General features: G+C 46.9%; 2 protein-coding genes across 2 annotated transcripts; one reads left to right on the top strand and one right to left on the bottom strand.

Annotated features, from left to right (window-relative positions):
* Positions 1-83369: 83369 nt before the first annotated feature.
* Positions 83370-110492, bottom strand: LOC308235016 (uncharacterized protein). The gene is made up of 3 exons (XM_080643615.1): positions 110451-110492; positions 90777-90900; positions 83370-89190 (listed from the first exon to the last, which is right to left on the bottom strand). Exons 2-3 carry the CDS (start codon positions 90895-90897, stop codon positions 86780-86782), a joined length of 2532 nt encoding a protein of 843 aa, XP_080499741.1. The 5' UTR covers positions 90898-90900; positions 110451-110492; the 3' UTR covers positions 83370-86779.
* Positions 110493-123647: 13155 nt separating this feature from the next.
* LOC308235044 (small ribosomal subunit protein uS14-like) lies at positions 123648-123840 on the top strand (the record flags this gene model as incomplete). Its single annotated transcript, XM_080643663.1, has 1 exon — positions 123648-123840. One exon carries the CDS (start codon positions 123648-123650, stop codon positions 123816-123818), a length of 171 nt encoding a protein of 56 aa, XP_080499789.1. The 3' UTR covers positions 123819-123840.
* Between the last annotated feature and the right edge of the window lie 20339 nt (positions 123841-144179).

Raw genomic sequence — 144179 nt, 5'->3', positions numbered from 1 at the left:
AACGTTAACGGTGATCCTGTGGTTTCCATTCATTCAGTGCAGGAACCTGTGCTAAATGTGGTCCCTTCATGTTTTCCCCATCTCCACCGCAGAGAGCACTGAGCCTATTCTGCCTCCTGGGCCCAGTGTTACCAGGTGACCATGCACACTCAGTAGATTAGCAGAGATTGGAGGTCCAGCAGTGATGCTCTGAGCAGCTGAGGCACCTTCCTCTATTAGATGTCAGCCGAGATTTCCCATGGGCAAGGGGGTGCCTTGCTCTCCAGGGATTAGGAGTCTCAAAGGACCCCAAGCCCTCTCCAGGGCTATCTGGTTTCTCATTCACAAAGGGAAATTGGGGACTAGGAATCTTCCCCCTCAGCATTCCCTCATATGCACACACCCACTTATAAAAATTCCAAGAAACCAGGATCCTCCCAGTCCTCCTCAAAGGCTTAGAGTCCTACCAAAACAGCAACTCCACACTCTATAAGTCCTTTCTGACATCAGAGTCTTCCCCAAGTCCCACGTTCCCCCAGCCTAGGGTTCTGTGAACTAACCCTTCACTTCATCCATCCTTGGGGCCTGAGATGAGACCTCCAGGGGGACACCAGAGGCTGGAAGAGCAGGAAAGAAGGGGTTTAGCCTGGAGGTCAGGGAAGAACTTATTATCCTTCCCATCACCCCTCGGGATTGCCTATGCAGCTGCCTGTTGCCGAGGTGCACAGTCACACAGAGTCACAGGGAAACATACAGACAACAGAAGAAGGGCCACACTCAGGTACACAGCACTCACTGAGCGCTCACGTTCAGAGATTATGGCCAGGCTCACAGGGACCCACGCTTTAGACACCAGTAACACCTTGATGGTAACAAACACACAGCGACAGACAGATGAGAAAACACAGGGTCACCCAGCATGTACCACACAACATGCAATGGACACACACACGCACACACCTGAGCAGACTTATAGGGACACAGAACACAGACACAAAGAGGACACCCACAGATACAATTAGGAACACTCAGAGGGAAAGCAAATTCACACATACAAACAACATGCAACATACAAAACAATCACTCCCCCAAATGCTGAGTCATACTAATTCACTGTCTTGAAGGAATTAGTAAGAAATGAGATGCTGCCCTGGCCATGTGGCTCAGTTGCTTGGAGCTTCATTTCTTTTTTTTTTTTTTTTTAAATAAATCTTTATTCAGATTATTACAATTATTTCTCCTTTTTTACCCCATAGCTCCCCTCCACCCCTTTCCCACCCCACCTTCTGCCCTTACCTCCCCCCCACTGTCCTCATCCATAGGTGTATGATTTTTGTCCATTCTCTTCATGAACCCCCCCATACCCCTTTCCCCCTGAGAATTATCAGCCCACTTCCTTACTATGCCCCTGATTCTATTATATTCACCAGTTTATTCTGTTCCTCAGGTTTTTAATTCACTTGATTTTTAGGTTCACTTGTTGATAGATATGTATTTGTTGTTCATAATTTTTTCTCTTTACTTTTTTCTTCTTCCTCTTCTTTAAGAATACCTTTCAGCATTTCATATAGTACTGGTTTGGTGGTGATGAACTCCTTCAGCTTTTTCTTATCTGTGAAGCTCTTTATCTGCCCTTCAATTCTGAATGATAGCTTTGCTGGGTAGAGTAATCTTGGTTGTAGGTTCTTGCTATTCATCACATTGAAAATTTCTTGCCACTCCCGTCTGGCCTGCATAGTTTCTGTTGAGAAGTCAGCTGACAGTCGTATGGGTGCTCCCTTGTAGGTAATTAACTGTTTTTCTCTTGCTGCTTTTAATATTCTCTCTTTGTCTTTTGCTCTTGGCATTTTAATTATGATGTGTCTCGGTGTGGTCCTCTTTGGATTCCTTTTGTTTGGGGTTCTGTGGGCTTCCTGGACTTGTAAGTCTATTTCTTTCACCAGGTGGGGGAAGTTTTCGGTCATTATTTCTTCAAATAGGTTTTCAGTATCTTGCTCTCTCTCTTCTTCTGGCACCCCCATAATTCTGATGTTGGTACGCTTGAAGTTGTCCCAGAGTCTTCTTACATTATCTTCAACTTTTTGGATTTTTTTTTTGCTTTTTGCTTTTTCGGTTGAGTGTTTTTTGCTTCTTTGTATTTCAATTCTTTGACTTGATTCTTGTGTTCCTCTATTCTGTTTCTGGGTCTCTGTATAATATTTTTTATTTCAGTCAGTGTATGTTTAATTTCTAGTTGGTCCTTTTTCATATCTTTGAGGGTCTCGTTATATTTATCGGCCTTTTCTAGGATATTCTTAAAAAGTCTTATAACCGTGGTTTTGAATTCTATATCCAGTCGTTTGTTTTCCTCCATTTCTTTCGTTTGTGATCTGATTCTTTGACCCCGCATTTTCACTGAATCCCTGAGTTGGTAAGGTAGATATTTGTGCTAGGTTTCCAATATGGCCCAGTGGGTCTGCTTCCCCAGTTAACCTGAGGTGGACACTCTTGGTGCACCCCTTTGTGGACTGTGTGTACAGCCTTGTTGTAATTAAGTCTTTATTGTTGTTGGTATCACTGGGAAGAATTGACCTCCGGGCCAGTTGGCTGTAAGGATCAGCTGTGTCTATGCTGGGAGAAGCCCGGTGCTGGAGACAGCCTTATAGGATTAGACTTGCCAAATTGCAATAGCCTCTGTGCTCAGCTTGGATGGGGTGGAGTCTCAGTCTTGGCTTCCTGTCAGCCCCGCCCCTGCGCGCATGTGTGCTTTCAGTCCTCCGCCTTCCCCAGCTCGAGTCTCCGCCTGAGAGTCCAGACTCCCCCCACAAGAGCGTGGGTCCCCAGGGGCTCGCCTGGAACTGGGGTTCACTGCAGTCAGAACTGGGGCTCGGTGCAGTCAGAATCCTCTGACTCCCCTCCACTAGGGAAAGCCTGTGGCAACCCCCGCAGCCTTTGTGCGCACTGGCCCATGTGCGCCTTCAGACTTCTGCCTTTCCCAGCTCGCGGTCCGAGGCTTCCTTCCCCCTTCCGCCAGAGGAAATCAGCCAAGCTCTCAGCCGCCCTTCCTCTCTGCGCGCACAAAGCCCCTTTGCCGTACCTCCAATTCTCTGTGAGCTTTTCTCCTTCCTTCTAGTTGTAGAATTTTCACTCAGCCTGCTTTCCTTTGGTTCTGGATGGTGTCCGTTCTGTCTTTTAGTTGTAGTTTTGAAATTGTTGTGCGAGGCAGCAGTTTAGGTGTTTACCTATGCCGCCATCTTGGTTTCTCTGGAGCTTCATTTCATACGCCCATTCAAATGAACGTGCAGGTTTGATTCCTGGTGAGGGCACACGCCTAGGTTGGGGATTCCATCCCTGGTCAGGTCATTTATGGGAGGCAACCAACCCATGTTTCCTCTCACATCCATGTTCCTTTTGTTCTGTTGCTCCCTTTCTCTCTCAAATCAAGGAACCTATCCTCTGGTGAGAATTGAAAAAGAAAAAAAAACACAACTTAAGGTTTTGAGTTTTCAAGAACATAGTGTTAACTCTAGAGCCATCTCTCTAGAACAGTTATCAGAATATTCTGAACTCAGAAGTCTGTCTTCTTCCCCATAAGAGACTAAGAGGATCAGTAGCAGGGATCTCAGAAAAGCCCACACTCTTAGTGTCACAGGCATGATCCCCACCTTGCATTTATTTAAGCACTAAAATCCGATGATTTCTGAATAAAGTCACAATTCTTTTTTGCACGTAGGTTAGTCTTTGAGTGATGAACATACCTTTCCCATGGCAGCAGCTGTTTCTGAGGGATTCCATCACAGCTTGGGACACTGGAGTGGGCACAGCTCATGGGGAAGTAGGAACTGAGCTTTCCCTAGAGAAACTGCATTTCTAATGTCTAAAAACATGGCCAGGGAAGCGGGAAGCGCGAGTCAGCCAACTCCCAGTAATTCCTAAAGCAGGGACTGCCTTCGAGCCCACGAGGAAACTGATGTAGGATTTGTAAGGATGGTTTTTGGAGAGAGATCTATTGCAAATGTCTAAAGCTCCTCATCTCAAATATTTCATCTATTGAATATTCTACCCCATTATTGTGACCTTTGATAGGATTTTAAAAAATACTGTTTTGCCAAAACCGGTTTGGCTCAGTGGATAGAGCATCGTCCTGCGGACTGAGGGGTCCCGGGTTCGATTCCAGTCAAGGGCATGTGACTTGCTTGCGGGCACTTCCCCAGTGGGAGGTGTGCAGGAGGCGGCTGATCGATGTTTCTCTCTCATCGATGTTTCTAACTCTCTATCCCTCTTCCTTCCTCTCTAAAAAATAAACAAAATTTTTATTAAAAAATATACAGTTTTATTGATTTCAGACAGGGAGAGGGAGAGATACAAACATCAATGATGAGAGAGCATCATTGATTGACTGACGCCTGCATACCGCCATGTGACCTTGACTGGAATCAAACCCAGGACCCTTCAGTCTGCAGGCTGATGCTCTATCCACTTCACCAAACCATATAGTGTTGCAAGATTTTTGAAGTTCTGTGCAAAGTTACCATCATTACTGTCTCTTTGTAAATTTTTGTATTTGTCATTTTCCTTGTGGTGAGTATACTAAAGTACCTTACAGAAACACTTTAATCATAAATAAGCCAAAATATTTAAACCACTGGGCTCTTTGCATTCAGTCCTGTCAATTTCCTGCTGGGCAGTGATTTTGCTGAAGGTTCCCCACATCAGCTCTTGCAAAGGCAGCCTGGGGCTCAAGGCAAACTGTGAGGCCTCCTGAGAGGAAGGTCAAGTCCTCCCACAGAGCCCACCGCCAAGCCACAACCCCACTTTCTGATCCTGGTTGTCCAAACCAGACAAGGTGACTTCCCAAATGAGCAGGGCATGCTCCCCACAGGCTGCCATCTGGAGCCTGTCACCGCTTCCCAGACTCCACAGGGAGACCCCACTGACCACCCCTGGCCTCACTTTCCCCCCGAGCTCCTATCACCTGTCACAGCTACCTTGACCGCTTGTTTGTGGGTTGTCCTTCACTAGAACCATCCAGTCTGATTTAAGTTCTCATCAGTAGAGCTACCCCTCAGCCCTCGCACTCAAGGACCCTGCCCCATGTGCTGACAGGAAACACCTTCACCAACCCTGTCCAAGGCCCCTATCCACCACACACACCGGCCCCACACTGCCCCCAGAGCCCAGGGTCCCTCCTCTCACTACAGGGAAGAGGTCTGCTCTGCACAAACCATGATTAGTGAGGTGGGTGCACCCACCAGAATGCACACTGCACTGTCTTATCATGTTGAGACCAACCCTCTCCTGCTGGGAAGGCTTGTATTGCAGAAGTTCTCCCCATTGAAAATACACAGCACCCTTTCCTGGAAAATGCATGCACCTCCAGGATGGCAGGGAAGTGAGGGTGGGGAGGGTGTGTGCTTTATTTTTAATAAAATCCAAGTAGAAAATTACCCGAAAAATACAAAAATAAACTCAAAGAACATCAATGGGTCTCAGGGGTGTATGTGTTCTGCCATCAAGCTGTGCCTTCCAAAGCACAGAAAGTTTGAGATCACACCATTTTGTTCACCTCTCCATGCTGACAGAACACAACTTTCCTTTCAATCAACCCAGGAGAGAATAGAACCAACAAAATTAAAGGTACAAGAGAAAATACTCCTTTACATAAAGATCATGAACCAGAGCAGAGGACAGCAAGAGGTTTGCAGGTTGATGAACTGGAACATGAAAGACTTCATCACAGCATAATGTGAGACCCACAATGTCCCTGAAAGAGGTAGCACTTCTTGGTGGAGGAAGTGGGCTCTGGACCAACCTGGGCCAGGTCAATTCTCTGGTCAGAAATAAAGGAAGAAAGATTCATCCAGGAGCTCGGAATATTCATAATCTTCTCAAGCACAACCCCAGAGTATGCAGGGGTTGTGACTGATGCTCACTCTTCAGGTGAGCCAGTTTGTGGGGTGAAATATCTTCCACAAAAATTCTTCCAGTGACATAAATCCGGTTGTAGTTCTGATTAGATTAAGAAGTGGTATGCAATTTCTGAAAGTGTCACTTATTCCTGAAACTTAGGAGGCATCTAGCAGAGTGTATGTTCTGATAAAGGGGTTTGCATTCAGGTAAGTGGAAGTAAAAGCTTCTCCTTTGTTGTTGTTATTCTGAGTGAGAAAGTAAAATATTCCCTGCACATTTAAAGCTATTCTCCAGTGTGTACTCTCAAGTGTTTAATGAGGAAAGATTTGTAGCGAAAAGATTTCCCACATTCAATACACTCATGAGGCCCTTTTCCAGTGTGAACTCTGTGGTGTCGAGTGAGAGTAGAGCTTGTGCTGAAGGACTTTCCACAGTCACTACACTCATACGGTTTTTCTCCAGTGTGAACTCTCTGGTGTACAGTGAGGACAGACCTATTACTGAAGGACTTCTCACAATCACTACACTCATAAGGTTTTTCTCCAGTGTGAACTCTCTGGTGTACAGTGAGGACAGACCTATTACTGAAGGACTTCTCACAATCACTACACTCATATGGCTTTTCTCCAGTGTGAACTCTCTTATGGGTAAAGAGGTCATAATTGCGCCTAAACGATTTTCCACATTCACTACATTTGTAAGGTTTTTCTCCAGTGTGAACTCTGTGGTGTTGAATGAGAGTAGAGTTACTGCTAAAGGACTTCCCACAATCACTACACTCATATGGCTTTTCTCCAGTGTGAACTCTCTGGTGGATAAGGAGGTGATTGCTGTGCTTAAAAGATTTCCCACATTCACTACAGTTGTAAGGTTTTTCTCCAGTGTGAACTCTGTGGTGTTTAGTGAGGGAAGACCTTACATGGAAGGACTTCCCACATTCACTACACTCATAACGTTTTTCTCCAGTGTGGACTCTGTAGTGTTCAATAAGGCTAGATTTTTGACTGAAGCACTTCCCACATTCACTACACTCATAAGGTTTTTCTCCAGTGTGAACTCTGTGGTGTTGAATGAGGTTAGAGATTTGACTGAAGCACTTACCACAATTACTACACTGATGCGGCTTTTCTCCAGTGTGAACTCTCTGGTGGATAAAGAGGTCATAATTGCGCGTAAATGATTTTCCACATTCACTACATTTGTAATGTTTTTCTACAGTGTGAACTCTGTGGTGTTTAGTTAGGGAATACCTTTGATTGAAAAGCTTCTCACAGTCAGTACACCGAAAGGACTTTTCTCCAATGTGAACTTTCCTATGTCTATTGACGTTAAAGGTACATCTGATAACTTCCTCATATGCATTGTACTCATATTTCTCTTCTTCATATGAGACACCCTGATGTTGAACAAGGTTCTGGTTGTGGCTGTCAGCTTTTTCACATTCATCCCAGTGGTGATGCCTTTTTCTATTGAGAAATTCCTGTGAAATCTCACTGCCACTGTGTGGCTCCTCAATTCTGAGAGAAGACTGGTGCCGGAGAAGCTCTGAGATGGCTGGGAAGTCTTCCCCAACCTCCCTACTGGTTGAAGGCAGCCCTGATAAGTAGAAGATGAAGTTGGTCACAAATGAGGCCCTGTCCACAGCTTCATTCCAGGGTTTCTCTCCACTGGCATCCATCTGTTCATGGGGAGAGTTTGCAATGAAACAAAAGTCTCTCACACATGCATTAGTGAAGAAGGCTTTCTGCTCAAAGTCTGCTGCTTCTGACTCAGTCAGGTGCAGAATATCTTTGAACACAGAGAAACACCTCCCACAAAGATGGCTCTTCTGAGTTGCTGGAGCTGTCTTAGAAGCACTGTCCTGTGACTCCCCTTGTACAGATACACTCTGCTCAGAACAGGCCTCTGCATCATGCGTTTTATGCCAACAACCTGAAAACAGAAAAGTGGTGATAAAATGAATGGCGACTGTGGTTACAGGGAGAAGTGTCATTACAAAAGTGTGTCGCACATATAACACGTTGGTTCCATGCAATTGTCTGACAGTAAAATATCTGAAGGAAATATTGATAAGATGCTGCTGGGAAATCTGGGACACTGAGGATCACCATACAGGGAAGACCTCAAACAAAATATGAAACAAACATGGCAAGACCCACATGGAACAGAAGCAGGATCGTCCACTCATTCTTCTAACAGTGTTCAACAGGGCTTGTCTGCTGGTGACATGGGCCAGCTGTGCAGAAGGTCACTTACATCTTCTTCCAAGTAAAATTCAAGAAATGACAAGCTTGTGTTGAGGTCTAGTAAAGCACGTCTGTGCACCTCATAACACATATGCATGTCAATATTTGAGAATACTGCAGAGAGAGCAGTTCAGAGGAACAGGTGATAGAAAAGGGCAAAAAGGTGAAGGTAGCCAGAAACCAGGAAGGCAGAGATTAAAAGATAAGTCAGGGAGTGTCAAGCATGGGAATGAAAAGGTAGAAATGAGCTGCTGCCAGTGGAACCTCAACCTAAACTTGTTGGACATGAGCATGTTCCTGGTATGATTTAAACACCACCCTTATGTCATACCTCCCTCTCCCCCCGCTGCAACTCAGGAGGGCCAGGAAACCCTTTAGATCATCATGCATGTTCACCCTGTGAATAAAGGGTTCTCCTTGCACCTTCTACACTACCAGCACATAAAACACAAATATTCTGAGTTTTATTGAAAGACAACAGATGTGAGTAGGCAGTAATGGCCCAGAGCAAGACAGCATGCAATAGTATTCAGGGAACATAATATTATAAATAATGGATGGAAGTATTTGAAGAACAGCCCATGGTTCATGCAAGTAGAGAGCATAACCTGGCACAGTCAGTCACAAAGAGCCTGTAGCTGGGGGAATGGTGCAGAAGTGGAAGCCATGGATGTGGACACAGACACCCTCTCAGAGAGAGAAAGTGCATGCTGGGCCCATTAAGCTGTTTTCAGAAATCCTGACCCCCAGACACTTCCTGCCCTATGTGAGGCTACGGATATGAGGGATACTCATGGAGTCCTTTGCTCAGGTCTCTCCAAATTACTCAGCACTCTCAGCCACAGCACATTTGACAGGACAATGGGGAAAACAACTACAGCCCATGGTCTGGCTGTGAGAGCTATATCCAGAGAAGAAAGGAAGAGAGGATGTCACCGCAGGACACTAGGAGAGATGTGAAGGTCTTACCTACAGATGAGACCAGTGCAAAAACTTCTACCATCATCTTGCAGTACAGAAGTCTCTGAGCCTCATCAAGGAGCCCCCACTCCTCCTCAGAGAAGGCGATGGCCACGTCCTCAAAGTTCATATCCTGTCACAATTAGCACAGTTCAGTCCATGCTGAGTTCCTCTCCTAGGATCTTATGTTCATAATATTCCCCAACATCCACATCCCACTGCTCCTTCGACTCCTCTCATCAAAAAAGACACCAGGCCTTGGTCTCATCAAAGTCTCTCTCTCCTTCTGTTCCTACTGATGCTGTGTATTCACCCCTCAATAAGGGCAAATGAGGTTGTAGATGATACCTGTGCTCTGGAGCTCACATGACGGCCACATCCCTTTTCAATACAGTGGACTTCATGATCATAGGGTAGGGAGAGATGTTGTCCATAAGGAGACTCTGAGTGATTTGACACTGTTATTGACCTGCAGTAACCTTGTTGTCCCCTGATTCAGGGTATCACAAGGTTATGATATCATTGTTCAACCTTTTGAATCCAATCCCAGGGTGCTGAGGCCATCACTTTGCACTACCTCCTGCACATATTCTTTGAACCACACTTCTCTCACACAGCTGTATTCCCAGAGGCACAACGTCAAAGGGAACACAAATGTGCCGTGATGAGCAGTTTATTTCCTAATCATCTTCTTTTCCAAAATTCTAATCCACCACCTCTGTGATGTATTTCTCTCTCACCCTCCTACCTTCTCCAAGCTAGTGGAGATTTTCAAGCCCAGAGGACACTGATGCATGCTATCTCATATCTATTGATACTGTAACAGCCTCAACTACAAAAGGCAGGTGTGCACATAAATTTCTCCTAAAATCTGAACCAGGAATGTACCACCAGAACATACCCTCTTTTCAGGAATTAATCTGAAATTCATCATATCATATTATCCAGATATCACCAGAAATGGACTAAAATTTCATTCCCTCTTATATCAATGTTAGGGCCCTGCATGCATGAATGCACACGCCCTCGCCAAGGGCACATCACTCTTCCTCCCACACCTGCACTCCCACACACACGGCCCCATAGTCATCTCCTTGAGCTCCTACTCATTACTCAGCACGTGTGGTATAGTGAATGCTTGGCAAATCCAAACACGATTAAATTCTATACCAACTCTGAGCATCCACACTCATTGAGGCACCCTTGAGTCCTGCTATGAAGGCTTCCCTCCTTGATTGTGTTTTCCTTCAACCTCAATTACTGAGAACCACGTAAGATCTCAGATATCCAGAGTCCACCTCCACTGGAGCTGCACCTGATCTCCCTTCTCCAGGTACAGCCTTCAGCACTCAAGTCCCATCACCTAAGGCCCTAGCCCATGCCCAGTGAGTCTCATAGATGCCCACCTATGCCCCTAAGCGAGTGGTCGGAAAACCAGGGCTCACCAGCCACATGAGGCTCTTTGGCCCTTTCAGTGTGGCTCTTCCACAAAATACCACGTGTGGGCGCGCACATACAGTGCCATTGAAACTTTGTGGCCCATGTGCAGAAGTCGGTTTTCGGCTCTCCGAAGAAATTTCAATCGTTGTACTGTTGATATTTGGCTCTGTTGACTAATGAGTTTGCTGACCACTGCCCTTAGCAAATCAACCAGACTGAGGACAACACCCCACGCTAAAGCTCAATAAGAATCCTGGTGTGTGTTTAACAAGTAAATAGGCAACAGCTGCAGTCTCATCTTGTTTGAATTGCTCTTTGGTCTCCAATTAAAAAAAAATAAGATGACCTACATCTGCACCCTCTTACCTACACTCCTGATACCTTTTTTTCATATATTTTATTGATTTTTTACAGAGAGGAAGGGAGAGGAATAGATATTGAGAAACATCGATGAGAGAGAAACGATGAGAGAGAAACATAGATCAGCCGCCTCCTGCACACCCCCTACTAGGGAGTGCCCACAACCACGGTACATGCCCTAGACCGGAATTGAACCTGGGACCCTTCAGTCCGCAGGCTGATGCTATATCCACTGAGCCAAACCGGTTAGGGCACTCCCAACACCTTTTAAAGAAGTTTTCATCCTGAACTGCTTCTCAGAGTTGCACACCCTCATGAACTACTCTCTGAAATATCACAAACCCTAAAAGGTAAAAAATAAAAGTTTTGCCAATCACAATGAACATCACACTTCCTACTATGAATAGCTGCATCTCAGTTGATGCTTCCATACTTCAAGCTGCCAAATGCAAACCTCCATGTCGTCCCCGACTCTTACCCCTCTCTGTCTCATCCTCAAAATTAGAAAATCCAGGTGGCCACACCTAAAACACTGATCCAGAATCCAACTGCTTATTTCCCCTCCATGGCCACCATCATGGGCCAGATACCAACACACTCACCCAGATGATCACAGCAGCTTCCATCGTAGTCTTTCCACCACCTCCCTCTCACCCTACAGCTCATTATGCTTCAACCAAGGGAGTCTACTGAGACCTGGGTCAGTCACCTGCCTCCACTGCTCCGAATCTCCCATTGCTCCCATCACCTGCAGAACGGACACCCACGTTGTCACAAAGCTGCTCAGGACATGACTCCTATCCATTCTTACCACTCCCTTTTTTGTTTTTGAAAAAAATGGGTACCTGCAAGTCCCTCCACGAACCCTTCTTCACTCCAAGCCTTGGCATATTCTGGACATATGCCTGGGAGGACCTCCCATATCCCATTCCACTGGTTGCCAAAACAGGAGCTACTCACATGACCAAATACAAGAACTTAGAATTCCAGGCTTGGTGTCTCTTCAAGGTCTCCACCTCCCAAGAGCTGGAAGAGGGGCTGGACAGACCCAGGACCTCACTATCTCAGAGGCCATAAGAGTGTGAGGCCCTGAGATCAGCTCCACAAACCAGTCCCCCTAAGCGGCTCTGCATCTGCAGGAACCTGTGGGAACTAAAGGTCTATAGAGCGCATGGCACCCACCGCCAGGACCCATGGTCTCGGGCTGCCCAGCCCCAGGGTCAGGTGACTTGAGATGCCTGCATTATCTCAGGGCTCCGTCCTCAGTGCACACCCTTTCCAGGTACCTGATCATTTACAGGACCTCTCCATCCTGTCCCTCACTGCTGTCCTCTCTCCTCTAGTCGATTCTTCCTCTGAGCAGTTTTGGGAAAAGGTTAGAACCCGGCCTCACACTATGTCCCTCTTTTGTTCACACCCATCGATGGCAGCAGCTTCCTGAAAATGAAAGGAAAACTCCTCCCGCAAAACTTTGCTGCACCTTCTTTGTTGTTTTCGTCACAAGACAGACCTGGGTTGGTGGAATCCTCCCAGGTCAGCCACACCACCATGTCCTTCCTGGCTGGCATGGCAGTCTGTCACCCTCTTTCACCGTGTCCCACCTTGTGTCACCCACTTGAGACTCACTCTTCTGGAAGCTGTGACCTGGGCTGCAGCACCTGACAGGCTCCCTCACCAAAGCCTGGCGCGTACATGGGAGGAGCTGAGTGGAACTCTGCAAGCAGAGGGGAGTCTGGGAAGCAAGGAGGCTCCAATCACACCAGTTGCTGCTCAACAAGCTTCAGACACGCCCTGCAGAGCGGGGACACTGCCTCTGAGGCCTCGATGTAGTCTAAACCCAGAGCGCTGGAGCCTCTGGCTGTGGTAAGGCAATAAATGGGTCAAAATGACCACCAGGAGGAAGATGCCGGAAGTCACATCCAAGCAATGAACGCTGCCTAATCCGTCTCTCCTGGGCTTTCATTGGCTAAACCCAGCCATCATTAGGCGCATTGCCTGCTGGGTAATGTACTTTTCCAGGCCCAACAGGTGGCATTAGGATGCCAATGACTCGCTGTCCATTGCAGCATTGGCCCTGGGGCACACGAGTGGTGCTGGGAAATGACAACCTTCGGCTTTGGTGGCCGGTTGCAGGTTTCTGGGGAGTGTTGTCTGCAACTGATCTCTTGTTCGGAGACATTATTTCAGGTTCCATGAAGCTCAGAATGCTCGCTGAGGTGAAAAGTATTATTTCACTGATTCCTGAAGACTGCAGGCCTAAATGCGTATACATAGTATATATTTATATATTTGCGATTTTTTATTTGAATTTTAGAGAGAGAGAGGAAATGAGATGGAGAGAGAGAAGCAACCATCAGCTGCCTTCTGCAAGCCCCCACCGAGCCCACACACACCCCCCCACTGAGTGCCCTCACCAGGAATCCAACTGGCAACCTTTCTGTGCATGAGAGGGTGCTCAACCAATTGTGTCACTTCAGTCTTCAGATTTTTATTTTTTATATAAAAATATGACATTACTAAGAGAAAATGCAGGCTATGAGAGACCGTATATGATCCTATCCTATTTCTTTAAAAGTCTTATTTGAAAGGATACAGAGGCCAACAGGTTGACATTTCCTACATTGTCTGCATGTCTGCAGTCAGTACACATTGTGAAGAGATGGAGCTAACAGTTACAGAATGTTCACTAAATGTGCCATGCCCAGGATTCAATGCTTTTCCTGCATTATTATTTCACTTAATCCTCTTCACACCTGAGATGATTTAACCGACTATTTAATGGGGAAGAAATCCAGGCTCAGAGACTCAATGTAAATAGCCTGATTGTAGAGTTAGTAAGGGCAGGCCTGAAATTCAAACCCAGGTGTCTCCAACAACAGATCTCTGGCTTCTAATGTTAGGCTCTTCTGCCTCCTACAGGGTAGAATTGCTAATGCATACCCACTAGAATGGGCTACATGTTATGGTGGTTAACAATCAGCCCCAAAGCTTTAGTGGCTTAGAGTAAAGAAGGTATCTTTCTTGTTCATAGCACATGAACACCCTGGATCTTCAGGGTTGGGGAGTAGCCACAATGTAGGTTCTGTTAGGTGTTATCAGTGATGGAGAGAGATCATGGCCAGTCTCAGCTCTTCCAGACTCTTCTGTTAGAGGTGACAGGCTTCACTCCCACCCCATTTCATTGGTCAAAGAACATCACAGGCTTCAGCCAACATCAGGGTCAGCAGCAGAACCTGACCTACTGGATGGGCCCCAGTGATGTCACCACATGGTGCCAGACCCTTTTGGGGATGTGCACGTGCAAAGGAGAGGGGTGGGCATTGGTAGGAAAGACAGTGGGAGTCATTCAGGATGGCTTGCTTGCTGCTCATCCACATACACTTTTTCCCTGAGCTGTCCAAAACCATCACTGGCAAGATTCAAAGGAGTGAACTGCAAAAAGAGAAGTTTGGTCAGATGTCATTGGTAGCGAACTCAGAACCCAGTTCTGAGTGTGACTTTGGGTAAATCTCTGCTCTCTCACATCCCCCACTGTGGAACTCACATGTTAAAAGAGTTGATTGGGAAGAGGACAGGACTGAACGCATTCCAGCACCTATATTAAATTCACATCACTCACGACACTGCCTCCAAGCCTCTTTGTCATTTGCATTGCCAGGAGAGTGCTCCATCAGGTGGGGTGATTGGAAAAAGGCTGACATTAACATCCATGGTGATCCTGTGGTTTCCATTCATCCTGTGCAGGAACCTGTGCTAAATGTGGTCCCTTCATGTTTTCCCCATCCCCACTTCAGAGAGCACTGAGCCTATTCTGCCTCCTGGCCCCAGTGTTACCGGGTGGCCGTGCACACTCAGTAGATGACCAGAGATCGGAGGTCCGGGAGTGATGGTCCTAGCAGCCCAGGCACCTTCCTCTATTAGATGTCAGCCGAGATTTCCCAAGAGCAAGGGGTGACCTGCTCTCCAGGGATTAGGAACCCAAAGGACCCACAGCCCTGTCCAGGGGTATCCAGCTCCTCATTCGCAAAGGGGACTCATGAACCCAGGAACCTTCCTTTTCTGCTTTCCTTCATATGCACACACCCATTTATTCATTTCCAGGAAACCAGGATCCTCTCAGTCATTCTCAAAGGCCTAGAGTCCTCCAAAAACAGCACCTCCACACACTATAAAATAATTTTCCTTCAGGATTCAAAACCAATGGCTGCATTCGGCAAAGGAGTCACTTGAGTCACTGAGGAATGAGGGAAATTTAACCAGATGTCTTTAATCGTGCACAGTCCTCTTTCAGTTAAAATAATAAATTTATTTAAACAATTTTAAAAAGATTCTCAACAGACATTTTAACAAAGCAGATAAATACAGTGCAAAGAAATGTATAAAAAATGTTCACCATAAAATATTCCTCGGTAGATGGAATTAAAACAAAAACAAGTTAACATTATATGCATTTCTGGGGTTACTATTTGAAATGTTTAACCATTGTATGCCATTGTAGGGTAGCAAAAAAATTGGAATTTTCATAGACTGTGAGTTAGTGGCAAGCCAAAGGGAATGACTATTTTGGGTCACCATTCCGCATATCTTAAATGTAAAACATTCACCTACATAACAGTGTGATAAGTGAAACATATGTCTACACAGAAAACTGAATGCAAACATTCCCAGAAGAGTTATGTATAATATCCCAAACCTGGAAATAACAAAAAACATAGATCAATTAATAACGTGGTTATTCACAGAACCCAGTACTACTCAGCTATAAAAAAAAAAAATTAACCCTTCACAAGCATTTGTATTGAATCTCAAAATGATACTGTGGCATGGAAGAAACCAGTATTTGTTAAAATGTACACATCAAATAGTGCCTATAAAGTTATGAACAATATGAACTATTCTATTGTAAATAATGGAAAATCCCTGAGTGCATAGAGGGCCGAGAAAGTCAGGAAGAGAGATTATAACAGCGTAGTAGGAAAATAGTGGGTGTGGCAAAGGAAAGTATAGAGTTGTTGGTATGGAAAATAATACAATAATTAATAATAATAATAAATGGAGATAAACGCTGCCCCGGCCAGTGTCCTCAGCTGGTTGGGTGTCATCCCATTCACTGACAGGTCTCTGGTTTGATTCCAGGTCAGTGAACATCCCCAAATGGATTTCCAGGTGTGGCGTGCAGGAGGCACCAGATCTATGTTTACCTCTCTCTTCCAGGCTCTCTCTCTCCCAAAAAAGGAATAAAATTACTTCCTAAAATATTTTTTCAAAAAGAATAATCTCTGAGTTTTCCAAACATACAACTGTAAGCACATTATTGCCCCACCCTGTGTATGAGTTACAGGTGGTTTATGTCACATGTGCTGTCAGATGCCTCATGAAAGTTTCACAGCTTTCTCTATAGGTCAGGGCTCACCAAATAGCACACATGAGAAAGGTGCACTTTGTTGCATGTGAGTTCTCATTTCCTGGGGGAACAGCCTTGCTTCAGTGGCAACAAATGTTGTCAAACAGGGAAGACTATTGCCATTGGAATCAACAGGAATTCTGACTGGTTACAACAGACACATTCTGGGACTGATTACAGGGTTATACTTCCTCTAGCTTTGAGTTCTTGCATGTTGAGCAACAACCTTGAGATGAACACCCTAAGGGGCCAGGAAAATGCACAAAACCATAAGATTACTTTATCTGCTAGTGATGCCAGCTACAGGAAATAGTGATGGAGGTCCTCAGAAAGGTCTCAAAGATCATACAAGCCACAGGACATGAAATAATTTGGATTTAAGTCCAATAGAGGCACTTTTTTTATCCAGTTTAACTGCAGTGTCTGCCATGAATATGAAAACAGTGTTTATGTCCCAAGCTAATTCCACCTCAGTGTCTTACAACAAATGACAACAGCCTATGAAATCTCATACAGCCTGTCGCATGGCGTCTTTGGAGCGTGTAGAGTGTAGTTCCCCTAAACATTGCTGACACTTATGTAATACATAGTGTGAACAGAGAATATAATTCATATTGTTCACAGGATCACAATAAAGCAATCCTATTGAGGGTGACCATTGACCTCTACAATAAAAGAGGCACCTGACAGCACATTAGAACCACAAAGTCATGCACACTTTCTCTAAAGGCCTTGGTCGGCAATACAAAATCAGCCAATAATGAACAAAGAGTGATTGTCTGCCATCAAGCTGTGCCTTCCTAAGCACATTAAGTATGAGATCACACCATATTGTTCACCTGTCCATGCGGACAGAACACAACTTTCCTTTCAATCATTCCAGGGAGAGAATAGAACCAACAAAATTAAAGGTACAAAAGAAAATACTCCTTTACATAAATCATAAACCCGAGCAAAGGACAGCAAGAGGTTTGCAGGTTGATGAATTGGAACCTGAAACACTTCATCACAGCATAATGTGAGACCCACAATGTCCCTGAAAGAGGTAGCCCTTTTGGTGGAGAAAGTGCGCTCTGGACAAAACCTGGTTCAGGTCAATTCTCTGGTCAGAAATAAAGGAATGAGGATTCATCCAGGAGCTCGGAATAATCATAATTTTCTCAAGCACAACCTCATAGTATGCAGGGGTTGTGACGGATGCACACTCTTCAGGTCAGCCAGGTGGTGGGGTGAAATATCTTCCAGACAAATTCTTCCAGTGACATAAATCCGGTTGTAGTCCTAAGTAGATTAACAAGTGTGCTCCAGTTTCTGAAAGTGTCACTTATACCTGAAACTTAGGAGGCATCTAGCAGAGTGTATGTTCTGATAAAGGGGTTTGAATTCAGGTAAATGGGTGTAAAGCTTCTCCTCTGGTGTTGTTATTCTGAGTGAGAAAGTAAAACATTCCCTGCACATTTAAAGCTTTTCTCCAGTGTGTACTCTCAAGTGTTGAACGAGGAAAGATTTGTAGAGAAAAGATTTCCCACATTCAATACACTCATGAGGCCCTTTTCCAGTGTGAACTCTGTGGTGTCGAATGAGAGTAGAGCTTGTGCTGAAGGACTTCCCACAGTCACTACACTCATACGGCTTTTCTCCAGTGTGAACTCTGTTGTGTTAAGTGAGGGTAGACCTTTGATGAAAGGACTTCCCACATTCACTGCACTCACACTATTTTTCTCGAGTGTGGATTCTGTAGTGTTTAATGAGGCTAGATTTTTGACTAAAGAACTTTCCACAATCACTACATTGATATGGTTTTTCTCCAGTGTGAACTCTCTGGTGGATAAGGAGGTGAATGTTCTGCCTAAAAGATTTCCCACATTCACTACATTTGTAAGGTTTTTCTCCAGTGTGAACTCTGTAGTGTTTAATGAGGTTAGTGTTTTCATGGAAGCACTTCCCACAAACACTACATTGATATGGCTTTTCTCCAGTGTGAACTCTGTTGTGTTTAGTGAGGGTAGATCTTTGATGAAAGGACTTCCCACATTCACTACATTTGAAAGGTTTTTCTCCAGTGTGAACTCTGTAGTGTGTAATGAGGCTAGATTTTTGACTGAAGAACTTTCCACAATCACTACATTGATATGGTTTTTCTCCCGTGTGAACTCTCTGGTGGATAAGGAGGTGATTGTTCTGCCTAAAAGATTTCCCACATTCACTACATTTGTAAGGTTTATCTCCAGTGTGAACTCTGTAGTGTTTAATGAGGTTAGAGTTCTCATGGAAGCACTTCCCACAATCACTACATTGATGCGGCTTTTCTCCATTGTGAACTCTGTAGTGTGTAATGAAGCTAGATTTTTGACCGAAGAACTTTCCACAATCACTACATTGATATGGTTTTTCTCCAGTGTGAACTCTCTGGTGGATAAGGAGGTTATTGTTCTGCCTAAAACATTTCCCACAATCACTACATTTGTAAGGTTTTTCTCCAGTGTGAACTCTGTAGTGTTTAATGAGGTTAGAGGTCTCATGGAAGCACTTCCCACAATCACTACATTGATATGGCTTTTCTCCACTGTGAATTCTCTGGTGCAAAAGGAGGTGACCTTTCTGCCTAAAAGATTTCCCACATTCACTACACTCATAAGGTTTTTCTCCAGTGTGAACTCTGTGGTGGCAAAGGAGGTTAGACCTTTGACTGAAGCATTTCCCACAATCACTACACTGATGCGGCTTTTCTCCAGTGTGAACTCTCTTGTGGGAGAAGAGCTCATAATTGCGCCTAAATGATTTTCCACATTCACTACATTTGTAAGGTTTTTCTCCAGTGTGAACTCTGTTGTGTTTAGTGAGGGAGGACCTTTGATTGAACAGCTTCCCACAGTCAGGACACCGATAGGACTTTTCTCCAGTGTGAACTCTCCTATGTCTATTGAGGTTAAAGATAAATGAAGACACTTTCCCACATGTATTACACTTATCATTGACTTCTCCAGAGCAGATGCCCTGATGTTGCACAAGGTTCTGGATGTGGCAGGCAGCTTTTTCACATTCATCCCACTGGTGATGCCTTTTTCTATTGAGAAATTCCTGTGAAATCTCACTATGACTGTGTGGGTCCTCAGTGTCAAGAGGGGCCTGGTGCTGGAGAAGCTGAGAGATGGCTGGGAAGTCTTCCCCAACCTCCCTACTAGTTGAAGGCAGCCCTGATAAGGAGAAGATAAAGTTGGTCACAAATGAGGCCCTGTCCACAGCTTCTTTCCAGGGCTTCTCTCCACTGGCTTCCCTCTGTTGATGGGGAGGGTTTGCACTGAAACAGAAGTCTCTCACACATGCGTCACTGAAGAACGCTTTCTGCTCAAAGTCTGCTGCTTGTGACTCAGTCAGGTGCAGAATATCTTTGAACACAGAGAAACACCTCCCACAGAGAAGGGTCCTCTGAGTTACTGCAGCTGTCTGAGAAGCACTGACCTGTGACTCTCCTTGTACAGATACACTCTGCTCAGAACAGGCCTCCGCATCATGCGTTTTATGCCAACAACCTGAAACCGTAAAATGGTGATGAAATGAATATCGACTGTGGTGATTGGGAGAAGTGTCATTACAAAAGTGTGTTGCCCATAATACATGGGTTCCATGCAATTGTCTGACAGTAAAATATCTGAAGGAAATATTGATAAGATGCTGCTGTGAATATCTGGGCCTCTGAAGATCACCATACAGGGAAGACCTCAAACAAAATATGAAACAGCATGGCAAGCACCACAAGGAACAGAAGCTGGATCGTCTGCTCATGGGTCTGCTAACAGTGCTCAACAGGGCTTGTCTGCTGGTGACATGGGCCAGCTGTGCAGAAGGTTGCTTGCATCTAATTCCACGTAAAATTCAAGAAACAAGAAGCTTGTGTCAGGGTCTAGTGAAGCATGTGTGTGAACCTCATAACACATATGCAGGTCAATATTTGACAATACTGCAGAGCGAGCAGTTCAGAGGAACAGGTGATGTAAAAGGGAAAAAGGGGAAGGAAACCAGAAACCAGGAAGGCACAGATTAAAAGACAAGTCAGGGAACTCTCAGGCATGGGAATGAAATGGTAGAAATGAGCTGTTGCCAGCGGCACTTCAACCTAAAGTCTGTTGGCCATGAGCAGTTACCTGGTATGATCTAAAACCACCCTTATTTCATACCTCCCCCAATTTCCAACTCAAGAGGACCAGGAAACTCTTTATATCATCCTACATGTCCACCCTGTGAAAAATCAGGGTTCTCCTTGCACCTTCTACTGTACAAGCACACAAAACACAAACATTCTGAGTATTAGTGAAGGAAAACAGAGATGAGTAGCCAGCACTGACCCAGAGTAAGACAGCATGCAATAGTATTCAGGAAACAGAATATTACAAACCATGAAAGGAGGTCTTTCAAGAACCGCCCATGGTTCATGCAAGTAAAGACCATAACGTGGCACACTTAGTCACAAAGAGCCTATAGCTGGAGGAATGGTGCAAATGGAAGCCATGGATGTGGACACAGACACCCTCCCAGACAGAGAAAGTGCAAGCTGGGCCCATTGAGTTGTTTGTAACAATCCTGACTCCCAGACACTTCCTGCACCATTTGAGGCTATGGACGTGAGGGATATTCATGGAGTCCTTTGCTCAGGTCTCTCCAAATTACTCAGCACTCTCAGCCACAGCACATTAGACAGGACAATGGGGAAAACAAGTACAGCCCATGGTCTGGCTGTGAGAGCTATATCCAGAGAAGAAAGGAAGAGAGGATGTCACCGCCAGACACTAGGAGAGATGTGAAGGTCTTACCTACAGATGAGGCCAGTGCAAAAACTTCTACCATCATCTTGCAATACAGACGTCTCTGAGCCTCATCAAGGAGCCCCCACTCCTCCTCAGAGAAGGTGATGGCCACATCCTCAAAGTTCATCTCCTGTCACAATTGGCACAGTTCAGTCCATGATGAGCTTCTCTCCTAGGATCTTATGTTCATAATACTCCCCAACATCCACATCTACCTGCTCCCTTGACTACTATCATCAGAAAAGATACAGGCCTTGGTCCCATCAAAGTCTCTCTCTCCTTCTGTTCCTACTGATGCTGTGTCTTCCTCCCTCAATAAGGGCAAATGAGCTTGTAGATGATACCGTGCTCTGCAGCACACATGAAGGCCACACCCCTTTTCCATACAGTGGGTGTCATGAACATAGGGTGGGGAGCCATGGTATCCATAATAAGAGTGTGAGTGATTTGACACTGTTCTTGACTGGCAGTAACCTTGTTGTGTCCCGATTCAGGGTATCACAAGGTTATGGTATCACGCTTCAACCTTTTGAATCCAATCCCAGGGTGCTGAGGCCATCACTTTGCACTACCTGCTACACATAGTTCTTTGAACCACACTGCACACACAGTTGCATTCCTAGAGGCACAACATCAAAGGTAACACAAATGTGCTATGATGAGCAGTTTATTTCCTAATCATCTTCTTTTCCAAAATTCTAATCCACCACCTCAGTAATGTATTTCTCTCTCACCCTTCTCCCCTCTCCATGTCAGTGGATATTTTCAAGACAAGAGGACACTGATGTATGCTATCTCATTCCTATTGATCACTGTAACAGCCCTCAACAACAAAAGGCAGGTGTGCACATAAATTTCACTGAAGCTCTGGGCCAGGAATGTACCACCACATCATGCCCTCTTTTCAGGAATTAATCTGACATTCACCATATCATATTTCCAGACATCACCAGAAATGGACTCAAACTTCATTCCCTCTTATGTCAATGTCAGGGCCATTTAACTATGAAAGCACATGAGTACACCAAGGGCACATCACGCTTTCTCCCACACCTATCTCACACCTGCACTCCCACACCCACAGCACTCAGGGTGATTTCCTTGACTTCCTACTCATTATTCAGCATGTGTAAATTAGTGTCTGCTTGACAAATTCAAACAGGATTAAGTTCTACACCAAATCTGAGAGTCTACACTCAGCCTTGAGTTCTGCTACGAAGGCCTCCCTCCCTGATTGTGTTTTCCTTCAACCTCAATTACTGAGAACCACATCAGGTCTCAGATATCCAGAGGCCACCTCCGCTGGAGCTGCACCTGACCTCCCTTCTCCAGTCACAGCCTTTAGCACTCAAGTCCCATCACCTAAGGCCTAGCCCATACCCAGTGAATCTCACAGATGCCTGCTCATGCCACTCAGCAAATCAACCTGATTGAGGACAACAGCTCAGATTAAAGCTCAATCAAAATCCTGGTGTGTGTTTAACACGTGAATATGCAACAGCTGCAGTCTCATCTTGTTTGACTCACTCTTTGGTCTCCAATTTAAAAAGAAACAAAATGATCCACAACCACACCCTTGTCCCTACATTCCCAACTACATTTTAGAGAAGTTTTTATTCTGAACTGCTCCTCAGAGTTCCAGATGCTCATGAACTACTCCCTGAAATATCGGTAACCCTAACAGGTAAAATATAAAAGTTTTGGTATCCCCAATGAACATTACAGTGCCCACTATGACTATCTGCATCTCAGCTGACACGGTCCTTCCATACCTCCCGTTGCCAAATGCAAACCTTCACATCATCCCTGACTCTTACCTCTCTCTCTACATCCAAATTAGGTAATCCAGGTGGCCACATATAATACACCAATCCAGATATCAACTGCTTATTTCACCTCCACAGCCACCATCATGGGCCAGTTACCAGAAAATTCATCAAGACTATCACAGCAGCTTCCATCCTAGTCTTTCTATCGCCTCCATCCCATCTATAGTTCATCATGCTGCAGCCACAGGAGGTCCCACCTGCCTCCATTGCTCCAAATATCCCAACACCTATAGAATAGATTTCTAAATTGTCACAAAGCTGCTAAAGACCTGACTCCTGTCCCATTGTTACCATTTGCTAATTAAAAGAAAAAAAGGGGGACACCATAGGGTTTCTGAATGAGCTCCGTCTTCACTCAGAGCCTTTGCACACATAGGACCCTATGCCTGGAAAATCCTCTCATATCCCATTCCACTGGTTGCCAATAACAGGAACCATTCATAGGACCCTAGACCTGGACTTAGAATTCTGGGCATGCTGTCTCATCAAGGTCCCGAGGTCCCAGGGCTGGAAGAGTGGGTGTAAGATCCCTGGACCCCACTACCTCACAGGCCACAAGTGTGTGAGGCCCTGAAATCAGCTGCACAACCCAGTCCCCTAAGCGGCTCTGCACCTGCAGAACCTGTGGGAACGAAAGGCCTGTGGAGGGCTTGGCATCCACCGCCAGGACCCGGTGGCTCGGGCTGCCCAGCCCCAGGGTCAGGTGACTTGAGATGCCTGCATTACCTCAGGGCTCCATCCTCAGTGCACACCCTTTCCAGGTACCTGATCATTTACAGGACCTCTCCATCCTGTCCCTCACTGCTGTCCTCTCTCCTCTAGTCCATTCTTCCTCTGAGCATTTTTGGGAAAAGGTTAGAACCCGGCCTCACACTATGTCCCTCTTTTGTTCACACCCATCGATGGCAGCAGCTTCCTGAAAATGAAAGGAAAACTCCTCCCCCAAATCTTTGCTGCACCTTCTTTGTTGCCTTTTGACATAAGACAGACCTGGGTTGGTGGAATCCTCCCAGGTCAGCCACAGCACCATGACCTTCCTGGCTGGCATGGCAGTCTGCCACCCTCTTTCACCGTGTCCCACCGTGTGTCACCCACCTGAGACTCACTCTTCTGGAAGCTGAGACCTGGGCTGCAGCACCGGACAGGCTCCCTCACCAGAGCCTGGCGCGTAAATGGGAGGAGCTGAGTGGAACTCTGTAAGCAGAGGGGAGTCTGGGAAGCAAGGAGGCTCCAATCACACCAGTTGCTGCTAAACAAGCTTCAGACATGCCCTGCAGAGCGGGGACACTGCCTCTGAGGCCTCGATGGAGTCTAAACCCAGAGCGCTGGAGCCTCTGGCTGTGGTAAGAGAATAAAAGGGTCAAAATGACCACCAGGAGGAAGATGCAGGAAGTCAAAGCCAAGCAATGAACGCTGCATAACCCGACTCTCCTGGGCTTTCATTGGCTAAACCCAGCCATCATTAGGCGCATTGCCTGTTGGGTAATGCACTTTTCCAGGCCCAACAGGTGGCATTAGGATGCCAATGACTCGCTGTCCATTGCGGCATTGGCCCTGGGGCACCCGAGTGGTGCTGGGAAATGACAACCTTCGGCTTTGGTGGCCGGTTGCAGGTTTCTGGGGAGTGTTGTCTGCAACTGATCTCTTGTTCGGAGACATTATTTCAGGTTCCATGAAGCTCAGCATGCTTGCTGAGGTGAAAAGTATTATTTCACTGATTCCTGAAAACTACAGGCCTAAATGCGTATACATAGTATATATTTATATATTTGTGATTTTTTATTTGAATTTGAGAGAGAGAGAGGAAATGAGACGGAGAGAGAGATACAACCATCAGCTGCCTTCTGCAAACCCCCACCGAGCCCACACGCCCCCCCCCTCCCTCACTGAGTGCCCTCACCAGGAATCCAACTGGCGACCTTTCTGTGCATGCATGAGAGGGTGCTCAACCAATTGTGTCACTTCAGTCTTCTGATTTTTACTTTTTATATAAAAATATGACATTACTAAGAGAAAATGCAGGCTGTGAGAGACTATATATGATCCTATCCGATTCCTTTAAAAGTAGTATTTGAAAGGATACAGAGGCCAATAGGTTGACATTTCCTACATTGTCTGCATGTCTGCAGTCAGTACACATTGTGAAGAGATGGAGCTAACAGTCACTGAATGTTCACTACATGTGCCAGGCCCTGGATTCAATGCTTTACCTGCATTATTATTTCATTTAATCGTCTCCACACCTGAGATGATTTAACCGACTATTTAATCGGGAAGAAATCCAGGCTCAGAGACTCAACGTAAGTAGCCTGATTGTAGAGTTAATAAGGGCAGGCCTGGAAGTCAAACCCAGGTGTCTCCAACAACAGAGATGTCGCTTCTAATGTTAGGCTCTGCTGCCTCCTAGAGGGTAGAATAGGGGATGGGTTCCCATTAGGACAGGCTATGTTATGGTGGGTAACAATCAGCCCCAAAGCTTTAGTGGCTTAGAGTAAAGAAGGTGTCTTTCTTGTTCATAGCACATGAACACCCTGGATCTTCAGGGTTAAGAAGTAGCCACCATGTAAGTTCTGTTAGGTGTTATCCAAGATGGAAAGAGATCATGGCCAGTCTCAGCTCTTCCAGTCTTTTCTATTAGAGGTGACAGGCTTCTCTCCCATGTCATTTCATTGGTCAAAGAACATCACAGGCTTCAGCCAACATCTGGATTCAGCAGCAGAACCGGACCTACTGGATGGGCCCCAGTAACCTCACCACGTGGTGCCAGACCGTTTTGGGGATGTGCAGGGGCAAAGGAGAAAGGTGGGCATTGGAAGGGAGTGACAGTGGAAGTCATTCAGGATGGCTTGCTTGCTCCTCATCCACATACACTTTTTCCCTGAGCTGTCCAAAACCATCACTGGCAAGATTCAAAGGCGTGAACTCCAAAAAGAGAAGTTTGGTCAGATGTCATTGGTAGCGAACTCAGAACCCAGTTCTGTGTGTGACCTTGGGTAAATCCCCGCATCCTCGCTTGCCCCACTGTGGAACTCACATGTTAAAAGAGTTGATTGGGAAGAGGACAGGACTGAACGCATTCCAGCACCTATATTAAATTCACATCAGTCACGACACTGCCTCCAAGTCTCTTTGTCATTTGCATTGCCAGGTCAGTGCTCCATCAGGTGGGGCTGATTGGAAAAAGGCTGACATTAACATCCATGGTGATCCTGTGGTTTCCATTCCTTCTGTGCAGGAACCTGTGCTAAATGTGGTCCCTTCATGTTTTCCCCATCCCTACTGCAGAGAGCACTGAGCCTATTCTTCCTCCTGGCCCCGGTGTTACCAGGTGGCCATGCACACTCAGTAGATGACCAGAGATTGGAGGTCCAGGAGTGATGGTCCGAGCGGCCCAGGCACCTTACTCTATTAGGTGTCAGCCAAGATTTTCCACGGTAAGTGGGGTGACCTGCTCTCCAGGGATTAGGAACCCAAAGGACCCCCAGCCCTCTCCAGGGGTATCCAGCTCCTCATTCGCAAAGGGGATTCATGAGCCCAGGAAAGTTCCCCTTCTCCTTTCCCTCATATACACACACCATTTATTCATTTCCAGGAAACCAGGATCCTCCCAGTCATTCTCAGAGGCCTAGAGTCCTCCCAAAACAGCACCTGCACACTCTATAAAACAATTTTCCTTCAGGATTCAAAACCAATGGCTGCATTTGGCAAAGGAGTCACTTGAGTCACTGAGGAATGAGATAAATTTAAGCAGATGTCTTAAATCCTGCACAGTCCTCTTTCAGTTAAAATAATAAATTTATTTAAACAATTTTAAAAAGATTCTCAACAGACATTTTAACAAAGCAGATAAATACAGTGCAAAGAAATGTATAAAAAATGTTCACCATAAAATATTCCTCGGTAGATGGAATTAAAACAAAAACAAGTTAACATTATATGCATTTCTGGGATTACTATTTGAAATGTTTAACCATTGTATGCCTTTGCAGGGTAGCAAAAAGTTTGGAATTTTCATAGACTGTGGGTTAGTGGCAAGTGAAAGGGAATAACCATTTTGGGTCACCATTCTGCATATCTTAAATGTAAAACATTCACCTACAGAACAGTGTGATAAGTAAAACATATGTCTACACAGAAAACTGAATGCAAATATTCCCCGAATAGTTATGTATAATACCCAAACCTGGAAATAATAAAAACATAGATCAATCAATAACGTGGTTATTCACAGAACCCAGTACTACTCAGCTATAAAAAAAAAAAAATTAACCCTTCACAAGCATTTGTATTGAATCTCAAAATGATACTGTGGCATGGAAGAAACCAGTATTTGTTAAAATGTACACATCAAATAGTGCCTATAAAGTTAAGAACAGTATGAAATATTCTATTGTAAATAATGGTAAATCCCTGAGTGCATAGAGGGCCGAGAAAGTCAGGAAGAGAGATTATAACAGCGTAGTAGGAAAATAGTGGGTGTGGCAAAGGAAGGTATAGAGTTGTTGGTATGGAAAATAATACAATAATTAATAATAATAATAAATGGAGATAAACACTGCCCCAGCCAGTGTCCTCAGCTGGTTGGGTGTCATCCCATTCACTGACAGGTCTCTGGTTTGATTCCAGGTCAGTGAACATCCCCAAATGGATTTCCAGCTGTGGCGTGCAGGAGGCACCAGATATATGTTTACCTCTCACTTCCAGGCTCTCTCTCTCCCAAAAAAGGAATAAAATTACTTTCTAAAATATTTTTTCAAAAAGAATAATCTCTGAGTTTTCCAAACATACAACTGTAAGCACATTATTGCCCCACCCTGTGTATGAGTTACAGGTGGTTTATGTCACATGTGCTGTCAGGTGCCTCATGAAAGTTTCACAGCTTTCTCTATAGGTCAGGGCTCACCAAATAGCACACATGAGAAAGGTGCACTTTGTTGCATGTGAGTTCTCATTTCCTGGGGGAACAGCCTTGCTTCAGTGGCAGCAAATGTTGTCAAGCAGGGAATACTATTGCCATTGGAATCAACAGGAATGCTGACTGGTTAAAACAGACACATCCTGGGACTGATTACAGGGTTATACTTCCTCTAGCTTTGAGTTCTTGCATGTTGAGCAACAACCTTGAGATGAACACCCTAAGGGGCCAGGAAAATGCACAAAACCATAAGATTACTTTATCTGCTAGTGATGCCAGCTACAGGAAATAGTGATGGAGGTCCTCAGAAAGGTCTCAAAGATCATACAAGCCACAGGACATGAAATAATTTGGATTTAAGTCCAATAGAGGCACTTTTTTATCCAGTTTAACTGCAGTGTCTGCCATGAATATGAAAACAGTGTTTATGTCCCAAGCTAATTCCACCTCAGTGTCTTACAACAAATGACAACAGCCTATGAAATCTCATACATCCTGTCGCATGGCATCTTTGGAGCGTGTGGAGTGTAGTTCCCCTAAACATTGCTGACACTTATGTAATACATAGTGTGAACAGAGAATATAATTCATATTGTTCACAGGATCACAATAAAGCAATCCTATTGAGGGTGACCATTGGCCTCTACAATAAAAAAGGCACCTGACAGCACATTAGAACCACAAAGTCATGCACACTTTCTCTAAAGGCCTTGGTCGGCAATACAAAATCAGCCAATACTGAACAAAGAGTGATTGTCTGCCATCAAGCTGTGCCTTCCTAAGCACATTAAGTATGAGATCACACCATATTGTTCACCTGTCCATGCGGACAGAACACAACTTTCCTTTCAATTATCCCAGGGAGAGAATAGAACCAACGAAATTAAAGGTACAAAAGAAAATACTCCTTTACATAAATCATAAACCCGAGCAAAGGACAGCAAGAGGTTTGCAGGTTGATGAATTGGAACCTGAAACACTTCATCACAGCATAATGTGAGACCCACAATGTCCCTGAAAGAGGTAGCCCTTTTGGTGGAGGAAGTGCGCTCTGGACAAAACCTGATTCAGGTCAATTCTCTGTTCAGAAATAAAGGAATGAGGATTCATCCAGGAGCTCGGAATATTCCTAATTTTCTCAAGCACAACCTCATAGTATGCAGGGGTTGTGACGGATGCACACTCTTCAGGTCAGCCAGGTGGTGGGGTGAAATATCTTCCAGACAAATTCTTCCAGTGACATAAATCCGGTTGTAGTCCTAAGTAGATTAACAAGTGTGCTCCAGTTTCTGAAAGTGTCACTTATAGCTCAAACTTAGGAGGCATCTAGCAGAGTATATGTTCTGATAAAGGGGTTTGAATTCAGGTAAATGGGGGTAAAGCTTCTCCTCTGGTGTTGTTATTCTGAGTGAGAAAGTAAAACATTCCCTGCACATTTAAAGCTTTTCTCCAGTGTGTACTCTCAAGTGTTGAACGAGGAAAGATTTGTAGCGAAAAGATTTCCCACATTCAATACACTCATGAGGCCCTTTTCCAGTGTGAACTCTGTGGTGTCGAATGAGAGTAGAGCTTGTGCTGAAGGACTTCCCACAGTCACTACACTCATACGGCTTTTCTCCAGTGTGAACTCTGTTGTGTTAAGTGAGGATAGACCTTTGATGAAAGGACTTCCCACATTCACTGCACTCATACTATTTTTCTCGAGTGTGGATTCTGTAGTGTGTAATGAGGCTAGATTTTTGACTAAAGAACTTTCCACAATCACTACATTGATATGGTTTTTCTCCAGTGTGAACTCTCTGGTGGATGAGGAGGTGATTGTTCTGCCTAAAAGATTTCCCACATTCACTACATTTGTAAGGTTTTTCTCCAGTGTGAACTCTGTAGTGTTTAATGAGGTTAGTGTTTTCATGGAAGCACTTCCCACAAACACTGCATTGATATGGCTTTTCTCCAGTGTGAACTCTCTTGTGTTTAGTGAGGGTAGATCTTTGATGAAAGGACTTCCCACATTCACTACATTTGAAAGGTTTTTCTCCAGTGTGAACTCTGTAGTGTGTAATGAGGCTAGATTTTTGACTGAAGAACTTTCCACAATCACTACATTGATATGGTTTTTCTCCCGTGTGAACTCTCTGGTGGATAAGGAGGTGATTGTTCTGCCTAAAACATTTCCCACATTCACTACATTTGTAAGGTTTTTCTCCAGTGTGGACTCTGTAGTGTTTAATGAGGTTAGAGTTCTCATGGAAGCACTTCCCACAATCACTACATTGATGCGGCTTTTCTCCAGTGTGAACTCTGTAGTGTGTAATGAAGCTAGATTTTTGACCGAAGAACTTTCCACAATCACTACATTGATATGGTTTTTCTCCACTGTGAACTCTCTGGTGGATAAGGAGGTGATTGTTCTGCCTAAAACATTTCCCACAATCACTACATTTGTAAGGTTTTTCTCCAGTGTGAACTCTGTAGTGTTTAATGAGGTTAGAGGTCTCATGGAAGCACGTCCCACAAAAACTACATTGATATGGCTTTTCTCCACTGTGAATTCTCTGGTGCAAAAGGAGGTGACCTTTCTGCCTAAAAGATTTCCCACATTCACTACACTCATAAGGTTTTTCTCCAGTGTGAACTCTGTGGTGGCAAAGGAGGTTAGACCTTTGACTGAAGCATTTCCCACAATCACTACACTGATGCGGCTTTTCTCCAGTGTGAACTCTCTTGTGGGAGAAGAGCTCATAATTGCGCCTAAATGATTTTCCACATTCACTACATTTGTAAGGTTTTTCTCCAGTGTGAACTCTGTTGTGTTTAGTGAGGGAGGACCTTTGATTGAACAGCTTCCCACAGTCAGGACACCGATAGGACTTTTCTCCAGTGTGAACTCTCCTATGTCTATTGAGGTTAAAGATAAATGAAGACACTTTCCCACATGTATTACACTTATCATTGACTTCTCCAGAGCAGATGCCCTGATGTTGCACAAGGTTCTGGATGTGGCAGGCAGCTTTTTCACATTCATCCCACTGGTGATGCCTTTTTCTATTGAGAAATTCCTGTGAAATCTTACTATGACTGTGTGGGTCCTCAGTGTCAAGAGGGGCCTGGTGCTGGAGAAGCTGAGAGATGGCTGGGAAGTCTTCCCCAACCTCCCTACTAGTTGAAGGCAGCCCTGATAAGGAGAAGATAAAGTTGGTCACAAATGAGGCCCTGTCCACAGCTTCTTTCCAGGGCTTCTCTCCACTGGCTTCCCTCTGTTGATGGGGAGGGTTTGCACTGAAAGAGAAGTCTCTGACACATGCGTCACTGAAGAACGCTTTCTGCTCAAAGTCTGCTGCTTGTGACTCAGTCAGGTGCAGAATATCTTTGAACACAGAGAAACACCTCCCACAGAGAAGGGTCCTCTGAGTTACTGCAGCTGTCTGAGAAGCACTGACCTGTGACTCTCCTTGTACAGATACACTCTGCTCAGAACAGGCCTCCGCATCATGCGTTTTATGCCAACAACCTGAAACCGTAAAATGGTGATGAAATGAATATCGACTGTGGTGATTGGGAGAAGTGTCATTACAAAAGTGTGTTGCCCATAATACATGGGTTCCATGCAATTGTCTGACAGTAAAATATCTGAAGGAAATATTGATAAGATGCTGCTGTGAATATCTGGGCCTCTGAAGATCACCATACAGGGAAGACCTCAAACAAAATATGAAACAGCATGGCAAGCACCACAAGGAACAGAAGCTGGATCGTCTGCTCATGGGTCTGCTAACAGTGCTCAACAGGGCTTGTCTGCTGGTGACATGGGCCAGCTGTGCAGAAGGTTGCTTGCATCTAATTCCACGTAAAATTCAAGAAACAAGAAGCTTGTGTCAGGGTCTAGTGAAGCATGTGTGTGAACCTCATAACACATATGCAGGTCAATATTTGACAATACTGCAGAGCGAGCAGTTCAGAGGAACAGGTGATGTAAAAGGGAAAAAGGGGAAGGAAACCAGAAACCAGGAAGGCACAGATTAAAAGACAAGTCAGGGAACTCTCAGGCATGGGAATGAAATGGTAGAAATGAGCTGTTGCCAGCGGCACTTCAACCTAAAGTCTGTTGGCCATGAGCAGTTACCCGGTATGATCTAAAACCACCCTTATTTCATACCTCCCCCAAATTCCAACTCAAGAGGACCAGGCAACTCTTTATATCATCCTACATGTCCACCCTGTGAAAAATCAGGGTTCTCCTTGCACCTTCTACTGTACAAGCACACAAAACACAAACATTCTGAGTATTAGTGAAGGAAAACAGAGATGAGTAGCCAGCACTGACCCAGAGTAAGACAGCATGCAATAGTATTCAGGAAACAGAATATTACAAACCATGAAAGGAGGTCTTTCAAGAACCGCCCATGGTTCATGCAAGTAAAGACCATAACGTGGCACACTTAGTCACAAAGAGCCTATAGCTGGAGGAATGGTGCAAATGGAAGCCATGGATGTGGACACAGACACCCTCCCAGACAGAGAAAGTGCAAGCTGGGCCCATTGAGTTGTTTGTAACAATCCTGACTCCCAGACACTTCCTGCACCATTTGAGGCTATGGACGTGAGGGATATTCATGGAGACCTTTGCTCAGGTCTCTCCAAATTACTCAGCACTCTCAGCCACAGCACATTAGACAGGACAATGGGGAAAACAAGTACAGCCCATGGTCTGGCTGTGAGAGCTATATCCAGAGAAGAAAGGAAGAGAGGATGTCACCGCTGGACACTAGGAGAGATGTGAAGGTCTTACCTACAGATGAGGCCAGTGCAAAAACTTCTACCATCATCTTGCAGTAGAGAAGTCTCTGAGCCTCATCAAGGAGCCCCCACTCCTCCTCAGAGAAGGTGATGGCCACATCCTCAAAGTTCATCTCCTGTCACAATTGGCACAGTTCAGTCCATGATGAGCTTCTCTCCTAGGATCTTATGTTCATAATACTCCCCAACATCCACATCTACCTGCTCCCTTGACTACTATCATCAGAAAAGATACAGGCCTTGGTCCCATCAAAGTCTCTCTCTCCTTCTGTTCCTACTGATGCTGTGTCTTCCTCCCTCAATAAGGGCAAATGAGCTTGTAGATGATACCGTGCTCTGGAGCACACATGAAGGCCACACCCCTTTTCCATACAGTGGGTGTCATGAACATAGGGTGGGGAGCCATGGTATCCATAATAAGAGTGTGAGTGATTTGACACTGTTCTTGACTGGCAGTAACCTTGTTGTATCCCGATTCAGGGTATCACAAGGTTATGGTATCACGCTTCAACCTTTTGAATCCAATCCCAGGGTGCTGAGGCCATCACTTTGCACTACCTGCTACACATAGTTCTTTGAACCACACTGCACACACAGCTGCATTCCCAGAGGCACAACATCAAAGGTAACACAAATGTGCTGTGATGAGCAGTTTATTTCCTAATCATCTTCTTTCCAAAATTCTAATGCACCACCTCTGTGATGTATTTCTCTCTCACCCTTCTCCCCTCTCCATGCCAGTGCATATTTTCAAGACAAGAGGACACTGATGTATGCCATCTCATTCCTATTGATCACTATAACAGCCCTCAACAACAAAAGGCAGGTGTGCACATAAATTTCACTGAAGCTCTGGGCCAGGAATGCACCACCACAACATGCTCTCTTTTCAGGAATTAATCTGACATTCACCATATCATATTTCCAGACATCACCAGAAATGGACTCAAACTTCATTCCCTCTATGTCAATGTCAGGGCCATTTAACTATGAAAGCACATGAGTACACCAAGGGCACATCACGCTTTCTCCCACACCTATCTCACACCTACACACCCACACCCACAGCACTCAGGGTGATTTCCTTGACTTCCTACTCATTACTCAGCATGTGTAAATTAGTGTCTGCTTGACAAATCCAAACAGGATTAAGTTCTACACCAACTCTGAGAGTCCACACTCAGCCTTGAGTTCTGCTACGAAGGCCTCCCTCCCTGATTGTGTTTTCCTTCAACCTCAAATACTGAGAACCACATCAGATCTCAGATATCCAGAGGCCACCTCCACTGGTGCTGCACCTGATCTCCCTTCTCCAGTCACAGCCTTTAGCATTCAAGTCCCATCACCTAAGGCCCTATACCCCATGCCCAGTCAGTCTCACAGATGCCCACTCATGCCCCTAAGCAAATCAACCTGATTGAGGACAACAGCTCAGATTAAAGCTCAATCAAAATCCTGGTGTGTGTTTAACCCGTGAATATGCAACAGCTGCAGTCTCATCTTGTTTGACTCACTCTTTGGTCTCCAATTTAAAAAGAAAGAAAATGATCCACAACCACACCCTGGTCCCTACATTCCCAACTACATTAGAGAAGTTTTTATTCTGAACTGCTCCTCAGAGTTCCAGATGCTCATGAACTACTCCCTGAAATATCGGTAACCCTAACAGGTAAAATATAAAAGTTTTGGTATCCCCAATGAAATTACAGTTCCCACTATGAATATCTGCATCTCAGCCGACCTGGTCCTTCCATACCTCCCGTTGCCAAATGCAAACCTTCACATCATCCCTGACTCTTACCTCTCTCTCTACATTTAAATTAGGTAATCCAGGTGGCCACATATAAAACACCAATCCAAATATCAACTGCTTATTTCACCTCCACAGCCACCATCATGGGCCAGTTACCAAAAAATTCATCAAGACTATCACAGCAACTTCCATCCTAGTCTTTCTACTGCCTCCATCCCATCTATAGTTCATCATGCTGCAGCCACAGGAGGTCCCACCTGCCTCCATTGCTCCAAATATCCCAACACCTATAGAATAGATTTCCAAATTGTCACAAAGCTGCTCAAGACCTGACTCCTGTCCCATTGTTACCATTTCCTAATTAACAGGAAAAAACGGGGGACACCATAGGGTTTCTGAATGAGCTCCGTCTTCACTCTGAGTCTTTGCACACATAGGACCCTATGCCTGGAAAATCCTCTCACATCCCATTCCACTGGTTGCCAATAACAGGGACCATACATAGTACCCTAGACCTGGACTTAGAATTCTGGGCTTGGTGTCTCATCAAGGTCTCGAGGTCCCAGGGCTGGAAGAGTGGGTGTACGATCCCAGGACCCCACTACCTCAGAGGCCACAAGAGTGTGAGGCCCTGAGATCAGTCCCACAACCCAGTCCCCTAAGCGGCTCTGCACCTGCAGGAACCTGTAGGAACAGAAGGCCTGTGGAGGGCCTGGTACCCACCGCCAGGACCCAGGGGCTCAGGCTGCTCAGGGCCCTGGCCCAGCTCCGGGTGATGCCCGCATCCCTCAGGGCTCAGGCCTCAGGCCTCAGTGCCCACCCAACCAGTTACCTTATCATTTACAAGACTTCTCCTTCCCATCCCTCACTGCTGTCCTCTCTCTTCTAGTATGCCCTTCCTCTGAGAAGTTTTGAGAAAAGGTTAGAACCCTAACTCACACTATGTCCCTCTTTGGTTCACAGCCATGGATGGCTGCAGCTTCCTGAAAATGGAGTAAAACTCCTCACACAGAACTTTGCTTCATCTTCTTTGTTGCTTTTACGCATAAAACAGGCCAAGGTTTCCCCAATCCTCCCTCCTCAGTCACACCACCACGGCCTTACAAGGTGACTTCTCAGCCTGTCACCCTCTCCCACCCAGTCACACCACGTGGCACCCTCAAGCAACTCACTGTTCCGGCGGCGCTGAGACCTGGGCTGCAGGACGGCACAGGCACCCACACCCGAGGCTGGAGGGTAAATGAGGTGAGGCCGGGTTGGACTCTGGAAGGAGAAAGTAGTTTGGGAGGCACGGAGGACTCAATCGTGGCCTGTTGTGACTCAACCAGCCTCAGACACACCCTGCACTGCGGGGACACTGCCTCTGAGTCCTCGGGACCCAGCACTGGAGCCTCTGATTCTGTGGACACACTGCAAAGGTCAAATTCACCACCAGGAGAACGACCCTGGAACTCAAGCTCCAACCAATGAGCACAGGGATAATGCGCCTCTCCTGGGCTTCCATTGGCTAAACCCAGCCATCCTTAGCGCATGGCCCTTTGGGTAATGTAGCAATCTAGTCTCCCATGGGGCACTAGGATCCCAGTCACTCACTGCCCGTTGAGAATATTGTTCTGGGGCGTCCAAGTGGCACTGGGAACTGACAACTTTATGTTTTAGGGGCTGGTCACAGGTTTCTGGGGAGTGTTGTCTACAAAACTGAACTTTTGTTCGGAAACATTATTTCAGATTCCGTGACGCTTAGAATACTCCCTCAGGTGAAAAGTATATTTTAATTATTCCTGAAGAATACAAATCTAAATGGATAAATATATATAAAGGTATTTTAATTGACTTTTACAGACAGAAGAAGGAGAGAAACACAGAATGGCTGCCTCCTACATGACCCTCTAATGGGAAGCAGCCCATTACCACAGCAGGTGCCCCCAAATAAGAACTGAACTGGCAATCTTTCTGTGCATGGAGCTATGCTCAACAAACTGAGCCGCTCCAGCATGGCTTTTTTTTAAACATCAAAATATGACATTATTAAAAGAAAAAGCAGGCTATGAGAGAATATATGTAATCCTATCCTATTCGTTTAAAAAGAAAATTTGAAGGAATACATAGGCCAACACATTGACAGCTCCTACATTGTCTGTGGTCAGTGCACATTGTGATGTTAAGGAGCTAACAGTTACTGAATATTTACTACAGGTGCCAGGCCCTGGATTCAATGCTTTACCTGCATTATTATTTCCTTTAATCCTCTTTGCAACCTGAGGTGGTTTAACCATCTATTTTATGGGGAGGAAATACAGGCTCAGAGACTCAATGTAAATGGAATGATTATAGGGTTAATAAAAGGCAGGGCTGGAAGTCAAACCCATGTGTCTCTAACAAAGCTCTGGCTTCTAATGTTCGGCTCTGCTGCCTCCTAGAGGGTAGAATGGGGGATGGGTTCCCATTAGGACAGGCTAGATGTTATGGTGGGTAATGAACAGCCCCAAAGCTTTAGTGGCTTAGAGCCGTGGTTGGCAAACTGTGGCTCACGAGCCACATGGGGCTCTTTGGCCCCTTGAGTGTGGCTCTTCCACAAAATACCATGGCCCAGGCGAGTGTATTTTGAAGAAGTGGCGTTAGAAGAAGTTTAAGTTTAAAAAATTTGGCTCTCCAAAGAAATTTTAATCATTGTACTGCTGATATTTGGCTCTGTGGACTAATGAGTTTGTCGACCGCTGGCTTAGAGTAAAGAAGGTGTCTTTCTTGTTCACAGCACATGAACACCCTGGTTCTCCTGGAATCAGGATAAAGGAGCAGCCAACATGTAGGTTCCTGCTGGGTGTTATCAGAGATGGACAGAGAGGGCGGCCCGTCTCACTGGTCCCAGACTCTTCTGTTAGAGGTGACAGGCTGGACTTCCACCACATTTCCTTGGTCAAAGCATATCACTGGCTGTAGCCTTCATCAGGGTTTTAGTAGCAAACCTGACCTACTTGATGGGCCCCAGTAAGGCGACCCCATGGTGCCAGCCTCTTTGGGGGGACTGTGCAAGGGCAACAGAGAGGAGTGGGGATTGGTAGGAAGTGACAGTGGAAGTCAGTCAGGATGCTTTGCTTTCTCCTCATCCACCTAGACTTTGTCTCCGAGCTGCCCAAAACCCAACATTCATAGAAGTGAACTTCACAAAAAAGGAGTCTGGCCCTAACTGTTTTGGCTCAGTGGATAGAGCGTTGGCCTGTGGACTGAAATGTTCCAGGTTTGATTCCGGTCAAGGGCATGTACCTGGGTTGCAGGCATATCCAGAGTAGGAGGTGTGTAGGAAGCAGCTGATCAATGTTTCTCTCTTATCCATGTTTCTAACTCTCTATCCTTCTCCCTTCCTCTCTGTAAAATATCAATAAAATATATATTTTTTTAAAAAGAGGAATGATGGAAAGTTATAAAAAAAAAAGGAGTTTGGTCAGATGTCATTGCCAGAAAACTCAGAACCCACTTCTGAGTATGACCCTGGGTAACTCCCTGCTGCCTGGGTCCTCACACTGTGGTGGACGTGAAGATCATATGTGAAGAGAGTTAACTGGGAAGGTTACTGGACCGCAAGCATTCCAGCGTCCGTGTTCTCTTATATTCACAGCAGTCACTACCCTGCCTCCAAGCCTCTTTGTCATTTGCATTGCCCAGATGAGTGCGCCATCAGGTGGGGCTGATTGGAAAACGCTGACATTAACATCCATGGTGATCCCGTTGTTTCCGTTCTTTCAGTGCAGGAACCTGTGCTAAATGCGGTCCCTTCATGTTTTCCCCATCCCCACTGCAGGGAGCACTGAGCCTATTCTGCCTCCTGGCCCCGGTGTTACCGGGTGACCTTGCACACTCAGTAGATGACCAGAGATGGTAGGTCCAGGAGTGATGCTCAGAGCAGCCCAGGCACCTTCCTCTATTAGATGTCAGCCGAGATTTCCCATGGGCAAGGGGTGACCTGCTCTCCATGGATTAGGAACGCAAAGGACCCCAAGGCCTCTCCAGGGGTATCCAGTTCCTGGTTCACAAAGGGGACTCAGGAGCCCAGTAAGCTTCCCCTTCAGCTCTCCCCCTTATGCACCCACCCATTTATTCATTTCCAGGAAACCAGGATCCTGCCATTCCTCCTCGAAGGCTTAGTGTCCTCTCAAAACAGCACCTCCACACTCTGTAAGTCCTTACTGACATTAGAGTCTTCCCCAAGTCCCCACCTTCCCCATGCCTAGGGTTCTGTGAACTGACCCTTCACTTCATCCATCCTTGGGGCCTGAGGGGGACACCAGAGGCAGGAAGAGCAGCACAGAAGGGGCTCAGCCTGGAAGTCAGGGAAGAGTATTATCCTTCCCATCACCCCTCGGGACATTGCCTTTGCAGCTGCCTGTTGCCGGGGTGCACAGCCACACAGACTCACAGGGAAACATACAGACAACAGAAGCAGTGTCACACTCAGGTACAGAGCACTCACAGCCTATGGTGGGCGCTCAGGTGCAGAGCTTATGGCCAGGCTCACAGGGACCCACACTGTAGACACCAGTAACACCTTGATGGAAACATACACAGCAACACAGAGATGAGAAAACACAGGGTCACCCAGCATGTACCACAGGGCATATCCACATGCAATGGACACACACACGCACACACCTGAGCAGACTTATAGGGACACAGAACACAGACACAAAGAGGACACACACAGACACAGATACAATTAGGAACACTCAAAGGGAAAGCGAATTCACACATACAACCAACACGCAACATACAAAACAATCACTCCCCCAAATGCTGAGTCACACTAATTCACTGTCTTGAAGGAATTAGTAAGAATTGAGGTGCTGCCCTGGCCATGTGGCTCAGTTGCTTGGAGCTTCATTGCATACGCTCATTCAAATGAACGTGCAGGTTTGATTCCTGGTGAGGGCACTTAACCTAAGTTGCAGATACCATCCCTGGTCGGGTCTTTTATGGGAGGCAACCAATCCATGTTTGCTCTCACATCCATGTTGCTTTTGTTCTGTTGCTCCCTTTCTCTCTCAAATCAAGGAACCTATCCTCCAGTGAGAATTGAAAAAGAAAAAACACACACAACTTAAGGCTTTGAGTTTTCAAGAACATACTGTTAACTCTTGAGCCATCTCTCTAGAACAGTTATCAGAATACTCTGAACTTAGAAGTCTGTCTTCTTTCCCATAAGAGACTAAGAGAATCAGTAGCAGGGATCTCAGAAAACCCCACACTCTTAGTGTCACAGTCATGATCCCCACCTTGCATTTATTTAAACACTAAAATCCGATGATTTCTGAATAAAGTCACATTTCCTTTTTGCACGTAGGTTAGTCTTTGAGTGATGAACATACCTTTCCCATGGCAGCAGCTGTTTCTGAGGGATCCATCACAGCTTGGGACACTGGAGTGGGCACAGCTCATGGGGAACTAGGAACTGAGCTTTCCCTAGAGAAACCGCATTTCTAATGTCTAAAAACACGGCCAGGGAAGTGGGAAGCGCAAGTCAGCCAACTCCCAGTAATTCCTAAAGCAGAGACTGCCTTCGAGCCCACGAGGAAACTGATGTAGGATTTGTAAGGATGGTTTTTGGAGACAGATGTACTGCAAATGTCTAAGGCTACTCATTATCTCAAATATTTCATCTATTCAATATTCTGCCCCGTTATTGTGACCTTTGACAAGATTTAAGAAAATACAGTTTTGCCAAAACCGGTTTGGCTCACTGGATAGAGCGTCGTCCTGCGGACTGAGGGATCCTGGGTTCGATTTCATTCAAGGGCATGTGACCCGGTTGCGGGCACATCCCCAGTGGGAGGTGTGCAGAAGGCGGCTGATCAATGTTTCTCTCTCATCGATGTTTCTGACTCTCTAGCCCTCTTCCTTCCTCTCTGTGAAAAATCAATAAAATATTTATAAAAAAATACAGTTTTATTGATTTCAGACAGGGAGAGGGAGAGATACAAACATCAATGATGAGAGAGAATCATTGATTGACTGACACCTGCATACCCCCATGTGACCTTGAGTGGAATCAAACCCAGGACCCTTCAGTCTGCAGGCTGATGGTCTATCCACTTCACCAAACCATATAAGGCTGGCAAGATTCTTGAGGTTCTGTGCAAGGTTACCATCATTACTGACTCCTTGTAAATTTTTGTATTTGTCATTTTCCTTGTGGTGAGTATACTAAAGTACCTCACAGAAACACTTTAATCATAAATAAGCCAAAATATTTAAACCACTGGGCTCTTTGTTTGCATTCATTCCTGTCAATTTCCCGCTGGGCAGTGATTTTGCTGAAGGTTCCCCACATCAGCTCTTGCAAAGGCAGCCTGGGGCTCCAGGCAAACTGTGAGGCCTCCTGAGGGGAAGGTCAAGTCCTCCCACAGAGCCACCGCCCCACCACGACCCCACTTTCTGATCCTAGTTATCCAAACCAGCCAAGGTGACCTCCCAAATGAGAAGGGCATGCTCCCCACAGGCTGCCATCTGGAGCCTGTCACCCCTTCCCAGACTCCACAGGGAGAACCAACTGACCACCCCTGGCCTCACTTTCCTCTGAGCTCCTATCACCTGTCACAGCTACCCTGACCGCTTGTTTGTGGGCTGTCCTTCACTAGAACAGCCTTCCAGTCTGATTTAAGTTCTCATCACTAGAGCCTCCCCTCAGCCCTCGCACTCAAGGACCCTGCCCCATGTGCTGACAGGAAACACCTTCACCAACCCTGTCCAAGGCCCCTATCCACCACACACACAGCCCCACACTGCCCCTGAGCCCAGGGTCCCTCATCTCACTACAGGGAAGGGGTCTGCTCTGCACAAACCATGATTAGTGAGGTGGGTGCACCTACCAGAATGCACCCTGCACTGTGTTATCATGTTGAGACCAGCCCTCTCCTGCTGGGAAGGCTTGTATTGCAGAATGTTCTCCCCATTGAAAATACACAGCACCCTTTCCGGGAAAACGCATGCAACCTCCAGGATGGCAGGGAAGTGAGGGTGGGGAGGGTGTGTGCTTTATTTTTAATAAAATCCAAGAAGAAAATTACCCGAAAAATACAAAAATAAACTCAAAGAACATCAATGGGTCTCAGGGGTGTATGTGTTCTGCCATCAAGCGGTGCCTTCCAAAGCACAGAAAGTTTGAGATCACACCATTTTGTTCACCTCTCCATGCTGAGAAAACACAACTTTCCTTTCAATCAACCCGGGAGAGAATAGAACCAACAAAATTAAAGGTACAAGAGAAAAAACTCCTTTACATAAAGATCATAAACCAGAGCAGAGGACAGTAAGAGGTTTGCAGGTTGATGAAATGGAACATGAAACACTTCATCACAGCATAAGGTGAGACCCACAATGTCCCTGAAAGAGGTAGCACTTCTTGGTGGAGGAAGTGGGCTCTGGACCAACCTGGGCCAGGTCAATTCTCTGGTCAGAAATAAAGGAATAAAGATTCATCCAGGAGCTCAGAATATTCATAATATTCTCAAGCACAACCCCAGAGTATGCAGGGGTTGTGACTGATGCTCACTCTTCAGGTGAGCTAGGTGGTGGGGTGAAATATCTTCCACAAAAATTCTTCCAGTGACATAAATCCGTTTGTAGTTCTGATGAGATTAACAAGTGGTATCCAATTTCTGAAAGTGTCACTTATTCCTGAAACTTAGGAGGCATCTAGCACAGTGTATGTTCTGATAAAGGGGTTTGCATTCAGGTAAATAGGGGTAAAATCTTCTCCTCTGGTGTTGTTATTCTGAGTGAGAAAGTAAAACATTCCCTGCACATTTAAAGCTTTTCTCCAGTGTGTACTCTCAAGTGTTGAACGAGGAAAGATTTGTAGCGAAAAGATTTCCCACATTCAATACACTCATGAGGCCCTTTTCCAGTGTGAACTCTGTGGTGTTGAGTGAGAGTAGAGCTTGTGCTGAAGGACTTCCCACAGTCACTACACTCATATGGTTTTTCTCCAGTGTGAACTCTCTGGTGTACAGTGAGGACAGACCTATTACTGAAGGACTTCTCACAATCACTACACTCATAAGGTTTTTCTCCAGTGTGAACTCTCTGGTGTACAGTGAGGATAGACCTATTACTGAAGGACTTCCTGCAATCACTACACTCATATGGCTTTTCTCCAGTGTGAACTCTCTTATGGGTAAAGAGGTCATAATTGCGCCTAAACGATTTTCCACATTCACTACATTTGTAAGGTTTTTCTCCAGTGTGAACTCTGTGGTGTTGAATGAGAGTAGAGCTACTGCTAAAGGACTTCCCACAATCACTACACTCATATGGCTTTTCTCCAGTGTGAACTCTCTGGTGGATAAGGAGGTGATTGTTGTGCTTAAAAGATTTCCCACATTCACTACAGTTGTAAGGTTTTTCTCCAGTGTGAACTCTGTGGTGTTTAGTGAGGGAAGACCTTACATGGAAGGACTTCCCACATTCTCTACACTCATAAGGTTTTTCTCCAGTGTGGACTCTGTAGTGTTCAATAAGGCTAGATTTTTGACTGAAGCACTTCCCACATTCACTACACTCATAAGGTTTTTCTCCAGTGTGAACTATGTGGTGTTGAATGAGGTTAGAGATTTGACTGAAGCACTTACCACAATTACTACACTGATGCGGCTTTTCTCCAGTGTGAACTCTCTGGTGGATAAAGAGGTCATAATTGCGTGTAAATGATTTTCCACATTCACTACATTTGTAATGTTTTTCTCCAGTGTGAACTCTGTGGTGTTTAGTTAGGGAATACCTTTGATTGAAAAGCTTCCCACAGTCAGTACACCGAAAGGACTTTTCTCCAATGTGAACTTTCCTATGTCTATTGACGTTAAAGGTACATCTGATAACTTCCTCACATCCATTGTACTCATATTTCTCTTCTTCATCTGAGACACCCTGATGTTGAACAAGGTTCTGGTTGTGGCTGTCAGCTTTTTCACATTCATCCCAGTGGTGATGCCTTTTTCTGTTGAGAAATTCCAGTGAAATCTCACTGCCACTGTGTGGCTCCTCAATTCTGAGAGAAGACTGGTGCTGGAGAAGCTCTGAGATGGCTGGGAAGTCTTCCCCAACCTCCCTACTGGTTGAAGGCAGCCCTGATAAGTAGAAGCTGCACTTGGACACAAATGAGGCCCTGTCCACAGCTTCATTCCAGGGTTTCTCTCCACTGGCATCCGTCTGTTCATGGGGAGAGTTTGCAATGAAACAAAAGTCTCTCACACATGCATTAGTGAAGAAGGCTTTCTGCTCAAAGTCTGCTGCTTCTGACTCAGTCAGGTGCAGAATATCTTTGAACACAGAGAAACACCTCCCACAGAGATGGCTCTTCTGAGTTGCTGGAGCTGTCTTAGAAGCACTGTCCTGTGACTCCCCTTGTACAGATACACTCTGCTCAGAACAGGCCTCCGCATCATGCGTTTTATGCCAACAACCTGAAAACAGAAAAATGGTGATGAAATGAATGGCGACTGTGGTTACAGGGAGAAGTGTCATTACAAAAGTGTGTCGCACATATAACACGTTGGTTCCATGCAATTGTCTGACAGTAAAATATCTGAAGGAAATATTGATAAGATGCTGCTGTGAAGATCTGGGACATTGAGGATCATCATACAGGGAAGACCTCAAACAAAATATGAAACAAACATGGCAAGACCCACATGGAACAGAAGCAGGATCGTCCACTCATTCTTCTAACAGTGTTCAACAGGGCTTGTCTGCTGATGACATGGGCCAGCTGTGCAGAAGGTCACTTACATCTTCTTCCAAGTAAAATTCAAGAAATGACAAGCTTGTGTTGAGGTCTAGTAAAGCACGTCTGTGCACCTCATAACACATATGCATGTCAATATTTGAGAATACTGCAGAGAGAGCAGTTCAGAGGAACAGGTGATAGAAAAGGGCAAAAAGGTGAAGGTAGCCAGAAACCAGGAAGGCAGAGATTAAAAGATAAGTCAGGGAAGTGTCAAGCATGGGAATGAAAAGGTAGAAATGAGCTGCTGCCAGTGGAACCTCAACCTAAACTTGTTGGACATGAGCATGTTCCTGGTATGATTTAAACACCACCTTTATGTCATACCTCCCCCCAGCTGCAACTCAGGAGGGCCAGGAAACACTTTAGATCATCCTGCATGTTCACCCTGTGAAGAAAAGGGTTCTGCTCACACATTCTACTGTACAAGCACATAGAACAACAATATTCAGAGTTTTATTGAAAGACAACAGATGTGAATAGGCAGTACTGGCCCAGAGCAAGACAGCATGCAATAGTATTCAGGGGACATAATATTATAAATAATGGATGAAAGTATTTGAAGAACAGCCCATGGTTCGTGCAAGTAGAGACCATAACCTGGCACAGTCAGTCACAAAGAGCCTGTAGCTGGAGGAATGGTGCAGAAGTGGAAGCCATGGATGTGGACACACACACCCTCTCAGAGAGAGAAAGTGCAAGCTGGGCCCATTAAGCTGTTTGCAGAAATCCTGACCCCCAGACACTTCCTGCCCTGTGTGAGGCTACGGATATGAGGGATACTCATGGAGTCCTTTGCTCTGGTCTCTCCAAATTACTCAGCACTCTCAGCCACAGCACATTTGACAGGACAATGGGGAAAACCACTACAGCCCATGGTCTGGCTGTGAGAGCTATATCCAGAGAAGAAAGGAAGAGACTGGGGGGAGGTCAATGGGGGAAAAAAAAAGAGACATATGTACTACTGTTTTTAATACTTTAAACAATTAAAAAAATGTAAAAAAAAAATAAATAATAAAAAATAAAAATACACCATAAAAAAAAAAATAAATAAATAAAAAAAAAAAAAAAAAAAAGAAAGGAAGAGAGGATGTCACCGCCGGACACTAGGAGAGATGTGAAGGTCTTACCTACAGATGAGACCAGTGCAAAAACTTCTACCATCATCTTGCAGTACAGAAGTCTCTGAGCCTCATCAGGGAGCCCCCACTCCTCCTTAGAGAGGGCGATGGCCACGTCCTCAAAGTTCATCTCCTGTCACAATTAGCACAGTTCAGTCCATGATCAGCTTCTCTCCTATGATCTTATGTTCATAATACTTCCCAACATACACATCCATCTGCTCCCCTCGTCTACTCTCATCAGAAAAGATACCTGTCCTTGGTCCCATCAAAGTCTCTCTCTCCTTCTGTTCCTACTGATGTTGTGTCTTTCCCCCTCAATAAGAGCAAATGATCTTGTAGATGATACCTGTGCTCTGGAGCTCACATGAAGGCCACATCCCTTTTCAATACAGTGGGTGTCATGAACATAGGGTAGAAAAAGATGTTGTCCATAAGGAGACTCTGAGTGATTTGACACTGTTATTGACCGGCAGTAACCTTGTTGTCCCCTGATTCAGGGTATCACAAGGTTATGGTATCATTGTTCAACCTTTTGAACCCATTCCCAGGGTGCTGAGGCCATCACTTTGCACTACCTCCTGCACATAATTCTTTGAACCACACTTCTCTCACACAGCTGCATTCCCAGAGGCACAACATCAAAGGGAACACAAATGTGCCGTGATGAGCAGTTTATTTCCTAATCATCTTCTTTTCCAAAATTCTAATCCACCACCTCTGTGATGTATTTCTCTCTCACCCTCCCCCCTTCTCCAAGCTAGTGGAGATTTTCAAGCACAGAGGACACTGATGTATGCTATCTCATATCTATTGATACTGTAACAGCCCTCAACAACAAAAGGCAGGTGTGCACATAAATTTCTCCTAAAATCTGAACCAGTAATGTACCACCAGAACACACCCTCTTTTCAGGAATCAATCTGAAATTCATCATATCATATTATCCAGATATTACCAGAAATGGACTAAAATTTCATTCCCTCTTATGTCAATGTTAGGGCCCTGCATGCATGAATGCACACGCCCTCTCCAAGGGCACATCACTCTTCCTCCCACACCTGCACTCCCACACACACGGCCCCATAGTCATCTCCTTAGCTCCTACTCATTACTCAGCATGTGAGGTATAGTGAATGCTTGGCAAATCCAAACAGGATTAAATTCTATACCAACGCTGAGCATCCACACTCATTGAGGCACCCTTGAGTCCTGCTATAAAGGTCTCCCTCCCTGATTGTGTTTTCCTTCAACCAAATTACTGAGAAGCACATCAGATCTCAGATATCCAGACTCTACCTCAACTGGTGCTGCACCTGATCTCCCTTCTCCAGTCACAGCCTTCAGCACTCAAGTCCCATCACCTAAGGCCCTAGCCCATTCCCAGTGAGTCTCACAGATGCCCACTCATGCCCCTAAGCCAGTGGTCGGAAACCCGTGGCTCACCAGCAACATGAGGCTCTTTGGCCCCTTCAGTGTGGCTCTTCCACAAAATACCATGTGCGGGCGCGCACATACAGTGCGATTGAAACTTTGTGGCTCATGCGCAGAAGTCGGTTTTCGACTCTCTGAAGAAATTTCAATCGTTGTACTGTTGATATTTGGCTCTATTGACTAATGAGTTTGCCGACCACTGCCCTTAGCAAATCAACCAGACTGAGGACAACACCCCACGCTAAAGCTCAATAAGAATCCTGGTGTGTGTTTAACAAGTAAATAGGCAACAGCTGCAGTCTCATCTTGTTTGCATTGCTCTTTGGTCTCCAATTAAAAAAAAAATAAGATGACCTACATCTGCACCCTGTTACCTACACTCCTGATACCTTTTTTTCATATATTTTATTGATTTTTTACAGAGAGGAAGGGAGAGGGATAGATATTGAGAAACATCGATGAGAAAGAAACGATGAGAGAGAAACAGATCAGCCGCCTCCTGCACACCCCCTACTGGGGATGTGCCCACAACCAAGGTACATGCCCTTGACCGGAATCGAACCTGGACCCTTCAGTCCGCAGGCCAATGCTCTATCCACTGAGCCAAACTGTTTAGGGAACTCCCAAGACCTTTTAAAGAAGTTTTCATCCTGAACTGCTTCCCAGAGTTACAGACCCTGCTGAACTGCTCTCTGAAATATCACAAACCCTAAAAGGCAAAAAATAAAAGTTTTGTCAATCACAATGAACATCACACTTCCTACTATGAATATCTGCATCTCAGTTGATGCTTCCATACTTCCAGCTGCCAAGTGCAAACCTCCACGTCATCCCAACTCTTACCCCTCTCTGTCTCATCCTCAAAATTAGAAAATCCAGGTGGCCACACCTAAAACACTGATCCAGAATCCAACTGCTTATTTCCCTTCCATGGCCACCATCATGGGCCAGGTACCAACACACTCACCCAGATGATCACAGCAGCTTCCATCCTAGTCTTTCCACCACCTCCCTCTCACCCTACAGCTTATTATGCTTCAACCAAGGGCGTCTACTGAGACCTGGGTCAGTCACTTGCCTCCACTGCTCCGACTCTCCCATTGCTCCCATCACCTGCAGAACGGACACCCACATTGTCACAAAACTGCTCAGGACCTGACTCCTATCCATTCTTACCACTTCCTTTTTTGTTTTTGAAAAAAATGGGTACCTGCAAGTCCCTCCACGAACCCAGTCTTCACTCCAAGCCTTGGCATATTCTGGACATATGCCTGGGAGGACCTCCCATATCCCATTCCACTGGTTGCCAAAACAGGAGCTACTCACATGACCAAATACAAGGACTTAGAATTCCAGGCTTGGTGTCTCATCCCGGTCTCCATTTCCAAAGGCTGGTAGAGGGGCTGGACAGACCCAAGACACCACTATCTCAGAGGCCATAAGAGTGTGAGGCCCTGAGATCAGCTCCACAAACCAGTCCCCCTAAGCGGCTCTGCATCAGCAGGAACCTGTGGGAACTAAAGGTCTACAGAGCGCCTGGCACCCACCTCCAGGACTCATGGGCTCGGGCTGCCCAGCCCAGGGTCAGGTGACTTGAGATGCCTGCATTACCTCAGGGCTCCGTCCTCAGTGCACACCCTTTCCAGGTACCTGATCATTTACAGGACCTCTCCATCCTGTCCCTCACTGCTGTCCTCTCTGCTCTTGTCGATTCTTCCTCTGAGCAGTTTTGGGAAAAGGTTAGAACCCGGCCTCACACTATGTCCCTCTTTTGTTCACACCCATCGATGGCAGCAGCTTCCTGAAAATGAAAGGAAAACTCCTCCCACAAAATTTGCTGCACCTTCTTTGTTGTTTTTAGGCACAAGACAGACCTGGGTTGGTGGAATCCTCCCAGGTCAGCCACACCACCATGTCCTTCCTGGCTGGCATGGCAGTCTGTCACCCTCTTTCACCATGTCCCACCGTGTGTCACCCACCTGAGACTCACTCTTCTGGAAGCTGTGACCTGGGCTGCAGCACCTGACAGGCTCCCTCACCAGAGCCTGGCGCGTCAATGGGAGGAGCTGAGTGGAACTCTGTAAGCAGAGGGGAGTCTGGGAAGCAAGGAGGCTCCAATCACACCAGTTGCTGCTCAACAAGCTTCAGACACGCCCTGCAGAGCGGGGACACTGCCTCTGAGGCCTTGATGGAGTTTAAACCCAGAGCGCTGGAGCCTCTGGCTGTGGTAAGAGAATAAAGGGGTCAAAATGACCACCAGGCAGAAGATGCCGGAAGTCACAGCCAAGCAATGAACGCTACCTAATCCGTCTCTCCTGGGCTCTCATTGGCTAAACCCAGCCATCATTAGGCGCATTGCCTGCTGGGTAATGTACTTTTCCAGGCCCAACAGGTGGCATTAGGATGCCAATGACTCGCTGTCCATTGCAGTATTGGCCCTGGGGCACCCGAGTGGTGCTGGGAAATGAAAACCTTCGGCTTTGGTGGCCGGTTGCAGGTTTCTGGGGAGTGTTGTCTGCAACTGATCTCTTGTTCGGAGACATTATTTTAGGTTCCATGGAGCTCAGAATGCTCGCTGAGGTGAAAAGTATTATTTCACTGATTCCTGAAGACTACAGGCCTAAATGCGTATACATAGTATATGTTTATATATTTGTGATTTTTTATTTGAATTTTAGAGAGAGAGAGGAAATGAGATGGAGAGAGAGATACAACCATCAGCTGCCTTCTGCAAGCCCCCATCGAGCCCACACGCTCCCCTCCCACTCCTGCCCCCCACTGAGTGCCCTCACCAGGAATCCAACTGGAAACCTTTCTGTGCATGAGAGGGTGCTCAACCAATTGTGTCACTTCAGTCTTCAGATTTTTACTTTTTATAGAAAAATATGACATTACTAAGAGAAAATGCAGGCTATGAGAGACCGTATATGATCCTATCCTATTCCTTTAAAAGTAGTATTTGAAAGGATACAGAGGCCAAGAGGTTGACATTTCCTACATTGTCTGCATGTCTGCAGTCAGTACACATTGTGAAGAGATGGAGCTAACAGTTACTGAATGTTCACTAAATGTGCCAAGCCCTGGATTCAATGCTTTACCTGCATTATTATTTCACTTAATCCTCTCCACACCTGAGATGATTTAACCAACTATTTAATGGGGAAGAAATCCAGGCTCAGAGACTCAAGGTAAATAGCCTGATTGTGGAGTTAGTAAGGGCAGGCCTCGAAGTCAAACCCAGGTGTCTCCAACAACAGATCTCTGGCTCCTAATTTTAGGCTCTTCTGCCTCCTACAGGGTAGAATTTCAAATGCATACCATCTAGAATGGGCGAGACGTTATGGTGGGTAACAATCAGCCCCAAAGCTTTAGTGGCATAGAGTAAAGAAGGTATCTTTCTTGTTCATAGCACATGAACACCCTGGTTCTTCAGGGTTGGGAAGTAGCCACAATGTAGGTTCTGTTAGGTGTTATCAGTGATGGAGAGAGATCATGGCCAGTCTCAGCTGTTCCAGACTCTTCTGTTAGAGGTGACGGGCTTCACTCCCACCTCATTTCATTGGTTAAAGAACATTACAGGCTTCAGCCAACATCAGGGTCAGCAGCAGAACCTGACCTACTGGTTGGGCCCCAGTGATGTCACCACATGGTGCCAGACCCTTTTGGGGATGTGCAGGGGCAAAGGAGAGGGGTGGGGATTGCTAGGAAAGACAGTGGGAGTCATTCAGGATGGCTTGCTTGCTGCTCATCCTGAGCTGTCCAAAACCATCACTGGCAAGATTCAAAAAAGTGAGCTGCAAAAAGAGAAGTTTGGTCAGATGTCATTGGTAGCGAACTCAGAACCCAGTTCTGAGTGTGACCCTGGGTAAAACCCCGCTGTCTCGCTTCCCCCACTGTGGAAACCACATGTTAAAAGAGCTGATTGGGAAGATTACCGGACTGAAAGCCTTCCAGCACCTATATTAAATTCACATCAGTCAGGACCCTGCCTCCAAGTCTCTTTGTCCTTTGCATTGCCAGGTGAGTGCTCCATCAGGTGGGGCTGATTGGAAAAAGGCTGACATTAACATCCATGGTGATCCTGTGGTTTCCATTCATCCTGTGCAGAAACCTGTGCTAAATGTGGTCCCTTCATGTTTTCCCCATCCCCACAGCAGAGAGCAATGAGCCTATTCTACCTCCTGGCCCCAGTGTTACCGGGTGGCCATGTACACTCAGTAGATGACCAGAGATTGGAGGTCCGGGAGTGATGGTCCGAGCAGCACAGGCACCTTCCTCTATTAGGCGTCAGCCAAGATTTCCCACAGGCATGGGGTGACCTGCTCTCCAGGGATTAGGAGCCCAAAGGACCCACAGCCCTTTCGAGGGGTATCCAGCTCCTGATTCACAAAGGGGACTCATGAACCCAGGAACCTTCCCCTTCTGCTTTCCCTTATATGCACACACGCATTTATTCATTTCCAGGAAACCAGGATCCTCCCAGTCATCCTCAAAGGCCTAGAGACCACCCAAAAAAGCACCTCCACACTCTATAAAACAATTTTCCTTCAGGATTTAAAACCAATGGTTCCATATCGCAAAGGTGTCACTTGAGTCACTGAGGAATGAGGGAAATTTAACCAGATGTCTTAATGCTGCAGTCTTCCTTCAGTTAAAATAATAAATTTATTTAAACGATTTGAAAAATATTCTCAGCAGACATTTTAACAAAACAGATAAATACAGTGCAAAGAAATGTATAAAAAATGTTCACCATAAAATATTCCTCGGTAGATGGAATTAAAACAAAATCAAGGTAACATTATATGCATTTCTGGGGTTACTATTTGAAATGTTTAACCATTGTATGCCCTTGCAGGGTAGCAAAAAATTTGGAATTTTCATAGACTGTGGGTTAGTGGCAAGCCAAAGGGAATGACCATTTTGGGTCACAGTTCTGCATATCTTAAATGTAAAACATTCACCTACATAACAGTGTGATAAGTAAAACATATGTCTACACAGAAAACTGAATGCAAATATTCCCAGAAGAGTTATGTATAATACCCAACCCTGGAAATAACAAAAAACATAGATTAATTAATAAGGTGGTTATTCACAGAACCCAGTACTACTCAGCAATAAAAAAAAAATTAACTCTTCACAAGCATTTGTATTGAAGCTCAAAATGATACTGTGGCATGGAAGAAACCAGTATTTGTTAAAATGTACACATCAAATAGTGCCTATAAAGTTATGAACAGTATGAACTATTCTATTGCAAATAATGGAAAATCCCTGAGTGCATAGTGGGCCGAGAAAGGCAGAAAGAGAGATTATAACAGCGTAGTAGGAAAATAGTGGGTGTGGCAAAGGAAGGTATAGAGTTGTTGGAATTGAAAATAATAAAAAAATAATAATAATAATAAACGGAGATAAACGCTGCTCCGGCCAGTGTCCTCAGTTGGTTTGATGTCATCCCATTCACTGACAGGTCTCTGGTTTGATTCCAGGTCAGTGAACATTCCCAAATGGATTTCCAGTTGTGGCGTGCAGGAGGCAGCAGATGTATGTTTACCTCTCTTTTCCAGGCTCTCTCTCTCCCAAAAAAGGAATAAAATTCTTTTCTAAAATATTTTTTCAAAAAGAATAATCTCTGTGTTTTCCAAACATACAAATGTAAGCACATTATTGCCCCACCCTGTGTATGAGTTACAGGTGGTTTATGTAACATGTGACAGTTTCACAGCTTTCTCTCTAGGTCAGGGCTCACCAAATAGCACACATGAGAAAGGTGCACTTTGTTGCATGTGAGTTCTCATTTCCTGGGGGAACAGCCTTGCTTCAGTGGCAGCAAATGTTGTCAAGCAGGGAAGACTATTGCCATTGGAACCAACAGGAATGCTGACTGGTTACGAAAGACACATCCTGGGACTGATTACAGGGTTATACTTCCTCTAGCTTTGAGTTCTTGCATGTTGAGCAACAACCTTGAGATGAACACCCTAAGGGGCCAGGGAAATGCACAAAACCATGAGATTACTTTATCTGCTAGTGATGCCAGCTACAGGAAATAGTGATGGAGGCCCTCAGAAAGTTCTCAAAGATCATACAAGCCACAGGACATGAAATAATTTGGATTTAAGTCCAATAGAGGCACTTTTTTAATACAGTTTAACTGCAGTGTCTGCCATGAATATGAAAACAGTGTTTATGTCCCAAACTAATTCCACCTCTGAGTCTTACAACAAATGAAACCAGACTATGAAATCTCATACATCATGTCGCATGGCCTCTTTGGAGCGTGTGGAGTGTAGTTCCCCTAAACATTGCTGACACTTATTTAATACATAGTGTGAACAGAGAATATTATTCATATTGTTCACAGGATCACAATAAAGCAATCCTATTGAGGGTGAGCATTGACCTCTACAATAAAAGAGGCACCTGACAGCACATTAGAAACACAAAGTCATGCACACTTTCTCTCAAGGCCTTGGTCGGCAATACAAAATCAGCCAATACTGAATAAAGAGTGATTTTCTGCCATCATGCTGTGCCTTCCTTAGCACATTAAGTATGAGATCACACCATATTGTTCACCTGTCCATGCGGACAGAACACAACTTTCCTTTCAATCATCCCAAGGAGAGAATAGAACCAACGAAATTAAAGGTACAAAAGAAAATACTCCTTTACATAAAGATCATAAACCCGAGCAAAGGACAGCAAGAGGTTTGCAGGTTGATGAATTGGAACCTGAAACACTTCATCACAGCATAATGTGAGACCCACAATGTCCCTGAAAGAGGTAGCCCTTTTGGTGGAGGAAGTGGGCTCTGGACAAAACCTGGTTCAGGTCAATTCTCTGGTCAGAAATAAAGGAATGAAGATTCATCCAGGAGTTCAGAATATTCATAATTTTCTCAAGCACAACCCCATAGTATGCAGGGGTTATAACGGATGCACACTCTTCATGTGAGCCAGGTGGTGGGGTGAAATATCTTCCTGACAAATTCTTCCAGTGACATAAATCCAGTTTTAGTCCTAAGTAGATTAACAAGTGTGCTCCAGTTTCTGAAAGTGTCACTTATACCTGAAACTTAGGAGGCATCTAGCAGAGTGTATGTTCTGATAAAGGGGTTTGAATTCAGGTAAATGGGTGTAAAGCTTCTCCTCTAGTGTTGTTATTCTGAGTGAGAAAGTAAAACATTCCCTGCACATTTAAAGCTTTTCTCCAGTGTGTACTCTCAAGTGTTGAACGAGGAAAGATTTGTAGCGAAAAGATTTCCCACATTCAATACACTCATGAGGCCCTTTTCCAGTGTGAACTCTGTGGTGTCGAATGAGAGTAGAGCTTGTGCTGAAGGACTTCCCACAGTCACTACACTCATACGGCTTTTCTCCAGTGTGAACTCTGTTGTGTTAAGTGAGGGTAGACCTTTGATGAAAGGACTTCCCACATTCACTGCACTCATACTATTTTTCCTAAGTGTGGATTCTGTAGTGTTTAATGAGGCTAGATTTTTGACTAAAGAACTTTCCACAATCACTACATTGATATGGTTTTTCTCCAGTGTGAACTCTCTGGTGGATAAGGAGGTGATTGTTCTGCCTAAAAGATTTCCCACATTCACTACATTTGTAAGGTTTTTCTCCAGTGTGAACTCTGTAGTGTTTAATGAGGTTAGTGTTTTCATAAAAGCACTTCCCACAATCACTACATTGATATGGCTTTTCTCCAGTGTGAACTCTGTTGTGTTTAGTGAGGGTAGATCTTTGATGAAAGGACTTCCCACATTCACTACATTTGAAAGGTTTTTCTCCAGTGTGAACTCTGTAGTGTGTAATGAGGCTAGATTTTTGACTGAAGAACTTTTCACAATCACTACATTGATATGGCTTTTCTCCAGTGTGAACTCTGTTGTGTTTAGTTAGGGTAGACCTTTGAAGAAAGGACTTCCCACATTCACTACATTTGTAAGGTTTTTCTCCAGTGTGAACTCTGTAGTGTGTAATGAGGCTAGATTTTTGACTGAAGAACATTCCACAATCCCTACATTGATATGGTTTTTCTCCAGTGTGAACTCTCTGGTGGATAAGGAGGTGAATGTTCTGCCTAAAAGGTTTCCCACATTCACTACATTTGTAAGGTTTTTCTCCAGTGTGAACTCTGTAGTGTTTAATGAGGTTAGAGTTCTCATGGAAGCACTTTCCACAATCACTACATTGATATGGCTTTTCTCCAGTGTGAATTCTCTGGTGGAAAAGGAGGTGACGTTTCTCCCTAAAATATTTCCCACATTCACTGCACTCATAAGGTTTTTCTCCAGTGTGAACTCTGTGGTGGCGAAGGAGGTTAGAGATTTGATTGAAGCATTTCCCACAATCACTACACTGATGCGGCTTTTCTCCAGTGTGAACTCTCCTATGTCTATTGAGGTTAAAGATACATGAAAACACTTTCCCACATGTATTACACTTATCATTGACTTCTCCAGAGCAGACGCCCTGATGTTGCACAAGGTTCTGGATGTGGCAGGCAGCTTTTTCACATTCATCCCACTGGTGATGCCTTTTTTTATTGAGAAATTCCTGTGAAATCTCACTACGACTGTGTGAGTCCTCAGTGTCAAGAGGGGCCTGGTGCTGGGTAAGCTGTGAGATGGCTGGGAAGTCTTCCCCAACCTCCCTACTAGTTGAAGGCAGCCCTGATAAGGAGAAGATGAAGTTGCTCACAAATGAGGCCTTGTCCACAGCTTCTTTCCAGGGCTTTTCTCCACTGGCATCCCTCTGTTGATGGGGAGGGTTTGCACTGAAAGAGAAGTCTCTCACACATGCATCACTGAAGAAGGCTTTCTGCTCAAAATCTGCTGCTTGTGACTCAGTCAGGTGCAGAATATCTTTGAACACAGAGAAACACCTCCCACAGAGATGGGTCCTCTGAGTTACTGCAGCTGTCTGAGAAGCACTGACCTGTGACTCTCCTTGTACAGATACACTCTGCTCAGAACAGGCCTCCGCATCATGCGTTTTATGCCAACAACCTGAAAACAGAAAAATGGTGATGAAATGAATATCGACTGTGTTGACTGGATGAAGTGTCATTACAAAAGTGTGTTGCCCATAATACATTGGTTCCATGCAATTGTCTGACAGTAAAATATCTGAAGGAAATATTGATAAGATGCTGCTGTGAAGATCTGGGACACTGAGGATCACCATACAGGGAAGACCTCAAACAAAATATGAAACAAACATGGCAAGCACCACAAGGAACAGAAGCTGGATCATCTGCTCATGGGTCTGCTAACAGTGCTCAACAGGGCTTGTCTGCTGGTGACATGGGCCAGCTGTGCAGAAGGTTGCTTGCATCTAATTCCACGTAAAATTCAAGAAATGAGAAGCTTGTGTCAGGGTCTAGTGAAGCATGTGTGTGAACCTCATAACACATATGCAGGTCAATATTTGAGAATACTGCAGAGCGAGCAGTTCAGAGGAACAGGTGATGTAAAAGGGAAAAAAGGGGAAGGAAACCAGAAACCAGGAAGGCACAGATTAAAAGACAAGTCAGGGAACTCACAGGCATGGGAATGAAATGGTAGAAATGAGCTGTTGCCAACGGCACTTCAACCTAAAGTCTGTTGAACATGAGCAGTTACCTGGTATGATCTAAAACCACCCTTATTTCATACCTCCCCAAAATTCCAACTCAAGAGGACCAGGCAACTCTTTATATCATCCTACGTGTCCACCCTATGAAAAATCAGGGTTCTCCTTGCACCTTCTCCTGTACAAGCACACAAAACACAAATATTCTGAGTATTAGTGAAGGAAAACAGAGATGAGTAGCCAGCACTGACCCAGAGCAAGACAGCATGCAATAGTATTCAGGGAACAGAATATTACAAACCATGAAAGGAGGTCTTTCAAGAACCGCCCATGGTTCATGCAAGTAAAGACCATAACCTGGCACACTCAGTCACAAAGAGCCTGTAATTGGAGGAATGGTGCAGATGGAAGCCATGGATGTGGACATAGACACCCTCCCAGAGAGAGAGAGTGCAAGCTGGGCCCATTGAGTTGTTTGTAACAATCCTGACCTCCAGACACTTCCTGCACCATTTGAGGCTATGGAAGTGAGGGATATTCGTGGAGTCCTTTGCTCAGGTCTCTCCGAATTATTCAGCACTCTCAGCCACAGCACATTAGACAGGACAAGGGGAAAACAACTACAGCCCATGGTCTGGCTGTGAGAGCTATATCCAGAGATGAAAGGAAGAGAGGACATCACCTCTGGACACTAGGAGAGATGTGAAGGTCTTACCTACAGATGAGACCAGTGCAAAAACTTCTACCATCATCTTGAAGTACAGAAGTCTCTGAGCCTCATCAAGGAGCCCCCACTCCTCCTCAGAGAAGGCGATGGCCACGTCCTCAAAGTTCATATCCTGTCGTAATGGAGACCATTCAGTCTATGATCAGCTTCTTTCCTAGGATCTTATGTTCATAATACTCCCCAACATCCACATCCATCTGCTCCCTCCACTCCTCTCATCAGAAAAGATACCAAGCCTTGGTCCCATCAAAGTCACTCTCTCTTTCTGTTCCTACTGATGCTGTGTCTTCCCCCCTCAATAAGGGCAAATGAGCTTGTAGATGATACCCGTGCTCTGGAGCTCACATGAAGGCCACACAAATTTTCCATACAGTGGGTGTCATGAACTTAAGGTGGGGAGACATGGTATCCATAATAAGAGTGTGAGTGATTTGACACTGTTCTTGACTGCCAGTAACCTTGTTGCCTCCCGATTCAGGGTATCACACGGTTATGGTATCACACTTCAACCTTTTGAACCCAGTCCCAGGGTGCTGAGGCCATCACTTTGCACTACCTGCTGCACATAGTTGTTGAACCACACTTCACACACAGTTGCATTCCTACAGGCACAACATCAAAGGTAACACAAATGTGCTATGATGAGCAGTTTATTTCCTAATCATCTTCTTTTCCAAAATTCTAATCCACCACCTCAGTAATGTATTTCTCTCTCACCCTTCTCCCCTCTCCATGTCAGTGGATATTTTCAAGACAAGAGGACACTGATGTATGCTATCTCATTCCTACTGATCACTGTAACAGCCCTCGACAACAAAAGGCAGGTATGCACATGAATTTCACTGAAGCTCTGGGCCAGGAATGTACCACCACAACATGCCCTCTTTTCAGGAATTAATCTGACATTCACCATATCATATTTCCAGACATCACCAGAAATGGACTCAAACTTCATTCCCTCTTATATCAATGTCAGGGCCATTTAACTCTGAAAGCACATGAGTACACCAAGGGCACATCACGCTTTCTCCCACACCTATCTCACACCTGCACTCCCACACCCACAGCACTCAGGGTGATTTCCTTGACTTCCTACACATTACTCAGCATGTGTGGTATAGTGAATGCTTGACAAATTCAAACAGGATTAAGTTCTACACCAACTCTGAGAGTCCACACTCAGCCTTGAGTTCTGCTATGAAGGCCTCCCTCCCTGATTGTGTTTTCCTTCAACCTCAATTACTGAGAACCACATCAGAACTGAGATATCCAGAGGCCACCTCCACTGGAGCTGCACCTGATCTCCCTTCTCCACTCACAGCCTTTAGCACTCAAGTTCCATCACCTAAGGCCTATCCCATAACCAGTGAATCTCACAGATGCCCGCTCATGCCACTCAGCAAATTAACCTGATTGAGGACACCAGCTCAGATTAAAGCTCAATCAAAATCCTGGTGCCGAAACCGGTTTGGCTCAGTGGATAGAGCATCGGCCTGCGGACTGAAGGGTCCCGGGTTCGATTCCGGTCAAGGGCATGTACCTTGGTTGCGGGCACATCCCCAGTGGGAGGTGTGCAGGAGGCACCTGATCGATGTTTCTCTCTCATCGATGTTTCTAGCTCTCTATCCATCTCCCTTCCTCTCTGTAAAAATCAATAAAATATATTTTAAAAAAAAAATCCTGGTGTGTTTAACACGTGAATATGCAACAGCTGCAGTCTCATCTTGTTTGATTCACTCTTTGGTCTCCAATTTAAAAAGAAAGAAAAAGATCCACAACTACACCCTGATCCCTACATTCCCAACTACATTTTAGAGAAGTTTTTATTCTGAACTGCTCCTCAGAGTTCCAGATGCTCATGAACTACTCCCTGAAATATCGGTAACCCTAACGGGTAAAATATAAAAGTTTTGGTATCCCCAATGAACATTACAATTCCCACTATGAACATCTGCATCTCAGCCGACATGGTCCTTCCATACCTCCCATTGCCAAATGCAAACCTTCACATCATCCCTGACTCTTACCTCTCTCTCTACATCCAAATTAGGTAATCCAGGTGGCCACATATAAAACACCAATCCAGATATCAACTGCTTATTTCACCTCCACAGCCACCATCATGGGCCAGTTACCAAAAAATTCATCAAGACTATCACAGCAACTTCCATCCTAGTCTTTCTACCGCCTACATCCCATCTATAGTTCATCATGCTGCAGCCACAGGAGGTCCCACCTGCCTCCATTGCTCCAAATATCCCAACACCTACAGAACAGATTTTCAAATTGTCACAAAGCTGCTCAAGACCTGACTCCTGTCCCATTGTTACCATTTCCTAATTAAAAGGAAAAAACGGGGGACACCATAGGGTTTCTGAATGAGCTCTGTCTTCACTCTGAGTCTTTGCACACATAGGACCATATGCCTGGAAAATCCTCTAACATCCCATTCCACTAGTTGCCAATAACAGGGACCATTCATAGGACCCTAGACCTGGACTTAGAATTCTGGGCTTGGTGTCTCATCAAGGTCTCCAGGTCCCAGGGCAGGAAGAGTGGGTGTACGATCCCAGGACCCCACTACCTCAGAGGCCACAAGAGTGTGAGGCCCTGAGATCAGCCCCACAACCCAGTTCCCTAAGCGGCTCTGCACCTGCAGGAACCTGTGGGAACGGAAGGCCTGTGGAGGGCCTGGCACCCACCGCCAGGACCCAGGGGTTCAGGCTGCTCAGGGCCCTGGCCCAACTCCGGGTGATGCCCGCATCCCTCAGGGCTCAGGCCTCAGGCCTCAGTGCCCACCCGACCAGTTACCTTATCATCTACAAGACTTCTTCTTCCCGTCCCTCACTGCTGTCCTCTCTCTTCTAGTATGCCCTTCCTCTGAGAAGTTTTGAGAAAAGGTTAGAACCTTAACTCATACTATGTCCCTCTTTGGTTCACAGCCATGGATGGCAGCAGCTTCCTGAAAATGGAGTAAAACTCCTCACACAAAACTTTGCTTCATCTTCCTTGTTGCCTTTAGACATAAAACAGGCCAAGGTTTCCCCAACCCTCCCTCCTCAGTCACACCACCACAGCCTTACACGGTGGCTTCTCAGCCTGTCACCCTCTCCCACCCAGTCACACCACGTGGCACCCTAAGCAACTCACTGTTCCGGCGCTGAGACCTGGGCTGCAGGACGGGACAGGCACCCACACCCGAGGCTGGAGGGTAAATGAGGTGAGACCAGGTTGGACTCTGGAAGCAGAAAGTAGTTTGGAAGGCACGGAGGACTCAATCGCGGCCTGTTCTGACTCAACCAGCCTCAGACACACCCTGCACTGTGGGGACACTGCCTCTGAGGCCCCGGGACCCAGCACTGGAGCCTCTGATTCTGTGAACACACTGCAAAGGTCAAATTCACCACCAGGAGAAATACCCTGGAAGTCAAGCTCCAACCAATGAGCACAGGGATAATGTGCCTCTCCTGGGCTTTCATTGGCTAAACCCAGCCATCCTTAGCGCATGGCCCTTTGGGTAATGTAGCAATCTGGTATCCCATGGGGCACTAGGATCCCAGTCACTCACTGACCATTGAGAATATTGTTCTGGGGCGTCCAAGTGGCACTGGGAACTGACAACTTTATGTTTTAGGGGCTGGTCACAGGTTTCTGGGGAGTGTTGTCTACAAAACTGAACTTTTGTTCGGAAACATTATTTCAGATTCCGTGACGCTTAGAATACTCCCTCAGGTGAAAAGTATATTTCAATTATTCCTGAAGAATACAAATCTAAATGGATAAATATATATAAAGGTATTTTAATTGACTTTTACAGACAGAAGAAGGAGAGAAACACAGAATGGCTGCCTCCTACATGACCCCCTAATGGGAAGCAGCCCATTACCACAGCAGGTGCCCCCAAATAAGAACTGAACTGGCAATCTTTCTGTGCATGGGGCTATGCTCAACAAACTGAGCCGCTCCAGCATGGCTTTTTTTTAAACATCAAAATATGACATTATTAAAAGAAAAAGCAGGCTATGAGAGAATATATGTAATCCTATCCTATTCGTTTAAAAAGAAAATTTGAAGGAATACATATGGCAACACATTGGCAGCTTCTACATTGTCTGTGGTCAGTACACACGGTGATGTTAAGGAGCTAACAGTTACTGAATATTTACTACAGGTGCAGGCCCTGGATTCAATGCTTTACCTGCATTATTATTTCCTTTAATCCTCTTTGCAACCTGAGATGGTTTAACCATCTATTTTATGGGGAGGAAATACAGGCTCAGAGACTCAATGTAAATGGAATGATTATAGGGTTAATAAAAGGCAGGGCTGGAAGTCAAACCCAGGTGTCTCTAACAACAGAGCTCTGGCTTCTAATGTTTGGCTCTGCTGCCTCCTAGAGGGTAGAATAGGGGATGGGTTCCCATTAGGACAGGCTAGATGTTATGGTGGGTAATGAACAGCCCCAAGCTTTAGTGGCTTAGAGCCGTGATTGGCAAACTCTGGCTCGCGAGCCACATGGGGCTCTTTGGCCCCTTGAGTGTGGCTCTTCCACAAAATACCATGGCCCGGGCGAGTCTATTTTGAAGAAGCGGCGTTAGAAGAAGTTTAAGTTTAAAAAATTTGGCTCTCAAAGAAATTTCAATCGTTGTCCTGTTGATATTTGGCTCTTTTGACTAATGAGTTTGTCGACACCTGGCTTAGAGTAAAGGTGTCTTTCTTGTTCACAGCACATGAACACCCTGGTTCTCCTGGAATCAGGATAAAGGAGCAGCCAACATGTAGGTTCCTGCTGGGTGTTATCAGAGATGGACAGAGAGGGCGGCCCGTCTCACTGGTCCCAGACTCTTCTGTTAGAGGTGACAGGCTGGACTCCCACCTCATTTCATTGGTCAAAGCCTATCACTGGCTGCAGCCAACATCAGGGTTTTAGTAGCAGAACCTGACCTACTTGATGGGCCCCTGTAAGGCCACCCCATGGTGCCAGCCACTTTGGGGGGACTGTGCAGGGTCAACGGAAAGGAGTGGGGATTGGTAGGAAGTGACGGTGGAAGTCACTCAGGATGCTTTGCTTTCTCCTCCTCCACCTAGACTTTGTCTCCGAGCTGCCCAAAACCCAACATTCATAGAAGTGAACTTCAAAAAAAGGAGTTTGGCCCTGACCGGTTTGGATCAGTGGATAGAGCGTCGGCCTGTTCACTGAAAGTTTTCAGGTTTGATTCTGGTCAAGGGCATGTATCTTGGTTGTGGGCACATCCCCAGTAGGAGGTGTGTAGGAGGCAGCTGATCGATGTTTCTCTCTCATCGATGTTTCTAACTCTCTATCCCTCTCCCTTCCTCTCTGTAAAAAATCAAAAATATATATTTTTTTAAAAAGAGGAATGATGGATATTTATTTTTAAAAAAAGGAGTTTGGTCAGATGTCATTGGCAGAAAACTCAGAACCCACTTCTGAGTGTGACCCTGGGTAACTCCCTGCTGCCTGGGTTCCAACACTGTGGTGGGCGTGAAGATCATATGTGAAGAGAGTTGACTGGGAAGGTTACTGGACCGCAAGCATTCCAGCGTCCATATTCATAGCAGTCACTACCCTGCCCCCAAGCCTCTTTGTCATTTGCATTGCCCAGGTGAGTGTGCCATCAGGTGGGGCTGATTGGAAAAACATTGACATTAACATCAATGGTGGCTGAAACCGGGTTGGCTCAGTGGATAGTCAGCCTGCGGACTGAAAGGTCTCGGGTTGGATTCCGGTCAAGGGCACATACCTTGATTGCAGGCACATCCCCAGTAGGAGGTGTGCAGGAGGCAGCTGATCGATGTTTCTCTCTCATCGATGTTTCTAACTCTCTATCCCTCTCCTTTCCTCTCTGTAAAAAAATCAATAAAATATATTTTAAAAAATCAATGGTGATCCTGTGGTTTCCGTTCATTCAGTGCAGGAACCTGTGCTAAATGTGGTCCCTTCTTGTGGTCCCCATCCCCACTGCATAGAGCACTGAGCCTATTCTGCCTCCTGGCCCCAGTGTTACCAGGTGACCATGCACACTCAGTAGATGACCAGAGATGGGAGGTCCAGGAGTGATGCTCCGAGCAGCCCAGGCACCTTCCTCTATTAGATGTCAGCCGAGATTTCCCATGGGCAAGGGGTGACCCTCTGTCCAGGGAGAAGGAACCCAAAGAACCCCCTCTCCTCTCCAGGGGTATCCTTCCCATCACCCCTCGGGAGATTGCCTATGCAGCCGCCTGTTGCCGGGGTGCAAAGCCACACAGACTCACAGGGAAACATACAGACAACAGAAGCAGGGACACACTCAGGTACAGAGCACTCACAGCCTATGGTGGGTGCTCAGGTGCAGAGCTTATGGCCAGGCTCACAGAGACCCACGCTGTAGACACCAGTAACACCTTGATGGGAATGTACACAGCAACACACAGATGAGGAAACACAGGGTCACCCAGCATGTACCACACCACACGCAATGGACACACACACGCACACACACCTGAGCAGACTTATAGGGACACAGGACACAGACACAAAGAGGACACACACACACAGATACAATTAGGAACACTCAAAGGGGAAGCACATTCACACATACAACCAACACGCAACATGCAAAACAAACACTCCCCCAAATGCTGAGTCATACTAATTCACTGTCTTGAAGGAATTAGTAAGAATTGAGGTGCTGCCCTGGCCATGTGGCTCAGTTGATCAGAGCTTCATTTCACATGCCTTTTCAAATAGAAGTACAGGTTTGATTCCTGGTGAGGGTACTTACGTAGGTTGTGGATACCATCCTGGTCGGGTCATTTATGAAAGGCAACCAATCCATGTTTCTCCTCACATCCATGTTCCTTTTCTTCCTTCTTTTGCTCCCTTCCTCTCTCTCTCTCTCTCTCTCTCTCTCTCTCTCTCTCTCTCTCAAATCCATAAAACTATCATCTGGTGAGAATTTAAAAAGGGGAAGAAAAAGACTTAAGGTTTTGAGTTTTCAAGAACATAGTGTTAACTCTCGAGCCATCTCTCTAGAACAGTTCTCAGAATACTCTGAACTCAGAAATCTGTCTTCTTCCCCATAAGAGACTAAGAGAATCAGTAGCACAGATCTCAGAAAACCCCACACTCTTAGTGTCACAGTCATGATCCCCACCTTGCATTTATTGAAGCACTAAAATTAGATTTCTGAATAAAGGCATCTGTTTCCTTTTTGCACGTAGGTTAGTCTTTGAGTGATGAACACACCTTCCCCATGGCAACAGCTGTTTCTGAGGGATTCCATCACAGCTTGGGACACTGGAGTGGGCACAGCTCATGGGGAACTAGGAACTGAGCTTTCCGTAGAGAAACCGCATTTCTAATGTCTAAAAACATGGCCAGGGAAGCGGGAAGCATGAGTCAGACAACATGGAGTCCTTCCTAAAGCAGAGACTCCCTTCGAGCTCACGTGGAACTGATGGAGGATTTGTAAAGATGGTTTTTGGAGACAGATGTATTGCAAATGTCTAAGGCTCCACATTATCTCAAATATTTCATCTATTGCATAGTCTGCCCCGTTATTGTCATATTTGGCAAGATTTTTTAAAAATATATTTTTATTCCATTCAGACAGGAAGGGAGAGGGAGAGATACAAACATCAATGATGAGAGAGAATCATTGATTGGCTGCCTCCTGCATGCCCCCAATGGGGGATTGAGCCACAACCTGGGAATGTGCTATTGACTGGAATCAAACACGGGACCCTTCAGTCTCCAGGCTGACGACTGTATCCACTGAGCATACCAGCTAGTGCTGGCAGATTTTTGAAGTTCTGTGGAAGGTTACCATCATTACTTTCTTGTAAATGTCTGTATTTGTCATTTTCCTTGTGGTGAGTATACTAAAGTACCTTACAGAAACACTTTAATCATAACTAAGCCAAAATATTTAAACCACTGGGCTCTTTGTTTGCATTCAGTCCTGTCAATTTCCCGCTGGGCAGTGATTTTGCTAAAGGTTCCCCACATCAGCTCTTGCAAAGGCAGCCTGGGGCTCACGGCAAACTGTGAGGCCTCCTGAGGGGAAGGTCAAGTCACCCACAGAGCTCACCGCCCAGCCACGACCCCACTTACTGATCCCGGTTGTCCAAACCAGCCAAGGTGACTTCCCAAATGCCCAGGGCATGCTCCCCACAGGCTACCATCTGGAGCCTGTCACCCCTTCCCAGACTCCACAAGGAGACCCCACTGACCACCCCTGGCCTCACTTTCCCCCTGAGCTCCTATCAGAGCTACCCTGCCCCCTTGTGTGTGGGCTGTCCTTCACTAGAACAACCTTCCAGTCTGATTCAAGCTCTCATCACTGGAACCTCCCCTCCGCCCTCCCACTCAACATCCTGCCCCATGTGCTGACAGGAAACACCCTCACCAACCCTGTCCAAGGCCCCTATCCACCACACACACCGGCCCCACACTGCCCCCAGAGCCCAGGGTCCCTCCTCTCACTACAGGGAAGAGGTCTGCTCTGCACAAACCATGATTAGTGAGGTGGGTGCACCCACCAGAATGCACCCTGCACTGTGTTATCATGTTGAGACCAGCCCTCTCCTGCTGGGAAGGCTTGTATTGCAGAATGTTCTCCCCATTGAAAATACACAGCACCCTTTCCTGGAAAACGCATACAACCTCCAGGATGGCAGGGAAGTGAGGGTGGGAAGGGTGTGTGCTTTATTTTTAATAAAATCCAAGTAGAAAATTACCCCCAAAATACAAAAATAGACTCAAAGAACATCAATGGGTCTCAGGGTTGTATGTGGACTTGCTAGAGGCAGACTTTTCCTTGGGTGAACTGATTTGGTGCCCAAAGCATCAGGGGACTTCTCCCAGATAAAGGAGATTCAGTTGGAGCGGGCCAGGGGCCTGGGGATGGGGAGAGCAGGCTGGAGAGACCTCTGGATGGAGACAAAAGAGCCCTGGCCAACTCCTCTCAGGCGGACACAGAACCCCAATCCTTCCCAGGGACATGCCTTGGGCTCCTCCCTGCCAGCTCCTGGGCAGGACACAGGGTGCCCAGCTGGAGGGGGAACATCCGGGGCAAAGGAGGAGAGAGTGAGGAAAGGTGGGCTATGCAGGCAGAGCCGTATCTCAGCAAAGAGTGGATGGTCTTTTTATTTTTTAGAGAGAGAGTGGGAGGGGAATGAGGAAGAGAGAATCACAGTGACTGGATGCCTCCCACACCAGCCGAAATGGTGGGCTGGGGATCAAACTTGCAAAATACAACCAACAAGTCATGCAGTCTTTATTTCAAGGCCTTGGGCAGTAATGCAAAGAAAATTGGACAAAGAAGGATTTTCTGCGGCCACGCTATCCTTTCTCAAGCACAGGAAGTTTGAGATCCCCACAATATCTGTTAACTCTACATGCTGACACATCACAACTATGCTTTCAAATCAGCCCAGGCAATGACTAAAACCAACAGAACTAAAGGTACAAAAGCAAAATCACAATTATAAAAACATCACAGAGCAGCATACAGCGATCAGTTTGTAACACTTCATCACAACTGAAGGTGAGAGCCACAATGTCGCTGAAAGGTAGCACTTCTTAACTGAGGATGAAGGCTTTGGACGAATCCTGAGTCAGGTGCATTTCTTAGTCAGAGTAAGGAATGAAGATCTTGCCAAGAGCTCAGAGTATTCATAATTCACTTAAGCACAAGGGAGAACACAGAATTCCTTTTCCCTGAGCATGCAGGGGTGGTTACTGATACACACTGTTCAGCTGAGCCAGGTGGTAGAGGAGGTCACTTCAGCCACAAATACTTGCAGTGACTTCAATGAGGTAGGAGTCCTCAGAAGTTAGCAAGTACAATGCAGCTCCTTCAAGCCTCACTTGTACCTCAAACTTATGAGGAACTTCCCACAGTGCATGTTCAGATAAAAGGGGTTTATAGTCAGGTAAATGGATTTAAATCTCCTTCAGTGTAGTAGAGTGAGAAAGATAAACCATCCCCTGCACAGTTAAGGCTTTTCTCGCATGTGAATTCTCAGATGTGTAGCAAGGCTAATTTTTCTGCTAAAACATTTCCCACATTCACTACACTCATAAGGTTTTTCCCCAGTGTGAACTCTGTGGTGTAGAATAAGTGAATTCTTTTGGCCAAATGACTTTCCACACTCACTACACTCATACGGCTTTTCTCCAGTATGAACTATGCGGTGTTGAATGAGGGTAGACCTTTGTCTAAAGAACTTACCACAATCACTACATTCAAAAGGTTTTTCTCCAGTATGAATTCTCTTGTGTTCAGAGAGGAGACACATTCTCCTGAAAGACTTCCCACAATCAGTACAATGATATGGCTTTTCCCCAGTGTGAACTTGGTGGTGTCGAATGAGGGTAGACTTTTGTCTAAAGAACTTCCCACAATCAGTACACTCATAGGGCTGTTCTCCGGTATGAACTCTGTGGTGTCTAATGAGGGTAGACTTTCGTCTAAAGAACTTCCCACAATCACTACATTCAAAAGGTTTTACACCAGTGTGAATTCTCTTGTGTTTGGAGAGGTCACAGCTTCTCCAGAAGGACTGCCCACAATCAGTACACTCATAGGGTTTTTCTCCAGTGTGAACTCTATTGTGGTTAAGGAGAGTATTATTTATCCTAAAACAGTCCCCACAATCAGCACACACACAGGGTTTTTCTCCAGTGTGAAAACTGTGGTGTTCCATAAAATGAGAGCTTTGCCTGAGGGACTTTCCACACTCACTACACTCATACGGCTTTTCCCCAGTGTGAAATCTGTGGTGTGAAATGAGGTCGGACCTTTGTCCAAAGAACTTCCCAAAATCACTACACTCATAGGGCTTTTCTCTAGTGAGAATTCTTCCAGGTCGAATGAGGTTAAAGCTTTCTCTAAAAACGTGCCCACATTTGTCACACTCATATTTCATGTCTCCAGAGCAGGCACCCTGATGCTGAACAACATTCTGGTTGTGGCTGCCAAATTTTTCACAGTTACAAGTATGTTGAGAACTTTTTCCACCAAGATATTCCAGTGAAATCTCACTGCCACTGTGTGACTCCTCAGTGTTGAGAGGGACCTGGTGCTGGAGAAGGTCTGAGATGGCTGGGGAGTCTTCCCCAACCTCCCTATTGCTTGATGGCAGCCCTGATAAGTACAAGCTGCATCTGGTCACAAACGAGGCCCTGTGCACAGCTTCTTTCCAGGGATTCCCTCCACTGGCTTCCCTCTGTTGCTCGTGAGGGTTTGCACTGAAACAGAAGTCTCTCACACATGTGTCACTGAAGAAGGCTTTCTGCTCCAAGTCTGCTGTTTGTGACTCAGTCAGGTGCAGAATATCTTTGAACAATGAGACACACCACTTACACAGATGAGTCCTCTGGGTTGATGGAGCTGCCTTAGAAGCCCTGACCTGTGACTCTCCTTGTATAGATATGGTCTTCTCAGGACAGACCTCCTCATCATCTGTTTTATGCCAACAACCTGAAAAGAGACAATTGAGGAGGAACTGAATGTTACTGTGCTGACAGGGCAAGTCCTATTGCTAAAGTGTTTTTCACATAATACATGGGTTCTCTGCAGTTGTCTTAAAATAAGAGACAGGAAAGATTAATAAGAGGCTGCTGTGAAGGTCAGGGCCTTTGAAGTTCACAAAACAGGGAAGACCTCACCAGAAACATGACACACACATGGCAAGGACCACATGGAACAGAAGATGCATCTCCAGCTCAGTCTTCTGCTAAAAGTGCTCAGCAGGGCAGGTCTGCTGCTGACAGGGGCAAGCTATGCAGAAGGTTGGTTATGTCTTATTCAAAGTGAAGTTCAATAAATGAGTAGCAGGCATTCGAGGACTACTTAAACATGTATGTGAACCTCATAACACATGTGCAGGTCCATGTAGGAGAATACTGCACAGCGAGCAGCACAGAGGGACAGGTGATGCAAAAAGGTGACAAAGGTGAAGGAGGCCAAACGCCAGAAAGTCACAGATGAAATGCAAGTCAGAAAAGTGTCAAGTATGGGAAAGAGAAGATAGAAATGGGGTAAAGCCATGTCACCTGCCCCTAAACACTGATGGAAATTAGGTGGTCCCTGGTACCATCTGACCACCACCATAATGTCATACCTTCCCCCCCGGTTGTCACTCAGCATGCCCAGACCTCCTCTGAGACAATCTTACATGTTCACCCTGAGAGGAAAGCGGGTTTCTTCCTTATGTACTCTATCGATGCATAAACCCTAAATATTTCAAGTATTAATGAAAGACAACGAAGGGGAGCAGCCAGCTCTGTCCCAGAGCAATTTGGCCCACAATAGTACACAGCTAAGGTAATATTACAAACAACAACTGAAGAAGGGTCTGACACGAATAGCCCATGGTTCATATCAGTGAAGAACATAACCTGGCACAGGCTGTCATGAAGCACCTTTCCCCACAGGAAGGGAGAAGAAGGGAATAAATGTGGGTATTGTCACCATCCCAGGAAGAGGAAGAGCAAGATGGGACCCATTAAGATGCCTGTAAGACTCCCGATTCCCAGACACTTTCTGCACTTTTTGAAGCAATGGGTGTCAGGGGTGTTCATGAAGGCCATTGGTCAGGGCTCTCCACACAGCTCAGCTCCAGTAGCCACAGCACATTTGACAAGACAAGGGCAGAAATCAGCAGAACACTCACCACAGAACACTGGGACAATGTGAAGATCTTACCTACAGATGAGACAAATGCAAACACTTCCAGCATCACATCACAGTACAGAAGTCTCTGAGCCTCATCAAGGAGCCCCCACTCCTCCTGAGAGAAGGCGATGGCCACGTCCTCAAAGTCCATATCCTGTCGTAAGGGAAACAGTTCAGTCTATGATCAGCTTCTCTCCAAGGCTTTTACTTTCGTCATACTTCCCACTCTCCATATCCATCTGCTCCCTCCACTCCCCACATCACAGAAAATAGCAGGCCTTGCACCCAAAAGAGTCGCTCTCTCCTTATATTCCTACTCATACTGTGTCTTCCCACAGCAATAGAGAAGATGTCCAGATTGATTATACCTGACCTACGGGCCTCACATTTAGGGTCAACGCAATGGGTGTCACCAACATAGGGGACAGATATATTTTGGCCATGAAGACAGATGTGAGTGAATTGACACTAATCTTGTGGGGAAATATCCTATTGTCCAACACATTCTCCCTCTAAGACCCCAAAAACATAGCATCACACGTCACCCTTTCGATTCCAATCTAGGGTGCTAAGGCCAACACTTTGCACTACTCGTTCCACATAATTCTTTGTATCCCAGTTCTCTCATACAGCTTCATTCCCAGAGTCACAACTTCAAAGACAACACATATACGCCATGAAGAGGAGGGGATGTTCCTAATCACCTTCTTTTCAACATTCTAACTCACCTCCTCTGTAATGTATTTCTCTCTTACCCTTCTCCCGTCCCCAAGACAACAGAGATTTTCAAGCCCAGGTGACACATGTATGCTGTCCCATTCCTATTGACCACTGCCCAACAACACCCGTCTTTTCAGGAATTACCCTAAAATTCCCCATGTTGTATCATCCAGTTATCACCAGAAAGAGACTCAATCTTCATTCCCTCTATGTCAATATCAGGGATTTGTGGCCATAAATTCACACTCCCTCTCCAAGAGCACATCACTCCTTCTCCCACACCTCCCTCACACCTGCACTCCCGTAGACTCAGCTCCCATAGACATCTCCTTGGTCTTAGTCATAACTCAGCATGTGTGTTCCAGAGAATGCATGGCAAGTTCAAACAGTATCACATACTAATCTCACTCTGATTGCCCACACCCAAGACACAGCCCTCAGTTCTGCTATGAAGGCCTCCCTCCTAAATTGCTTTTTCCTTCAACCTCACCTATTGAGAACCACATCAGATCTCAGTTATCCAGAGCCCACCTCTACTGCTGCTGCACTTGATGTCCCTTCTCCACTCACAGCCCTCAGTACTCAACTCCCACTGCCTATGGCCCTCTACCCCATGCCCAGTGAGTCTCACAGATGCCCACTCATGCCCATAAGAAAAGCAACCAAACTGGATGCAACACACCAGGCCACAAAGAGGTTCACAAGAAATCCTGGTGAGCATTTAAGAAGTAAATATGCACCAGCCACAGTCCCACCTTTTTTGAATTACCCTTCTATCTCCAATTAATAAAAAAAAAGTGATCTACAACTCCTCCCTGCTCCATACTCTTTACTATTTTTTTAAGTAGTCTTCATCTTGAACTACTCCTCAGAGTTCCAGACGGTCATGAACTGGTCTCTGAAATATCTCATACCCTAATAGGAAAAAATAAAAGATTTTATATTCCTCGTGAACATGACTGTTCCCACTATGAATTTCTCCATGTCAGTTGATGGTTCTTACATACCTTCAGGTGCTAAATCCAAACTTTTACATCATCTCTGATTCTTAACCCTCATCAATCATCAAAATTAGAAAATCCAGGTGGCCACACCTAAATCACTGATCCATAATGCAACTGCTTCTTCCACATCCACAACCACCACTGAGCTCCAGGTACCATCACACTCACCAAGACCAACACAGCAGCTTCCATCCTAGTCTTCCTACCACCGTCCTCACACCCATATTGTGCATCATGCTGCAGTCACAGGAACCTGGGACACATCACCTGCTCTCCTGCTCCAATGACCCCAATGATCCCATCCCCAGCAGAACAGAAACCCAAGTTGTCACAGCTCCTCTGGACTTGATTCCTGTCCCACTGTTTCCAGTCCTTATTTTTAAAACATGGACATCTGTTCATCCCTGAATCAGCTTAATCTTCACTTCAAGCCTTTGCACATTCTGGAACCCATGCATGGAAGGGCCTATCACCCACAATTCCACTGGATGCCAAAATCAGGTGCCACTCATGTGACCCTTGACCTGGACTTAGCATTCTGGGCTTGGTGTTCCTACAAGGTCCCCAGGTCCAAGGTCCCCCGAGAAGAGCGGCTGGACAGTCCCAGGACCCCACTATCTCAGAGGCCACGACAGTGTGAGGCCCTGACATCAGCCCCACAGCCCAGCCCCTCAGCGGCTCTGCACCTGCAGGAACCTGTGGGGACGGAAGGCCTGTGGAGGGCCTGGCACCAAACGCCAGCACCCAGGGGCTCAGGCTGCTCAGGGCCCTGGCCCAGCCCCGGGGCCGGTGACGCCCGCACCCCTCGGGGCTCAGGGTCCCTCTGTGGTTCCCACCGCCCACAGCCCCGTCCCCTGAGGAGGAAGGGACGCTCCTCCCGGAACCGCCTCTCCTCCTCGCTGTCGCCTTTAGACACAAACAGGCCTGGGCTCCCCACCTCCCGGCTCAGCCCCCCACGGCCTTCCCCGGGGCATCGCAGCCCGTCGCCCTCCTCCCCTCACCCCCTGCGTCCCCCACGGGCACTCACTGCTCTGGGCGCTGCGACCTGGGCTGCGGGGCCTGAGCGGCGCCGGCCCCGAGGCTGGAGGGCCGATGGGGTGACGCCGAGTGAACTCTGTCAGCGGAGAGGAGGCGGGAGGCACGGGGACCCCAGTCCCGCCGGTTGGGGTCACCCAGCCTCAGACTCACCCTGCCCAGCGGGACGCCGCCTCCCGCACCTCCTCCCACTCGCCACCAGAGCGCTGACGCTGTGAGTCTGTGAACCCACAGAAGAGGCCGAAATGGCCGCCAGAGGAGGACGCAGGAAGTCCCGCCCTAACCGGATGTGCAGGCACCGAAATGCTCTTTACCACCTCTCACCCTGGCGCCGTGCTTTCTGGGTAATGTAGTTTTTGCAAAGGCCCAGAGGAGGGCTCCTCCCAGCCAATGACCTTGGTGAGTAAGGTGCTGAGGCCCCACAAGTGGTGCTGGAGGAGGAGATGGGGCTGGAGGTCTGCTTACCTGGTCCACACGGACAGATCCACCGAAGAATACATATAAGGGGGCAATGGGGGACATCTGTAATACTATCAACAACATACAGATAATAAAAGAAATTTTATTCAAATACTATAGCCCAGCTGGTGTTGCTCAGTGGTTGACCATCGACCTATGAACCAGGAGGTCATGGTGCTGTTCATGGTCAGGGCACATACATGGGTTGCAGGCTCAATGCCCAGGGAGAGAGAAGGTACAGGAAGCAGCCTATCAGTGATTCTTACTCATCATTGGTGTTTCTCTCTCTTCCTCTCCCTTATTTCCTGAAATCAATAAAAAATATTTTTTGAATGTATGATTTAAATGAATTGTACTTAAATGAAACTTTAAAAATGGTTTAAAACTGAGGATTCCCAAGGGTTTTACTGTGTTATTATGAAAGTTCTAGAGCATATTTGTTACAAATGTATCAGTTTGTTGGAATAAAATACAAGGATGTGCTCCTGAATTATCTTATCATGTGCATATTCACTGCTATCTCTTTGGCAGTTTAAAACTGACCATGGTGAGAGTATGTATGCCAGGGGAATTGACAAATACTACAAACCTACACTTCACGTAATGTATTAATAAATGCTTAGACTTAAATAAGAGTGGCTCTGAACTTTAACAATGCAGATTAAATTTATAAGTATATGGTATAATTTTGCCTCAGTTGTACATAGCAATAAAAATGAGTAAAACAATTTTCCTTCAGGATTCAAAACCGATGGTTCCATATGGCAAAGGAATCACTTGAGTCACTGAGGAATGAGGGAAATTTAGCAGATGTCTTAAATGCTGCACAGTCCTCCTTCAATTAAAATAATAAATTTATTTAAACAATTTGAAAAAGATTCTCAGCAGACATTTTAACAAAACAGATAAATACAGTGCAACGAAATGTATAAAAAATGTTCACCATAAAATATTCCTCAGTAGATGGAATTAAAACAAGAGCAAGTTAACATTATATTCATTTCTGGGGTTACTATTTAAAAAGCTTAACCATTGTATGCCCTTGCAGGGTAGCAGAAAATTTGGGATTTTTATACACTGTGGTAAGCCAAAGGGAATGACCATTTTGGGTCACAGTTCTGCATATCTTAAATGTAAAGTATTCACCTACACAACAGTGTGATAAGTAAAACATATGTCTAGCCCTAACTGGTTTGGCTCAGTGGATAGAGCGTCGGCCTGCGGACTGAAGGGTTCCAGGTTCGATTCCGGTCAAGGGCATGTACCTGGGTTGCCAGCACATCCCCAGTAGGGGGCGTGCAGGAGGCACCTGATTGATGTCTCTCTCTCATCGATGTTTCTAACTCCCTATCCCTCTCTCTTCCTCTCTGTAAAAAATCAATAAAATATATTTTTAAAAAAAACAAAAAAACGTATGTCTATGTAGAGAACTGAATGCAAATATTCCCAGAAGAGTTATGTAAAATACCCGAAACCTGGAAATAACAAAAACATAGATCAATTAATAAAGTAGTTATTCACAGAACCCAGTACTACTCAGAAATTTAAAAAAATTAGCTCTTCACACAAGTATTTGTAATGAATCTCAAAATGATTGTGTGGCATGGAGGAAACCGGTATTTGTTAAAATGTACACATCAAATGGTGCCTATAACGTTATGAACAGTATGAACTATTCTACTGTAAAGAATAAAAAATCCCTGAGTGCATGGAGGGCCAAAAAGGCAGAAAGAGAGATTTTAACAGGACAGTAGGAAAATAGAGGGTGTGGCAAAAGAAGGTATAGAGTTGTTGGTATGGAAAATAATACAATAATTAATAATAAACAGGAATAAACTCTGCCGTAGCCAGTGTCCTCAGTTGGTTGGGTGTCATCCCATTCACTGACAGGTCTCTGGTTTGATTCCAGGTCAGTGAACATCCCCAAATGGATTTCCAGTTGTGGCGTGCAGGAGGCACCAGATCTATGTTTACCTCTCTCTTCCAGGCTCTCTCTCTCCCAAAAAAATAATAAAATTATTTTCTGTCACATGTGACAGTTTCACAGCTTTCTCTCTAGGTCAGGGCTCACCAAATAGCACACATGAGAAAGGTGCACTTTGTTGCATGTGAGTTCTCATTTCCTGGGGGAACAGCCTTGCCTCAGTGGCAGCAAATGCTGTCAAGTAGCGAAGACTATTGCCATTGGAACCAACAGGAATGCTGACTGGTTACAAAAGACACATCCTGGGACTGACTACAGGGTTATACTTCCTCTAGCTTTGAGATCTTGCCTGTTGAGCAACAACCTTGAGATGAACAGCATAAGGGGCCAGGGAAATGCACAAAACCATGAGATTATTTTGTCTGCTAGTGATGCCAGCTACAGGAAATACTGAAAGAGATCCTCAAAAAGTTCTCAGAGATCCTACAAACCACAGGACATGAAATAATTTGGATTTATGCCCCAAACAGGCACTTTTTATGCAGTTTAACTGCAGTGTCTGCCTTGACTATGAAAACAGTGTTTATGTCCCAAACTAATTTCACCTCAGAGTCTTACAACAAATGACACCAGCCTATGAACTCTCGTACATCATGACACATTGCCTCTTTGGAGCATGTGGAGTGTAGTTCCCCTAAACATTGCTGACACTTATGTAATTCAAATAGAGAATATAATTCATATTGTTCACAGGAGCACAATAAAGTCCACCTGTTCAGGAAGACCATTGACCTCTACAATAAAAGAAGCACCAGACAGCAAATTAGAACCCCAAAGTCATGCACACTTTCTTAGAAGGCCTTGGTCAGCAATACAAAATCACCCAATATTGAACAAAGAGTGATTTTATGCCATCAAACTGTTCCTTCCAAAGCACAGTAAGTTTGAGAACACACCATATTGTTCACTTCTCCATGATGACAGAACACAACTTTCCTTCTAATCAACCCTGGGAGAGAATATAATCAATAAAATTAAAGGTAGAAAAGAAAACACTTCTTTACATAAACCACATCAGAGGACAGCAAGAGGTTTGCAGGTTGATGAAATGGAACCTGAAACACTTCATCACAGCCTAATGTGAGACCCACAATGTCCCTGAAAGAGGTAGCCCTTTTGGTGGAGGAAGTGGGCTCTGGACCAACCTGGGCCGGTCAATTCTCTGGTCAGAAATAACGGAATGAAAATTCATCCAGGAGTTCAGAATATTCATAATTTTCTTAAGAAAACCCCAGAGTATGCAGGGGTTGTGACATATGCACACTCTTCAGGGGAGCCAGGTTGTAGCGGAGAAAGAGCTTCCACACAAATTCTTCCAGTGACATAAATCTGGTTGTAGTTCTAAGAAGATTAGAAGTGCGATCTAGTTTCTGAAAGTGTCACTTATACCTGAAACTTAGGAGGCATCTAGCAGAGTGTATGTTCTGATAAAGGGGTTTGCATTCAGGTAAATGGGGGTAAAAGCTTCTCCTCTGGTGTTGTTATTCTGAGTGAGAAAGTAAAACATTCCCTGCACATTTATGGCTTTTCTCCAGTGTGTTCTCTCAAGTGTTGAACGAGGAAAGATTTGTAGCGAAAAGATTTCCCACATTCAATACAATCATGAGGACCTTTTCCAGTGTGAATTCTGCGGTGTCTAATGAGAGTAGAGCTTCTGTTGAAGGACTTCCCACAGTCATTACACTCATATGGTTTTTCTCCAGTGTGAACTCTGTGGTGTCGAATAAGAGTAGAGCTTCTGCTGAAGGACTTCCCACAGTCACTACACTCATACGGTTTTCCTCCAGTGTGAACTTTCTGGTGGATAAGGAGGTGATGGTTGTGTCTGAAAAATTTTCCACATTCACTACACTCATAAGGTTTTTCTCCAGTGTGAACTCTGTGGTGTCTGGTGAGGGAAGACCTTATATGGAAGGACTTCCCACATTCACTACATCCATAAGGTTTTTCTTTAGTGTGAATTCTGTGGTGTTTAAGGAGGCTAGAGTTCTCATGGAAGCACTTTCCACAATCCCTACATTGATACGGCCTATTTCCAGTGTGAACTCTCTGGTGGATAAGGAGGTGAATTTTCTGCCTAAAAGATTTCCCACATTCACTACAATCATAAGGTTTTTCTCCAGTGTGAACTGTGTGGTGTTGAATGAGGTTAGACACTTGACTGAAGCACTTCCCACAATCACTACATTGATGTGGCTTTTCTCCAGTGTGAACTCTCTTGTGGGTTAAGAGGTCATAATTGCGTTTAAATGATTTTCCACATTCACTACATTTGTAAGGTTTTTCTCCAGTGTGACCTCTCTGGTGTAGAATGAGAGCAGAGCTACCGCTGAAGGACTTCCCACATTCACTACACTCATACGGTTTTTCTCCAGTGTGAACTCTCTGGTGGATAAGGAGGTGATTGTTGTGCCTAAAAGATTTCCCACGTTCACGACACTTATATGGTTTTTCTCCATTGTGAACTCTGTTGTGTTTAGTGAGGGAAGACCTTTGATTGAACAGCTTCCCATAGTCAGTATACCCATGGGACTTTTCTCCAGTGTGAACTCTCCTATGTCTATTGAGGTTAAAGGTACATCTGAAAACTTTCCCACATGTATTACACTCATATTTCATGTCTCCATATGAGACACCCTGATGTTCAACAATGTTGTGGTTGTGTCTGGCTGCTTTTTCACAATCATCCCACTGGTGATGCATTTTTCTATTGTGAAATTCCTTTGAAATCCCACTGCCACTGTGTGGCTCCTCAATGCTGAGAGGGGCCTGGTGCTGGAGAAGGTCTGAGATGGCTGGGAAGTCTTCCCCAACCTCCCTACTGGTTGAAGGCAACCCTGATAAGTAGAAGCTGCACTTGGTCACAAATGAGGCCCTGTCCACAGCTTCTTTCCAGGGCTTCTCTCCACTGGATTCCCTCTGTTGCTGGGGAGGGTTTGCACTGAAACAGAAGTCTCTCACACATGCCTCACTGAAGAAGGCTTTCTGCTCTAAATCGGCTGCCTGTGACTCAGTCAGGTGCAGAATATCTTTAAACACAGAGAAACACCTCCCACAGAGATGGCTCTTCTGAGTTCCTGGAGCTGTCTTAGAAGCACTGACCTGTGACTCCCCGTGTACAGATACATGCTGCTCGGAATAGGTCTCTACATCATGCATTTTATGGCAACAACCTGAAAACAGAAAAATGAAGATGAAATGAATGTGACAGGGAGAAGTGTAATTAGAAAAGTGTGTTGCACTTAACAGGTTGGTTACATGATATTGTTTGGCAGTAAAATATCTGAAGGAAATATTGATAAGATGCTGCTGTGAAGATCTGGGCCTCTGAAGATCACCATACAGGGAAGACCTCAAACAAAATATGAAACAAACATGGCAAGCATGCCAAAACCGGTTTGGATCAGTGGATAGAGCGTCAGCCTGCGGACTGAAAGGTCCCAGGTTCGATTCCGGTCAAGGGCACGTAACTTGGTTGCGGGCACATCCCCAGTAGGATGTGTGCAAGAGGCAGCTGATCGATGTTTCGCTCTCATCGATGTTTCTAACTCTCTATCTCTCTTCCTTCCTCTCTGTAAAAAATCAATAAAATATATTAAAAAAAAAAAAAAAAAACATGACAAGCACCACATGGAACAGAAGCTGGATGGTCTGCTCATGCTTCTGCCCAACAGGATTCAGCAGGGCTTGTCTGCTGGTGACATGGGCCAGCTGTGCAGAAGGTTGCTTACATCTTATCCCACGTAAAATTCAAGAAACGAGAAGCTTGTGTCGAGGTCTAGTGAAGCACGTCTGTGCACCTCATAACACATGTGGAGGTCAATATTTGAGAATACTGCAGAGAGAGTAGTTCAGAGGAACAGGTGATGGAAAAGGGCAAAAAGGTGAAGGTAGCCAGAAACCAGGAAGGCACAGATTAAAAGATAAGTCAGGGAAGTGTCAACCATGGGAATGAAAATGTAGAAATGAGCTGCTGCCAGTGGCACCTCAACCTAAACTTGTTGGACATGAGCAGGTTCCTGTATGATCTAAACACCATCCTTATGTTATAGCTCCCCCCAGTTGCAATCAAGAGGGCGAGGCAGCCCTGACCAGTGTGGCTCAGTGAATAGAGCGTCGGCCTGCAGACCAAAGGGTCCCAGGTTCGATCCCAGTCAAGGGCATGTACCTTGGTTGCAGGCACATCCCCAGTAGGGGGTTTGCAGGAGGCAGCTGATTGATGTTTCTCTCTCATCGATGTTTCTAACTCTCTATCGCTCTCCCTTCCTCTCTGTAAAAAATAAAATAAATTTTAAAGAAGAGAGTGACAGGCAACCCTTTAGATTATCCTGCATGTTCACCCTGAGACTAAAATAGGGTTCTCCTTGCACCTTCTACTGTACAAGCATATAAAACACAAATATTCTGAGTTTTATTGAAAGACAACAGAGGTGAGTACCCAGCAATGACCCAGAGCAAGACAGCATGCAATAGGATTCAGGGAACAGAATATTACAAACAATGGAAGGAGGTCTTTCAAGAACCGCCGATGGTTCATGCAAGTAAAGACCATAACCTGGCACAGTCAGTCACAAAGAGCCTGTATCTGGAGGAATGGTGCAGAAGTGGAAGCCATGGATGTGGACACAGACACCCTCCCAGAAAGAGAAAGTGCAAGCCCACTAAGCTGTTTGCAGAAATCCTGACCCCCAGTCACTTCCTGCCCTATCTGAGGCTATGGGTGTGAGAGATACTCATGGAGTTCTTTGCTCTGGGCTCTCTACACACTCGGCTCTCTCAGCCACAGCAAATTTACAGGATAATGGGATAAAATAGAAGAGCCCATGGTCTGGCTGTGGGAGAGAGAAAGCTACATTTGGAGAATAAAGGAAAAGAAAACACTAGGAGAATTGTGAAGGTCTCACCTTCCCCTAAACACTGATGGAAATTAACTGGTTCCTGGTACCATCTGACCACCACCATTATGTCATTCCTTCCCCCAGTTGTCTCTCAGCATGGCCAGATCTCCTCTGAGACCATCTTGCATGTTCACCCTGTGAGGAAACCAGGTTTCTCCCGGATCTACTCTACTGATGCATAAACCCTAAATATTCCAGGTATTAATGAAAGACAACGGAGGGGAGCAGCCAGCTCTGGCCCAAAGCAATTTGGCCCACAATAGTCCTCAGCTAAGGTAATATTACAAACAACAACTGAAGAAGGTCTTACAAGAATAGCCCACGGTTCATGGAAGTGAAGATCATAACCTGGCACAGGCTGTCATGAAGCACCTTTCCCCACAGGAAGGGGGAAGAAGGGAATAAATGTGGGTATTGTCACCCTCCCAGGGAAAGGAAGAGGAAGAGGGGACCCATGAAGCTGCCTGTACAACTCCCGATTCCCAGACACTTTCTGCACTTTTTGAGGCAATGGGTGTTATGGATGTTCCTGGAGTCCATTGGTCAGGGCGCTCCACACAGCTCAGCTCCAGTAGCCACAGTACATGTGACAAGACAAGGGCAGAAATCGGCAGAACACTCACACAGAACACTGGGACAATGTGAAGCTCTTACCTGCAGATGAGACAAGTGCAAACACTTCCAGCATCACATCGCAGTACAGCAGTCTCTGAGCCTCATCAAGGAGCCCCCACTCCTCCTGAGAGAAGGCGATGGCCACGTCCTCAAAGTTCATATCCTGTCATAATGGGCACAGTTCAGTCCATGATAAGCTTCTCTCCTAGGCTTTTACTTTCATCATACTTCCCACTCTCCATAACCATCTGCTCCCTCCACTCCCCACATCACAGAAGATAGCAGACCTTGCATCCACCAGAGTCACTCTCTCCTTATATTCCTATTGATACTGTGTCTTCCCACAGCAATAAAGCAGATGTCCAGATTGATGATACCTGACCTCAGGGCCTCACATTTAGGGTCAATGGAATGGTGTCACCAACATAGGGGACAGATAAATGTTGGTCACGAAGAGAGATGTGAGTGATTTGACACTGGTCTAGTGGGGCAATATTCTTGTTGTCCAACACATTCTCCCTCCAAGACCCGGAAAAAAACATGGCATCACTTCGACACCCTTTCGATTCAATCCCAGGGTGCTGAGGATAACACTTTGCGCTAACTGTTCCACATAATTCTTTGTATGCCACTTCTCTCATACAGCTTCATTCCCAGAGTCACAACCTCAAAGACAACACAACTATTCCATGAAGAGGAGGAAATGTTTTCTAATCAGCTTTTCAACATTCTAACTCACCTCCTCTGTAATGTGTTTCTCTCTTACCCTTCTCCCCTCCCCAAGCCAGTAGAGATTTTCAAACCCAGGTGACACTGATGTATCCTATCCCATTCCCATTGATCACTGTATCAGCCCAACAACAAGAGGCAGGTGAGCACCTATATGACACCTAAATTCTGGAAATGGCATGCAGCGCCACAACACCCGTCTTTTCAGGAATTACCCTAAAATTCCCCATGTTGTTTCGTCCAGTTATCACCAGAAATGGACTCAATCTTCATTCCATGTCAATATCAGGGATCTGTGGCCATGAATTCACACTCCCTCTCCAAGAGCACATCACTCTTTCTCCCACACCTCTCTCACACCTGCACTCCCACAGCCCCAGCTCCCATAGACATCTCCTTGGTCTTAGTTATTACTCAGCATGTGTGTTCCAGAGAATGCATGGCAAGTTCAAAAAGCATCAAGTACTAACCTGACTGATTGCCCACAACCAAGACACAGCCTTCAGTTCTGCTATGAAGGCCTCCCTCCCAACTTCTTTTTCCCTTCCACCTCACCTATTGAGAACCACATCAGATCTCAGTTATCCAGAGCCCACCTCTACTGCTGCTGCACTTGATGTCCCTTCTCCACTCACAGCCCTCAGTACTCAAGTCCCACTGCCTATGGCCCTCTACCCCATGCCCAGTGAGTCCCACAGATGCCCACTCAGGCCCATAAGCAACCCTTCCGGCTCAGTCATCCCCCCACGGCCTTACACGGTGGCATCACAGCCCGTCGCCCTCCTTACCCCTCACACCCTGCGTCACCCTCGGGGGACTCACTGTTCTGGACGCTGCAGGACCCCAGAGGGCCTGCATCCCAGGCTGGAGGGTCGATGGGGTGACGCTGAGTGAACTCTGTCAGCGGAGAGGAGGCGGGGAGACACGGGGACCCCAGTCCCGCCGGTTGGGGGTCACCCAGCCTCAGACACTCCCTGCCCAGTGGGGACGCTGCCTCCCACACCTCCTCCTACTCGCCAATAAAGCGCTGAAGCTTGTGTGAACCCACAGAAGAGGCCAAAATGGCCGCCAGGAGGAGATGTAGAAGTCCCACCCTAACCGGATGTGCAGGCACCAAAATGCTCCTACCTCCTCTGACGCAGGCGCAGTGCTTTCTGGGTAATGTAGTGTTCTCAACCCCAGAGAAAGGCTGGCATCCCAGCCAATGACCTTGGTGAGTATAGGTGTTGAGGCACCACAAGTGGTGCTGGAGGAGGAGATGGGGCTGGAGGTCTGCTTCCCTGGTCCATACTGACAGATCTCTGGGGAGGCCTGGAATCGATCCACCAAAGAATATATATATATACGGGTGGAAATGGGAGACATCTGTAATACTATCAACAATAAAAAATACATATATTAAAAAATTTGAAATACTATAGCCCAGCTGGTGTTGTTCTGTGGATGAGCATAAACCTATGAACCAGGAGGTCATGGTGCTATTCATGGTCAGGGCAAATACATGGGTTGCAGGCTCAATTCCCAGGGAGAGGGGAGGTACAGGAAGCAGCCTATCCGGGATTCTCTCTCATCATTGATGTTTCTCTCTCTTCCTCTCTGAAATCAATAAAATATATTTTTTAATGTGTGTTTTAGTCAACTGCACTTTAATTAAAGTTTTAAATAATGTTTTACTATATTAGAAATTGTTTTTACTGTATTCTTAAGAATGTTCTTGAACATATGTGTTCCTACTGTATCAGTATGTTGGAAATAAAGCATCATGATGTGCTACTGAAGTATATTATTATACCCATGTTCAGTGCCATCGTTTTGGAAGTTTGAAGCTGACAATGATGAGAGTATTTACACCAGGGAAATTCATAAATACTACAAACCTTGACTTCATTTATTGTACTATTGAATGTTTACACTTAGAATAGAATGGAAAAGCATGTTAGCAATGCAGGTTAACTTATAAATGTATCGTGAAAGTGAAATTTAAATTGCCTTTAGGGCCCTAACCGGTTTGGCTCAGTGGCTAGAGCATCGGCCTGGGGACTGAGGGGTCCCGGGTTCGATTCTGGTCAAGGGCATGTACCTAGGTTGCGGGCACATCCCCAGTGGGGGGTGTGCAGGAGGCAGCTGATCAATTCTCTCTCATCGATGTTTCTAACTCTCTATCCCTCTCCCTTCCTCTCTGTGAAAAATCAATAAAATATATTTAAAAAATAAAAATAAAATAAATTGCTTTTAGGATTAAATTTGTGGAAAACACGTCCAGCTAGTGTCGCTCAGATCTTGAGCATCAAACAAGGAACCAAGAGGTTGTTGGTTCGAATCCCAGTCAGGGCACATGCCTGGTTGCAAGCTCGATCTCCAGTGCGGGTTGTGCAGGAGGCACCGATGGATGATGCTCTTCTGTCTATCTTCTTTCTTCCTCTCTAAAATCCATTAAAACATATTTTAAAATAAGTAAATCAATTTTATTTCCAGTATTCAAAACCTATGGTTCCATATAGAGTCAAAAAAGTCATGGAGTCATTGAGGAATGAGAGAAATTCAAACATATGCTTAGATGCTACACAGAACCACTTTAGCTAAAAATAATAAATTTATTTAAACAATTTTTTAAAGATATATTTTATTGATTTTTTTCACAGAGAGGAAGGGAGAGAGATAGTTAGAAACATTGATGAGAGAGAAACATCGATCAGCTGCCTCCTGCACACCCCCTACTGGGGATGTGCCCGCAACCAAGGTACATGCCCTCGACTGGAATCGAACCTGGGACCCTTCAGTCCGCAGGCCGATGCTCTACCCACTGAGCCAAACTGGTTAGGGCTATTTAAACAATTTGAAAGAGATTCTGACATTTAACAAAAGACATAAAGACACATGAGAAAAAACTCTCCATAAAAATTTCTTAGATCAATGGAATTAAAATAAAAGTGAGTTAACACTGTATTCATTTCCAGGACTACTATTTAAAAAGGTTAACCATTGCATGTGCTGGCAGGGTAGCAAAAAACTGGAATTTTTATTTACTGTTAGGGGAAGGCAAAGAGAATGACTCTTCTGGGTCAGTTCCGCATATCTTAAATGTAAAACATTCACAAACATGGCAATAGTTTGAGAAGTAAAATATACATCCATATGGAGAACAGAAAGAAATATTCCCAGCAGATCTATTTATAATACCCCAAATCTGGAAATAACCAATACCATAGATAGACCAATAGATAATGTGGGTATCCGTAGACCACAGTACTTCTCAGCAATAAAAAAATTTAACTATCCACATAAACATTAGTATTGAATCACAAAATAACTGTGTAGCAAGAAGGAAACCAGTATTTGTTAAAGACTGCACAGTTTATAATGCTTATAAACTTGGGAACAATATGAACTATTTTAATGCAAAGGAAGGAAAATCCATGACTGCATGGAGGGCCAAGAAAGGCATAAAGAGAGATTATAAAAGGGCAGTAAGAACATACAGGATGTGGCAAAAGTAGGTGTAGAGTTGTTGGTGTGTCAATTAATACAATAATTAATAAATATTACAGGAAGTAACGCTTCATTGCCAGTATGCCTCAGGTGGTTGGGCACCATCCCTTGCCCTAAAAGTCACAGGTTCCATTCCTGCCTGGGTACCCTGTAGGTGGTGTGCAGGAGGCAGCGGTTAGCTGCATCTTTTCCATATCGCCATTTCTCATTCTCTGTCTCCTTCCCTCTCTTTCTAAAAAGTCAATAAATTATTTTAAAGATATATAAGATACTTATTTTTTTAAATGAGAATAAACTCTTAGTTTTGCATAGTCACATCTTTAAGGCTACTTTTGCCCTAACCTGTATGTGGGTGAGAGACACGTTTATTTCACAAGTGATGGGTTTACAGCTTGATCCTTATGTCCAAGCTCACAAAATAGTACACATGAGAAAAGTACATTTTGTTACACTTCAGTTATAAAGATACTGAAATAAAGCCTTAAGTGTACTTTCAAATAAAGACCTAGATATTCCTATCTTGATAGCAAATTAAAATGTCAACCTTATATGGGCTCTACCAACTCTTTCCTAATTTCATGGGAGGACCAGCCTTGCCTCAGTGACAGCAAATACTGCCATCGGAATCAACAGGAATCACAAAAGACGCATCCTGAGACTGATTACAGGCTTATCCTTCCTCTAGCTCTGAGGTCTTGCCTGCTGAGCAAACCTCAAGGTGAACACCCTAGATGGGCGAGGGGAATGCAAAAAACTTAATTATTTTTTTCTGCCAATTATTTCAGCCACAGGAGACAGTGATGGAGGTCCTGAGAATGTCTGTACACAGAGATCACACAAGCCTCAGCCCACGATCATTTCTGGATAAGGTTGAGAAGAGGCACTTTTTATCAGATTTACTCCAGTCTTTCCCACTCACTATGAACACAGTGTTTATCTACTAATTGTGGTTCAATATAAACCTCAGTGCCTTAAAACAAAAGGCACCAGCCTCTGAAATTTTACACATTATGGCACATGGCTGCTTTACAATATGTGGGGAAAAGCCCCCTAAACCTTGCTGAGAATTGTGAAATCCATACTGTGAACAGAGAATATAATTTTTGTTGTTCACAGAAGCACTACAAAGGCCTCCTTTTCTGGGTGACCATTGACATCACCAATAATAGAGGCACCAGGCTGAAAATTAGAACCACAAAGTCATGCAGTCTTTCTTTCAAGATTTTGGAATGCCATGATTAAAAGCCAATATTGGACAAAGTGATTTTCTGTCAGTATGGTGTGTCTTCAAAAGCAAAGAAAATTTGGGATCCCACTATATCTGTTTACATCTCCATGCTGAAAGGTCACAACTTTCCTTTCAAATCATCCCAGGGAGTCTATACAATGAACAAAATTATAGGTACAAAAGGAAAAAAAAAACACCTTTACATAAAGATCATAAATCAGAAGAGAGGACTCTAAGCAGATTGCAGTAGAGTGACTTAGAACCTGAAGCAATTCATCACAGCATAACATGAGAACCATGTTCCTGAAACAGATCACACTTTGTAGCTGAGAATGGGTGCTCTGGATGACCCCTGGGTCAGTTTCATTCTCTAGTCCAAGATAAAGGAATGAAGATCCTGTCAAGAACTCAGAGTAATCATAATTTTCTCAAGCACGAGACAACATAGAATACATTTCCCCTGAGCACTCCCGGTGGAGATGGGTGCACTCTTCAAGTGAGCCAGGTGTCAGAGGTGAAATCTCTTCAGCCGCAAACACTCGCTGTGATATCAATTGGGTAGTAGGTCTGGGCATGTTAGCTAGTGCAATGGAGGTCCTTCAAGCCTCACTTATACCTGAAACTTATGAAGAATCTAGCAGAGTGTATGTTCTCTTAAAAGGGGTTTATATTCAAATAAATATGTCCCAAAGAATCACCTTCAGTGATGATATTCTAAGTGAGAAAAATAGCACATTATGTGCACATTTAAGGCTTCTGTCCAGTGTGAACTCTGTGGTGTTGAGTGAAGGTAGAGCTTCGACTGAATGACTTCCCACAGTCACTATATTCATATGGCTTTTCTCCAGTGTGAACTCACTGATGTTTAATGAGGGCAGAGCTATGACTGAAGGACTTCCCACAATCTGTACACTCATGGCTTTTCTCCAGTGTGAACTCTGTGGTGCTTATTTAAGGCAGATCTTTCACGGAAGGACTTCCCACATTCACTACACTCATAAGGCTTGTCTCCAGTGTGAATTCTGTGGTGCTTATTTAAGCCAGATCTTTCACGGAAGGACTTCCCACATTCACTACACTCATAAGGCTTGTCTCCAGTGTGAACTCTGTGGTGGCGAATGAGGGTAGACCTATCAATGAAAGCCTTCCCACAATCACCACATGCATATGGACTCTCTCTAGTATGAACTCTCTTGTGGATATGAAGTTGACTATTGAGCCTAAAAGATTTCCCACAATCACTACACTCATAGGGCTTTTCTCCAGTGTGAATTCTGTGGTGCTTATTTAAGTCAGATCTTTTACTGAAGGACTTCTCACATTCACTACACTCATAGGGCTTTTCTCCAGAATGAACTCTCTGATGTTGAATGAGGCTTGAGCTAAGACTGAAGGACTTCCCACAATCTGTACACTCATATGGCTTTTCTCCAGAATGAACTCTCTTGTGGATAGAAAGTTGACTATTGGACCTAAAAGATTTCCCACAATCACTACACACATAGGGCTTTTCTCCAGAATGAATTCTCTGATGTTGAATGAGGCTTGAGCTAAGACTGAAGGACTTCCCACAATCTGTACACTCATATGGCTTTTCTCCAGTGTGAACTCTCCGATGTTGAATAAGGTTTGAGCTACGACTGAAGGACTTCCCACAATCTGTACACTCATATGGCTTTTCTCCAGTGTGAATTCTGTGGTGCTTATTTAAGTCAGATCTTTGACTGAAGAACTTCCCACATTCACTACACTCATAAGGCTTGTTTCCAGTGTGAACTCTGTAGTGGAGAATGAGATTAGACCTATCAATGAAAGCCTTCCCACAATCACCACACGCATATGGCCTCTCTCCAGTATGAACTCTCTTGTGGATATGAAGGTGATTATTGGACCTAAAAGATTTCCCACAATCACTACACTCATGTGGCTTTTCTCCAGTGTGAACACTCCGATGTTGAATGAGGCTTGAGCTACGATTGAAGGACTTCCCACAATCTGTACACTCATATGGCTTTTCTCCAGTGTGAACTCTGTGGTGGAGAATGAGGTTAGACCTATCAATGAAAGCCTTCCCACAATCACCACACGCATATGGCCTCTCTCCAGTATGAACTCTCTTGTGGATATGAAGGTGATTATTGAACCTAAAAGATTTCCCACAATCACTACACTCATATGGCTTTTCTCCAGAATGAACTCTCTGATGTTGAATGAGGCTTGAGCTACAACGGAAGGCCTTCCCACAATCACCACACGCATATGGCTTCTCTCCAGTATGAATTCTCTTGTGGTTAAGGAGCAGAACATTTTGCCTAAAGGAATTTCCACAGTCACTACACTCATACGGCTTTTCTCCAGTGTGAATTTTCTTATGTTGAACTAGGTTAAACCTACGACTGAAGGACTTCCCACAATCTGTACACTCATATGGCTTCTCTCCAGTATGAACTCTCTTGTGAATACGAAGTTGACTATTGGACCTAAAAGATTTCTCACAATTACTACATTCATAGGGCTTTTCTCCAGTGTGAACTCTCTGGTGTATAACCAAGCTAGTTTTGCAGCTAAAAGATTTCTCACATTCACTGCACTCATACCGTTTTTCTCCAGTGTCAACTCTGTGTTGTTGAATGAGGATAGACCTTTGTCTAAAGACCTTCCCACAATCAGTACATTCATCGGGATTTTCTCCAGTGTGAATTTCCCTTTTTTGATTGAGGTTCATGATGCATCTAAAACATTTTCCACATTTGTTACCCTCATAATTCACTTCTCCAGAGCAGGCGCCCTGATGTTGAACAACTTTCTGGTTGCTGCTGGCAGCTTTTTCACGTTCACCCCAATGATGGTGACATTTTCCACGGAGAAATTCCTGTGCAATCTCACTGCTACTGTGTGGCTCCTCCGTCTTGAGAGCTGCTGGGTGCTGTGGAAGATCTGAGATGGCAGGAAAGACTTCCCCAACCTCCCTACTCACTGAAGGCACCCATGGTAAGCGGAAGCTGAACCTGTTCACAAACGAGGCCCTGTCCATAGCTTCTTTCCAGGGCTTCTCTCCACCGGAAACCCTCTGTTGCTCATGAGGGTTTGCACTGAAACAGAAGACTCTCACACATGCATCACTGAAGAAGGATTTCTGCTCAAAGTCTGCTGTTTGTGACTCAGTCGGGTGCAGAATATCTTTTAACACTGAGAAACACTTCTTACAGAGATGGGTCCTCTGAGTAGCTGGAGCTGTCTCAGAAGACCTCACCTGTGACTCTCCTTGTAGAGATACAGTCTGCTCAGAATTTGTCACCTTATCTTCCATTTCATGCCAACAACCTACAAACGAAGAATGGTAAAAAAAAAAAAAAAAAAAGAAAGAATATTCACTGTGGTATCAGAGGGAAGTTATAATACCAAAGTGTATTTCACATACTACACTGTTTCCATGCAATTGTCTCAAAATAAGAGATCTGTAGGAAAGCTTAATAAGAGGTTGCTATAAAATTATGGGCCTCTGAAGCTAACAAACCAGAAAAGACTTCACCAGAAATATGACAAATAGATGGCAAACATCACATGGAAGAGAAGCAGAATCTCCTGCTCATTGTTCTGCTAAGAGTGTCCACCTGTGCTTCTCTGATGGTGACATGGGATGGCTGTGCAGGAGGATAGTTATGTCTGTTTCCAAGTTAAATTTAATAAACTAGCATCTGGTGTTAGAGGACTATTTATGCATATACACTGAGTGGCCAGATTATGATGATCTCTGAATGCATAATCATCTGGCCACTCAGTGTACTTCTCTTGAGCACCTCATTTATTTGACAACAAAGATACTGTAAATTGTGCACCTGATCAGTTTTCCCCTTTGCACTGGCTGATAGAAAGCTCAGGGCAAATAGGTGGTTGGTCTCCAGCAAAAGTCTACAATACTTTTGGTACCCATTTGAGATACAAATACACTGAGTGGCCAGATTATTATGCGTTCAGAGATCGTAATAATCTGGCCACTCAGTGTATTTGCCCCTCATAACACAAGTGCAGGACAGTGTTTGTGAACACTGCACGGAGAGCAGTGCAGAGGAACAGGTAATGTAAAAAGGCCACAAAAGGTGAAGGTAGCCAACAGTCTGATGAAATGACAAGTCAGCAAACTGTCAAGTATGAGAAAGAAAAGGTAGAAATGAGTTGTGGTCAGTGGCACCTGCACCTGCACTTAAACAGTGTTGCCAGGAGCAGACTCGTGGTATGATCTGAACACAGCACTGGTACCATACCTCCCCCCAGTTGCCACTCAGAAGTGCCCAGCATTCTCTGAGTCCATTGTGCATATTCATCATGAGAAAACACCATGTTCTCATTGTACCTTCTATCGTACAAATACCTTGAACCTAAATACTCTGAGTATTCATGAAGGACAACAGAGGTGAGCAGCAAGTCCTGGCCCAGAGCACCTTGGCATGCAATAGTATTCGATGAAAGAATATTACAGATAATAACTGACGTTGGGCCTTAGAAGAACTGTTCATGCTTCATGTAAGTAAAGACCATAACCTGGCTCAGGCGGTCACCAAGGACCTTAAGCTCGAGGGAAGGGACAAAAGTGGAAGCCTCGGAAGTGGACATAGTAAACCTCCCAGGAAAAGGAAGAGCAAGGTGAACCTATTGATCTGTCTGTAGAACTCCTGACTCCCAGACACTATCTGCACTTTGGGAGACAATGGCTTCTAGGGATGCTCGTGGAATCCATTCCTCAAGACTCTGCACACAGCTCAGCACTGGCAGCCGCAGCACAGTTGACAAGAAAGTGGGGGAAGTAGCAGAGTCCATGGACTGGCTGTGGGAGAGAGTGAGCGACAGGTGGAGAATACAGGAAGAGAGGACATCACCTCAGGACACCAGGAGAGATGTGAAGGGCTTACCGACAGATGAGACCAGTGCAAACACTTCCAGCATCACATCGCAGTACAGAAGTCTCTGAGCCTCATCCAGGAGTTCCCACTCCTCCAGAGAGAAGGCAATGGCCACGTCCTCAAAGTTCATATTCTGGCATATTGGAGACAGTTCAGTCCATGATCAGCTTATCTCCTAGGATTTTACAGTCATCATCCTCCCAATTTAGCAGACCCCTCTACTCCCAAAATCTATAAATATACCAGGTCTTCAAAGTCAGTCTCTCCTTGTATTCCTACGGATACTGTGCTTTCCCACTACAATAAGGCAGATAAGCAGGTTGATGATAGCTCTGCTCTGGGCCTCACATTGGGTCTGGTAAATAAGTGGTTGTAATGAACATAGGAAGGGAGAAATGTGGGCCATAGAGAGAGTGTAAGTGATGTGACACTGGTCTTATCAGGCATCCCCCTGGCAGTGCCCTGGACTGTCCCTCTAAGACACCAAAAAACATGGCATCACACTTTATCCTTCCAATCTCAATCAAGAGTGCAGAGGCCATCACTTTGCACTACCTGCTCCACATAATTCTTTGAAGCACACTTTCTCTCACATATCTTCATTCCCAGAGGCACAACTTCAAAAATAACACAAATATGCCATGATGAGGATCAGTTGTTTCCAAATCAGCTTCTTTTCCAAAATTCAAAATTACCACCTCTGTAATGTGTACCTCCCTCACTCTTACCCTTTCCCATGGCAGTGGAGATTTTCAAGCCCAGGAGACCCTGATATATGCTATCTCTTTCCAATAGATCACTGTATCAGCCCTCAACACCAACAGGCAAGTGTGCACATACATGGCATCTAAGATTTGGACTTAGCATGTAGCATGACAACATCCCCTCCTTCAGCAGTAACCCTAAAATTCCCCCATAGAATATCATAAAGACACCACCAGAAAGGGAATTACCCTTCATTCACTTGTATGTCAGTGACAGTGAGCTGTAGCCATGAATTCACACTCACTCTTCAAGGGCAGGCACATCGCTCTTTCTACCACACCTCTCTCACACCTGCACTCCCACCACCACAGCCCTCACAGTCATCTCCTTGGCTTCCTACTCTTTACTCACAGTGTGGTGCTGAGAATGCTTGGCAAATTCCAGTTGAATGAAGTACTAACCCGACACTGACAGCCCACACTGAAGACAGAGCCTTGAGTCCTGATAGGAAGGCTTCCCTCCCTGATTTGTTCCTTCAACCTTACCTAGTGAGAACCCATCCGATCTCAGATATCCAGAGCGCACCTTCACTGCTGCTGCACTGGATGTCCCTTCATGAGTCACAGCCTCCATCATTCAAGTGCCATCACCTATGGCCCTCTTTGCCACGCCCAGTCTCACAGATGACCCCTCATGCCCCTAAGGAAATATACCAGACTGAATGAAACACCCTAGGCCAGTGGTCAGCAAACTCATTAGTCAACAGAGCCAAATATCAACAATACAACGATTGAAATTTCTTTTGAGAGCCAAATTTTTTAAACTTCAACTATATCGGTAGGTACATTGATATTAACTTAATTAGTGTACTCCTAAGCTGGCCTTTGCTAAAAATTCAAGGGGCCAAAGAGCCGCATGTGGCTCGCGAGCCAGTTTGCCGACCACTGCCCTAGGCTCATGGGCACTACAGATTCCTATTCAGTGTTTAAGAAGTAAATATGCACTAGCTCCAGACTCAACCTGTTTGAATTACTCTTTCTTGTGTCCAATTACAAAATAAAAAGGTAATCTAGCCCTAACCGGTTTGGCTCAGTGGATAGAGCATCGGCCTGCAGACCTGCAGACTGAAAGGTCCCAGGTTGGATTACGGTCAAGGGCATGTATCTGTGTTGCGGGCACATCCCCAATGAGAGGTGTGCAGGAGGGAGCTGATCGATGTTTCTCTCTCATCGATGTTACTAATTCTCTATCTGTCTCCCTTCCGCTCTGTAAAAATCAATAAAATATATTTTTAATAAAAGAAGCACACTTTAAAAATAAAAAAATAGGAGAGAAACCAAGATGGCGACATAGGTAAACTCCTGAACTTGCTGCCTCGCACAACAATTTCAAAACTACAACTAAAAGACAAAACAGACACCATCCAGAATCACAGGAAGGCTGGCTGAGTGGAAATTCTACAACTAGAAGGAAAGAGAAAAGCACATTGAGACTCAGAGGAGCTGCAAAAGGCTGATGTACAGAGACACACATGCTCGTGCGGAGAGGACTGGCGGCTGAGTGCGCAGCTGGCTTTCTCAAGCAGGAGGGAGATGGGGGCTCCGAACTGTGCTGAACTCCAGTTCTGGGTGAGACTCGAGGGACCCAGTCTCATACAGGGTGAATATGGTGTGTCAGGAAAGAGAGAGGCACACTGAGACTCAGGGGAGCTGCAGAAGGCAGAGGTCCAGAGGAGCACGCACGCGGAGAGGACTGACGGCTGAGTGCGTAGCTGGCCTTCTCAAGTGGGAGGGAGACGGGGCTCCTGACGACGCTGAACTCCAGCTCCAGGCGAGACTCTGGGTTCCCAGACTCATTCGGGGAGAAACTGGACTGTCTGGCAGGGAGCGAAACCCAAAATATGAAGATAGTGTAAAGAGCCTCTGGGACAACTTCAAGCATACCAACATCAGAATTATGGGGGTGCCAGAAGAAGAGAGAGAGCAAGATACTGAAAACCTATTTGAAGAAATAATGACCAAAAACTTACCCCACCTGGTGAAAGAAATACTTACAAATCCAGGAAATGCAGAGAACCCCAAACAAAAGGAATCCAAAGAGGACCACACCAAGACACATCATAATTAAAATGCCAAGAGCAAAAGACAAAGAGAGAATATTAAAAGCAGCAAGAGAAAAACAGTTAATTACCCACAAGGGAGCACCCATACGATTGTCAGCTGATTTCTCAACAGAAATTATGCAGGCCAGACGGGAGTGTCAAGAAATATTCAAAGTGATGAATAGCAAGGACCTACAACCAACATTACTCTACCCATCAAAGCTATCATTCAGAATTGAAGGTCAGATAAAGAGCTTCACAGATAAGAAAAAGCTAAAGGAGTTCATCACCACCAAACCAGTATTATATGAAATGCTGAAAGGCATGGAGGAGGAGGAGGAGGAGGAGGAGGAGGAGGAGGAGGAGGAGGAGGGGGAGGAGGGGGAGGGGGGGGAGAAGGGGGAGGGGGAGGGGGAGGAGGAGGGGGAGGGGGAGGGGGAGGGGGAGGAGGAGGAGGAGGAGGAGGAGGAGGAGGAGGTAAAGATAAAAATTATGAACAACAAATACGTATCTATCAACAAGTGAATAAAAAATCTGATGAACAGAATAAACTGGTGGATATAATAGAATCAGGGACATAGAAAGGGAGTGGACTGACAATTCTTGTGGGGAAATGGGTGTGGGGGTGCGGGAAGAGACTGGACAAAAATCATACACCTATGGATGAGGACAGTGGGGGGGTTGTAAGGGCAGAGGGTGGGGAGGGAACCGGGTGGAGGAGGACTATGGGGGGGAAAAGAGGAACAATTGTAATAATCTGAACAATGAAGATTTATTAAAATAAAATAGGGATTGTAAAAGCCTAAATAAATAAATAAATAAATAAATAAATAAATAAATAGGTGATCTACAACGCCTCCCTGTTTCATACACTCTCTGCTACCATTTAACAAAGTCTTCACCCTGAACTGTTCCTCAGAGTACCAGACACTCATGAGTTGCTCTATGAAATATCTCACACTCTAACAGGCCTAAAATAAAAGGTTTTGCATCCCCAAATGAACATTGCTCTTTCTACTATGAATTTCTCCATCTCAGTTGATGGTGCTTCCGTACCTTCAGCTGCGAAATCCAAAACTTTGTGTCATCTTTAACTGTTACCTATGTCTCTCTCAACCTCATAATTAGAAAATCCTGGTGGGCCAACTTTAAAAACAGAACCGGAATCCGACTGCTTGTAGCACCTCCACGGCCATCATCATTTGCCAGATAACCTCACACTCCCCAACACTATCACAGCAGTTCCCTTCCCAATCCTTTTACAACCTCCCTCACACCCATATTGTTCATCATGCTGCAGCAACAGGGAGTCTAATGAGACCTGAGTTAGATCACCTGCCTCCACTGCTTCAAATCTCCCATTCATCCCATCACCTGCAAAAAACTCATCGGAGCTGTCACAAAGTTCCTCTGGACCTGATTCCTGTCCCAGAGTCACCAGTTTCTATTTAAAAGAATGAAGTAGCCCTGGCTAGTTTGGCTCACTGGATGAAGCGTTGGACTGAAGACTGGGGGGTCCCAGGGTTCAATTCCATTCAAAGGCAACTGCCCAGGTTGCGGGCTCAATCCCGAGTGGGAGGGTTGCGGGAGGCGGCAGATGGATGATTCTCTCTCTCTCTCTCTCTCTCTCTCTCCCTCCTCCCTCTCTCTCTCTCTCCCTCCCTCCCCCTTCCTCTATAATATCAATAAAAATGTATTTAAAAATAAATAAATAAATAAATAAAGCATACCTGCCGATCCCTGAACCACCTGAGTCTTAACTTCAAGCCTTTGCACATTCTGGAACCTATGACTGGGAGGACCTCTAACATCTCACTGCACTGATCGAGAATAACAGGGACCACTCACGTGACTTAGACCTGGACGTAGGATAGTGGGCTTAGTGTCCCAAGATCAAAGAACTAGAAGAGTGGTAGGACAGTCCCAGAGCACCACCATCTCAGAGGTCATAAGAGTGTGAGACCCTGAAATCAGCTCCACAAATCAGTCCCCCTAAGAGTTTCTGTATCTGCAGGAACCTGTGGGAACTAAAGGTCTGTGGAGAGCCTGGCAACCACCGCCAGGACCCATGGGCTCAGGCTGCTCAGGGCCCTGGCCCAGCCAATGAGGCCACATGCCCTCGAGATGCCTGCATCGCCTCAAGATTCAGTCCTCAGTGCACACTCTTCCCTCAGTGCAAACTCAAAAGAGATTGCCCGATTGTGTACTTACCTTACCTTTTACAGGACTTCTCCTTCCTATCCCTAAATGCTGTCTTCTCTCTCCCAGGCTGTTCTTCTTCTGAGATTTTTTGGGAAAAGTTCAGAACCCTACCTCAGACAATGACTCTCTTTTGTTCATGACCATCCATGGCCCCAGTCACCTGAGAATCAACATAAAAAACCTCACACAGCCGAAACCGGTTTGGCTCAGTGGACAGAGCGTCAACCTGCAGACTGAAGGGTCCCAGGTTCGATTCTGGTCAGGGGCATGTACCTGGGTTTCGGGCACATCCCCAGTAGGGGGTGTGCAGGAGGCAGCTGATCGATGTTTCTCTCTCATCGATGTTTCTAACTCTCTATCCCTCTCCCTTCCTCTCTGTGAAGGATCAATAAAATATATTTTAAAAAAAGAAATGTTTAAAAAAACAAACAAACAAAAAAAAAAAAACCTCACACAAAACTTTGCCTCATCTTCTTTGTGGCCTTTAGACACAAAACAAATCCTCCCTGCTCAGTCACACCATCACATCCTTACACTGTGGCATTGCAACCCGTTACCCTCTTTCCCCATCACATCCTGTATCACTCCTGAGCAACTCACTGCTCTGGATGCTGCGACCTGGGCTGCAGGACCTGAGAGATGCCCACACCCAAGGCTGGAGGGTTAGAACAGCTGAGGCTGAGTGGAACTCTGTAAGCAGAGAGGATTCTGGGAGGTACAGAGGCCTCAATACCAGACTGCTTAGGCTCAAAAAGCCTGAGACACACCCTGCAGAGCGGGGACGCTGCCTCTGACACCTCGTTCTGCTGGAGACCTGGAGCTCCAAAGCCTCTGTCACCCTGAACAGACCAAGAAGTCAAAATGAACACCAGGTAAACACCCCAGAAGTCCCACCCTCAACCAAGTCCACCTGGATGATGTGCCTGTTCTGGGCTTTCATTGGCTAAACACAGCCATTCTTAGGCGCATTGCCCTTTGGGTAATACACTTTTCTAGGCCTCCCAGGTGCAATTAGGATCCAAGTCACTCGCTGACCTTTCCAAATATTGGTGTTTGAGAGCAAATATTGGCGCTGGGTAATGACAACTTGAGATTTTGGTGACAGGTTTCTGGGGAGTGTTGTCTGCAACTGATCTGTTCATTTGCACACATTTCAGATTCTGTAAAACTCAGAATGCTTCATGAGGTAAAAAGTCTTATTTCCATGTTTTCTGAAGATGACAACTATAAATGGATAAATAATGTAAAGATATTTTAATTGATTTCGAGAGAGAGAAGGGAGACAAAAGGAGAGAAACACAGATTGGCTGCCTTCTACATGCCCCCCCCCGAATGGGGATTGCACCCATAACCCCACCTGGTGCCCTCAAAGGAGAATCTAACTGGCAAATGTTCTGGTCATGGGACAACGCTCAACAAATTGAGCCACTCCAGCCTGGATTTTTTTTTTTTAATATTTTATTGATTTTTTTACACAGAGGAAGGGAGAGGGATAGAGAGTTAGAAACATCAATGAGAAAGAAACATTGATCAGCTGCCTCCTGCACACCTCCTACTGGAGATGTGCCCGCAACCAAGGTACATGCCCTTGACCGGAATCGGACCTGGGACTTTTCAGTCTGCAGGCTGACACTCTATCCACTGAGCCAAACCAGTTAGGGCTGGATTTTTTTTTAACATAAAAATAACACATTATTAAGAGAAAAAGCAGGCTATGAGAGAATATATACAATCCTACCCTACTCATTTTAAAATAAAAATTGAAAGGATACATAGGCCAACAAGTTGACATTTCCTACATTGTTAGAATATTTGTAATCAATACACATTGTGAAGCTATGGAGGAAAGAGTTACCGAATGTTTACTACATGTGCCAGGCCCTGGATTCAATGCTTTACATGCATTATTATTTCAATTAATCCTCTCCAAAACCTGTAATGGTTTAACCATCTATTTAATGGGGAGCAAATCCAGGCTCAGAGACTCAGAATAAGCTGCCTGATTGTAGAGTTGGTAAGAGGCAGGGCTTGCAATCAAGCCCATGTGTCTCTAACCACAGAGCTCTGGCTTCTAATATTAGGCTCTGCTGCCTCCTAGAGGGTAGAATAGGGGATGCGTTCATATTAGGGCGGCCTAGATATTATTGTGGGTAAAGAACAGCCAGAAAGTTTTAGTGGCTTCCACTAAAGAAGGTATGTTTCTTGTTCATAACACATGTCCACCCTCGTTCTCCTGGTATCGGGATAAAGGTGTAGATACCTGCTAGGTGTTATCAGAGATGGAGAGACATCATGGCCAGATGGAGAGACATCTTCCAGACTCTTCTGTCAGAGGTGACAGGCTTCACTCCCACCCTATTTCATTGGTCAAACCACATCACAGGCTGCAACCAACATCAGGGTTCATTCAGCCACAGAACGTGACCTACTTGATGGGCCCCAGTAGGGCGACCACGTGGTGCAGCCTCTTGTGGGGGATGTGCAGGGCCAAGGAGAGGCGTGGGGATTGGTAGGAAATGACAGTGTAAGTCAGTCAGGATGGGTCCCTGTCTCCTCATCCAGGTGGACACTGTCCCCAGGTTGCCCTAAACTGTCACTGGCAAGATTCAAAGGGGTGTTGAACCTCAGAAAAAGGAGTTTGTTCAGATGTCATTGGTAGCAACCTCAGAACCCACTTGTGAGTGTGACCCTGGGTAAATTCCTGGATGCCTATGTTCACCACTGTGGTCGAGGTGAAGACCCACAAGGTAAGTGTGTTGATTGGGAAGGTACAGGAGTACAAGCATCCAGCATCCATGTTCTTTTATTTTATCATTTTTAAATAAATCTTTATTGTTCAGATTACAGTTGTTCCTATTTTTTCCTCCCATAGCTCCCCCCTCCACACCTGGTTCCTACCTCCCCTGCCCTTACCCTGCCCCCTACTGTCCTCATCCATAGGTGTACGATTTTTGTCCAGTCTCTTCCTGCACCCCCCTACTCCCATACCCCGGAGAATTGTCAGTCCACTCCCTTTCTATGCCCCTGAATCTATTATATTCACCAGTTTATTCTGTTCATCAGATTTTTTTATTCACTTGATTTTTAGATTCACTTGTTGACCCTAAAGGTGAGTGTTTAAGAAATAAATATGGCCGAAACCGGTTTGGCTCAGTGGATAGAGCATCAGCCTGCAGACTAAAGGGTCCCAGGTTCGATTCCAGTCAAGGGCACGTACCTTGGTTGCGGGCACATCCCCAGTGGGAGGTGTGCAGGAGGCAGCTGATTGATGTTTCTCTCTCATGGATGTTTCTAACTATCTATCCCTCTTCCTTCCTCTCTGTAAAATATCAATAAAATATATTTAAAAAATAAATATGCACCAGTCACAGTCTCACCTTTTTTGAATTACTCTTCTACCTCCAATTAATAAAAAAAAGGTGATCTACAACTCCCCCCTGCTCCATACTCTTTACTATTTTTTTAAGTAGTCTTCATCTTGAACTACTCCTCAGAGTTCCAGATGGTCATGAACTGGTCTCTGAAATATCTCATACCCTAATAGAAAAAATAAAAGATTTCATATTCCTCATGAAAATGACTGTTCCCACTATGAATTTCTCCATGTCAGTTGATGGTGCTTTCATACCTTCAGGTGCGAAATCCAAACCTTTACATCATCTCTGATTCTTATCTCTGTCTCCAATCCTGAAAATTCGAAAATCCAGGTGGCCACACCTAAATCACTGATCCATAATGCAACTGCTTCTTCCACATCCACAACCACCACTGTGCTCCAGGTACCGTCACACTCACCAACACCATCACAGCAGCTTCCATCCTAGTCTTCCTACCACCGCCCTCACACCCATATTGTGCATCATGCTGCAGTCACAGGAGTCTAATGAGACCTGGGACACATCACCTGCTCTACTGCTCCAATGACCCCAGTGATCCCATCCCCAGTAGAACAGAAACCCAAGTTGTCACAAAGCTCCTCTGGACTTGATTCCTGTCCCACTGTTTCCAGCTCCTATTTTTAAAACATGGACACCTGCTCATCTCTGAATCAGCTTAGTCTGCACTTCAACCCTTTGCACATTCTGGAACCCATGCATGGAAGGACCTATTACCCACAATTCCACTGGATGCCAAAATCAGATACCACTCATCTGACCCTTGACCTGGACTTAGGATTCTAGACTTGGTATCTCTTCAAGGTCCCCCGAGAAGAGAGGCTGGACAGTCCCAGGACCCCACTATCTCAGAGGCCACCATAGTGTGAGGCCCTGACATCAGCCCCACAGCCCAGCCCCTCAGCGGGTCTGCACCTGCAGGAACCTGTGGGGACGGAAGGCCTGTGGAGGGCCTGGCACCCACCGCCAGGACCCAGGGGCTCCGGCTGCTCAGGGCCCTGGCCCAGCCCCGGGGCCGGGTGACGCCCGCATGACATCCGGGCTTTCACAGGACGTCTCCTTCCCGTCGTCCCTCACTGCTGTCCTCTCTCCTCTAGTCTGTTCTTCCTCTGAGCAGTTTTGAGAAAAGGTGGGAACCCTAACTCACACCATGTCTCTCTGGTTCTCAGCCATGGATGGCAGCCGCTCCCTGAAAATGGAGTAAAACTCCTCACACACAACGTTCCTTCGTCCTCCTTGTTGCCTTTGGACATAACACAGGCCCAGGTCTCCCCGGTCCTCCCTCCTCGGTCACACCGCCACGGCCTTACACGGGGCCTCTCAGCCCGTCACCCTCTCCCACCCAGTCACACCACGTGGCACCCCAAGCAACTCACTGTTCCGGCGGCGCGGAGACCTGGGCTGCAGGGCGGCCCGGGCACCCACCCCCGAGCCTGGAGGGAAAACGGGGGGAGGCGGGTGGGACTCTGGGAGCAGGAAGTAGCTTGGGGGGCGCGGAGGACGCAGTCGCGGCCGGTGGTGGCTCAACCGCCTCAGACACACGCCGCCCAGCGGGGCGCTGCCTCCGACACCTCCTCCTCCTCCTCCTCCTCGTCACCGGAGCGCTGACGCCTGGGAGACCCTCCACCCACAGAAGAATTCAAAATGACGGCCGAGAAGGGGATGCCGGAAGTCCCGCCCTCACCGGATGCGCATGTCCCAAAACGCTCCTTGCCTCCTCTGACGCGGGCGCAGTGCTTTCTGGGTAATGTAGTTTTTCCTATCCCAGCGGGGGGCTGGCATCCCAGCCAATGACCTTGGTGGATAAAGGTGTTGAGGCCCCACAAGTGGTGCTGGAGGAGGAGATGGGACTGGAGGTCTGCTTCCCTGGTCCACACGGACAGATCTCCGAGGGGAGAAGGAGGGAAGGACTGGGATAGATCCACCGAAGATCATATATACAGGGGGAAAGGGGAGACATCTGAAATACCAATAAAAAATACATACAGATAAAAAAATTTTTTTAGCCCTAACTGGTGTGGCTCAGTGGATAGAGCATCAGCCTGCGGACTGAAAGGTCCCAGGTTCGATTCCGGTCAAGGGCATGTGCCTTGGTTGCGGGCACATCCCAACAGGAGGTGTGCAGGAGGCAGCTGATCGATGTTTCTAACTCTCTATGCCTCTCCCTTCCTCTCTGTAAAAAATCAATAAAATATATTTTTTAGCCAAAACCGGTTTGGCTCAGTGGATAGAGCGTCGGCCTGCGGACTGAAGGGTCCCAGGTTTGATTCCGGTCAAGGGCACGTAAGTTGGTTGCAGGCACATCCCCAGTAGGAGGTGTGCAGGAGGCAGCTGATCGATGTTTCTCTCTCATCGATGTTTCTAGCTCTCTATTCCTCATCCTTCCTCTCTGTAAAAAATCAATAAAATATATTTAAAATATATATTTTTTAAAAAAAAAATTTTAACACTATAGCCCAGCTGGTGTTGTTCAGTGGTTGAGCCTCGACCTATGAACCAGGAGGTCATGGTTCTGTTCATGGTCAGGGCACATACATGGGTTGCAGGCTCAATTCCCAGGGAGAGGGCAGGTACAGGAAGCAGCCTATCAGGGATTCTCTCTCGTCAGTGATGTTTCTGAAAGGATACAGAGGCCAACAGGTTGACATTTCCTACATTGTCTGAATGTCTGCAGTCAGTACACATTATGAAGCTACAGAGCTAACAGTTACTGAATGTTCACTACATGTGCCAGGCCCTGGATTCAATGCTTTATATGCTTTATTGTTATTTCATTTAATCCTCTCCACACCTGAGATGATTTAACCGACTGTTTTATGGGGAGGAAACCCGGGCTCAGAGACTCAACCTAAATTGCCCGATTGTAGAGTTAATAAAGGCAGGCCTGGAAGTCAAACCCAGGTGTCTCCAACAACAGAGCTCTGGCTTCTCATGTTCGGCTCTGCTGCCTCCTAGAGGGTAGAATAGGGGACATATACCCATTAAGACAGGCTAGTTGTTACAGTGTGCAAAGAATGTCCCCAAAGCTTTAGTAGCTTATACTAAAGAAGGCTTCCTTCTTGTTCCCACCACATGAAATCCCTGGTTCTCCTGGGATGGGATACGGGAGAAGCACCATGTTGGTACCTGCTAGGTGTTGTCAGAGATAAACACAAGGGATGGCCAGTCTCAGTGGTTCCAGACTCTTCTGTCAGAGGTGACAGGCTTCCCTCCCTCCACATTTCCTTGATCGCAGCACATCACAGGCTGCAGCCAACATCCAGGGTTCTGTAGCAGAACCTGACATCCTTGATGGGCCCCAGTAGGGCGGCCACATGGTGCAGCCTCTTGTGGGGGATGTGCAGGGCCAAGGAGAGCAGTGGGGATTGGTAGGAAATGACAGTGGAAGTCCGTCAGGATGGGTCCCTGTCTCCTCATCCAGGTGGACACTGTCCCCAGGTTGCCCTAACCAGCCGTGGGCAAACTACGGCCCGCGGGCCGGATCCGGCCCGTTCAGCTGTTCTATCCGGCCTGCGGAGCTGAAAGAGCAGAGGGTTCTCTTGCTCTCCCCTCCGCTCCTTTACTTTGAATTTATGTTAGTTCACACAAACACTCCATCCATGCTTTTGTTCCGGCCCTCCGGTCCAGTTTAAGAACCCATCGTGGCCCTCGAGTCAAAAAGTTTGCCCACCCCTGCAACCTGTCACTGGCGAGATTCAAAGGGGTGAACTTCAGAAAAAGGATATTGGCCAGATGTCATTGGCAGCAAACTCAGAACCCACTTGTATGACCCTGGGTAAAACCCTGGCTGCCTTGACTCTCCCACGTGGTCGAGGTGAAAGCCCACATGTTAAGGGTGTTGACTGAACAGAGGTAGAGGGACAACATCGATGTGAGTCTCAGCGACTGGGTACCTCCTACAGGTGCCACATGAGGACGGGTGCATGACCTAGACCGGGAATCTGTTACCATCCTTCGGGTGTGTGGGAGATGCTGTGACCATTGACCCACACTGGCCAGGACACTTTCTCTTACCAGCTTGATACATGTCTATGACCTACATTAGTTTCTAATCTCCAAGACACGTCCAACCCACCAGAGCACCAGGTGGCTCAGCGGCCAGCAACCCCTCCTGCTGGGCAGATGGGGATTCAGCCTCTGCAGAGACAGCTCCTCTCCCTCCCCCAGCAGGTCAGTGGCTGGAGCACCTCATTAGTGGGCTAGGTTGGCCCTGCCTGGGTCACTAATTTTCTTGGAGGGCAGATGACTCCCCAGGAACTCCTGTAGCAGAGCTTGCTCCATTTCCCACTCACCATGGCCCCCAGGAACAGAGCGGCCACAGCCTGGACTGGGACGAGAGAGAGCCTGAGAGCCACACACATGGCCCAGCACCCACTCCCCGTGGGAACTGCCCTGAGTTTTCCTGCCCACCCCCCCCCACCCCCCGTCCAGCTGCCACCGCTGCTCCCAGCCCTGACACCTGAGAGGAAGGAACCTGAGCTTCTCAACCCCCTGAAGGTGCAACAGCCCAGGCTCAGCCCCCGGCTGGAAGGTGCGGAGACCGCAAGGGGCACGTGCAGGCCCAGAGCGTCTCCCGGCCGCTGAGGTTTTAGTCCAGGGAGCACACTGACGTCATCGACCCCTGTAGGTGCCTGTGCAGCTCAGCCCGGGCCCCACCTGCTACACGGACAGCCCTGGCACCACCCTTCCTGTTCCCGGGGTCATTGCCTGCTGGGCCCCCAAAGAACCCTGGCTGCTGGTCACCACGGGCCCTGGGCGGCTCTGGTGTTCACAAGTGTGTGGACGGACTGTGTGAATTAAACATATATATTGATTTTAGAGAGAGAGAGAGAAATAGGGTTAGAGAGGTACATCCATTTTTTAGTTCCATTCTTTCTATACCTTCTTTGGTTGATGCTTGTGATTGTTCTGACCCGGGATGGAACTTGCAGCCTTGGTGTGACTGAGATGATTCCCTGACCCGCTGAGCTATCTGGTGTCGGCCGCACCTATGTGGCAATTTAAGTAAAATGACCCAATAATGTGTCTGAGACTTGACAGATACAAAAACCATCATGAAGACAGACGGTGTTGGGAGGCTAGAATGGGATTCATGGGGTGTCATATGTGACTGTTTCACATGGATACATTTCATGTGAGCTGTTTCAAAGGCAGACTGTATTTCCCATCAGTTATTTTATTTATTTATTTTAATATATTTTTATTGATTTTTTACAGAGAGGAAGGAAGAAGGATAGTCAGAAACATCGATGAGAGAGAAACATCGATCAGCTGCCTCCTGCACACCTCCTACTGGGGATGTGCCCGCAACCAAGGTACATGCCCTTGACCGGAATCGAACCTGGGACCCTTCAGTCCGCAGGCCGACGCTCTATCCACTGAGCCACACCGGTCAGGCCCATCAGTTATTTTAAAGGCAGAGGATGAAGCTCTGATAAGGGCAGGAGGGCCTTGGTTTCAGCGATGCAGGAATACATGGAAACACAAAAGTGTATGTCTAAAAAATATATGTATTTTTAAATCAACTGTACTTAAATCAAACTTTAGAGAAAGTTTAAAACTTGAGGATCCCAATAATTTTACTGTGTTATTAGCAAAGTTCTGGAGCATATTTGTTGCTACTGTGTCAGTGTTTTGGAAATAAAATACAATGATGTGCTACTGAAATATCTCAGCACGTCTGTGTTCCATGCTATCGTTTGGCAGTGTAAAACGGACCATGATGAGAATATTTACACCAGGAAATGGACAAATACTACAAATGTAGAGTTAATGTATAAATGAATGCTTAGACTTTTTTAAAAAATATATTTTATTGATTTTTTACAGAGAGGGAGAGAGTTAGAAACATCCATGAGAGAGAAACATCTATCAGCTGCCTCCTGCACACCTCCCACTGGGGATGTGCCCGCAACCAGGGTACATGCCCTTGACCAGAATCGAACCTGGAACCTTTCAGTCCACAGGCCAACGCTCTAGCCCAGGGGTGGGCAAACTTTTTGACTCGAGGGCCACAATGGGTTCTTAAACTGGACCGGAGTGCCGGAACAAAAGCATGGATGGAGTGTTTGTGTGAATATAAATTCAAAGTAAAGGAGCGGAGGGCCTCCGCTCTTTCGGCTCCCCGGGCCGGATAGAACAGCCGAACGGGCCGGATCCGGCCCGCAGGCCGTAGTTTGCCCACGGCTGGGATAGAGCATCGGCCTGTGGACTGAAGGGTCCCAGGTTCGATTCCAGTCAAGGGCATGTACCTTGTTTGTGGGCACATCCCCAGTGGGGAGTGGGTAGGAGGCAGCTGATCGATGTTTCTAACTCTCTCTCTCTCCCTTCCTCTCTGTAAATATATATATATATATATATATATATATATATATATATATATATATATATATATATATAAAAAAAGAGTGGCTCCAAATGCTAACAATGCAGATTAAATGTATGAGTATGTGGTATACGTTGGCTTAATTTGTACACAGCATTACACTGAGTAAAACAATTTTCCTTCCAGGTTTCAAAACCAATGCCTCCATATGGCAAAGGAGTCACTGAGGAATGAGGGAAATTTAAGCAGATGTCTTAGCTGCTGCATAGTCCTCCTTTGTTTAAAATAATAAATTTATTTAGACAATTTGAAAAAGATTCTCAGCAGACATTTTAACAAAGCATATAAAGACAGTGCAAAGAAATGTATAAAAAATGTTCACCATAAAAAATTCCTCAATAGATGGAACTAAAACAAAAGCAAATTAACACTGCATGCATTTCCACTGTTACTACTTGAAAAGGTTAACCATTGTATGTCCTTGCAGGGTAGCAGAAAAGTTGGAATTTTTATATACTGTGGGTTACTGGTAAGCCAAAGGGAATGACCATTTTGGGTCACAGTTCTGCATATCTTATATGTAAAACATTCACCTACACAACACTGTGATAAGTAACACATATGTCTATATAGAGAACTCAATGTAAATATTCCCGGAAGATTTATGTAAAATACCCCAAACCTGGAAATAATAAAAAACATAGATCAATAAAGTGGTTATTCACCGAAAACAGTACTACTCAGCAATGAAAAAAAATAATTCACTCTTCACATAAGCATTTGTACTGAATCTCAAAATGACTGTGTAGCATGGAGGAAAACAGTATTTATTTATCAAACAGTACACATCAAATAGCACCTATAAAACTATGAACTATTCTATTATAAAGAATGGAAAATCCCTGAGTGCATGGAAGGCCAAGAAAGGCAGAAAGAGCGATTATAATAACAGGGTATTGGGAAAATAGAGGGTGTGGCAAAAGCAGGTATAGAGTTGTTGTTATGGAAAATGATACGAAAATTAGTAATAATAAACAGGAATAAACTCTGCCCAGGCCAGTGTCCTCGGTTGGTTGGGTGTCATCTCATTCACTGACAGGTCTCTGGTTTGATTCCAGGTCAGTGAACATTCCCAAATGGATTTCCAGTTGTGACGTGCAGGAGGCACCAGATCTATGTTTACCTCTCTCTTCCAGTCTCTTTCTCTCTTTCCCAAAAAAATAAAATAAATTTTTCTAAAATATTTTTTCAAAAAGAATAATCTTGCCCTGACCGGTTTGGCTCAGTGGATAGAGCGTTGGCCTGTGGAATGAAGGGTCCCAGGTTCGATTCCAGTCAAGGGCATGTACCTTGGTTTCAGGCACATCACCAGTTGAGGGTGTGCAGGAGGCAGCTGATCGATGTTTCTAACTCTCTATCCCTCTCCCGTCCTCTCTGTACAAAATCAATAAAATGTATTTTTTTAAAAAAGAATAATCTGTGTTTTGCAAACATACAACTGTAAGCACACTGTTGCCCCACCCTGTGTAGGAGTTACAGGTGGTTAATGTCACATGTGACAGTTTCACAGCTTTCTCTCTAGGTCAGGGCTCACCAAACAGCACACATGAGAAAGGTGCACTTTGTTGCATGTGAGTTCTCATTTCCTGGGGGAACAGCCTTGCTTCAGTGGCAGCTAATGCTGTCAAGCAGGGAAGACTATTGCCATTGGAACCAACAGGAATGCTGACTGGTTACAAAAGACACATCCTGGGACTGATTACAGGGTTATCCTTCCTCTAGCTTTGAGGTCTGGCCTGTTGAGCAACAACCTTGAGATGAACACCCTAGGGCGCCAGGGGAATCCACAAAATCATGAGATTATTTTGTCTGCTAGTGACGCCAGCTACAGGAAATAGTCATGGAGGTCCTGAGAATGTCCTCAAAGATCAAAAAGGCCACAGGTCCCAATATAATTCAGACTTCAGTCCACAAGAGGCACTTTTCATCTAGTTTAACTGCAGTGTCTGCTATGAATATGAAATCAGTGTCTCTGTCCCAATACTAATTCCACCTCAGAGTCTTACAATAAATGACACCAGCCTACGAACTCTCATACATCATGACACACGGCCTCTTTGGAGCGCGTGGAGAGTAGTTCCCCTAAACATTGCTGACACTTATGTAATACATACTGCGAACAGAGAATATAATTCATATTGTTCACAGGAGCACAATAAAGGCCGTCTGTTCAGGGCGACCATTGACCTCTACAATATAAGAGGCACTGTACAGCAAATTAGAACCACAAAGTCATGCACACTTTCTATGAAGGCCTTGGTCGGCAATACAAAATCAGTCAATACTGAACAAAGAGTGATTTTCTGCCATCAAGCTGTGCCTTCCAAAGCACAGAAAGTTTGGGACTCCACCATATCCGTTCACCTGTCCATGCAGACAGATCACAACTTTCCTTTCAATCATCCCAAGGAGAGAATAGAACCAACAAAATTAAAGTACAAAAGAAAAAAAACCCTTTAAATAAAAATCATAAACCAGAGCAGAGGACAGCAAGAGGTTTGCAGGTTAATTAATTGGAACCTGAAACACTTCATCAAAGCATAATGTGAGACCCACAATGTCCCTGAAAGAGGTAGCACTTAGCTGAGGATGGGTGCTCTGGACGAAACCTGGGTCAATTCTCTGGTCAGAAATAAAGGAATGAATATTCACCCAGGAGCTCAGAATATTCATAATTTTCTCAAGCACAACCCCAGAGCATGCAGGGGTTGTGAGTGATGCACACTCTTCAGGTGAGGCAAATGGTAGAGGTGAAATATCTTAGACAAATTCTTCCAGTGACAACAATCAGGTTGTAGGTCTGAGTAGGTTTGCAAGTGCGATGCAGTTTCTGAAAGTGTCACTTATACCTGAAACTTAGGAGGCATCTAGCAGAGTGTATGTTCTGATAAAGCGGTTTGCATTCAGGTAAATGGGAGTAAAAGCTTCTCCTCTGGTGTTATTCTGAGTGAGAAAGTAAAACATTCCCTGCACATTTAAAGCTTTTCTCCAGTGTGTACTCTCAAGTGTTGAACAAGGGCATATTTGTAGCGAAAAGATTTTCCACATTCACTGCACTCATAAGGTTTTTCTCCAGTATGAACTCTCTGGTGGATAAGGAGGTGACTGTTGTGCCTATAAGATTTTCCACATTCACTACACCCATAAGGTTTTTCACCAGTGTGAACTCTGTGGTGTGGAATGAGGTGAGCCTTTTGTCTGAAAAACTTCCCACAGTCACTACACTCATATGGTTTTTCTCCAGTGTGAACTCTCTGGTGGATAAGTAGGTAACTGTAGTGCCCAAAAGATTTCCCACATTCACTACACTCATAAGGTGTTCCTGTAGTGTGAACTGTGAGGTGTTGAATGAGGTTAGAGCTTTGACGGAAGCACTTCCCACAGTCACTGCACTCATATGGTTTTTCTCCAGTGTGAACTCTGCTATGTTGGATGAGATTAGAGCTTCTGCTGAAGGACTTCCCACAGTCACTACACTCATGTGGTTTTTCTCCAGTGTGAACTCGGCTATGTTGGATGAGAGTAGAGTTACTGCTGAAGGACTTCCCACAGTCACTACATTGATACGGTTTTTCTCCAGTGTGAACTCTCTTGTGGTTAAGGAGGTGACTGGTGCGCCTAAATGATTTCCCACATTCACTACACTCATACGGTTTTTCTCCGGTGTGAATTCTGTGGTGTTTAGTGAGGGAAGACCGTACATGGAAGGTCTTCCCACATTCAGTACACTCATAAGGTTTTTCTCCACTGTGAACTCTGCTATGTTGTATGAGAGTAGAGTTACTGCTGAAGGACTTCCCACAGTCACTACACTGATACGGCTTTTCTCCACTGTGAACTCTCTGGTGGATAAGGAGGTAACTCTTCTGCCTAAAAGATTTCCCACATTCACTACACTCATAAGGTTTTTCTCCAGTGTGAACTCTGTGGTGTTTAATGAGGGTAGCGCTTTCACTGAAGCACTTGCCACAATCACTACATTGATGCGGCTTTTCTCCACTGTGAACTCGGCTATGTTGGATGAGAGTAGAGTTACTGCTGAAGGACTTCCCACAGTCACTACACTCATAAGGCTTTTCTCCAGTGTGAACTCTCTTGTGCTTAAGGAGATGACTATTGCTTCTAAATGATTTCCCACATTCACTACACTCATATGGTTTTTCTCCAGTGTGAATTCTCTGGTGGATATGAAGGTTACTATTGTTACTAAAAGATTTGCCACACTCAGGGCACTCATAAGGTTTTTCTCCAGTGTGAACTCTGTGGTGTTTAGTGAGGGAAGACCTGTAATTGAACAGCTTCCCACAATCAGTACACTCATAGGACTTTTCCCCAGTGTGAACTCTCCTATGTCTATTGAGGTTAAAGATACATGAAAACACTTTCCCACATGTATTACACTCATATTTCACTTCCCCAGAGCAGACGCCCTGATGTTGAACAAGGTTGTGGTTGTGGCTAGCTGCTTTTTCACATTCGTCCCACTGGTGATGCCTTTTTCTATTGAGAAATTCCTCTGAAATCTCACTATGATTGTGTGTCTCCTCAGTGTCAAGAGGGGCCTGGTTCTGGAGAAGCTCTGAGATGGCTGGGAAGTCTTCCCCAACCTCCCTACTGCTTGAAGGCAGCGCTGATAAGGAGAAGCTGAAGTTGGTCAAAACCAAGGCCCTGTCTACAGCTCCTTTCCAGGGCTTCTCTCCACTGGCATCCCTCTGTTGATGGGGAGGGTTTGCACTGAAACAGAAGTCTCTCACACATGCGTCACAGAAGAAGCCTTTCTGCTCAAAGTCTGCTGCTTGTGACTCAGTCAGATGCAGAATGTCTTTGAACACAGAGAAACACCTCCCACAGAGATGGGACCTCTGGGTTGCTGGAGCTATCTTAGGAGCACTAACCTGTGACTCCCCTTGTACAGATACACTCTGCTCATAACTGGCCTCCACATCATCCGTTTTATGCCAACAACCTGAAAAGAGAAAAATGGTGATGAAGTGAATGTCGACTGTGGTGACAGGGAGAAGTGTCATTACAAAAGTGTGTCACTCATAACACGTTCGTTCCATGCAATTGTCTGACAGTAAAATACCTGAAGGAAATATTGATAAGATGCTGCTGTGAAGATCTGGGACACTGAGGATCACCATACAGGGAAGACCTCAAACAAAATATGAAACAAACATGGCAAGCACCACATGGAACAGAAGCTGGATAATCTGCTCATTCTTCTGCTAACAGTGTTCAGCAGGGCTTGTCTGCTGGTGACATGGGCCAGCTGTGCAGAAGGTTGCTTACATCTTATTCCACGTAAAATTCAAGAAATGAGAAGCTTGTGTTGGGACCTAGTGAAGCACGTGTGTTCACCTCATTACACATATGCAGGTCAATATTTGAGAATACTGCAGATAGAGCAGTTCAGAGGAACAGGTAATGGAGAAAGGGCAAAAAGGTGAAGGTAGCCAGAAACCGGGAAGGCACAGATTAGAACGTAAGTCAGCAAAGTGTCAAACATGGGAATGAAAAGGTAGAAATATGAGCAGTAGCCAGTGGCACCTCAACCTAAACTCTGTTGTACATGAGCAGGTTCCTGGTATGATCTAAACACCTCCCTTATGTCATACCTCCCTCGAGTTGCAACTCAAGTGGGCCAGGCAACCCTTTACATCATCCTGCATGTTCACCCTGTGAAAAAACATGGTTCTCCTTGCACCTTCTACGGTACAAGCACATAGCACACTAATATTCTGAGTATTAGTGAAGGACAATAGAGATGAGTAGCCAGCACTGGCCCAGAGCAAGACAGCATGCAATAGGATTCAGGGAACAGAATATTACAAACAATGGAAGGAGGTCTTTCAAGAACTGCCCATGGTTCATGCAAGTAGAGACCATAACCTGGCACAGTCAGTCACAAAGAGCCTGTAGCTGGAGGAATGGTGCAGAAGTGGAAGCCATGGATGTGGACATAGACACCCTCCCAGAGAGAGAAGTGCAGCTTGGGCCCATTATGCTGTTTGCAGAAATCCTGACCCCCAGACACTTCCTGTCCTATCTGAGGCTATGGGTGTGAGGGATATTCATGGAGTCCTTTGCTCTGGGCTCCCCACACACTGAGCACTCTCAGCCACAGCACATTTGACAGGATAATGGGATAAAACAGAAGAGCCCATGGTCTGGCTGAGGGAGAGAGGAAGCTGTTTTGATAATAAAGGGAGAGAGGGCATCACCTCAGGACACTGGGACAATGTGAAGGTCTTACCTGCAGATGAGACAAGTGCAAACACTTCCAGCATCACCTCGCAGTACAGAAGTCTCTGAGCCTCATCAAGGAGCCCCCACTCCTCCTGAGAGAAGGCGATGGCCACGTCCTCAAAGTTCATATCCTGTCATAAGGGGGACAGTTCAGTCCATGATCAGCTTCTCTGCTAGGATTTTATGTTCATCATCCTCCCCAACATCCACATCCATCTGCTCCCTCGACTCCCCACATCAGAATAATACCAGGACTTGGTCCATCAAAGTCACATTCTCCTTATATTCCTACTGATACTGTGTCTTCCCAGAACAATAGGGGTGGATGAGCATGTATATGATACCTGTGCTCTGGGACTCATATAGGCCACACTGCCCCTTTTCAATACAGTGAGTGTCATGAACATAGCGTAGGGAGAGATGGTGTCCATAATGAGAGTGTGAGTGATTTGACACTGTTCTTGTCAGACATTACCCTTGTTGTCCCCCGGATTCTCATTTCAAGACCCCAACAATTATGGCATCACTCTTCAATCTTTTGAATCCAATCCCAGGGTGGGGAGGCCATCACTTTGCACGACCTGCTGCACGTAATTCATTGAACCACACTTCCCACACTTCATTCCCAGAGGTAAAACAACAAGGTAACGCAAATATGCCGTGATGAATACAGTTTATTTCCTAATCATCTTCTTTTCCAAAATTCGCATTCACCAACTCTGTAATGTATTTCTCTCTTACGCTTCTCCCTTCTCTAAGCTAGTGGAGATTTGAAAGCCCAGATGACAATGATGTGTGCTATCTCATTCCTATTGATCACTGAACAGCCCTCAACAACCAAAGGCAGGTATGCACACAAGTTTCACCTAAGCTCTCAGCCAGGCATGTACCACCAGAACCCACCCTGTTTTCAGGAATTAACCTGAAATTCACCATATCATTATGCAGACAAATAGACCTAACATTCATTCCCTCTTATTTAAATGTTAGGGTCCAGCATGCATGAATGCACATGCCCTCTCCAAGGGCACATCACCCTTTCTCCACACCTCTCTCACACCTGCACTCCCACACCCACCGCCCCACAGTCATCTCCTTGACTTCCTACTCATTACTCAGCATGTGTGGTGTAGTGACTGCTTGGCAAATCCAAATAGCACTAAGTTCTACACCAACTCTGAGAGTCCACACTCATTGAGGCAGCCTTGAGTCCTGCTATGAAGGCCTCCCTCCCTGATTGTGTTTTCCTTCAACCTCAATTACTGAGAACCACATCAGATCTCAGATATCCAGAGTCCACCTCACCTGGTGCTGCACCTGATCTCCAATCACAGCCTTTAGCACTCAAGTCCCACCACCTAAGGTCCTCTCCCCCATGCCCAGTGAGTCACACAGATGACTATTCATGCCCCTAAGTAAATCAACTGGTCGGCAAACCCATTCGTCAACAGAGCCAAATATCAACAGGACAACGATTGAAATTTCTTTTGAGAGCCGAAAACTGACTTCTGCGAATGGGCCACGAAGTTTCAATCGCACTGTACCTGCGCACCCGCACGTGGTATTTTGTGGAAGAGCCACACTCAAGGGGCCAAAGAGCCGCATGTGGCTCTCGAGCCACAGTTTGCCGAACACTGAACTAGACTGACGACAACACCCCAGCTAAGGCTCACAACAGAATCCCGTTGTGTCTTTAACAAGTAAATATGGAACAGCTGCAGTCTCACCGTGCTTGAATTGCTCTTTGGTCTCTAATTTTAAAAAAAAAAGGCAGGGGGGGGGGGGCGGTGGCGGGAGGGAAGAACAAAAAGAAGACCTATAACTCCACCCTCGTCTCTCCACTCCCGGCTACCTTTTAAAGAAGCTTTCATTCTCAACTGCTCCTCAGAGTTCCAAACGCTCAGGAACTGGTCCCTGAAATATCGCAAACCCTTACAGGCAAAAAATAAAGGTTTTGTCATCTCCAATGAACATTACATTTCCTGCTATGAACATCTGTATCTCACCTGATGGTCCTTCCATACCTCCAGCTGCCAAATGCAACACTTCACATCATCCCTGATTCTTACCTCTCTCTCTACCTCCAAATTAGAAAATCCTGGTGGCATAACAATGATCCAGAATTCAACTGCTTATTTCACCTCCACAGCCCCCATCATGGGCCAGTTACCATCACACTCACCAAGACTATCATAGCAGCTTCTGTCCTAGTCTTTCTACTGACTCCATCCCATCTATATTGTTCTCCATGCTGCAGCCACAGGGAGTCTAAAGAGACCTGGGTCAGTCACCTGCCTCCATTGCTCCAAATCTCCCATTGCTCCCATCACCTGCAGAACAGACTCCCAAGTTGTCACAAAGCTCCTCTAAACCTGACTACTGTCCCATTGTTACCAGTTCCTCCTTTTTTAAGAAAACGGACACCTTTTGCCCTAACCGGTTTGGCTCAGTGGATAGAGCGTCGGCCTGCGGACTCAAGGGTCCCAGGTTCGATTCCGGTCAAGGGCATGTACCTTGGTTGCGGGCACATCCCCAGTAGGGGGCGTGCAGGAGGCAGCTAATGGTTGTTTCTCTCTCATCAATGTTTCTGGCTCTCTATCCCTCTCCCTTCCTCTCTGTAAAAAATCAATATATTAAAAAAAAAAAAAAAAAAAAAAGAAAGAAAGAAAGAAAATGGACACCTTCTCATTCCTGAATAATCTGTCTTCACTCTGAGCCTTTGCACACACAGGACCCAATGCCTGGAAAATCCTCTCACATCCCATTTCACTGTTGCCAATAACAGGGACCACTCACATGACACTAGACCTGGACTTAGAATTCTGGGCTTGGTGTCTCATCAAGGTCCACAGATAAAAAGGCTGCACCCTCCCAGGGAACCCCTATCTCAGAGGCCACAAGACTGTGAGGCCCTGAAACAAGTTCCACAAAACAGTCCCCTAAGCGGTTCTGCGTCTGCAGGAATCTGGGGAAAGAGGAAGGTCTGCTGAGTCTGGTCACCCCCAGGCCAGGTGATCTTGAGATGCCTGCATTTCCTCAGGGCCTCAGTCCTCAGTGCACACTCTTTCCAGTGACCTTATCATTTACAGGACTTCTTTCTGTCCCTAAGTGCTGTCCTCAATCTTCCAGTCTTTTTTTAAAAATTAATTTTATTTTTTTTTAATTGTTTGTAGTCATCTCTTCCAGTCTTCTCCTTCCTCTGAGCAGTTTTGGGAAAGGGTTAGAATCCTACCTCAATGTCTCTCTTTTGTTCGCAAGCACCAATGCTGGCACTCCCTGAAAATGAAAGAAAAACTCCTCACACAAAACTTTCCCTCATCATGCCCTGACTGGTTTGGCTCAGTGGATAGAGCGTCGGCCTGCGGAATGAAGGGTCCCAGGTTCGATTCCGGTCAGGGGCATGTACCCTAGTTGCGGGCACATCCCCAGTAGGAGGTGTGCAAGAGGCAGCTGATTTATGTTTCTCTCTCATCGATGTTTCTAACTCTCTATCCCTCTGCCTTCCTCTCTGTAAAAAATCAATAAAATATATTTAAAAAAAAAAACTTTCCCTCATCTTTTTTGTTGCCTTTAGACATAAAACAGACCTGGGTTTCCCAAATCCTCCCAGCTCAACCACACCACCACCTCCCTCCTGGCTGGCATTGCCGAATGTCACCCTTTCACCGTGTCACACCGTCAGTTACCCACCAGAGACTCACTGTTCTGTAAGCTGCGACCTGGGCTGCAGGACCTGACACTGGAAGGTACATGAGGTGAGCTGAGGGGAACTCTGTAAGCAGAGGAGTCTGGAAAGCAAGGAGGCTTCCATCCCACCTGCTGTGACTCAACAAGCCTCAGACACACCACTCAGAGCAGGGACACTGCCTCTGATGCCTCGCTGTGGTTTTAAGGCAGAGCGCCAGAGCCTCTGACTGTGGTAACAGAAGAAAGAGGTGGAAATGACCACCAGGAGAAAGATGGTGGACGTCACACCCAAACCAATGGGCACCTGGGTAATGTGCCTCTTCCGGGCCTTCACTGGGCTAAACTCAGCCATCATTGGGCCCATTGCCCTTTGGGTAACGTACTTTTCCGGCCCCCCAGGTGCCATTAGGATGCCAGTCACTGACTGTCCACTCAGTGTTGGTTTTGGGACGCTGAGTGGCGCTGGGAAATGACAACTTGAGGTTTTGGTGGCTGTTAATAGGCTTTTGTGGAGTGTTGTCTGCAACTGATCTCTTCTTTGGAAACATTATTTCAGATTCCCTGAATTCCAGAATGCTCCCTGAGGTGAAAAGTATTATTTCTTTTTTTTTATTATTGATTTTTTTACAGAGAGAAATGGACAGGGATAGAGAGTTAGAAACATCGATGAGAGAGAAACATCGATCAGCTGCCTCCTGCACACTCCCTACTGGGGATGTGCCCGCAACCAAGGTACATGCCCTTGACTGGAATCAAACATGGGACCCTTCAGTCTGCAGGCCGACGCTCTATCCACTGAGCCAAACCGGTTAGGGCGGAAAGTATTATTTCATTGATTCCTGAAGACTACAAATCTAAATGAATATATATAGTTATATATTTAAGATTTTTTTATTTGAATTTTAGAGAAATGAACTGAGATGGAGAAACACCCATCAGCTGCCTCCTGCAGCCCCCCACCCACCGCGAATACAACCAAGAGACCCGGTTTGTGCCCTGACCAGGAATTGAACTGGCGACCTTTCTGTGCATGGGAAGATGCTCAACCAACTGAGCCCCTCCAGCTGTCAGATTCTTTATATTTAACATAAAAATATCACATTATTAAGAGAGAAAGCAGGCTATGAGAATATACATAATCCCATCCTATTCGTTTCAAAGCAGTATCTGAAGGGTTACATAGGCCAACAAGTTGACATTTCCTACATTGTCTGGATGTCTGTGGCCAGTACCCATTGTGAAGCTAAGGAGCTAACAGTTACCCAATGTTTACTACAGGTGCCAGGCCCGGATTTGATGCTGTACCTGCATTATTATTTCATTTAATCCTTTCCGCACCCTGAGATGGTTTAACCACCTATTTAATGGGGAGGAAATCCAGGCTCAGAGACTCAACGTGAATTGAATGATTGTAGAGTTGATAAAGGCAGGGCTGGAAGTCAAACCCATGTGTCTCTAACCACAGAGCTCTGGCTTCTAATGTCAGGCTCTGCTGCCTCCTAGAGGGTGGAACGGGGCATTCGTACCCACTAAAAGGGGCTAGATGTTACTGTGGGTAACAGGCCCAAGCTTTAGTGCTTACCCTAAAGAAGGTATCTTTCTCCTTCACACCACACGAACACCCTGCTTTCCCTGGGACTGGGATAAAGTACAAGCACCATGTTGGTACCTACTACATGTTATCAGAAATGGAAAGGGAGGATGGCTAGTCTCAGTGTTTCTAGACACTTCTGTTAGAGGTAACAGACTTCACTCCCACCACATTTCACTGGTCAAAATACATCACAGGGCTGCCGCAAACACCAAGGGCTCAGTAGGAGAACCTGACATACTTGACGGGCCCCATTAAGGCAAGTGCGTGGAAGCAGCCTCTTTTGGGGCTGTGAAGGGTCCGGGAGTGATGCTCTGAGTAGACGCCGGCACCTTCCTCTACCAGGTGTCAGCCTAGCTTTCACATGGGCAATGGACTGACCTGCTCTTCAGGGACTAGCAGTCCCACCTGACGCTCCCAGCCCTCTCCAGGTGTATCCAGTTCCTCATTACTGAGGGGGACTTAGGGGCCCTGGAGTCTTCCCCCACAGCTGTTCCCATATGCACCCACCCACTCATTCCTTCCCAGGCATCCAGGATCCTACAGCATTTTCATGAAGGCCCAGAGTCCTCCACAGACAGCCCCCTCCACACTCTGTATCTCCTTCTGTCCTCAGAGTCTTCCCCAATTCCCCACCTCCCCACAGCCTGGGATTCTATGAAAGTAACCTTCACTTCATCCATCCTTGGAGCCTGAGATGGGATCCCCCAGAGGAACACCAGACACCTGGAAGAGCAGAGGCATTAAGGGCTCAGCCTGCAGGAGGGGAAAGAACACACTGTCCTCTCCATCACCCCGGAAGAGAATGCCCATGCATTTGCTGGTTTCTAGGGCGCAGAGACACACAAACTCACAGGAAACACACAGACTCCACAAGCACAGAAACACGGGTACAGAACAGCCCAGCATCACATCACAGTTCAGAAGTCTCTGAGCCTCGTCCAGCATCCCCCACTGCTCCTGAGAGAAGACAATGGCCACAACCTCAAACCTCATATCCTGTCATGAAGGGGAAAGCTCAGTCCACGATCAGCTTCTTTCCTAAGATTCCAAGTATATAATATCTCTGACCCTCCACATTCATCTACTGCCTCTGCTCCCACATTGGAGAAGATAGCAGGCCTTGGTCCCAAGAAAGTGACTTGCTTCTTAAATTCCTACTGATATTTTGTCTTCCCACAACAATAAAGGCAGTTGAGCAGAGAGAAGATACCTGAGCTCTGGGCCTCACTTGTAGGCCACAGTGCCTGTTGTCAATAGAGTGGGTGTCAAGAACATAGGGTAGGGAGAGATACTGGCCATAAAGGGACTATGAGTGATTGACACTGGTTATGTCGGGCAGTCTCCCAGAAGGTCCCTCCAAGACACCAAAAACATGGCATCACAATTCACTCTTACACCCCCAAACCCAGGGTGCTGAGGCCATCACTCTGCACTCCCTGATGCACACAGTTCTTTGAACCACACCTCTCTCTCACAGCTGCATTCCCACAGGGACAACTTCAAAGATAACACAGATTTTCCGGGGCGAGGACACCTTGTTTGCTAATCACCTTCTTTTCCAAAATTGAAGCTCATCTCCTCCATAATCTGTTTCTCTTTTCCCCTCTCCCTTATGCATGCCAGTGTAGATTTTCAAGCCCGGGTAATACGGATGTATGCTATCTCACTCCTACGGATCACTGTGCCAGCCATCACAACAAATGGAAGGTGGGTAGATAAATGACATCTAAGCTACAGACCTGGTAGTTGCACCACAACACCCCTCTTTTCAGGAAATTGGCCTAAAATTCCCCTTATTGCCCTAACCGGCTTTGCTCAGTGGATAGAGCATCAGCCTGCAGACTGAAGGGTCCCAGGTTCAATTCCGGTCAAGGGCATATGCCTTGGTTGCAGGCACATCTCCAGTGGGGGGTGTGCAGGAGGCAGCTGATTGATGTTTCTCTCTCATCGATGTTTCTAACTCTCTATCCCTCTCCCTTCCTCTCTGTAAAAAATCAATAAAATATATTTCAAAAATGAAAAAATTAAATTAAATTCCCCTTATTGTATCACCCAGACCCTACCAGAAATGAGTTCACCCATCATTCAGGGCTCTGTGGCCATGAATTCACACTCCCTCTCCACGTGCACATCACTCTTTCTCCCACACCTCTCTCACACCTGCACTCCCACAGCCCAGCCCCCATAGGCATCTCCTTGGCCTCTTACTCATTACTCAGCAGGTGTGGTCAGGAGAATGCTTGCCAAATTCAAACAGGATCCAGTACTGCCCAGACTCTGAGAGTCCACACTCCTAGTGGCAGCCTGGAGTCCTGCTATGAAGGCTTCTCTCCATGACCATTTTTTCCTTCAACCTCACCTATTGAGAACCACAATCAGATCTCAGATACCAGAGCGCACCTGCCCTGGTGCTGCACTCGATGTCCCTTCACCAGGCACAGCCCACATCTCTCCACTTACCTGTCACTCAAGTCCCAGCCCCGATGGCCCTGTGCACCGAGCCCAGTGAGTCTCACAGGTGACCACTCAAGCCTCTAAGCTAACCCACGAGACTGACTACAACACTCCAGACCACACCAAGGGTCACAGCAAAACCCTGGTGAGTGTTTAGAGAAGTAAATATGTACCAGCCTGAGTCTCATCTTGTGAGAATTACTCTTCGGTCTCCAATTCATCTCATGTCCACTCATCTTTTAAAGGCCTTGGCCACCGGGAAACCATTATCTCTCCCTGACATTCTACATGACCACTTCCATCCCTTTGCTGTGTTGTGACACCCACCTCCCACAAACAGGGGCTCCAGCAGGAAAGCCAGTCCTCAGGGTCACACTGATCCTCTGAGCTACTAAGACCATTACCATCCTGACCATGATTCCCTGTATTAAAGTGATTCACAGTCCTGGCTCATGTGTCTCAGTTGACTGAGCGTCAACCCATGCACGGAGAGGTCACAGATACATACCAGTCCCAGTCAAGTCCCCTGCCTGGGGTTGGGACTGGATTCCCATAGCGGTCATGCAGGAGAGAACTGATTCTTGTTTCTTTCTCATGGATGTTTGTCTGTCTCTCTCCCTCTCCCTTCCTTTCTACATCTAAAATCAGAATAAAAGTATATATAGATATATATTTATTTTTTATATTAAATTATTTTTAAAATATTTTTTATTGATTTCACAGCGGAAAAGAGAGGAAGAGTTAGAAACATCAATGATGACAATCATTGATCAGCTGCCTCCTGAAAGCCCCTACTGTGGGTTGAGCCCCCAACCCCGGCATGTGCCCTTGACCAGAATCAAACCTGGGACCCTTCAGTCCGTAGGCCGACGCTCTAGCGGCTAGACCTATATTTTCCCTGACAAAGATCAACTTCGATCTTCTTTACTGAGCCCATTTGCCTTTTTGCCTCTAAGATAACATATCTGTGAGATGTCTGAGTAACTTGTAACTTCCTTTTTACCCCGGACCCCTCAGGGCACAACAAATGGCACTGGGACATTCCTCATTATTATTGTTATCAAGTTCATTGTCAACGATTAATTACGTTAAAGCATCCTGCATCCATCTCTGTAAAAGAAGCACATGCCCATCATTTCCCTTTTCACCCTATCCCAGAGGTTTCCCCGCTTTGCTTTATCTATCCCACCTCCCTAATCTATCCCCAATGAATTTCATGTAACTCCCCTACGTCCCTTTCCTTTGACTGCGATGTATAAACACAGATGTAACCCTCCATTCTTGGGAGCATTATCTCAGTTCCTTGAGGTTCTGCTTCCCAGCATGTGTGGACAGTTTGGCTCAAATAAATTCACAGAAATTCTTCACAGGTTTCAATGTTTGTTTGTTTTTTCGTTAACGGTACCTTTTCCTGGGAGGACCCCCCACATCGCACTCCACCCGTTGCCAAAACCAGGGTCCGCTTCCTAAAGCCCTAGTCGTGGCCTCAGGACTCTGGGCTGAGTGTCTGCCGGTCCCGGGGCAGGAAGAGGGGGGGACAGTCCCAGGACCCCACAACTCAGAGGCCACCATAGTGTGAGGCCCTGACAGCAGCCCCACAGCCCAGCCCCTCAGCGGCTCTGCACCTGCAGGAACCTGTGGGGACGGAAGGCCTGTGGAGGGCCTGGCACCCACCGCCAGGACCCAGGGGCTCCGGCTGCTCAGGGCCCTGGCCCAGCCCCGGGGCCGGTGACGCCCGCACCCCTCGGGGCTCAGGGTCCCTCTGTGGTTCCCACCGCCCACAGCCCCGTCCCCTGAGGAGGAAGGGACGCTCCTCCCGGAACCGCCTCTCCTCCTCGCTGTCGCCTTTAGACACAAACAGGCCTGGGCTCCCCACCTCCCGGCTCAGCCCCCCACGGCCTTCCCCGGGGCATCGCAGCCCGTCGCCCTCCTCCCCTCACCCCCTGCGTCCCCCACGGGCACTCACTGCTCTGGGCGCTGCGACCTGGGCTGCGGGGCCTGAGCGGCGCCGGCCCCGAGGCTGGAGGGCCGATGGGGTGAGGCCGAGTCGAACTCGGAAAGCAGAGAGGAGTCTGGGAGGCACCGACGCCCCAATCCTGGCTTTTCGGGGCTCAACGAGCCTCAGAGACACCCCGCGCAGCGAGGACGCTGCCTCCCACCCGTCTCCGACCTGGGACCAGCTCCCGACCGGTGCGCTGAACCGCGTGAGTCCAGTGAACAGAAGAATTCAAAATGTCCGCCGCGAGGAGGATGCCGGAAGTCCCGCCCTAACCGGATGCGAAGGCAATGTAATTCTCTTTACCTGCGCCTACGTGGGCGCATTGCTTTCTGGGTAATGTAGTTTTCTCAACCGCCCAGGGGACAGTTTGCATCCCAGCTAATGACTTTGGTGAATAAAGATGTTGTGGTCCGCCAGGCAGCACTGCGGGAGGACAAGTAGGAGCCGGAGCCTGGTTACCTGGGACAGACTGACAGATCTCCCCGGGGAAGGGGTGGGGAAGGCTGGAGGGGATCCAACAAAGAATATATACACAGGGGGGAAATGGGAGGCATCTGTAACTCTAACAACAATAAAAAATACCAATAAATAAACTGTAAAATATATATATATATATATATATATATATATATATATATATATATATAAAATAAAGTAAAATAAAGTAAAATAAAATAAAATAAAATAAAATAAAATAAAATAAATTTAAAAGGACAATTAAAAAATACATATTTTATTATGTTTAAAAATTCATATAGCCCAGTTGGTGTCGCTCAATGGTTGAGCATCAACCTCTGAACCAGGTCATAGTAAAATTCCCAGTCGGGGCACATGTCTGGATTGTGGGCTCCATTCCCAGAGATTCTCTCTCATCATTGATAATTTTTTCTCTCTCTCTTCCTCTCCCTTTCTCTCTCTAAAATCAATAAATAGCCCTAACCGGTTTGGCTCAGTGGATAGAGTGTCGGCCTGAAGACTGAAAGGTCCCAGGTTCGATTCTGGTCAAGGGCAAGTAACCTGGTTGCGGGCACATCCCCAGTGGGGGGTGTGCAAGAGGCAGTTGATCGATGTTTCTCTCTCATCAATGTTTCTAACTCTCTATCCCTCTCCCTTCCTCTCTGTAAAAAAGCAATAAAATATATTTTTTTAAAAAAATAATAATCAATAAAATATATTTTTTTAAAAATGTAACCCTAGCCAGTTTGGCTCAGTGGATAGAACGTCAGCCTGAGGACTGAAGGGTCCTGGGTTCAATTCCCATCGGTGGCACATGCCTGGGTTGCAGACTCAGTCCCCAATGGGGGGCATGCAGGAGGCAGCTGATCAATGATTCTCTCTGGTCATTGATGTTTCTGTCTCTCTCCCTTTCCCTTCCTCTCTGAAATCCATAAAAATATATTTAAAAAAGAAAAAATATGCCTTAGCCGGTGTGGCTCAGTGGATAGAGCGTCAGCCTGCGGACTGAAGGGTCCAAGGTTCGATTCCGGCCAAGGGCACATGCCCCGGTTGTGGGCTCAATGCCCAATAGGGAGCGTCAGGAGGCAGCCAATCAATGATTCTCTCTCATCAGGGATGTTTCTCTCTCTCTATCCCTCTCCCTTCCTCTCTGAAATCAATAAAGAAATATATTTTTAAAAAAAAGAAAAAGAAAAAGAAACAAAATGTAGAGGTAGGATAGAACCAGCAACAGCAGAGAGAGTAGGCAGGGCTCCTTGGACTCTAGGGACGTTCTGGGAAATAAGGGAGCCAAAGCGGGGCTGCTGTGAGCTTACTGCACAATCTGAGAAAAGGCCTTGAGTGCAAATTCTTCCCTGGTTGCAGGTTGGGTGGGGACGCTTAAAAGCTCAGAAGAGCCAGGCCAGTGTGGCTCACTGGTTGAGCATCAACCTATGTACCAGGAGGTCACAGTTTGATTCCTGATCAAGGGCACAGGCCATGATTGTGGGTTTGATCCCCAGTAGGGGGCGTGCAGGAGGCAGCTGATCAGTGATTCTCTCTCATCATTGGTGTTTCTATCACTCTCTCCCTCTTCCTTCTCAGAAATCAATAAAAATATATTTCTAAAAATAATAAATAAGCCTTTTGCCTCGTTGCTACAGAGTGTGCAAGATGGGTCACCGGCAACTCTACTGGAGCCATCCGAGGAAATTCAGGCAGGGTTCTCGTTCCTGCCGCGTCTGCTCAAAACGCCACGGTCTGATCCGGAAGTACGGCCTCAACATGTGCCGCCAGCATTTCCGTCAGTACGCGAAGGACATAGGTTTTATTAAGTTGGACTAAATGAACTTCCGTGAATGGGTCATTCAAGACATCTACCTTATGACACAATGCTATCTCTTTGTACATAAAATAATAATAAAAACCCTTCAAATAATAATAATAATAAATAATAAATAATAAATCCTATATAATAAAAGCCTAATATGCAACACGACAGAGCTTCCAGCAGAACGACCCGTCACTAAGATGCACACAGACCACCAGGGGGCAGACACTCAATGCATAAGCTGCCCCCAATCTGCAGGCCCCAGGCCAGCCAAGGCGGGTGCTGGGGGGGTGAGGGGGGGCAGCAGCGATTGATCACCCCACAGATTGGCCCAGATCACCGGACAGGCCTAGGGACCTTACCTGTATATGAATTTTGTGCATCAGGCCTCCAGGAAATAAATAAAAGAAGGATGTGGACAGAGATTGGGGTTACAGGTAGGATTTGTGTCCTGGGGTTGGGCCTAGTTGTATTCCCACCTCGGGCCAGGCCAGCGCGGCCATGGGTGAGCCTGAGGAGGGAGAGTGGGGGGAACGTGAAGGATTAAAGAAGACAGACAAGAGAATAAAGCTGGGGCTAGGTGGGAGGGTGCCCTCTGATGGAGAGACGGTGCCACGGTCTGCAAGCCGAGGCTTTATTTTATAGCCAGATTCCAGGAGGCAAAGGAAGGGCGTGGTCAAGATGCTTACAACGTTCTCTTGGGCTTTGCATCTACTCAATTCCATGCACCTGAACTCCATCAAGCCTGGTTTACCTGCTGCACCTCCCGAAACCCAAATCACGTAGCCACCTGGGTGCCGATGTCCACACCACCTCAGACACATTTCTGGATTTTAAGAAATAAACAACACACTTTTACTTATTCAACAACTATTTATTGGTGATTGGAAACGTATCAGCCACTTTCTAGGGCACATGCGGGAGGGGCGGGGGTTGGACTTGACCCCCAGTGGGGGGCATGCAGGAGGCAGCTGATCAATGATTCTCTCTGGTCATTGATGTTTCTCTCTCTCTCCCTCTCCCTTCCTCCCGGATATCAATAAAAATACAAAATAAAATAAATAAAATAAATATATCTACACAGACACATATTACAGGGAGGAAGCACTGGGCATGGTGTCCCTGGATGTGGAGGCCCGGGACATGGAGGCCCTGGATGTGGAGGCCCGGGACATGGAGGCCCTGGATGTGGAGGCCCGGGGCCTGGAGTCCCCGGATGTGGAGGCCGGGGATGCGGAGTCCCTGGTCGTGGAGGCCCTGGGCATGGAGGCCCTGGATGTGGAGGCCCCGGATGTGGAGGCCCCGGATGTGGAGGCCCCGGATGTGGAGGCCCCGGATGTGGAAGCCCCAGATGTGGAGGCCGGGGATGCGGAGGTCCCGGATGCGGAGGTCCCGGATGCAGAGGTCCCGGATGCGGAGGCCCCGGATGCGGAGTCCCCCAGCTCAGAGGCCCTCCTCTGGTGCATCCGCATGTGGCGGTGGTAGGTGGAGGACTGGCGGTAGGACCTCCCGCACTGAGCGCACGCGTAGGGCTTGGCGCCCGTGTGGATGCGCTCGTGCGCGCGCAGGTTGGTCCGGTGGCTGAAGGCGCAGGCGCAGCGGCCGCAGCGGAAGGGCCGCTCCCGCGCGTGGATCCGCTGGTGCACGTGCAGGTCCGAGGCCTGGAAGAAGCCTTTGCCGCACGTGGCGCAGACGCAGGGCCGCTCGTTGTTGTGTCTCCTCTGGTGGAGCCGGAAACGCGACAAGTACCGGAAGGTCCGGGGGCACCGGTCACACGAGTACAGCTTCCGGGCGCTGCCGGGGCTTCCGCTCCCCTCCTCCCGGGTCTCCTTCCGGTGAGGCTCTTCCTGGGCCGTGGAGGCGCCCGGACTTGCTGCTCTGGGGCTGCGGGGACTCCCCCAGGACGCAGCGCCCCCTGCGGGCCCCGGGCAGCTCTCCCCCTGGAGGATGAGCAGGGGTTGGGGGTCTTCGGTGGAAAGGCTGCCGCCACGTTCCCCGGCGTCGCCTGTGGGATAAAGGGGGTCCGTGAGGCTGCGCCCGAGTCCCAGGCAGTTTGGTTCAGGCCAGCGGTCGGCAAACTCATTAACCAACAGAGCCAGATGTCAACAGGACAAGGATTGACATTTCCTTGGAGAGCCACATTTTTTACACCTAAACTTCTTCTAATGCCACTTCTTCCAAATAGACTGGCCCAGCCCTGACCGGTGTGGCTCAGTGGATAGAGCGTCAGCCTGCGGACTGAAGGGTCCCGGGTTCGATTCCGGACGAGGGCATGTACCTTGGTTGCGGGCACATCCCCAGTAGGAGGTGTGCAGGAGGCAGCTGATGGATGTTTCTCTCTCATCGATGTTTCTAACTCTCTATCCCTCTCCCTTCTTCTCTGTAAAAAATCAGTAAAATATATTTTTTTAAAAAAATAGACTCGCCCAAGCCGTGGTATTTTGTGGAAGAGCCACACTCAAGGAGCCAAAGAGCCGCAGGTGGCTCGCGAGCCGCGGTTTGCCGACCACGGGTTCACTGGATAGAGCATCAGCCTGCGGACGGAAAGGTCCCAGGTTTGATGGCCCAGGACCTGGGTTGTGGGGAGATTTTTCTTTTGGGGGGTCGTTATTGATGTTTCTTTTTTTTTTTTTTAATATATTTCGTTATTGATTTCAGAGAGGAAGGGAAAGAAACATCCATGATGAGAGAGAATCATGGATCGGCCGCCTCCTGCACGCCCCCTACTGGGGATCAAGCCCGCCACCCAGGCATGTGCCCTTGGCTGGAATCGGACCCGGGAACCTTTCAGTCCGCAGGCTGAGGCTCTATCCACTGAGCCACACCAGCCAGGGCTCCCCACCCCTTTTTAGAAAATATTTTTATATATTTTAGAGAGGAAGGGAGAGGGAGAGAAGGATAGAAACATCAATAATTGCCCTGGCCGACTTGGCTCAGTGGATAGAGCATCGACCTGTGGACTGAAAGGTTCCCGGGTTCGATTCCAGCCAAGGAGGTTGTGGGGCTCAATCCCCAGTAGGGGGCGTGCAGGAGGCAGCGATCAATGATTCTCTCTCATCATGGATGTTTCTATCTCTCTCTCCCTCTCCCTTCCTCTCTGAAATCAATAAAAATATTTTAAAAAAAAGGTGGGGGAGGCTGGGGTAAGGTCAATGGGGGAAAAAATTAAAGGAGATATATGTACTACTATATGTAATACTTTCAACAATAAAAATAATAATAAAATAAAATGGGATATTTGTTCAATCTCAAAAAAAAAAGAGTAATCCTTAAAGCACACACACTTACTAGTAAAGTAAAAGGAAAACTACACACACACAAATATATGTTTTTTTTATTATTTTTTTTTTTTAAAGATCCACTTTGAAAGCAAAACAGCCCTAGCCGGTCTGGCTCAGTGGTAAAGCATCGGCCTGCGGACCAAAGGGTTCAATTCTGGTCAAGGGTACATTCCTGGGTTGCAGGCTCCTCCCCAGCCCAGGCCCTGGTCAGAGCTAGTTCTGGAGGCAACCAGTGATGTCTTTCCCTCACATCCATGTCTCTTTCTGTCTCTCCCTCTGCCTTCCACTCTCTATAAAAATCATTTGAAAAATATCCCAAGGAGAGGATTAGCAGCAACAACATAAAAAGAAATAAATAAAACCTTTTAAAAATAAAAATAAATACAAAATAAAATAAATAACAGAAACTGTACCCAAGGCAGAGTCCACACAGACCAGCCCTCCGGTACCTGGGTCCTCCTGGCTCACCTGGTCCCGTTGGCTCGGATGTGTCTGTGGGAGTCCGGGAGGGTGTCCCCGGGGTGAGCTCTGTGGGGGCTGCTGCTGAGTGCTGCTCCCTGAAGTAGGCCACGACCTGTCCTAAGGACATGTTCTCCGAAAACAGGGCTTCCTTCCCCTGCATTTGGACACGGACCTGCGAACACAGCCTGGTCACTGTCAGCGCCGCATCCGCACGGCCACGGAACCCTTGGTGGGAACCATCCCCCTCCAGCTTTCCCACGACCCCTCGCTGCCTGCACCCAAGCCCACGGTCCTGCCCTTTCTGAGGGAGGAAGCAGCTCTCCTTCAGTCGTTTCTAATCCTGGAGGTTTCTGATCAATCGTGAATGGCTTTTATTTTTATTTTTTTAATCCTCACCCAGGTATATTATTCCATGGATTTTTGGAGTGGATGCCGGACCTGGCATGGCTCCGTGGTTGAGCATTGACCTTTGAATCAGTTCGATTCCCAGTCAGGGCACATGCCCAGGTTGCAGGCTCCATCCCCGGGAGAGGGCGTTCAAAAGGCAGCTGATCAATGATTCTCTCTCATCATTGGTGTTTCTCTCTCTCCCTCTCTGAAGTTAATAAATATATATACATATATTTATTTTTTTTTAAGCATTCCCTTGATGAGGACTAATAACTGGGCCTACAGTAGCTCCTTGTCCACTTCCAGGCCCCCCCGAATAGAATGTACAATTCCTTTCTCTGCTCTGTCCCTCCCCACAGGGGTCAGAACCGTCCACTCACCAAGTCGGCTGGGCTCAGTTCCTCATCACCCAGGTCCTCCATGAATGACTCCAGGTCTCTGCCACTCGACTCCCACTTCTCCAGCCACATGGCCCTTTCTCTGTGGGGCCTCTTGACCAGGAACTGCTCCAGCGCCAGACAGAAAATCATCTCCTGCTTGCTGTTCCTCTCCGGCTGCAGCCAGGAGCAGAAGGCCTGACAGAGGCTCCGCATCTCCGCCCTCCCTTGCCCGTGGCCGCTGTGGTTCAAGGAGAGGAGCCCGGGGCTGAGGAAGCTGACCTCCGCGACCTCCTCTCCCACCTGGTCCGCAGGTCCTCGGCGAGATCTAAACTCTAGGTTTCCTGACCAAGGACCGTTCCAGGCCGGTTCACCTTGAGATGCCATTCTGAGATACAAAGAGAAAAGTTCAGATCCAGATAAACTCATGCCTGAGTTCCACCAGACACTTTAAGAAAGAAAGAATTCCTCCCGAAACCGGTTTGGCTCAGTGGATAGAGCGTCGGCCTGTGGACTGAAGGGTCCCGGGTTTGATTCCGGTCAAGGGCACGTACCTTGGTTGCGGGCACATCCCCAGTGGGTGGTGTGCAGGAGGCAGCTGATCGATGTTTCTCTCTCATCGATGTTTCTAGCTCTCTATCCCTCCCCCTTCCTCTCTCTGTAAAATATCAATAAAATATATTTTAAAAAAAGAAAAGAAAGAAAGAATTCCAATTTTACATAAACTCTCCTGGAACAGGAGAAAATAAAGTGGAGCCCTAGTTCGTTTGGCTCAGTGGATAGAGTGTCAACCTGAGGACTAAAGGGTCCCAGGTTTGATTCTGTCAAGGGAATGAACTTCCGTGGCAGGCTCCTCCCCTGCCCGGTCCCTGGTTGGGGCTCATGCAAGAGGCAACTGAATGATGAGTTTCTCTCACATCGATGTTTCTCTCTGTCTTTCCCACTCTCTTCCACTCTCTCTAAAAGTCAATGAAAAAATATCCTCAGGCCTTAACTGGTTTGGCTCAGTGAATAAAGCGTCGGCCTGCAGACTGAAGGGTCCCGGGTTCGATTCCGGTCAAGGGCACGTACCTTGGTTGCGGGCACATCCCCAGTGGGAGGTGTGCAGGAGGCAGCTGATCGATGTTTCTCTCTCATCGATGTTTCTAGCTCTCTATCCCTCTCCCTTCCTCTCTGTAAAAAATCAATAAAATATATTTTAAAAAAATATATATCCTCAGATGAGGATTAACAACAACAACAAAGTGGAAAAAAATAAGACAAGAAAAAAAATGGAAAACATTCCCTTTTTGGTTAAGGAGTTAAGTTCGGTAGCTCCCTCATAGCAAAACCTTACCAATACATTAAAGAAAGCAACTCTCGCCCTGACGGGTTTGGCTCAGTGGATAGAGCATTGGCCTGCGAACGGAAGGGTCCCGGGTTCCATTCTGATCAAGGGCACATGCCCAGGTTGTGGGCTTGATCCCCAGTGGGGGGCATGCAGGAGGCAGCCGATCTATGATTCCCTCTTATCATGGATGTTTCTATCTCTCTATCCCTCTCCCTTCCTCTCTGAAATCAATAAAATAAAACAAAAACAACTCTACAGGCCAGTCTCTCAGGAATGTACGTGTGAAAATCCAAAGCGAATCAAAGGATATGTTTCCACTGATTTTTCAGAGAGTGGAGGGGAGAGGGAGAGACAGAGAAACATCGATGTAGGAGAGACAGGTCCATTGGTTGCCTCCTGCACATACCCTGGACCGGAATCCAACCCCGGATCCTTCCATCTGCAGGTGGACGCTCTATCCCAGGGGTCCTCCAACTTTTTAAACAGGGGGCCAGTGCCCTGTCCCTCAGACCGTGGGTGGGCCGGACTATAGTTTTAAAAAAAACACCTATGAACAAATTCCTATGCGCACTGCAGGCCCGGAACGCGTCGGCTGCTAAGCAGGACAGGTAGCGGCACCCGGCGGGCCGGATCCATGTCCTCGGCGGGCCGCATGTGGCCCACGGGCCATAGTTTGAGGACCCCTGCAGCAAAACAGGGCAAAAGATTTGTGTTTTTTGTTTTTTTTTTTAAGTAAGTGCCATTCCACAAAACCGGAAAAATGTGGATGTGGGTGGTATGTATAGGTGGGCACAGACAGATCTGATCGGTTTCAGAGAATGGATGTTCCGGAAACTTCCGGGCCCACCTCCCCCGGCCATCTCCTCCGATTACCTACCAGACCTCCACAGCCAGAGGCAAAGGCTGATTTCCGAAAGAAAACTCAAAGCAGAAAATTCTTTCCCTAATCCATTAATCAGAGCCTCCGGGCCAGCTCGACAAAATGCTAATCTGTTCAGGTCCCACTGCACTTTTTTTTTAAAATATATTTTATTGATTTTTTACAGAGAGGAAGGGAGAGGAATGAGAATCAGAAACATCCATGGGAGAGAAACATCAGTCAGCTGCCTCCTGCACACCCCCCACTGGGGATGTGCCAGCAACCAAGGTACATGCCCTTGACCGGAATCGAACCTGGGACCCTTCAGTCTGCAGGCCAATGCTCTATCCATTCAGCCACACCAGCTAGGGCTCCCACTGCACTTTAATCCTCACGTGGATCCCTCTGGCTCTCAGAGAAGGGTCCCCGGTCCTTCCCAGAGCCCGAGGCCTCCCGTGCCCTGCCCCTACCCTCACCTGAGGTGTGGTGGCCGGTTCTTGCCTGTAGGGGCTCAGGGACACCTGTCTGCCCCTCTCCTGCAGGACCTGAGCCCTGTCCTCCTCAGTGTCCCCCACAAACTCTCCTCGATGACCCCAGGCACCCAGAGGCCACACGGCCAACTGGCAGACAGACGTTTGATCCCACACGGACACAGCGGTGGAGCATTACAATGGGGAAGACCTTGGAGTTTAAAACCAGACCGCACACCCGGCCGGCTCGGCTCAGTGGGTCAGTGTCAACCCATGAACCAGGAGGTCAGGGTTCGATTCCCGGTCAAGTGCACATGCCCGGGTTGCTGGCTCCATCCCCAGTGCGGGGTGTGCAGGAGGCAGCTGGTCCATGATTCTCTCTCATCACAGATGTTTCTATCTATCTCTCTCTCTCCCTCTCTGAAATCAATACAAATATTTTTTTAAAAATAAAAATAAATAAATGAAAAGTACTGAACAATGAATTTTTTCTTATTTACCCAAGGAGCATCTCTGTGATTTATTGACCTCCAGGGAGCCAAGCGAGACAGGGTTGACAGTCACTCTTTATGTATCAGCTTGTACCCTCACCCCAATCCTCACCCCGAATACCAGGGACCAACACTTTCCCAAGGTGCCATGAAAATGAGCTCCTAGAAACATGCAATGAACAGGACCACAGCCACACACACAGACTTGCCCCGGTGGGGTCCCCTGCAGTCCAGCCAGCTCCTGCCCATCTGGAGCCACAGCCAGCCCAGACCTTCCGGGGCCTAAGAGACCCCCTATCTCCGTCCCGGGGAACCCTCTCCTCACAGCCAAGCCTACATGCACATGCCTGTGCACACACTCACACACACAACGGGAACGTTGCCTTTCCTTCCCCAAACTCACCTCCTCACAGACACAGACGTTCACACTGGGTGATCCTGGCCCAACGCTGAGCTGCTGTGGGGCTTGTCTGTGGGCCCTGGTGCCTCCGATGTGCTTCCCAAGGCTCCTCCCTTTTATAGGGCCTGGGGTCCGAGATGAGATTCACGCCTGTGATTGGATAAACTCAGCCTGTGACAGATGTCCCGGGTGGCATCTAGGCCTCCAGACTCCAGCTCTAACACCTGATCTCCACGCCCCTGGCCGAGAGCGAGGGGCCATCCACACACACACACACACACACACACACACACACACATGCCTTGTCTGCAGGGGCATTGAACCTTCTCACTAAGGGGCAAGCAAAGGTGAGCATCATCTCACGGATGATCTGGTCAGGTTAGGTTATAAGGGAGTCTCCCACAGATATGGAGGGAGGGAGAGAGAGAGAAAGGGGGAGAGAGAGAGAGAGAGAGAGAGAGAGAGAGAGAGAGAGAGAGATTGAGATTTCAGAGAGGAAGGGAGAGAAAGAGAGAGAGTGGGAACGTTGCCTTTCCTTCCCCAAACTCACCTCCTCAGACACAGACGTTCACACTGGGTGATCCTGGCCCAACGCTGAGCTGCTGTGGGGCTTGTCTGTGGGCCCTGGTGCCTCTGCTGTGCTTCCCAAGGTCCCTCCCTTTTATAGGGCCTGGGGTCCGAGATGAGATTAAAGCCTGCGCTGGGGCTGAGGGAGTGGAAAGGGTTCTAAGGTGGTGTGAGCTAGAAGCATTCCCTGCCCCACCCGGCCCCACCCTGCCCGCCCCAGGGCCCTGATCAGCTTGCTGCTCAGGAGGAGGTGCAGTTGCTGCTACTGAGAGTTGGGCTCTATCAGCGATGGGTGTCTTGGGGGCCAAGGGCGAGGTCATTGATGTAGGAAGAGAAGCTGAGCAAGTCCTGGGACCGAGCACTTCCCTGAGCTGTAGGACCTGCATCCGGGACTGGTTGCCTCCTACACCAGCTGGACCCGGACCTGGGATGGAGCCCTCAACCGAGCTACATGCCTGTGACCAGAATCAAACCCAGGACCCTTTCATCCAAGGGCAGACACTTTATCCGCTGAGCCAAACGGACAGGTTTTGTTTTGTTTTTTAATATTTATTGATGGCAGAAGGGAAGGGAGAGGGAGAGACAGAAACATCAATGAGGAGAGACTCATTGATGGCCGTCTCCTGCATGCTCCCACTGGAATGGAGCCCGCAACCAGGGCATGTGCCCTGACTGGGCTTCGAACCATGACCTCCTGGCTCAGTCACTTAGCCATACAGGCCAGGCTCCTACCAACCCTCTAATTTTCCCAGATTAGAACGGGCTCCTGTACTCTCCTCCTGTGTCCTCTCTGATCAAATTATTTCCAGAATCAAACCCCTCCTACCCCCCTCCCCACCTGGATGATGGAGCTCAGTCCCCTGACCGGCCTCCCTCCTCCTGCCTGTGTCCAGTCTGTTCCCTAAGCAGCCACACGGGACCCTGGGACCCTCCTCCCTCCTCTGCCAGGATCTCCCCAAGGGCTTCCAGTCGCTGGGCTGCCTAGAGTCCAGGGGGTCCTCAAACTTTTTAAACAGGGGGCCAGTTCACTGTCCCTCAGACCGTTGGAGGGCCGGACTATAGTTTAAAAAATAAAAAAAACAATGAACAAATTCCTATGCGCACTGCGGGCCCGGGACGAGTCGGCTGCTAAGCAGGACAGGCAGCGGCACCCGGCGGGCCGGATACATGTCCTCGGCGGGCCGCATGTGGCCCACGGGCCGTAGTTTGAGGACCCCTGCAGCAAAACAGGGCAAAAGATTTGTGTGTGTTTTTTTGTTTTTTTTTAAGTAAGTGCCATGCCACAAAACTGGAAAAATGTGGATGTGGGTGGTATGGATAGGTGGGCACAGACAGATCTGATCGGTCTCAGAGAATGGATGTCCCGGAAACTTCCGGACCCACTTCCCGCGGCCATCTCGCCGATTAGCTACCTGACCTCCACAGCCAAAGGCACAGGCTGATTTCCGAAAGAAAACTCAAAGCAGGAAATTCTTTCCCTAATCCGTTAATCAGAGCCTCCGGGCCAGCTCGACAAAATGCTAATCTGTTCAGGTCCCACTGCACTTTTTTAAAAAATATATATTTTATTGATTTTTTACAGAGAGGAAGGGAGAGGGATAGAGAGTTAGAAACATCGATGAGAGAGAAACATCAATCAGCTGCCTCCTGCACACTCCCTACAGGGGATGTGCCCGCAACCAAGGTACATGCCCTTGACCGGAATAGAACCCGGGACCATTCAGTCTGCAGGCCGACGCTCTATCCATTGAGCCACACCAGCTAGGGCTCCCACTGCACTTTAATCCTCACGTGGATCCCTCTGACTCTCAGAGAAGGGTCCCCGGTCCTTCCCGGTCCCCCGAGGCCTCCCCTACCCCGCCCCCACCCTCACCTGAGGTGTGGTGGCCAGTTCTTGCCTGTAGGGGTTCACGGACACCTGTCTGCCCCTCTCTTGCAGGACCTGAGCCCTGTCCTCCTCAGTCTCCCCCACAAACTCTCCCAGATGACCCCAGGCACCCAGAGGCCAAACGACCAACTGGCAGACAGACGTTTGATCCCACACGGACACAGCGGTGGAGCATTACGATGGGGAAGACCTTGGAGTTTAAAACCAGACCGCGCACCCGGCCGGCTCGGCTCAGTGGGTCAGTGTCAACCCATGAACCAGGAGGTCAGGGTTCGATTCCCAGTCAGGGCCCATGCCCCAGTTGCTGGCTCCATCCCCAGTGTGGGGCGTGCAGGAGGCAGCTTATCCATGATTCTCTCTCATCACGGATGTTTCTATCTCTCTCTCTCCCTCTCTGAAATCAATACAAATATTTTTTAAAAATAAAAATAAATAAATGAGAAGTACTGAACAATAAATTATTTCTTATTTACCCAAGGAGCATCTATGTGATTTATTGACCTCCAGGGAGCCAAGCCCGAGAGGGTTGATAGTCACCCTTTAAATGTCACCTTCTACCCTCACCTCAATTCCCAACCCTCAACTCACACACCAGGGACCAACACTTTCCCAAGGTGCCATGAAAATGAGCTCCTAGAAACATACAATGAACAGGACCACAGCCACACACACACAGACTTGCCCCGGTGGGGTCCCCTGCAGCCCAGCCAGCTCCTGCCCAGCTGGGGCCACAGCCAGCCCAGACCTTCCGAGGACTGAGAGACCCCCTATCTCCGTCCCGGGGAACCCTCTCCTCACAGCCAAGCCTACATGCACATGCCTGTGCACACGCTCACACACACAACGGGAACGTTGCCTTTCCTTCCCCAAACTCACCTCCTCACAGACACGGACCTTCACGCTGGGTGATCCTGGCCCAACGCTGAGTTGCTGTGGGGCTTGTCTGTGGGCCCTGGTGCCTCCGATGTGCTTCCCAAGGCTCCTCCCTTTTATAGGGCCTCGGGTCCCAGATGTGATTCACGCCTGTGATTGGATAAACTCAGCCTGTGACGGGTGTCCGGGGTGGCATCTAGGCCTCCAGACTCCAGCTCTAACCCCTGATCTCCACCCCCCTGGGCCAGAGCAAGGGGCCATCCTCACACACACGCCTTGTCTACGGGGGCATCGGACCTTCTCACTAAGGGACAAGGAAAGGTGAGCATCATCTCATGGATGATCTGGTCAGGTTAGGTTATAAGGAAGTCTCCCACAGATATGGAGAGAGAGAAAGAGAGAGAGAGAGAGAGAGAGAGAGAGAGAGAGAGAGAGAGAGATTTCAGAGAGGAAGGGAGAGAAAGAGATAGAGAGATAGAGTGGGAACATTGCCTTTCCTTCCCCAAACTCACCTCCTCAGACACGGACGTTCACGCTGGGTGATCCTGGCCCAACGCTGAGCTGCTGTGGGGCTTGTCTGTGGGCCCTGGTGCCTCTGCTGTGCTTCCCAAGGTCCCTCCCTTTTATAGGGCCTGGGGTCCGTGATGAGATTAAAGCCTGTGCTGGGGCTGAGGGAGTGGAAAGGGTTCTAAGGTGGTGAGAGCTAGAAGCATTCCCTGCCCCACCCGGCCCCGCCTGGCCCCTCCCTGCCCCGCCCTGGGGCCCTGCTGAGCATGTGGCTCAAGAGGAGGTGCAGCTGCTGCTACTGAGAGTTGGGTTCGATCAGCCCGGGGTGTCTTGGGGGCCAAGGGCGAGGTCATTGATGTAGGAAGAGAAGCTGAGCAAGTCCCCAGGTCGAGCACTTCCCTGAGCTGTAGGACCTGCATCCGGGACTGGTTGCCTCCTACCCCAGCTGGACCAGGACCTGGGATGGAGCCCTCAACCGAGCTACATGCCTGTGACCAGCATCAAACCCAGGACCCTTTCATCCAAGGGCAGACACTTTATCCATTGAGCCAAACGGACAGGTTTTGTTTTGTTTTTTAATATTTATTGATGGCAGAAGGGAGAGGGAGAGGTAGAGACAGAAACAGCAATGAGGAGAGACTCATTGATGGCCGTCTCCTGCATGCTCCCACTGGAATGGAGCCCGCAGCCAGGGCATGTGCCCTGACTGGGCTTCGAACCATGACCTCCTGGCTCAGTCACTTAGCCATACAGGCCAGGCTCCTACCAACCCTCTAATTTTCCCAGATTAGAACGGGCTCCTGTACTCTCCTCCTGTGTCCTCTCTGATCAAATTATTTCCAGAATCAAACCTCTCCTACCCTCCTCCCCACCTGGATGATGGAGCTCAGTCCCCTGACCGGCCTCCCTCCTCCTGCCTGTGTCCAGTCTGTTCCCTAAGCAGCCACAGGGGACCCTGGGACCCTCCACCCTCCTCTGCCAGGATCTCCCCAAGGGCTTCCAGTCGCTGGGCTGCCTAGAGTCCAGGGTCCTGAAACATTTTAAACAGGGGGCCAGTTCACTGTCCCTCAGACCGTGGGAGGGCCGGACTATAGTTTAAAAAAAAAAACTATGAACAAATTCCTATGCGCACTGCGGGCCCGGGACGAGTCGGCTGCTAAGGGGGACAGGCAGCGGCACCCGGCAGGCTGGATAAATGTCCTTGGTGGGCCGCATGTGGCCCGCGGGCCGTAGTTTGAGGACCCCTGGACAGTCACCCGGATGGAGGGCAGTTTCCCGCATTGGGGAGTTCCTCACACGAAGTGGCCAACAGCTGGGAGATGGTTGAATGGGGAAAAAAATGGTGCCTCTGGGGTGGAGGAGGGAGGGATGCTGGGGTTTGATCTCCTCTAACTGAGCAGGGCGTAGCGGTTGTTTTTCTAACAGGCTTTCTGAGGGCGGAAAAGCCCAGGCCTCGGGCAGTCCACTACCCGGTTCAGACCCCAAAACGGCCTTGGCGGGACCCCACCCTTCCCGGGAGCCTGTGCTGAGGCTGAGGGAGTGGAAGGGGTTCTAAGGTGAGCGAGAGAGAGAGAGAGAGAGAGAGAGATGCCTTCCCCACCCAGCCCCACACCCGCCTGCAGGCCCTGGGATTCTGGGGGGCCACGGGGAGGCTATGGACCCCGAGGGAGAAGCTGTGCAGGTCCCCGAGGTGCAGTTCCCTGAGCTGTAGGACCTGCATCAAGGACTGGTTGCCTCCTACACGTGCCCCCCCACCCCCCACACACACACCCAGGGCCTGGGATGGAGCCTGCAACCCAGCTACATGCCTGTGACCAGAATCGCACCCAGGACCCTTTCATCCACGGGCGGAAGCTTTATCCGCTGAGCCAAACCCTCAAACTTTTTGAACAGGGGGCCAGTTCACTGTCCCTCAAACCGCTGGAGGGCCGGACTATAGTTAAAAAAAATAACTATGAACAAATTCCTATCCCGGTTTGTTTTTTTTTTTTTTAATATTTATTGACCCCAGAGAGGAAAGGAGAGGGAGAGACAGAAACATCAATGAGGAGAGAATCATTGACCAGCTGCCTCCTGCACGCTCCACACTGGGGATGGAGGCCACAGACCAGGCATGTGCTCTGACATGGAATCCAACCCTGATCTCCTGGTTCATAGGTCGATGTTCAACCCCTGAACCAAGTCACACCTTACATTTCAGCTTCTACCCTCACTCACCCCAATCCTCAACCCTCAACCCACACCCTACGGACCAACACTTTCCCAAGGTGCCATTGAAATGAGTCCCTGGTAACCACAATGAACAGGACCACAGCCACACACACAGACTTGCCCAGGTGGGGTCCCCTGCAGCCCAGCCAGCTCCTGCCCAGCTGGGGCCACAGCCAGCCCAGACCTTCCAGGGCCTGAGAGACCCCCTATCTCCATCCCGGGGAACCCTCTCCTCACAGCCAAGCCTACATGCACATGCCTGTGCACACACTCACACACACAACGGGAACGTTGCCTTTCCTTCCCCAAAGTCACCTCCTCGTAGACACGGGCGTTCACGCTGGGTGATCCTGGCCCAATGCTGAGCTGCTGTGGGGCTTGTCTGTGGGCCCTGGTGCCTCCGATGTGCTTCCCAAGGCTCCTCCCTTTTATAGGGCCTGGGGTCCCAGATGTGATTCACGCCTGTGATTGGATAAACTCAGCCTGTGACGGGTGTCCGGGGTGGCATCTAGGCCTCCAGACTCCAGCTCTAACCCCTGATCTCCACCCCCCTGGGCCAGAGCAAGGGGCCATCCTCACACACACGCCTTGTCTATGGGGGCATCGGACCTTCTCACTAAGGGACAAGGAAAGGTGAGCATCATCTCATGGATGATCTGGTCAGGTTAGGTTATAAGGAAGTCTCCCACAGATATGGAGAGAGAGAAAGAGAGAGAGAGAGAGAGAGAGAGAGAGAGAGAGAGATTGAGATTTCAGAGAGGAAGGGAGAGAAAGAGAGAGAGTGGGAACGTTGCCTTTCCTTCCCCAAACTCACCTCCTCAGACACAGACGTTCACACTGGGTGATCCTGGCCCAACGCTGAGCTGCTGTGGGGCTTGTCTGTGGGCCCTGGTGCCTCTGCTGTGCTTCCCAAGGTCCCTCCCTTTTATAGGGCCTGGGGTCCGAGATGAGATTAAAGCCTGCGCTGGGGCTGAGGGAGTGGAAAGGGTTCTAAGGTGGTGTGAGCTAGAAGCATTCCCTGCCCCACCCGGCCCCACCCTGCCCGCCCCAGGGCCCTGATCAGCTTGCTGCTCAGGAGGAGGTGCAGTTGCTGCTACTGAGAGTTGGGCTCTATCAGCGATGGGTGTCTTGGGGGCCAAGGGCGAGGTCATTGATGTAGGAAGAGAAGCTGAGCAAGTCCTGGGACCGAGCACTTCCCTGAGCTGTAGGACCTGCATCCGGGACTGGTTGCCTCCTACCCCAGCTGGACCCGGACCTGGGATGGAGCCTGCAACCAAGCTACATGCCTGTGACCAGAATCAAACCCAGGACCCTTTCATCCAAGGGCAGACACTTTATCCGCTGAGCCAAACGGACAGGTTTTGTTTTGTTTTTTAATATTTATTGATGGCAGAGCGGAAGGGAGAGGGAGAGACAGAAACATCAATGAAGAGAGACACATTGACCAGCTGCCTCCTGCACGCCCCACACTGGGGATGGAGCCCACAGACCAGGCATGTGCCCTGATTGGAATACAACCCTGATCTCCTGGTTCATAGGTCGATGTTCAACCACTGAGCCAAGTCACACCTTACATTTCAGCTTCTACCCTCACCCCAGTCTTCTACCCTCAACTCACACACCAGGGACCAACACTTTCCCAAGGTGCCATGAAAATGAGCTCCTAGAAACATACAATGAACAGGACCACAGCCACACACACACAGACTTGCCCCAGTGGGGTCCCCTGCAGCCCAGCCAGCCTCTGCCCAACTGGAGCCGCAGCCAGCCCAGACCTTGCTGGGCCTGAGAGACCCCCTATCTCCGTCCCTGGGAACCCTCTCTTCATAGCCAAGCCTACATGCACATGCCTGTGCACACACTCACACACACAACGGGAACGTTGCCTTTCCTTCCCCAAACTCACCTCCTCACAGACACGGACGTTCACGCTGGGTGATCCTGGCCCAACGCTGAGCTGCTGTGGGGCTTGGCTGTGGGCCCTGGTGCCTCTGATGTGCTCCCCAAGGCTCCTCCCTTTTATTGGGCCTGGGGTCCCAGATGAGATTCAAGCCTGTGTTTGGATAAACTCAGCCTGTGATGAATCCTTGGTGGCATCCTTGCTCTTGGTCTCTTGCTGTAACACTTGGTCCAACCCACCCCCCCCCCGCCTGGGCAGGAGCGAGGGGCCATCCTCACACACACGCCTTGTCTACGGGGGCATCGGACTTTCTCACTAAGGGGCATGTGAAGGTGAGCATCCGTCCCAAGGATGTTCTGGTCAGGTTTGATCATGAGAAAGTCATATACCAGGTGTACTGGTTAATAATGTGGATTTTTTTCCTAGATGGAGTTACACATATGTTGATATATATGCAATTTGATATGTATGCTATTTTGTTGTATTGACAACAAGCTTCAAAACTTCATATGTCGCCCTAACCTGTTTGGCTCAGTGGATAGAGCGTCAGCCTGCAGACTCAAGGGTCCCAGGTTCGATTCCGGTCAAGGGCATGTACCTTGGTTGTGGGCACAGCCCCAGTAGGGGGTATGCAGGAAGCAGCTGATCGATGTCTCCCTCTCATCGATGTTTCTAACTCTCTATCCTCTCTCTTCCTCTCTGTAAAAAAAAAAAAAAAAAAAAAAAAAAAAAAAAAAAAAAACCAAAAACCTTCATGTGTCAAATTTCCTGAATTTGTTAACATCATAGATATTTTTATGCTTAAAAATGTTGAATTTCATGCCAAAAAGAGAGCATTTGTGGGAAGTTTTAATTCATTACTTTATTTTGAAGGAAAGTGCTGCTGAAAGTGATCGTATACTTCGGGAAGCTTATGGTGAACATGCTCCATCTCAAGATACTTGTGAACGCTGGTTTAAACGCTTTAAAAGTGATGATTTCGATGTGAAAGACAAAGAATGTCCAGGTCAACTGAAAAAGTTTGAAGACCAACAATGACAAGCATTATTGGATGAAGATGCGTGTCAAACTCAAAAACAACTTGCAGAAAGATTAAACGTTGCTCAGCAAACAATTTCTGACCGTTTACAAGCAATGGGAAGGATTTTAAAGGAAGGAAAACGGGTGCCACGTCAACTGAACGAAAGACAAGTGGAAAACCGAAAAGTCATCAGGAAAATGTTGCTTCAACAGCACGAAAGAAAGACTTTTTGCATCGAACTGTGACTGGCGATGAAAAGTGGATTTATTGTGAGAATCCCAAACGCACAAAATCATGGGTTGATCCAGGTCAACCATCAACATCGACTGCAAGGCCAAATCGCTTCGGAAAGAAGACAATGCTCTGCGTTTGGTGGGATCAGGAAGGTGTGGTGCATTATGAGCTTCGAACACCAGGTGAAACAGTCAATACTGATCGCTACCAACAACAAATAATCAATTTGAACCACGCTTTGATCGTGAAATGACCAGAGTGGTCCAGAAGACACAGCAAAATAATTTTGCTTCATGATGACGCACCATCACACACTTCAAAACCAGCTAAAGACACGTGAAAAGATCTTGCCTGGGAAGTATGAAACCACCCACCGTATTCACCAGCCCTTGCTCCTTCAGATGACCACTTGTTCCGATCGATGGCACACGCACTTTCTGAGCAGCCCTTCAAAACGTACGAAGAAGTGGAAAATTGGGTCTCTGAATGGTTTGCCTCAAAACAAGAGATGTTCGCCAAAACCGGTGTGGCTCAGTGGATAGAGCGTCAGCCTGCGGACTGAAGGGTCCCAGGTTCGATTCTGGTCAAGGGCATGTACCTTGGTTGCGGGCACATCCCCAGTAGGAGGTGTGCAAGAGGCAGCTGATCGATGTTTCTAACTCTCTATCCCTCTCCCTTCCTCTCTGTAAAAAATCAATAAAATATATTTAAAAAAAGAAAAAAAACCAAGAGACGTTCTATTGGGATGGTACCCACAAATTACCTGAAAGATGGGGAAATGTGTAGCTCGCGATGGACATTATTTTTTTTATTTTTATTGTTTTATTTTTTGAGATCTCAACACGGTTTATTATATTGGCCAGAATGCTCTAAATTCATGAAAGCTTTTGAGAAAATCTTCAGTTCCCAACCCTTAAAAAAAAAAGTGTGTTGAACCAGCAAAAAAGGGAAATAGGGAAGTAATGTCCTGGACAGATACAAACAGCCTCCGCCCCCAGGCCCGCCCCTGCGATGGGGCCTGAGGCCGAAGCCCACACCTAAGGTCTCACCTAGAACAGAACCCAGGGCGTGGGTCGCGGCCTCGCTCATCCCCGGAGGCAATTTCAGCTCCTAGGTGCAGTTACACATTTCACAGGCATCGTGGGAGTGTAGACCAGGGGTCCTCAGACTTTTTAAACAGGGGGCCAGTTCACTGTCCCTCAGACCGTGGGAGGGCCGGACTATAGTTTAAAAAAAACAAAACTAGGAACAAATTCCTATGTGCACTGCGGGCCCGGGACGGTCGGCTGCTAAGCAGGACAGGCAGTGGCACCCTGCGGGCCGGATCCATGTCCTCGGCGGGCCACATGTGGCCCGCGGGCCGTAGTTTGAGGACCCCTGGCAGACGTTATGTTTACCCCCCACACGGGTCAGGCTATTACAGGTTTTCTGAGTACTGTGTGTGGCACTAGAAACTTCATGCTGTATCAAGTCAGTAAAAGGTTAAGCTACTAGACCCGTGGTGGGCAAACTGGGGCTCGCGAGCCACCTGCGGCTCTTTGGCCCCTTGAGGGTGGCTCTTCCACAAAATACCACGGCCTGGGCCAGTCTATTTTGAAGAAGTGGCATTAGAAGAAGTTGAAGTTTAAAAAAATTGGCTCTCCTGCCCTGACCAGTTTGGTTCAGTGGATAGAGCGTCGGCCTGCGGACTGAAGGGTCCCGGGTTCGATTCCGGTCAAGGGCATGTACCTTGGTTGCGGGCACATCCCCAGTAGGAGGTGTGCAGGAGGCAGCTGATTGATGTTTCTCTCTCATCGATGTTTCTAACTCTCTATCCCTCTCCCTTCCTCTCTGTAAAAAAATCAATAAAATGTATTTTAAAAAGAAAGGAAGGAAGAAATCAGAATAAAATGAGATCTTTTGCCCTAACTGGTTTGGCTCAGTGAATAGAGCATCAGCCTGCAGACTCAAGGGTCCCAGGTTCGATTCCGGTCAAGGGCATGTACCTTGGTTGCGGGCACATCCCCAGTAGGAGGTGTGCAGGAGGCAGCTGATGGATGTTTCTCTCTCTTCAATGTTTCTTACTCTCTATCCCATTCCTTTGTAAAATTCAATAAAATATATTTTAAAAATCCACATTATTGACCAGTACACCTAGTACATATTTTAGGACTGGAGAGAGAAAGAAAGAGAGAGAGAGAGAGAGAGACAGAGAGAGACAGAGAGACAGAGAGAGAGAGAGAAACCTCAATGATGAGAGAGAATCATTGATCAGCTGCCTCCTGCACGCCCTACACCAGGGATCCAGCCCCAAACCCCAGCATGTGCCCTAACCAAGAATCGAATCGTGACCTCCTGGTTCACAGGTTGATGCTCAACCACTGAGCCACACCGTCCGGCCTCCTACAAATTTTCTAGTTGTCCGAGATTTGTGAATGGCGAGATGGAGGACGGTCTTGTGTTCTCTCCTGTGTTGGTCCCAGGCTGGTGAGTCCCAGGGGTCCTGGGACCCCAGAGGAGGGGCTCTGAGTCCAGCAGGGACACCACAGGAGCTGAGAGGAGGGTCCTTCCAGAGGGGAGCGGTCGGCGGTATTTTATGGGGAGAAACACATGAGGATGGATAGATGGTCGAGGACGGGTGGAGTGGAAGGGGTTCTAAAGGTGAGAGGCTCCTGGTTTGGAATCTGGCTGGGAGGGCGCTTCCCGTACTCACTTGGGGGAAACCCAGCATCTCCTTTTTCGGGTTCTTTGGGGAGGGAGTGATCACCCCCATAGCTGACCAGGGAGAGTTGGGGGGAGAGAGTGGGTGTTTCATGTTGTTGGTCTTCACCCGAGGATATGTTTCCCCATTGATTTTTAGAGAGAGTGGGAGGGAAGGCGGGAGGTGGGGGGAGAAAGAGAGGAAACATGGATTGATTGCATCCTGCACGTCCCCTAACCAGGCTGAGACCCTTAGGTGTACGGGGCCCACGTTCTAACCACAGAGCCACATGGCCAGGGCGGGAGTGGGTTTGTTTGTTTTTTTTTGGAGAGAAGAGATTTGGGCAGCAGACCAAACATGGTCTGTCTGTCCTCTCCGTTCAAGTCATATCCAGAATCAAAATCCTCCCAACTCTCCCTACTCCTCCCCACCCT

The sequence above is a fragment of the Plecotus auritus genome (genome assembly GCF_963455305.1).
Source record: "Plecotus auritus genome assembly, chromosome: 10".
Lineage (NCBI taxonomy): Eukaryota > Metazoa > Chordata > Mammalia > Chiroptera > Vespertilionidae > Plecotus > Plecotus auritus.
The sequence above is the reverse complement of the archived record's forward strand: the minus strand, read 5'-3'. Positions and strand labels throughout refer to the sequence as shown.

Coding starts and splice junctions, on each gene's coding strand:
- LOC308235016 (XM_080643615.1), bottom strand. CDS start 90,897: ATGAACTTTGAGGACGTGGCCATTGCCTTCTCTCTGGAGGAGTGGGAA. Junction 89,191..90,776: donor TGCACTGGTCTCATCTGTCG/GTAAGCCCTTCA, acceptor CTTCGTTTGTAG/GTTGTTGGCATGAAATGGAA.